This window comes from Gastrolobium bilobum, unplaced genomic scaffold (genome assembly GCF_033153095.1).
Source record: "Gastrolobium bilobum isolate Gb01-03AN ecotype WA unplaced genomic scaffold, APGP_CSIRO_Gbil_v1 utg8591, whole genome shotgun sequence".
In the NCBI taxonomy this organism is placed as follows: domain Eukaryota; kingdom Viridiplantae; phylum Streptophyta; class Magnoliopsida; order Fabales; family Fabaceae; genus Gastrolobium; species Gastrolobium bilobum.
The window spans coordinates 235,393-379,571 of record NW_026897887.1 but is presented as its reverse complement, the minus strand read 5'-3'; the positions used below and the strand labels follow the sequence as shown (position 1 = coordinate 379,571).

Below are 144,179 nucleotides of genomic sequence, written 5' to 3'. Positions count from 1 at the left end.
GAGCACGGCCCAAAATGAGTCTTCCCGCATCCCGAACACCTGGGAGCAGGAGGTCTCGCTGCACTCCCTTGAGCAGAAGTCCTCTTGAACTGACTCGGCGCCTGCCGAGCTACCAACTGTTTACCCTTGCCCTTGTTCCCAAACTTCTTGTCTCGCCAAGAAGTGGAACTACCAGCTGCAACCTTCGTCGCCTCAGCAACCTTGGCCTTCTTGGCCTTACTCGAGCTGTAGTAATCTTCAATATCCTGACACTGCTAAACCAGTGTCCCAAAATCTCTAGAAGCAGAACCAGCTAGGTAACCAGCAATATCCTCACTAAGTCCCCTGTGGAACTTAGCAGCCAGAAATGTAGGAGTAGGCCTCGCCATCCTGAAGTGTGCAAACTTCACCAACTGGTTGAACTTGGCCAGTACTCGTCCACAGACAACGAGCCCTGAACCAATCTGTCAAACTCTCCCTGCTGCCTCTCCTGAGCGTCATATGGAAAGTACTGACCCAAGAAGAAATCCTCGAACATAGGCCAAGTCATCACATGACCCTGCATCTCGTAGACATGAGAAAGGTTTGTCCACCACTCATGGGCATCGCCCTCCAGCATGTAAGTAGCGAACATCAACTTCTGCGGATCTGTGCACTGCATGACCTGAAATATCTTGTCCAACGCCTGTAGCCAACGCGCTGCAGCAACAAAATCAAAGGATCCATCAAAGGCAGGTGGCTTATGCTTATGGAAAGCATTCAGCCAGCGGTCGATCTCATCACGATCCTCAACAAAAACAGGGACGGTCTGCATGGCCCCCGTAAGGTGACTGCCATCTCCCATCTGACTCTGAGAGTCATCCTGCAGACTGGGTGGAGGTAGTGGTGGTGGCGGTGGCGGAGGAACATGACCAACATCAGGGCCATTCCTCATCTCCTCCAACATGACTCTAAACATCGTCATGTTCGCCATACGGTTGGCCTCCAACACGTCCTCAGTGGCCTTCCTGTTCGCCTCTCTGACGGCGTCCAGCATGGCCTGGTTTGCCATTCTCATGGCCTCCTGGTCGGCTTGTCGGGCCGCCTTCATCTCAGCCAATGCAGCCAGGATAGGATCGGGCCGATCCTCCGAAGTCTCGCGGTTTCTCCCGGGTCTTACCATGACTCTGCACAAGTTACACAAATTATGAGTTGATCAGGCCCATGCAATGTGGTCACATATGCATTATCATAATAATACTCGACGGAGCAAACACACAAAACAGACACAACCAAACATCCTAATCATTGCAATACATACAGGCTTTTCCCTTGAACCGTTGCTCTAATACCATAAAATGTAACACCCCGTGTATACTCAGAATATTCACATTACATCGTATTAAGCGGTGCTTAATTCAAAATGCGGAATATTCTTTTTCTTTTCAATTATGACGTCATTATCAATTACCAACTTGATTACTTAATCAATTTCATAAAATATCGCCTGTATGTAAATTGCAACAAGACATCTACTGAAATACCTCAATATATAAATAAAGTGTGTATCTAAATCACGGCATTACATCTCGTAATCCGGACAATATCGTGATACATTATTACAACTCCAAAAGACTCAAGACATAATCAAGACATAATCAATACTATGTGTCATGGACAATCCCCATGCTCACCAAATAAACATAGTAAACAACCAGTCTCAACATAAAACTCCATAAACATAAACTGAAGCTATAAGCATATAAGCAGCATGCTAATCCAGCATCCAATCATGGCAGCATAATATAACAGCAATCTAACTCAGCTCCGGCCTCCTGCCGCCTGAGGTCTCAACATTACCTGACCCTGAAATAAGCATTCCCCAAACGTGGGGTGAGATCTCTAAACAAGAAATCTCAGTAAGACAAGGGGTCCTCAAGGATCTTCCACCCCAAGCTCACTTACATGTGCAATATAAGTTCTAAAAGCATTTATATCATTATCAGTTCCAAAACTATGTAGTGCAACAGATATCTATGGCATGTGTGTAATCACTATCTACTGCCCAGAGAAATATAGGAATATGTCTATTCTCAACATGTAGTACAAGGAACACCGTTTGCACCTCACCCACAGCCTCACCCTCTTGTATGTTCTACATACTCAGGCTTGCCGTATATGTGGAACACCTCCATGCATATCAACAAGGCACTAACATACAATAGCTCAACAGCATTTCCAAAACATCAAAAGCATGTAACACAGCATGCATATACCATATCCCCATAGGACATGGTGGAACCACAACATGGCTAAACCGAGGACACGAAAGCTTACCTCTAAGCTAGCTATCCAATGCCAAAAGCTCAAAGTCCAATCACAGCAGATCACAATCTGATATGGACCAAATGTAAATCAATAAACATGTACCACATGCATACAAATTAAAGACAACGCCTTTTCATTACGTTTTATGTCTTAAAGCTTCTAACAAAGCCACAAGCCCTTAATCCCATGATTCTGGCTTAGTCCATTATATACAGAAGTTCAACTTCATCAAACTAGGGTCCACAAACCCCCAATAGCCTACTGTACACACAGCACAGCTACTGTTCTACGAAATCCCAGAATATCCGGATATTCCTCGGGACCATATCCGGATATGCAATATCCGGATATCTCACTGTCCATATCCGGATATCTAATATCCGGATATACAGATTCACATATCCGGATATCCAATATCCAGATATCCCAAAACTCCATATCCGGATATCCAATATCCGGATATCTGTTCGACAAATATCCGGATATTTCACGACAGAATGCAGTTTCTGCATTTTCGTGAAGATATCCCTTAAAGGTTCCCTTTTTACCGATTTTAAACACCTAATCATGCATTTCTAGGCGTGTTCAACATTACCCAACAACAAGTTATAATCTTTTAGTCATTTGATGCATCAAGGTACCATTTTTAAGCATTTAAACTCAAGTTAAAGGTTGGTACACATACCCCAACTCAAAACAGAAGGAAAGGTTGCCCTTTGGAGCTCACAATCAGTCTCAAGCTACTGTCACAAGAGGATGCACGAAAATGTACAAGAAGTAGGTCTTTCACTCAACAAGAAGGCACCTTGGAGCATCAAAATGCCAACAAAAGGTCACACCCCTCAAGAACAGAAAACACAGCTGTTCAAACTCCCTCACACAGGTTCTCTAACTCAGAAAAAGCACAACAATGCAGTCCCAAGGCCAACCCTTACCCTCACCAAGTGTTTAAATGGAAGAACAAGCATCAAAGGTGAATGCTTGCTAGAGAAATGGAGAAGAAAGCCTAAGAACACTATTTCTGGTCAGCCTCCAAGAAAAGCCACGCAGCAAATCAGTTTTCTAGGGCTTTGTGCCCTTACAAAGGGTATATATAGCCAAAACTCACTTAAGCACACAATATTAACTTTAATTGCTACGCTTAACATTTAAATCCCAAACTTTGGATTCTGAAACTATAAATTTTTCCAAGAATTATCATATTTTTATTATATTTTTCTGAGCACCTTTCCGGTATGCGCTTTTCAGAGCCAGTACCGGTTTCTAGCAACAGTTCTCATTATTTGGACTTGAAACTTGTTTTACAAGTCCTATATATCATTCTAGTAATTATCATGCACTTACTTTAATTTTCCGGGATACTTTTTTGGTACGCATTTATACCGACTAGCAGAACCGGTATCTGCACTTTTCTTCCGAAAAGCGACTTTCAGCATTCTTAATCAATTACCATAATTATTAAAGCCTCTTAATAATTATTAGGGTCAATTATGGAATCATTTCCTATTTTCACATAATTAATTAATTAAATACCTTAATTAACGGTGCGGGTTCTTACATGTCCACTCCCAAATTTTTTCGAGAAAATTTTCAGCTTTCCTTTGCGCTCAACACTAGTTTTTCTATTCTTCCTTCTTTCTTCTCCATTTTTCTTGCCATTTTATTCTAACGGTAAATGTCGTTGAGGGGTTTGGTGGTATTCTTGGATGGTATTTTAGAATACAAATTATACACAATTAAATTTTTTGGGAAAATTGAATTTTTGGGATAATTTTTTCAAACCTTATACTAAACGTGGATAAATAGAATTCTCAATATTATTTTCCTGAGAATCTATAAAAAATATCTCTACCAAACACCCCTAATTAGGGGTGGTAAACGAATCAGGGGCCTTTGGCCCCGCTCGTGAAAGCCTGAGTTTACATGTTCAAAATTAATTGTTGGAACCAGACTTGGACTTGTACAAAAGCTCGTTTAATAAAAAAAACCTCATGCTCCAATTCAAAAACCTGGCCTTAGAGTCTCTTAAGTTAGCCCAGCTAGTATACTAACTTTTATTTTTATTTTATATTTTTATATTACTCATAATAGCCCTCCCTTTCATCAATCCATTTCACCTCATTTTATTGGTTAAACAGACTTTTTGAATGATTTGGTTCTATATTATGTTGTTTGGATATATATTGAATTTATGAATATTTGTGGAATTATTAGTGTTATTGATCACATATTCTTTTTGGATAAATATTTATTGTCTTATCATTTTTTTAACATACTAAATCAGGCTTTTATTTTTTGTAAATCAGGCAGGCCGCATGCCGATAATTATATTCATAACAAGTAACAGGTTAGGTCATACTGACATATTTGAACACAATCTTAACCTTTCAAGACCAAAGTCTGAGTCAGTTTGGCGCGTTAACTCTCCTGCCGCTAATGATGCTTGGCGTCAAAAGATTACTTCAATTATATTTGGTATTGAACAAAATGAATTTGGGTTTTACTCTGTTTCACTGAGATTTGGGGCTCCAGAGGCCCAAACCAATTTTCTTTTTCATTTTGGATTTTTTAATTTTAATTTTAATGAATTAATAATAGTTAAGCACTTAACTGATTGATTAAAGTTGATATATTATAGGTAATTTATAATTATAATTTTTCAAATAGCAATCCTATTATTTTATAATTAATGAATTCAAATATAACTTACTTAGCATTAACTCAGATGATATATCATGTAAAACACCTAGCATATATATACAACATAACTACGTTGGATGACGTTGAATGCATATTAACATAACATAATTAGATTATAATTAATGAATTCAAAAATAAGTTTCTTTTTTCTCTCTTCTATTTACATATAAACTTACTCATTTTTATGTGAGTGCGATAGAAAAAAATTCTCCAACAAAAATAAAAATATTTTTCTCATAAAAAAAAATACCAATAAGGTTTTAATGCTTCTACACTGAATGCAAATAAGTTATTTATATTCATTTCCAAAACGATGTCGTTTTAAGTTGAAAGATTAAAAAAATATAATAATAAATACTACTATAACTTTGAAATAAATTATAATTATAAAAATATCTTGATTTTCACGGCCAAACAATATCATTTTAGGCTAATGAAAATAATTTATATGCATTTAGTGCAGAAAAAACGAATCCTACCAATAAACATATAATTAAACACTTGTTTAATATTTTTATATTTTTTCGTAACACTCTATCCATAACAATATCGATTCTCCTACTCTTAATTTTTTAAAAAGACTTTTTCAACTACCTCGTGCCGGAAAAAAAATTAAAAGATTATTATTTTAATAAATAATTATGAATACATAGGTGTTTCGAAACTATTTATGGATCTATTGCACTCGTTCACGTCCAAATTAGACGTGACTATTCACGTCTAAGTTAGGCGTGACTCCCAAGGCATTCACGCCGAATGAGGTAATTTTTTTTTATTCCACATCACTTTTCGATATCTACGCAATGATATCTCATTTGATATATTTTATCTCTTACAAGCACAATTCAATTTTACAACAATGAGACTATAAAGATAGCACCAAAGTGGATTAATTCATCTATAAATAAGATGGTACCAAATTTTCTATTAAATACAAAACGCAATCAGCTCCTATTAAATACAAAACGCAATCAACTCATATAACATTAAATTCAAAATTCAAATAACCACCAGCAAATTTATTTGAATTAGCGACAATCTGTAACCAACTCATAAAATTACAACGCAATCAGCTCCTATTAAATACAAAACACAATCAACTCCTATTAAATACAAAATGCAATCAACTAATTGGAGGTTATTTGAATTTTGAATTTTGAATTTATTCTTATAGTTCCATTATTGGGCGTGAATGAGTGCAATATATTCGTAATTAGGTTCAAAATGGCAAATTATTCGTATTATTTATTAAAAAAGCAATATTTTAATTTTTTTTGCTTGTACCAAGTGTTTGAAAAAAAATAGTGTACAAGGTTATTTATTTAATTATTAAAATATATACAAATTTATATAATATTCTACCAAGTGTTTAGAATATTTATTTAATTATTTTCTTTATTAATACAGATTTTTCAAATTGATTTTTGAGTTTAAATCACAAATTAAATCTTTATTTTTTTCTTATTAATAATAATTTTTTAAATTTTTTTGGTAATACACTATATAATACAATTATTGCAAATTTGAATTGTATTTGTGAGAGATAAAATATATCAAATTAGAAGTCATTCGGTAGATCTCGAAAAGTTATGTGAAATCAAAAAAAGAATTACCTCATTCGCATACCTGAGTCAAAAGTTATGGCTTTCCAAAGTTTTACGATTCTTAAGTTGACTTTTTTTATCACGTGTCAATACCAGATGATTCACGCATAAATTAGGCGTGAATTCCTTGGGAGTCACGCCCAATTTGGGCGTGAATAGTCACACCTAATTTGGACGTGAATGAGTGCAATAGATCCGTAGATAGTTTCAAAACAGCTATGTATTCGTAATTATTTATTAAAATAATAATATTTTAATTTTTTTTGCCACCTCATTCCTTATAAATTTATGAAAACAATGTCTTCCAGAACCTCATAACTAACGAAAAATTCACCAACGAAATTAAACGGGTAAAGAAACTTTCTTCAAGATGCACACATACCCACCCCGAGGGAGAAGAAATAGAAAGCGAACTGTGTATAAGTAGCTAGGGAACAATTCAACACACGGATGTTATATTTATAATTTTTTTTTTTATAATTTCTTACCATTAAATTTTAACTGTTGCTTTCTGTCAATCTGATAGTTATAATATACTGAGAATCAATAATTAATTAATAAGTGTTATCGAATAAATTAAAATCAATAAATTGACGGAAATCATTAATTAAGATTTGATTGTAAGAGGTTATAACATTTGATTGTGAGTAATATTTCCCTATATTTAATGCACACTGAAATATAGGATCAATAGAACAGTATAGGACAAGTGGCTGAAGTACAAAATAACTAGTTATCCTATCGACTGTTTGGTAGTCGATGCGTGAAACATGAAGCTGTGTAAGCCTTAAGGATGCAACTCAAATATCAGTGTTAGTGGATAATAACATTTCTTTAGAATTGGTAATTACCTCCTATTTTTGAATTACTTCTTCGTATCCTTTTGGCTGGTGATTATCCTTACTTCGGGGGCTTTTGTTAATCATATATATGCTAACATTGTGATTATGAATTGTAAGAAATTTCTTAAATTCAAATCGACACACGGATCGAAATAAAAATGATAATTAAAACACCACATCTAAACAAATATAAGGGAAGACAAAAGACCCATGTATCAATCTCTTCAACTCAACGGGATGAATATATATTTTCATGTGAGAATAAACGACCCATAGGATTTAATCCTATAACATATAGACTAAAGCTAGAACCTAACATAATCTCAGTCAGGTGGTTTCTCATCAATGGTATTATATTATATCTTTCCAACACGTTTCTTCGGCCCTCACACTAGAGTCCATTAAATTTGAATGGTGAACAATGCACGATCTTCTCCTACATATACTAAGAAAATTCACAATTATTAGTTGTTTATTAATAGAATAAGACCGATGAGAATCAAACTCGTGATTATTTTGTCATATAGACTTTAATACCATATATAAAGAACCATTTCAATACAAAACTTAAGCTATTGAGTAAAGAATCCATCAATAATTTAATAATATCTCCAACTAGTTCAACAAACACAAATATGTGAGTATGAATAAATGGAATTATTTAGTAATGAAATGAAATTTTAATTTTTTTTGTGGAGATTATCCCCAAATAATTCCATTGGTTTCCTATGGGCTAATCCAGAGTTCGGAATAGGTCCATGATTAAGATTTTAAATCCCTCCCAAAGATCGAACACATACTCTCATCCTCCACCTGCTCAACTTTCATGTACCAACTAAACTACCGTGATATGGTAAAAGTTTAAAATTCTGAATCTGTGATACAGAACATGGTATGGTATGCTGAGTAAAAAATCAGCTAACTACAGCATAGAGTATTATTCTTAAAAACAAAATATTACAAAATCATGGTAGCATCCAAAGGCGGAGGGAAGGAAAAAAAAAAAAGTACTCCAGCTAAAAGTCAACTTATCCATCAAAATCCTGGGAGAAATCGTAATCAAAGAGACCCCTCCTTGCCCTAGCCCTTCCTTTTCCTACCCTTCTGTTTCCTAGAGTGATGCACCTTACCAATCTTCTTGGCTTCAATGACCTTATATTTATCAGCTGTAACATTTGTTAAGCATAAACCAGGGAAGAGGGTCTGCACAAAAATCAAATCACACTCTTAAAAAAAAAAGAAAAAGATTCACAGTTAGAAAATAAAGAAATAATCAAAATTCAAAAGGCAAAGGCAACTAACATCTAAATTCCCTTGCACGACTCTTGGCCTCTTGACGGGCTTCCGTGGCGGCAGACGACCCAATATCTCCATAAAATCTTCTGCAACCTCCTTCTTTGACAACTCTACGGTTAACTGCACCCTTTGCGTCATATCCGAATTACCTTTTAATTTCAGAAACTTCACCGCCGAGGAGCAATTGCGTTTATTCTCATCATGATCATGATCATCATCATTATGAATACTCAACTCGGCAGCTTTACACTCTGCTCGCCTCTTCCTCAGATTCCAAGGTAACACACGCCGTTGTTCTTGCTCCTTCTCCTCTAGGTTTTTTACCAACGCATCTTTTAACCTATCTGCATCGTGTAAGAAATTTTATAAAATAGGATTATATGACATTAAAACACCAAAAATTTTAAGCTTACTTGTTGAAGACATAATTATTGATTTCTTGAAGACTTCTTCTCTACTCTGATGCTCCTTCAGTGAAAAGACTAGATCTTCTTCTGCAATCGTCGATTAGGCGAGTTGTGGAGTGACAGTTTTCTGAATTCAGAGGGGACCTAGCCAACTTATTAACCCTAGTCCATTTCCCATAATGGGCCTATGGGTTAGGCCTACACTATTACCCACACTAATCAATTTACAGATATCCAAGTCCAAATCAAAAGAATCACTAGTTAATCGGGCTTTATACTGCACCCTCAGATGGATCATGACTTAGTCCGTTTTTATTAAAACAAGAAAAACTACAATTGATTGAAGCTCACAATTTTCTTTTTCATTTTGGATTTTTTAATTTTAATTTTAATGAATTAATAATAGTTAAGCACTTAACTGATTGATTAAAGTTGATATATTATAGGTAATTTATAATTATAATTTTTCAAATAGCAATCCTATTATTTTATAATTAAGAAATTCAAATATAACTTACTTAGCATTAACTCAGATGATATATCATGTAAAACACCTAGCATATAAATCATAACTACGTTGGATGACGTTGAATGCATATTAACATAACATAATTAGATTATAATTAATGAATTCAAAAATAAATTACTTTTTTCTCTCTTCTATTTACATATAAACTTACTCATTTTTATGTGAGTGCGATAGAAAAAAATTTCTCCAACAAAAATAAAAATATTTTTCTCATAAAAAAACAATACCAATAAGGTTTTAATGCTTCTACACCGAATGCAAATAAGTTATATATATTCATTCCCAAAACGACGTCGTTTTGAGTTGAAAGATTAAAAAATTATAATAATAAATACTATTATAACTTTGAAATAAATTACAATTTTAAAAATATCTTGATTTTCACGCCAAAACAATATCACTTTAGGCTAATGAAAATAATTTATATGCATTTATTTCAGAAAAAACGAATCCTACCAATAAACATATAATTAAATACTTGTTTAATATTTTTATATTTTTTCGTACCACTGTCGCATAACAATATCGATTCTCCTACTCTTAATTTTTTAAAAAGACTTTTTCAACTACCTCGTGCCGGCAAAAAAATTAAAATATTATTATTTTAATAAATAATTATGAATACATAGCTGTTTCGAAACTTTTTATGGATCTATTGCACTAGTTCACGTTCAAATTAGACATGACTATTCACGTCGAATGAGGTATTTTTTTTGATTTCACATAACTTTTCATGATCTACGTAATGACATCTCATTTGATATATTTTATCTCTCACAAACACAATTAAATTTTACAACAATGATACTATAAAGATAGCACCAAAGTGGATTAATTAATCTATAAATAAGATGGTACCAAATTTCCTATTAAATACAAAACGCAATCAGCTCCTATTAAATACAGAACGCCAGCAAATTTATTTGAATTGGCGAGAATCTGTAACCAACTCATAAATTACAATGCAATCAGCTCCTATTAAATACAAAACATAGTCAACTCCTATTAAATACAAAATGCAATCAACTTATTGGAGGTTATTTGAATTTTGAATTTTGAATTTATTGTTATAGTACCATTATTGGGCGTGAATGAGTGCAATATATTCGTAATTAGGTTCAAAACGGCAACTTATTCGTATTATTTATTAAAAAAGCAATATTTTAATTTTTTTTGCCTGTACCAAGTGTTTGAAAAAAAATAGTGTACAAGGTTATTTATTTAATTATTAAAATATATACAAATTTATATAATATTCTACCAAGTGTTTAGAATATTTATTTAATTTTTTTCTTTAGTAATACAGATTTTTCAAATTGATTTTTGAGTTTAAATCACAAATTAAATCTTTATTTTTTTTCTTATTAATAATAATTTTTTAAAATTTTTTGGTAATACACTATATAATATAATTATTGCAAATTTGAATTGTATTTGTGAGAGATAAAATATATCAAATTAGAAGTCATTGCGTAGATCTCGAAAATTTATGTGAAATCAAAAAAAGAATTACATCATTCGGATACCTGAGTCAATAGTAATGGCTTTCCAAAGTTTTACGGTTCTTAAGTTGACTTTTTTTGTCACGTTTCAACACAAGATGATTCACGCCTAAATTAGGCGTGAATTTTTTGGGAATCACGCCCAATTTGGGCGTGAATAGTCACAACTAATTTGAGCGTAAATGAGTGCAATAGATTCGTAGATAGTTTTGAAACAGTTATGTATTTATAAATATTTATTAAAATAATAATATTTTAATTTTTTTTGCCACCTCATGCCTTATAAATTTATGAAAACAATGTCTTTCAGAACCTCATAACTAACGACAAATTCACAAACGAAATTAAACGGGTAAAGAAACTTTATGCACACATACCCACCCCGAGGGAGAAGAAATAGAAAGCGAACTGTGTATAAGTATCTAGCTAGAGAACAATTGAACACACGGATGTTATATTTATAATTTTTTTTCTTATAATTTCTTACAATTAAATTTTCTGATATTTATAATTTACTGAGAATCAATAATTAATTAATTAATGTTATCCAATAAATTAAAATCAATTGATTGACGAAAATCAACTATTAAGATTTGATGCAAGAGGTTATAACTTATAAGCGAAAATATATTATAAATATAGCATCCCTTCAATTTAAAAATCTCCATTTTTATTTTAGAAATGCTATCTACAAATTGTTAATTCAAATTTTGGGAGAGGCAATTTGATCGGATATTTAATTCGTCTTAAAAGAATTAGATTTGTAACTGACTATTGTACGGAGAAAAATATGAGCGTTTTATTACTTTTATGAATGTTCATTTTTTTATACCCTGTTATATAACTATTTTCAATGTTTTTCGGTGTGGTTTATAAAATTAATTAACGGAAATGTACTTTTTATATATTTTCGAGAATATACAGTTATAATATAAAGTTTTTTTCTCTCTCTCCACATCAATAGAAAACTTTCGAAGAAAAAAAAATAGATTTAAGATTATATAACTATATATTTCAACCTCCAAAAAAAAAAAAAACTATATATTTCTGGAAATACATAGTTATAATCCATTACTGCAAAAAATTTTTTTTGCAGCAACATAAGAAAAAAAAAAGTTAATGAAATAAGTTAAAAAAAAATTATTTTCCATTAATTAAACACATATTTCTTTTTTTTTTTAAAAGTTAAAGTACAACCCTTATAATGAAATAAGAAGACAATCAAAATTATAATAAAAAATATACTTGTCATTTTAAATGATATATTTTTGTGTTATTTGGATACAATAACATCTTGTAGGTGAATAATTGGTTTTTTACTTTCGCTCTCTTCATTTTCCCTCTCTTTTTAATTTTACGGGAGAGAGGATATAAAAAATCATGAAATATATATTAAAACAACATCTTTCATCTAAACTTAGACAAATGTTATGTGATTTAAAATGATAAACAATTTTTTAAATTATAATAAGTTTAATGTCTCTCATGTTATAGGATTTATATCATTATAAGGTTGCTAATGGATGGGGCCGGATCAGGCTTAGGCTTAAATATGTTAGATTTGTATAAAATACTTTAGGCCTGATCTATTAGCATTGTGTAGGCTTGAATTATAAGTCCGATTTGACTTATATTTAAAAAATGAAAGCTTGAACTAGGCATGTTAGCCTATTTAAGCCTAAAAAAAATTAAAATAATATTATTTTATTATTTAAAATCATTAAAATAATGATTTTATTTAAAATAAATAATATAATATATGTCATTCTGTAGGCTTATAAGCTGAGTATTGTAAAAGAAAGCATGTGACCTGCTTTTTAAAAAGGCCTTATTAAAGGCTTGACCTTGTTCTATTTTACTAGATATAATAGGTCAGACTCAGCCTTATAGGGATGTTCATCAACCGATCCAAACCGATTCAAACCGCGAAAACCGAACCGAAAAATCGAAAACCGAAAAATCGAAAACCGAAAAATAACCGCAAATTTTAATTGGATTGGATCGGTTTTCGGATGGGTTGATGAAAACCGATCCAATCCAAACCGATCCAATATATTAATTCTCCTCTACCTACTTGGTCCTTTTTCCAATCATTGCCCAAAAATTTCTAAACCCAAGACCCATTAACTCATCAACTAAACTCAAGAAAAAACTTGGTCATGTCTCATCAACTATAGTATTGTTTACTGATATTTTTGTATTTCAATTTTTTTTTTTTACAAATCCAATATATACAAAAGATGTTATTTGCACAATAATCATGAAACTAATTTTAGGATATTCAAAAAACCGAAAACCGATCCAATCCAAACCGAAAAAAATTGGATTGGATCGGATCAGATTTGAAAAAAAATCTAAACCGAATGGATGATTACACGATCAAACCGAAGGGATTGGATCAGATGAATTTTGTTTCCAAAGCCGATCCAATCCAGACCGCGAACACCCCTACAGCCTTATATAGACCAGGCCATAACATTTGATAGGTTTTCTGACTCATTTATATCCCTATATATCAATACAATGTGATAAAACGCACATTTATCTCAACTTTTTATAAATTTCTTTTACTTGATTCATAAACTCTACAATTTTTTCTATTTCTTAAATATGTCAAACCTAATCAGCTCATAAATTTGTTTGAATTTTTCAAAACTGTTATTTTTTTTTGTCTAAAGTATCACAGTTTTTGTTGAATTGTAAATTTCTATGAAGTCTTTTTTATCACATAATCATGTTTATTTTTTAAGTTTAATATTTTTCATGTTGTAGATGATAAAATTATCTCTTATATACAAATAAAAGTATATGAGACCTATACGGGATCATGAAAAGAGAAGAAAAATAAAGAAAAAATATGGATCCCATAACTTTCTTAATTATATCAATCTTAATATAGGGATCATTTTAAATAGAACTATCTTAATGTAATTTTCATTATTTATTATAAGTTCTTAAAGTTAATCTTAAATATAGAAAATATCGCACTAGCTATACTTTCAGGTATTTGTGATTATCAGAGGTTACAGTTGTGCACTACAACAGTCAACAGATACAGGGTATATATTTAAGGGTTTTATTAGTCTCATTTAACGTAAAATAATTATCTTATATTGTAGAGAGAAAATAGGTGGGTCCCACTATTACAAAAAAAAAAAGTGGGGTACAGAAATCGAAGTATAATATAATTCCATTTAATTCCTAAAATAATTTCATTTCATTACTAAATAATTCCATTTCATTACTAAATAATTCCATTTATTCATCCATCAAAATCCTGGGTGAAATCGTAATCAAAGAGACCCCTCCTTGCCCTAGCCCTTCCTTTTCCTACCCTTATGTTTCCTAGAGTGATGCACCTTTCCATTCTTCTTGGCTTCAATGACCTTATATTTATCAGCTGTAACATTTGTTAAGCATAAACCAGGGAAGAGGGTCTGCACAAAAATCAAATCACACTCTTTAAAAAAAAAAAAAAGATTCACAGTTAAAAAATAAAGAAATAATCAAAATTCAAAAGGCAAAGGCAACTAACATCTAAATTCTTCTGCACACGACTCTTGGCCTCTTGATGGGCCTCTGTGGTGGCAGACGACCCAATATCTCCATAAAATCTTCCGCAACCTCCTTCTCCGACAACTCTACGGTTAACTTACCCTTTGCGCCATATCTGAATTACCTTTTAATTTCAGAAACTTCACCGCCGAGGAGCAATTGCGTTTATTCTCATCATGATCATCATCATCATCATTATGAATACTCAACTCGGCAGCTTTACACTCTGCTCGCCTCTTCCTCAGATTCCAAGGTAACACAGGCCGTTGTTCTTGCTCCTTCTCCTCTAGGTTTTTTTACCAACGCATCTTTTAACCTATCTGCATCGTGTAAGAAATTTTATAAAATAGGATTATATGACATTAAAACACCAAAAATTTTAAGCTTACTTGTTGAAGACTTCTTCTTTAATCTGATGCTCCTGCAGTGGAAAGACTAGGATCTTAATTCACACCACTCCCTGATTACAACCGTCGATGGGGCAAGTTGTGGAGTGACGGTTTTCTAACACACTGTGAATGCAGAGGGGACCTAGCCAACTAGCCAACTTATTAACTATAGTCCCCTTCCAATCATGGGCATATGACTTAGGCCTACACTATTACCCACACTAATCAATTTACAAATATCCAAGTCTAAATTAAAAGGATTACTAATTAATCGAGCTTTATACTGCACCCCATATGGATCATGACTTAACCCATTTTTCTAAATAAACTTCCAATTTATTTCGTAAATTGCGTTTCTCATCCTTTCCGCCACTGTCTTAAGATCAAGCGTGAGTTTCTTTCTCATCGCCTCGATCCCATAACCATCCTCGCCGTCGATTTGCGGTGTATGTATTCTCGTCCAGCCAATGCTACTGCCGGAAAATCTGGCGTTACGGTGGCGGCTATGTTGAAATTAGTGGGAACCGTGGCCATGGGCTTCGTCGATGGAATCATCCCACTCTCTTTGGCAGACTACAAATTGGCAGAATTAGTAAACAATTTTTTTTTGAGTAAATACATTTTTGGTCCTCAGCAAATTTCACGATGTCCTTTTAGTCCCTAACATATAAAAAAGTCCATTGTGATCCGTAAGAAATTTAAAATGGACGTATTTAGTTGAAATCGTGGTCCCTCACAAATTAAAAAAAGACTCATATTAGTCCCTAAAAGAACTAAAATGGATCCATTTTGAATTTATTAGGAACACGATGGACCTTTTTATTTGCTAGGGACTAAAGCGTACATCGTAAAATTTGCTGAGAACCAAAAATAGTATTTACACTTTTTTTTTAATTCTCTGACACAATATTTATTAAATGAAAATTATCATCATAAAATGTATATTATTTAAAATAGAGATAGGATATTGTGACACACAAATAATGTTACGCACAATGTTACGATCACATCTTAACCGTGGATTTCTGTCAATCAACGGTTATCATTTTTCAAATCAAATTCATTAAATAATTATTAATTCGCAATCACCCAATTTATATTTATATTAATAGGTCATTCAAAGACGTCAATCACCAAATTAATACATCAAATATTAGTGTGTCATCAAATTATTTTTTTAAAGATTACTTTTTCACAAATTAGTATTTCGAAGATATAAAACAGTTATCAAATTAGGGCATGTTTAGACGGGCTTCTCCAAAAACCGCTTTTTCTTACTCCAAAATCTGTTTATATGTTTATTTAAAAAAAATAAAAAATAGAAGTCACAAAAAAAAAAAAATTAAAAATCTTTTTTTTCGAAGCTAAAAATTTAATTTCTAAAAAAAGTAGAAGTTAAAATTTAAATATTTTTTTTTAAAATTTAAATAATTTTAACTTTTATAAAAAACACGACATAAAAAGTCTTTTTTGTCCCTTTTTTTTCATAAGTTCATCCAAATTGGCCTTAGTCATTTTGTCTTATTATTATTTTAGTTTTTGGAATGAATGACAAAAGAACTAGAACACACGTCATTTAACACAACTATCTATACCTGTCACCACTAGGCTAGCTAGTTGCTTTTTGTGTTATTACTTTACTCCTTCATAAGTAAAATACGGTGACACGTAAGATATTAATATTTTACAAATTTTTTATTTATAAATTTTTACAAATTACGATATATACTCTTAAAAATAATTTACTGTACTTCAAATAGTACATAGTGTAATTTGTAACGTTCGTAAAAAAAAATTATAAATGTAATCTATTCGTAGTATTTGAATGACCAATTGGGTGAAGAAATATAAATATTTTTTATTTTCATATATTTCAAAAATATAAATTACGTCTAACTTGATAATTGATATACTGAGAGCTTTCGTGCACGCAATAGCTAGCAAGAAGAATATTTCAAATACAGTAAAATCACAATAAATAGAGGATCATAGGAGAGAGGAGGCGGGGGGAGAGAGAGAGATTACTATAATACGAACATATGTAGGACTTGCGCGTGTAAATGAGCAGTCAAAGATATAAGATTATAACAACAGAACTGAGAAATAGTCATGTCTACAATAAGAGAACTTATCCTAAATGGTTAAAAGTGATACATAACATGTGCCCAACAATGAAATTTTCTTTGTTAGACATCATCGAGACAATGAGCGGCCTCTGATAAAATGCCAAGGTCCTGTTCCTGTTCCCATCCTGCAAATGCATTTAGAGCCCATTTGTATTTACTTTTTAAGAAAGTTTTTTTTTATCACTTCCAAAGTACTTTCTAAGTTACAACTATTTAGATTTTTAAAAAAAATATTTGATTTTTGAAAAAAATATTTGACTTTTGACTTTTGTTTTTTTTAAAAACTACAATTTTTACCTTTCGAAAAAAAGTAGGTTTTTTAACTTTTTTGTATGACTTCTGCTTTTTTTGACATCCAAACAGATTTTTTTCGAAAAATACTTTTTTTTTTCTTTAAAAAAACAGCTTTTGAAGAAAAGAAAAAAAAAAGCCCATTCAAACATGTTCTTGAAATGCTTATCAACCTTGGAATATAGGATTATGAAATCTTTGAAAGCAATAGAACCATAAATAATTTGAAGTACATTTGGCTAAGAAATTGTAACGTAATGGTTGTTGCTTGCTTTTAACGTGAGGAAAGTTTACCTCCATACACCAGCAATCATGCGAAGAATCATATAGATGCTTAGTCCAATCCATATCCCAATGAAACCTTTTCTCTCGTAGAGAAGGAATAATGAAGCAATAGTTGCTAATGATACCATCACCTGAAACAAAGAGCATAGGAAATTACTAAATAAATTTGCATAGAGATGCATGACTCATGATGAAGAAGAAAAAAGAAAAAAAAAAAGGCATGCGAACTTGCCAAGGAGTAAGCAGAGTAAGCAAAATCAGAGGCCCCATAGTTCACACCATCTAAGACGAAGGCTAATGAATTGATTGGTTGTGTAGCTGCAACAAACTAGTAAGATAAACAAAATAAGTAGAAAATCGCACAGAAAAAACATTACTGAATACATTGTTTTACAAGGAACATACCGGGACGCCTATTCTGATAATGTGCACAACAAGAACACTTTTGGAGAAGAGTCCAGCTCCAAAGTACAATCCAACTCCAACAAGAGATAGCCCCACTCCTAAAACAAAACCCATATGCAGTGTCCTTGTTGCAGCAGCAACCACCTTGTTATAGTCTTTCTCAGCAAAGGAACTAGCTAGAATAGTCTGTGTGAGCCATGTAATAATACTCATGATGTGAATTTTTAGAAAGAGTTTGAGAAGTTAAATGTATAAGGTACATCACAGTTCCAAGAAAAAATGTTTTTCGTACCTGAACTGCAACAGCCAAACCATCAACAATAAGAGATGTTGTCATCCAGACCTGTAGGCAGGTTTGAAATGCAGCCATAGGAATTGAGCCTAGCTTTGCTGCCAATGATGCTGCTAAGGTGACACAGAATGTCACTGCTACTACTCTCGCGAACAAAAGACCTCCTATTGAAATTGAAAACAAATTCCAACTTAAGTAAATGCTAGCTTATTATGTGATTAACATATATTTGATTAGTATGCTGCTATTTGAGTACAGTCTAGAAGACTAGTTTTATCACTCTTTTCTAGTTTTTATTTTATAAAAAGGAGAGTGAGATTTCAATAATAATCTAGACTCTAAAACCGATATGCTGTGTTAAATGCTCTCCACTACATATATACCGTTTTTAAGAAACTTGAAAATCTGTAAATCCTTAATGCTTGGAGGTAGGAGATACACTTTTTTCATTAATATCACCAAGAGAGCCAACGCCATCGTGTACCTAAAATTAGGATCACCATTTTTGTAAGTTGAATTTTTGCGAACAAAAATGTTTGAACATCATTAGGAGAGAACAAAGTAAGACTTACTGGGAAAGCACGTGCGAAATGGCAGCACCTCTAATGCCCAATTTGCAGTAAAAAATAAGTATTGGATCCAAAGCCACATTCAATGCATATCCGGAAACTAAATAAAACCATATTCACAAATGAACCAAGTTAGTGGAAATTTTAAATAATTTGAAAACAAATGAAAAGATCTCCATCTTAATTATCGTATGTAGTTTCTTCTTTTCTCGGTATGTTGTAAATCAATCACATCAACAAGTTAAAATATTTAATTATTTATTAATAATATAGAACGACAATGATCAAATCCATGACTTGTAATTTTATATTTTTATATCATTTGTTGAAGCAGTTGAAATTAACATTTTTCCACTAAATTTGACTTGCAAGATTAAATTTATGCCTTTTTTTTATGCTCTCAGATTGTATCTCTCTAATTAGGCTGATCTATTCCAAGACAATTGATCATTTGAACTTACCAATGACATATAAAGGAGTTGTTGTGTCCTTGAACCCTCGAAAGATTCCTTGAATGGCAACGGAGAGAAGCATTGCAGGAGCACCTAAGGATCTCAATCTCAAGTACTTTACAGCAGGGATTAGCATAGGAGAACCCTACACAAAGGACAAATAGCTCCACTAAGTAAAAGCTTAGACAAATGTATTCTATATATATATATATATATATATATATATATATATATATATATATTGAAGTAAGATATGTAACATATACTCTTGATGATGAAGATACCTACAGGTTTCAGACCCATCGCACCTAATAGAGGTTTGGCTGCGAATATAAGGGTTGCAGCTTGAAGGAGGCCAAGTATTGTACCAAAAAGTAGTGCTGTCGATGCTGAAGCAATGTGTCGCTTCTTCTTTCCTGCTATTGACACTCTCTTATTACTACTACTACCAGACTTGCATATATTTGTATCGGCATCTGATAAGGAAATCATTTGTTATTGAATTAAAATGTCAGGTTTCGGAATTATTTCCATGAGTTTTCAGGCATTTACTTTTTATTTTCAGTGACATTTTTTTAATTTATATTTTTGAGTTTAATTACACTATATAAAGAAAAAATGTTCGAGACCAATTAAGGATTGTTGAAAAAACAAATTATTTTGATAATTGTGAATGAGAACATGCAGTTTTTATTTTTAATTATAATTTTCTGTTTAACCTAATTTTTTTGGTGTTCGGTATTAGTAAGTACCATCTCCATTATTTATCTCATTTTGTAAGATACAATCTCTTTCCATATTCTGAGTTACAAAACTTGTTGCCATGAGCTCGTTTGTGTCAGCACTTGCAGCCAAAGATTCTGTTGGAGTCTGAGTACTCTCTTTGGAAACAACTTTTTCTAGATCATCGGGTATTACTTCGTTCGAGTTGGCCATAACGTTTTCAGCAATCTGCTTTTCCGCTGCTGAGGTATTGATTTTGTCAATAGTGTCTTCTTCAGCCACAAAGGAAGTTGTAATACTGACCAGAGGGAATATGGTAATCGTTGAAGCTTGGTTAAACAAAGCAATAGAAACTCCTGCTGCAGCAAGTACCACGGGCCCTAAACACAAAATGAAAAATAAAAGGTTATCATTAAAAGCAAGAGTGCTATAATGATTCTTGTTACAACTCGGTTTATGACAAGTAGAGCTTGCAACTAGTATATATCACTCAGTTTGCAGGACCGATTAATTGTGAGAATTTTTATGACAAGGAAAAGTACCCAAGTGGCCTATAAATGCTGTGTCTATCAGAGAAGCAATGGGATCAGCAGTAACAGCAAGTGCAGCGGGGAATGCAATCCCTAGTATCTCCTTAGCAAGGGAATCCATCTTGAAAACAAGTCTACATTCACATTAATTGAACTAAGTATTAGTATTTGGTATAATATATCATGTTATATATTTTTTGTCAGCATGCATTACACTACTTCCCCAAACAAACACTTATGAAATAATAACGTATATACCTATATGTACCTTGCATCTTTGAAGAAAACTAAGAGTGGCAGTTTCCACTTGTTCTTGGGTGCATTATTTGAGGTACCATTCTCGTCCATGGTATCCGAATTCTTAGATAATTAAGAAGTTGCTCTTACAGAAGATACATTTATATATAGTAGATATTATGCTACGTGCCTTTCTAGCATTGAAAGACCACGACGCAAGAAACACACAAACTTGGCCCTTACACAATAAATTAAGTAGATATAAAGTATGCTACCTTTGTAGCATTGAAAGATCACGAGCTAGTGATGTATTTATAGTAGTCATAGCAGATATCGAAGAGTCAAATGTCTTTTTCCTCAGGGTTTAGCCTTATCTGCCCAATATTCAACAGAATTACTATTCACAACTTCCCTCTAATTATGCCTACAACTACATTTACATTTACATAACCATCAGTTAATTATACCATTAACTTTAAGGGCTAATTTGATGGAATATTATTGACATTTGTTTATTTATTTATTTATTCATTAACCAATGATTGGTATATCTTTGCAGGATTAAAATCAAACATTTATTCATGCTGTAACGACCAGGATTCCAACACTTTGGACGATGTGCCTTGGTATCCAGTATCCAGGACTATAATCATTTTGTATATATATTTATCTCTATTTGTATATTTATTCTTATATATACTAGTGTATTACCCGTGCGTTGCGCGTTGCGCGGAGGAAAAAAAAATCGATTTGTTTGTCTCGTAAAAACTAACGCAACACATGCAAGATGCCGAACCTACATTTTTTATCCTTCATCCTCTGAGGAATGAATGAGTAATAATGTACAAGTGAAAGTATGAAAAAAAAAAAAGACACACGAACATGTGAGTACAAATAAAAAGTGTCATAACAATACATCCATATATGGATGACGATGGAATATTGTTTGTTCAAAAATAACAGTTAACAATATACCATGTGTGCATGAAAAATGATTCCTGCATGAGAAAAAAAACTTAGCAATTAAAAAAACCAAACGGTAACGAAAATAAGTAAAAAAGCACTCCATTGCAATTTTTTTTGTCTTTACCTGTACCAAGAAGAGATTTAGCACATTATGACACAAATCAACACATGATATTACGAAAAGAAAAAAATAGGAAAAAAGAAATAGCACATGATAAACAATTATTTTTATTCCCTGAATTCCAGTGTTTGAAAGCTTAATAAAAATTCAAGCTTTAAATTTTTAAAATAGGAAACAAAGTTTTGAATTAAAAGTGGTTATTTTGTTATTACAATTATTGTATCATAAGAAACATAAATTTGGATTGAAGTTACATATTTTGTTACATTAAAAATAGGAAAGGAAAAATTGGATAAAAAAGATATTTTTTGAATTCCAATGATCAAATATTAAAAAAAATTAAAACTGTAACAGATAAAGAACTTAGGTCTGACGATAACATAACATGACATATTGTGAGTACAAAAGATGACATAGATCAACAACTTAGGTGTCACTTGCAAAAACACAGCGTTTATCAAATATATCAACATACCTTCCATAAGCGTGCATCTATTGTTTTGAACTAAACACAACAAAACATCAGAAAACATTTTGAATTCAATTAAGTCGCGATAAACAAAATGATTTAAACAGTTCACCATGTAACTCTCACAAAAAGGAAAAAAAAATACAGTAATCAGCATTGAAAAAAATATATAAGCAAATGACGTAAATAGATCTAGCACATTATCACACAGATCAACACATGATATTACGAAAAGAAAAAAAATATACATGCCACAAGATTGAATTATAAATATAGATTTGAAGATACATAACTCTTTTTCAAGCTTTATTTTCTTGGCTGTCCGAACAGCTGAAAAATTGAATTCTCCAGCAATGGAATCATGAGAATGGATCACTGGTGTCAACATTGTGAGAGAGATATCACCAATGTCAGTACTATCACAGGTCTGACTCTCAACATCCTATTAATATTTCGGTAAAAAAAAAATGAAGGTATGTCAAGTATGGACTTATGCATAACATAAAAATGTTCAAAAAAAAATTGTGTTACCGCAGCCTTTTCCGGTTCTGATGATCCAATTTCATTTTCGCGTGCATCCTCGAAATTTGCTTCATCCTGTGATATACAATAACCAACAATAGTCAACAAAATGAATTTGTAAAAATGGATACCCAACAGAAATAGAGAAGCAGCATACATTTGGATCGACGTTAGAGATAAGAGACTTAAGGAACGATGAGATTATGTTTTCGCTTATAAAAATTTTAGAAACTTGATACTTGGGCTCGTTGTATGAGTTCAAATCCTTTTGCTTGATATTTAGCTTGAACAACATGGACTTCTCATTCAAAACACTTAACTCTTCTGGAAATTGATCCAAATCCGCACCTTAGACAAAAAAAATAAAAATAAAAACGATCATCCAATATACAGCAAGAACAACATTGATAGCGCTTACATTAAATCCTCTACGCCAAAATATACATTATAAATATTTCATAGCAACAATAATACAAACCCTCTTGAAATGCAGCTCGCGCAATTCAGCAGCACTCATCCCCAGCAAAGACACATAGTCGCGATCAAACAGAAGAAATGATACGGAATCCGTGTTATCCACAACTCTTACCTGAACACTAAATCTATGCGTTTGCAAAATTGTATATCAGAAAAAAAAAAAATATATTAAGCTTACAGATTAAACATAATTTAAAAATTGATTAAAAACAATACCTCGGATAGTAATCTTTCCAATGTTTTTGGCAGTTCTTACAGTACCACTTTTCAAAATCCTCAAAAACAGAAAATGGACATTTTTTGCAAGACTTGTACCACCGGTTGTATTTGCTCTCAATAGATTTTATAGTCCCATACATGATACAAGTTGTAACCTTAAATGTAGCAATCGCAGGCAAACAATTAAAATCATTCACACAGACTTGATATTATTCAATAAATTTGAAGAAACAAAAATTCTATATTTACCTCGCCACAAAGCTTCACATCACTTATAGACTTCTTTTCAGTCTCCTTCAAAAAATCATTTTCGTAAGAATAGGATGACTGAGTAGACAACTGAGTCATCCGCAGACTACTCTCAACACCATCAGCCGAAAGACTATAGAGAGAAAATGGACATACAGTAAATGATTAACTAAATAAATTGTCAAATGAGTTTAAGAATAACAAACACACCATTTTTTGAACTCAACGATCTCTGGGATCTTCTAATCCATGACAATCCTCGTTGTATATTTTGTATTGGTTAACCCAAACTTACCTATCGAGTTGAGCATATAAAAAAAACCGAAAAGCAAAAAGAAAATGTGAATTAAACAGAACACAAAAGAATAACATATTGGAAAAAAAGATTGTTAAAATCATACCCCTAAAACATTTTATCCTGCCTAGCTGGACTATCATTACGTGATGAGGAGTGTCGCTGGCTGCCATAAAAGATTGGATCTCATCCACATAGTGCTCCCACAAAGTGCACTCCAGCTTGTGACCCCTTCATATGAGTTGCAGCCCAAACGTACAGTAATACACGAAAAATATAAGGGAACACAGCTCCAAAAAAAAAATAATCTTTTTAAATATTAAATTTACAATACCTGAGGTTGTCAAGCTCCAACATAATCATTTTGGTCTTCCTACCAGAAACCACACGTTCACAAACTTCACCAATCCCTGATACTAAACCAATGACGTCTACAAAGAAAAAAAGGGCAGCAAAGAGTTTGTTAACAAAAATCAAAAATTAAAAAACGAAAAAGACAGTAAGCACAATTATATTACCCACTAAATAAGGGGAGTTAGATGTTTCTTTCTCAACGATGTCATAATCAACAAAATCAAATTCACTCGCAGAAATATTAGAATCAACAATTGATCTAAGATCAGTCCTCAAATTGAAAGACAAACGATACTGATGCCTAGTTGGCCTGAACACGTCGTTATTGAATCCAACTCCAATTTTTTTTATAAAATAGCAGTCTCCTTCATGGATTTTCTTCCACACCGACAAAGAACCTTCGATAGTGGCGTGGATCCTACCACCCTACAAAAAAACACAGCGAGCTCAAAAAAAATGGTAGATTTAAAAATGCAAGAACCAAGATTTTAAAAACGCTAAGAACATACATGTTCATCCAATAAAACCATTTCAACGTTGTCGTCAAAATCTTTACGTTGAAAGTTAGGAACTTTCCAAGCCCGAACCACCTTCACCTTAATCCTCCAGTCCTCCTTGGCAGGACTGACATCCTTCAGAAAATCATATTTTGAAAACATATTGGTTAGACGATCAAGGACAGAACGAAGAAGTTGATTCTTTGAAGTTGTGTGTTGTAGCTGATATTAAGCTATTTTAAAATAAATGACGACAGTAGCAAGAAAACCGCAACGGAGAAAAAAAGATTTTAAAACGAAGACGAACAGCAGCAAGAAAATCAAAAACGAAGAATGATATGAAATGTGGGGGAAAAAAGAACGACTAAGAACAGAAAGGATGTGTTTTTGGACTGATATGGAAGCTAGAAAAAAAAAATAACACGAAGAACAGGAGAAAGAAGAAGATGTGAAATGTGGGGAACGACTAAGAACAATGAGAAGGCTTGAATATTTTGTTAAATGTTTAACAATTCCAATGGAAAAAGTAGGTGAACATTAATTGAGTTGTCAGTTTTTCAAATTTAAATTTTGAACTCCAAATTTAAAATTTGAAAATGAGATGAGCTGTGAGCCAATAAAAATGAGAACAAATCTACACCATTGATTTGAGATAGCAAATCGTGTCCATCGATTTTGAGTCCAGATTATAATTTCTTTTATAATTTTTTATTCCCTGAATTACCAAAGAAGGAAACTTTTTAAAATTGTGTAGTGTGAATGCAAAGCTGAAATTGAATGTGGAAGTGACACGTCAGTGGGGTTGCCAAAGAATGGGTTTGTCTTAGAATATAAGATAAGGACATTTTCGTTCGAAGTAACACTATTATCATGTTTCGTTTTATACTAAAAAAAACATTGGAGAGATAATTGAAGAGAGACAAAGGAAAAGAGAAATTTAATTATAAAGAAGGATATATAATAAATATAATACACAAATTTTGTGTAAAATGTAAAGCGGCCAAGAGATTGAACTTTTGAACTTACAGCTGAAGTAGACTTGGACTTTAAAATTTGTCTAAACCCCGTCTAAGGGCTTTTTGACCTTTTTACTCTTCATTAATTAATTAATAACTATGTTGCCCCTTATTCAAAACTATCCACCAATCTGTCCCTCTTTAATCGATTAAATGGTCAAAACAAGCAAAAATGATTAACTCAAGATTTAACGATTAAATCTCCCTCTTTAATCAATTAAGAGAGATATTTAATCGATTAAAACTTATATTTAATCGATTAAAACCCAATGGGTGCAGCTCAGTTGGTAACTTGGCGCTGAGTTAGTGGGGTTGGACATGTGTTCGATTCCTGCTGAATGCATTCTTGGGGAGGGGGCTGAACCTTTAGCCATCACTGATCCCCCGCACTCCGGATTAGTCACATAGCTGGCTCAAAGAGTCGAAGCTCGTGGGGATACCGGAGGGAGCCAACTCGCCTCAAAGAGGTAATTAGGGTTGGGTAACTCCAAAAAAATATATATATTTAATCGATTAAATATCCCAAATGAGTGTGAAAACATTGATTGAATGAGACAAACAAAGAAAACTCGTTGGTTCACTGCGTAGCGAGAACCAATCTTGATTCATTAACGCATTTGAGTTGTTTCCTGAATCTAAATTTTCACATAATGCTCGCCAAGTGACCTTTGGCTCCCAACTCAGACATGTCTCTACTTTAAGAACATCCCGAACTATGATTGGTTCATCTTTAATCCAACGTTGTTGGAAGAGAAATAGCCCTTCTTCTGACAGGTCACTTGACACTGGACAATATATGTTATTATCATTCGTGTCATCTCTAAAAGCAGCTCTTATCATAGATTTGCGGTTTAATATTGCTTCTTTCTGAAGAGTTTTGTGCTTAATTTTGCAAAAATTCTTCAGCATTTCACAAGTTTTGGCTTCCAACTTAGAAATCCATCCATTCGGAAGTATGGACTTCAGCTCCAATACATAGTCACCACAACCCCTCATTTCTTTTGGAGCACATCTAATACTTTCGTCACTGTTAGCATTTCAATTAGTATATATCTCAATAGTACCCTCTGAAGTCCCTAAATCACAATATACTGGTTGAGGATGACCACCATATAATGACCCTCACATTTATTTATGGATTTAATATTGAAGAATATTTAGAAGAAAAAGAAATAAAGTCACCTTTGATGAAAAATGAGTTAAAAGGACAGTTAAAGGGTAAAAATGCGGGTAAGAAAAGTTACCCGAAAAGTGAAAGTAAAGTTAGAAATATTAATAGAAAAATATTCTAGTCCAATGGGTAAAGTTTGGTAATGGATGGAGATGTGTAGATAGATAAACTTTTACCCAGTTGAATTTCACTTAACCTATATAAGTGGAATTTCTAAAGAAAATTACTATTCCTCCTTCATTTCTCTGTTCGTCTCATGCGCGTCTCTGTCTCTCTTTTTCTTTTTGTTCATGAATAGTAACTAAATCTTCCAAGGCTCATAACTTGAGCTAGAGACCTCCAAATCACTATGTTCCAAAGCTAAACTTGTGAGAAATTTCGAGAGGAATCCATTAGTACCAGTATTTTTGGGTGGGGTTCACTTTAGAGATAGATATTCTTCCCCTAAGATTTCAAATTTCATGGAAATTTGGGGTTTTGATGGAGATTGAAGCCATGGGAGCTTGAAGTAAGCTTTCCCCTTCGTTCTAGGTAAGTTTATGTTAAGAAATCCTAGTTTTCTTTGAGTTTTGAGGAATATTGAATTTAGGTTTCCGTTTTGAAAGTTTGGTTTGAATGAGCATGTTAGAGCTTGATTGATGCTTAGCTCATGTTGAGAAAAGTGTTTAGATGATAATTTTAACGGTGAAAATATATTCAGAAAATTAAAGATATCGTATTTTTGAATAGTGTCGTATACGTGAATAGTGATGTATACATGAATAGTACTATAGAGATGAACAGTACCGTACATATGATTTGATGATGGAATAATATTCTAAGGTGTATGAATTTTCGCTTTGGTGAAATAAAAAAAGAAAATAAGGTAGCTCCTTTGTATAACCTTAAAATTAATTTTGGGCCATTTTCAAAGGAGGTATACATTTGGAGTTACTGTTTCGCCAAGTGAGAACACTTTTATGCGTAAAATAAATTATATAGGTGGCTAAGCTTGGGTTTAGGCACTAGACAAAGAGAAATCTTATAGCTCCTTTGTAATGGGCACTTTGCCTTAAATTGGGAAAAATAGGCTTTTATGTGCTAAGAGGAGTAATGAGTGTTCTAAAGGCCTTTTGGGACTATCCTAAGACTAAGTGAATATGTGGAATTTTGTGAGGATTTGTTGAATAAAGAACCACTCACTCATGGCCTAATATGATTAAGTAAAAAGAAAACTGGTTATGACTTGTGTATTGGCATAAATGTAAAGAAACAAAAGTAAATAATAAAGTGTATGTCTTGTAACTATATGGCATTGTAGTATTTTATTGAGTTTTGTTTTGGATTCTTTCTCTAGGTGTGCCTAGGGACTGAGCGCGTTTGGATTCCTTTGGAGCTAAATAGGTAACTTGTGTTACAAGTGAGCAAATTGTTAAAGCTTCAAAAGGTAAGCTCTATGTTTAAGGAGTCTTTTCCTACTTGAATGCTCCACCATGGTTAATGGACTATGGTTGGATTGTATGACTGTATTTGATGCTTTGTATAGATGCATTCATATAGAGCTATTTGATAATATGATTTGTGATGTTCCGATGTGATTTATGTAATGATCTTTGGCTATTGATTATATGTGTGCACTGATGTCTGCTTGTGGTCCTCCCTTGGGACTGATTATGTATACCTCTGATATATGTTTGGTTCCACTCAGGGTCCTCCCTTGGGAACACATGCACTGATTTTCGCTTGGGGTCCTCCCTTGGGATTGACTTGTTATATGTTGAGTTTCGCTTGGGGTCCTCCCTTGGGAACACGTGCGCTGATTTCCGCTTGGAGTCCTCCCTTGGGAATGACTGCGTACATCTCTGATAAGATATGTATATATATGTTTTGTTCGGTTATGTGATGCCTTGTACACCTCTGATATGTGTGGTTCCGCTCGGGGTCCTCCCTTCGGAACTAGGGGTGTTCGCGGTCTGGATTGGATCGGTTTTGAAAACAAAAATCATCTGATCCAATCCCTTCGGTTTGACCATGTAATCATCCATTCGGTTTGGACTTTTTTTTAAATCTGATCCGATCCAATCCAATTTTTTTCGGTTTGGATTAGATCGGTTTTTGGTTTTTTGAAAATCCTAAAATTTATTTTATGCAGATAACATCTTTTGTATATATATTGACTTTGTAAAAAAAAATTGAAATACAAAAGCATCAGTAAACGATAATATAGTTTCTTTTTTTGGGGAACAATGAGATATGAAGCTCTACACAGATGAAACTTTGTTGATGAGATGTGACTAGATTTTTTCTTAGGTTTAGTTGATGGGTTAATGGGTCTTGAGTTTATAAATTTTTGGATTGTGATTGGAGAAAGACCAAAGTAAGTAGAGAAAAATTAATATATTGAATCGGTTTGGATTGGATCGGTTTTCATTAAGCAATTCGAAAACCGATCCAATCCAATTAAAAGTTGCAGTTTTTTTCGGTTTGCAATTTTTCGATTTTCAGTTTGTTCGGTTATCAGATTTTCGGTTCGGACACCGCAGTTTGAATCGGTTTGGATAGGTTGATGAACACCCCTATTGGGAACATGCGCGCTGAGTTCCGTTTGGGGCCCTCCCTTGGGAATGACTACGTACATCTTTGATATGATATGTTTTGTTCTGATGTGATTACTGTGATGATTTTTGTAAATGGGTTTATATGCATTGATTTTCGCTTGGGGTCCTCCCTTGGGATTGTCTGTGTACACTTCTATTATGATATTTATTACGTGCGCTGAGTTCCGTTTAGGGCCCTCCCTTGGGAATGACTGCGTACATCTCTGATAAGATATGTGTATATGCTTTGTTCAATTTTGATATTTGCTTATATGATATCGTGTATATTATGTATCTGACCTCCATGCAGGAGTGGGCCCAGGGTTTGGAGAATTCTCTATAAACTTGGAGCTTACTGAGATTTGTTATCCCACCCCTTCTTGGGGACATTATTTCAGATGTTCAGATTCCCGGTGAGCCCTCAAGAGGCAGGGACACGACTCGTGGCTAGAGGGTTTGTGACGGACCAGATTTTTGAGTAGCCGTAGGCTACTGATACTGGGTGGATATTTTGTTGTTTCAGTATTTTGTTATTTTGGGAACATGATGTCTGATCCATTCCTTGTATATGGCCTGTATATGTTTCGTACATGTCTTTCAGTTTGATGCATGTACATTTTTGAGTAGACGGTGATGTTACACACCATGCATATACTCACTGCCCTTATTAACATATTCAAACTTCAGTTCAGACCGAGGTGAAATACTTCCATTTCGTATTTCTTCACAGCAAGTAAGACATATTTCAAATGAACATTTGGGACAGCCAAAACTTAATCATTATAGTAAACTAAACCTTAATTATCCCCTTTGAACGTAGCGAGTTTTCCTTGTTTGTCTCATTCAATCAATGCTTTCATGTTCATTTGGAATATTTAATTGATTAAATATAAGTTTTAATCGATTAACTATTCAAGTTAATCGATTAAAGAGGAAGATTTAATCGATTAAATCTTGAGTCAATCATTTTTGCCTATTTTTACCATTTAATTGATTAAATATTCAAGTCAATCGATTAAAGAGGGACATGTTGGTAGATAGTTCTGAGTAAAGGAAAAAATAATTATTAATTAATTAATGAGGGATAAAAAGATCAAAAAGCCTCATCTAAGTCCCAACACTTGTTTTTTAAAATTAAAAAAAAAACTGATATACCAAAACTAGAGTTTGTGGCTTTAGTCGTTTGATTAGGCAAAGTAAACCTAAGGTCAACTCAGGTGATGAAAAAGGACAAAAGTGTACTAGCATCTATACCTAAATGGTTGCTAGTACTTCCATTTCGTATTTCTTCTCAGCAAGTAAGACAGATTTCAAACGAACATTTGGGACAGTCAAAACTTAATCATTATAATAAACTAAACCTTAATCATCCCCTTTGAACGTAGCGAGTTTTCCTTGTTTGTCTCATTCAATCAATGCTTTCATGTTCATTTGGAATATTTACTTGATTAAATATAAGTTTTAATTGATTAAATATTCAAGTTAATCGATTAAAGAGGAAGATTTAATCGATTAAATCTTGAGTCAATCATTTTTGCCTATTTTTACCATTTAATCGATTAAATATTCAAGTTAATCGATTAAAGAGGGACATGTTGGTAGATAGTTCTGAGTAAAGGACAAAATAATTATTAATTAATTAATGAGGGATAAAAAGATCAAAAAGTCCCATCTAAGTCCCAACACTTGTTTTTTTAAATTAAAAAAAAAAAAATAACTGATATACCAAAACTGGAGTTTGTGTCTTTAGTCGTTTGATTAGGCAAAGTAAACCTAAGGTCAACTCAGGTGATGAAAAAGGACAAAAGTGTACTAGCATCTATTCGTAAATGTTTTTTTAATAATTCTGTGGGTTATAATTAATGGGGCAGGATATTCTTACACCGGTGTAAGAGTTACAAGTCTTACACTCAATCTTGACCATTGATCCACTTGTATCCAATGGCTCACGTTATTAAAAAATTTGAGCCTTTAGATATAAGTGGGATCAACGGACAAGATTGAGAGTGTAACTTACACTGGTGTAAAATAATCCTGACCAATAATTAATTATACTTTTTCTACGTGTGATATATTATGGAAGTCCACTTAATTTACGTGATTTTTTATTTCGAATTATATATATGTGTGTGCGCGCGTGTGTAATAATGGTTAGTGTGAGTAGCGTTGTATGTCTTAACCCTAAGCATTCACAAAATGAGGCCCAATTGTTTCATAGCTTATCACATCCAGGGCCATTAATGAATGCGAATTCATGGCTTATTACATACAGAGGAAACCCTAGCCTTTCAAGTATTTGGGGATTTTCAAGTAAGCACAACAATTCTTCGGGATCAATAATGATGTATTTAACAAGTAAGTTTGAAATTTGCTGTTTAAAATTTATATAATTCTAATTTATTTACTTCAGTTTGGTGTACAACCAAAATTTTTTTATTAGACATGATTGTATATTTTAGAATTGAATTTCTTTTTATCCTTGAATATGCAAATTTTTCTGATTGGATATTTTTCAAGAAATTAAAACCTAGTAAATACTATAGGGCTTTTATAGATTATAAAATTGTAAATATATTGACATGACTTGAATTATACTTTTGTGCACTTCAAAGAAAGAAATTTAAAATCAAAGTTTTGTTCATCATAAGAAAGACAAATATTCAATCAGTTGTATCAAAATGATGTTAATTTCCATAATAAACTAATATATGTATAAATTATGACAAGCCAAAAAAATAAATAACTAAACAAGTTTTCTTTTGTATTTTAATTTTTGAAACCAGAAATCTGTTTTCAATTATTGAAAACAAAGACTCTGCTATATGGAGCAGTTCAAGATATAAGATTGACTACAGTAGTGAGAAGTAATCACGTCTTAAAAAAGAGAATTGATCCTAAATGACGAAGAGTGCTACACAACATGCACTGCTCAACAATGAAATTTTCTTTGTTAGATGTCATCAAGGCAATGAGCGGTCTCTGAGAAAACGCCAAGGTCCTGTTCCTGTTCCCATCCTGCATATGCATTTAACTTGCTTGTAAACCATGGAAGATAGAATCATAAAATCTTTGAACCAAAAGGACCATAAATGATTATAAGAATATCTCGTTAAGAAATGTTTTCCAAGTTCAGTTTTCAAAGTAGTTGCTTGCTTTTAACATGAGGAAACATTACCTCCATACACCAGCAAGCATGCGAAGAGTCATATATATGCTTAGTCCAATCCATATCCCAATGTAACCTTTTCTCTGGTAAAGAAGAAATAATGAAGCAATAGTTGCTATTGACACCAACACCTGAAAGAAAGAGCGTAGGAAATTACTAAAAAAATTTGGATAGATATTATACATGATGAAGAAAAAAACAAGAGAGGAAAAAAAGGCATGCGAACTTGCCAAGGAGTAAGCAGAATAAGCAAAATCAGATGCCCCATAGTTCACACCATCGAAGACGAAAGCTAATGTATTGATTGGTTGTGTAGCAGCAACAAACTAGTGGGATATATAAAATTAGTTGATAATCACACATAAAACATTATTGAATCCACACGAAGTTCAAGGAATATAATATACCGGGACACCTATTCTGATAATGTGCACAACAAGAACACTTTTGGAGAATAGTCCAGCTCCAAAGTACAATCCAACTCCAACTAGAGAGAGCCCCACTCCTAAAACAAAACCCATCTGTAGTGTCCTTGTTGCAGTAGCAGTCACTTTGTCATAGTCTTTCTCAGCAAAGGAACATGCTAGAATAGCCTGTGTGCCAGGAAAACTTATCAGTAATACTCATTTGAAATTTTTAGAACAAATAGTTTAAAAACCACTACTCATTTAACCCGACTAGCGAGTCGGGGTGAAGGCAATCTTTGTACGCAGCCTTACCCTGACATAATTGCAAAGAGACTGTTTCCTGGATTCGAACCCATGACCTTTCAGTCATGAAAGAACAGTTTTACCACTGCTCCGGTTTGCCCCCTTTAGAACAAATAGTTTGAGAAGAAAAAATGTTTTTGTACCTGAACAGCAACAGCCAAACCATCAGCAAGAAGGGATGATGTCAACCAGACCTGTAGGCAGGTTTGGAATGCAGCCATAGGAATTGAACCTAACCTTGCTGCCAATGATGCTGCTAAGGTCACACAGAATGTCACTGCTAATACTTTGGCCAATAGCAGACTTCCTATTGAAATTGAAAATAAATTCCAGCATAAATAAAATCTACCATAATATAGGATCAACATATGTTTGATTACTAACTATGCTTCTATTTGAGTACAGTCTAGATGACCATTTTTATCTCTCTTTTCTATTTTTTATTTTTAATAAAGGAGAGTTAGATTTCGATAATAATATAGGTAACTAAGATGTCTTGTTAAATGCTCCTCCACTATACCGTATTTAAGAAACCTGACAATCTGCAAATCCTTAACGCTTGGAGATAGGAGATCCACTTTTTTCACTAATATCAATAAGAGGGAAAATGCCATCATGTACCTAAAAGGATCATCATCTTGTAAGTAAAAGTTTTAAAAACAAAAACGTTTGAACATTATTAGGACATAAAAGAGTAAGACTTACTGAGAAAGCACATGTGAAATGGCTGCACCTCTAATGCCCAATTTGCAGTAAAAAATGAGTATTGGGTCCAAAGCGATATTCAATGCATACCCCGAAACTAAATAAAACCATATACACAAACAAACCAAGTTAGGGAAAATGTTGGTGAATTTGAAAACAAAAGGCCTCCCATTACTTCTTATTTGGAGTTCCATCTGTTTTTTATTTTTTTTCGCAAGTTCAATTAAACAGTTGAAACCAATTCACATTTTTATGTATAACTCCACTAAATCTGACTTGCAAGCTTAAATTTATGGCTTTTTTATGCTCTCACAATGTATCTCTAATTAGGCATTATTCTAAGACAATGGATCATTTTAACCAACCAATAACATATAAAGGAGTTGTTGTGTCCTTGAACCCTCGAAAGATTCCTTGCATGGCCACGGAGAGAAGCATTGCAGGAGCACCTAAGGATCTCAATCTCAAGTACTTGACTGCTGGGATTAGCATAGGAGAACCCTACACAAAGGAAAAATAGCTCCACTTGGTAAAAACTTAGACAAATGTATTCTATATAAGCAAATTATGTGACATATACTCTGTATAATGAGATACCTACATGTTTAAGACCCATCGCACTTAATAAAGGTTTGGTTGCAAATATAAGGGTAGCAGCTTGAAGGAAGCCAAGTATTGTGCCAAAAAGTAGTGCTGTCGATGCTGAAGCAATGTGTCGCTTCTTCGTTCTAGCTTTCATCCCTCTCTTATTATCACTACCAGTAACAGAGTAAGACTTGCATATATTTCTATCGGCATCTGATAAGGAAATCAATTGTTATTGAATTAAAATATTAGGACAACCAAACTTTCAATGCATTCATTTCCCTCAACTCATATATCAATGACATGATATCTAAGGTTGATCACAATGGATATCCTACCCTTAAGTATGTGGTCATGAGTTAGAAAATTTTCGTAACAACACGGACATGTATAGACAGAAAGCCAGAAAGGGACAGAGAGAAAGTACCATCTTCATTATTTGTCTCATTTTTCAATGTGCCATTCGTTTCCATATTCTCAGGTACAAATCTTTTTGGCATGAGATCGTTTCTATCACCATTAGCAGCAAAAGATTCTGTTGGAGTCTTATTATTCTCTTTGGATGCACATTTTTCTATGTCTTGAAGCAAATGATCATCCGGCATTACTTCATTTGATTTGCCCTTGATGTTTTCATTGAACTGTTTTTCCGCTGCTGTGGTATTGATTTTTTCAATAGTATCTTCCTCAGCTACAAAGGAAGTTGTAATACTGACCAAAGGGAATATGGTAATCTTTGAAGCTTGGTTGAACAAGGCAATGGAAACTCCTGCAGCAGCAAGTTCCTCCGGCGCTATACAAATGAAAAATTAAAAGTGAGCTTAAAAAGCTAGAGTACTAAAATGATTCATGTTACAATTACAGCTTGCAACTAGCATCACTCAGTATGAAGGAACAATTGGTGAAGCCAAAGCAGAAAACCATGACAATTGTAAATTACATGTGTGTGTTTCTTTTGTGCAAGCATTATAATGACAAGGAAAAGTACCCAAGTGGCCCATGAATGCTGTGTCTATCAAGGAAGCAAGGGGATCAGCAGCAACAGCCAGTGCAGCGGGGAATGCAATCCCTAGTATCTCCTTAGCAAGGGAATCCATCTTGAAAACAAGTCTACATTCACATTAATTGAACCAAATATTTAGTTTATGGTATAATATGTCACGTTATATATTTTTAGTAAGCATATATGATATATGGCATTGCTTCTCCAAATAAACACTGATCAAATAATAACGTATAGGTACCTTGCATCTTTGAAGAAAACTGTGAGAGGCAAGTTCCACTTGTTCTTGGGTGCATTTTTTGAGCTACCATTCTCGTCCATGGTATCTGAAATCTTAGATAAGAACTCAATCAAAAGAGGATGATGCAAGGGAAAGTTCTTCAGGTCGGTCAATTTTTGTACCTTCAAAATAAAGAAGAAACATTTATGATATTGATCACGATGCAAGAAACACAAACTTGGCTCTTACAGAATAAATCAACTAGATAGTGTGTTACCTTGCTAGCATTGAAAGATCACAAGGCAGGTGATGTATTTATATAGTCCTTGCAGATATCGAAGAGCCAAATGTCAATCAAAATGTCACTGTCATCCCCAAGTTCAGTAGTATGAGAATCTACGCAAACTTCATCACATTTACTAATCACACCTTCCATCTCTATACCTCATGGACTTTCACATTTTCACCACCTTCATTTACATCATATTCATTTTCACCTTCCATTTAAGTGCAGGATGTTTTGAGCAATGATATTCCCAACAAAATTGGAATAGGATTGATCTTTGTATCGCCTTCCACTCTCAAGCACTTCGGAATAGTATTCCAAGTTGTTCATGTTTGGTACAAATTTTTTAAAAATTCACCATTTGCCCATGATTTCTAGTTTCTTTGAAAATTGTGATGAAAAACAGTCTTAAAATACCACTTCACATGTGCTATTTTGAAATTATCCTAAAAATGAAAAAAGAAGCTCAAAGTAAATGACGAAAATGACCATCTTCTAATCCTATTCATGTACTGTGCAATATTATTTAATTAAAGATTGCTTTCGTAATTTCACTTCATTTTTTCTAACAATATTTTTTCTTCAACCAAACATAAACTAATTTTTCCATTAATAATTTGACCTATCAAATAATTTTTTTTAACTTCCCAAAAAACTCATTTTTCCACCATATTTTCAATAATTATAATTCATTGGTAAAAAAAAAAAATTCTCCGGTGTCAAAGATTCCCTTAACATTTATGAAGTCAGGCTTTTTCACCCTTTTGCCCCTTATTAATTAATTAATAACCATTTTGCCCCTGATTCGAAACTATCTACCAATCTGCCCCTCTTTAATCGACTACCTTGCATTTTTAATCGACTAAACGGTTGTTGGGAGATTTAATCGACTAAATCTCTCTACTTAATCGATTAAAATCATACTGACTTATTTTTTTTTTTGTAAAATATGAAGATTTAGTCGACTAAATAGGGAGATTTAGTCGACTAAATCTCCCAGCAGCCATTTTTTGTCTGTTTTGGTCATTTAGTCGATTAAAAATGCAAGGTAGTCGACTAAAGAGGAGCAGATTGATAAATAATTTCGAATCAGGGACAAAATAGTTATTAATTAATTAATAAAAGGTAAAAAAGTGAAAAAGCGTATGAAGTCAGCTAGGAATAGCAATTCATTAACCCGCACAAGAACATATTCTACATTTCCTCTAGCATATGCGTTAGTAAGGTCACCGAGTTGTTATCCTTGTATATACTTTAAAAAAAAAACTTTACCTATTGACTTATTGGGTTAGCTGACACCATTGACTTTAAGGACTAATTTGATGGAATAATATTGACATTTAATTATAATATTGACATTTATTTATTTATAAGTGGAGAACTAACCTAATGATTGATATTTCTTTGGAGAATTAATATCAAACATTTACTCATGATGTAACGTACCAGGACTCCAACACTACAGATTCTCTTTTCCTATTCAAACGATGATAGCATCAAGCTTAAGTTTTGGATTATTAGTTTTGCTGAAAACCAAACTTGGGGCTTGGACAAATTTTGAAGTCCAGGTCTACTTAGCCATAAGTTCAAATCTTCAATATCACTATTCGTCTATTCGATACGGTTTACATAAAAACATGTATTTATTATTTATCCTTCATTTTAAATTTCTCTTTTCCTTTGTGTCTGTCCAATGTTTTTTTAAAAAAAATTATGAAACCAACCACCATAACAATTTGACTTCGAAAGAAATTGCCCTTGGGGATAAAAGAAGCATCAAACTCATCTTGATTTTCCCTATGCTCATTAGACATTCAATTCTAAAAATCAAATATAATATTTACTCAATTACCATCAAGCTTAAATTCTTCATCCTTTACCAACAATTTACACAACGGTTTTGCAACTACATGTCCTAACAAAATATGAATACTATAAATAACCAATTCAACTCAAAAGTTTAAACTATTAGATGATATTACATTAATGATTTATATTATATATTTCTAATATGCTTCCTCACATGAGAGCTCATTGAGCTCAAAGGGTGGACAATGCATGTAAAGAACTAGGGTTGGCAAAAAACGAGCCAACCCGCCCAAAATGAGTCGGGTTGGGTTGGCAAAAATGAACTGCCAACCCGACCTGAGCCAGCTCAGGAAAAAACGGCCAGCTCGGGGGTTGAATTTTTTATATATATAAAAAAATACAAAATATAATATACAAAAATGAACAAAATTCACCCATGTTGTCATCACCTTTCTTCCTTCTCTAAACGTAAGTCACTGATCTTCTCATATCCCTGACATTTTTATATTATTAGGTTGTGTTGGCTGATGGCTCTGTTCGGTTCAAATATCTTACCCACTTAGTAACAAGTGGTTCTGATTGTTTCTTGATATTGGTGCAAATCTGTTGTAAAGAAAATTCGAAACTAGAATATTTTACTTTTATTTCTCATTTTGTAACCCTTTGTTTAAGCTGATGGAAACCACATAGCTGGTGCATTAATACTACATGTTCATTTAAATAGGCTAAAAACGACCCAACCAGGGCGCAATTTTCGAGCCAAGAGCTATTTTTTCAAACCAACCCACGAGCCATATTTTTGAGCCAACCCTAACCCAACTCGGGTCGGGTTGGATTTTCTGACTCGTCTTTGTTTTTTAGCCAACCCTAACCCGGCTCGTTTTTTTCGAATTGCATGCGGGTTGGACCGGGTTTGCCCGTTTTACCAACCCTATAAAGAACCAATTCACTTAAAAGCTTAAGTTGTTACGTGAAAATCCATCAATAGTTTATATACTTCTCTAACAAATACCGATAAGGGCAAGTGAAATTTGTTTTATCTTAGTCTGCTAGAGATATAGGAATTTGGTTATATCCTAAAGGGTTAAGTCCTTTAAAATGACACAAGTTATGTCCTTTTAGTGATTTACACAAAGTCTGACTGGTCAGACTTTGTGTAAATCTGAAAAATTACTTTTTTTAACTTTACACTGTAGTGATGTAACCGGGGAGAAAGAAAAAAAAAGCATCTTTCCAGATTTACACAAAATCTGACCAATCAGACTTTGTATAAATCACCTAAAAAAATAGAAGCTTATATCCTTTTAAAAGATACTTCTTTTTCCCTATCCTAAATAGTCATCCAAAAAACAATAGAATGCATTACCGGTCAATCTTTCCGGTCTCTAATCCATAAATGAAAGTGGAAAAATTATCCATAAATGGGTTCAATCAAGTAGGCAATGATGGTTGCTTAACTGGTTGAATCGAACATCGTATAGATAATAAAATCCTAGGCTTGTAGCATGCAACCTCCCCTCCCCCCTAAATATGTTCATCCCAAAAATATTCTATTCGGATTCCTGTCAACCCAAAGTTGATTACGAGAACTTCAGAAGTTGCTTCAATATATTTTTACTTTTAGGGAGTGTTTGGTATGAGTATTGTTTTTGGAATGATGGAAAAGTGGATGGAGAATATTTTTTAGCTATGTTTGGTATAAGGAAACCTAAAAAAAGCCAAGGAAAAAAAGTTACCGGTCATTCAAGTTTTGTACTAAACACAACTAAAAAATTATACCCTACAACACATGGTATTTTTTTTATCCATGAAATCAGAATCTGGTTTTAATGATTTGAGACAAAAATATCCTCTTGTAATATATCTACAAATGTGTAAGTAGACATCGCATAGAAGAGAAAGCTTTGTCGTCTTCGTCTGCACATCTACGCGTTGAGCATTCAGATTTCAAAATATTCACATTCCATTTTATAACATCGAATGCCATTTACAACATGCATGAAATCAAGCCTCCATTTTCTAGTGTAATGTTTTCCACAAACACTTAAACCACTATTACTCACACATTAGTCACACACCCTACCATGTTAATTGGTGTTGCATGCATTACCCACAACATCAAAAATTAAACTGTGGGAAATTAAAGACACAGAGAGAGAAGATCAGAGAAGAAAGTGAGTACATGTACACAGAGCTAAAATGAATGTCTACAATATTAAAAAATTATGGGTAAATTGGTAATTTATGTTAATATTCCCTTCAATATTTTGCAATCAACCAAATGTACCATCAGTAAAATTAACAAAAATTTTCCGGTAAAATTTTTGCCTACCAAACAACTTTTCGTTACTTTCCGGACTAAATAATTTATCACCATATTCTCAGAAATCTTTTTTCTCCAGGTAAAAAAAATATCTTCTATACCAAACGTCCCCTTACTTTTTTTAGTCACAATTCTTTCCTTTTTAATTATGTTTTTATGCTCATGAGGATTCTGAATTAGATACTTTAACTATTTTTTTTTTCCTTTCAAACTTGTTGAAAAAATTTACCCCAATTTTGCTATAACTTTTTTTTCTCTAATTTTTTAATTTTCTCACTTTTTTAGTTTCATTTATAATTTTCAGTGGACTGACTTGTTCTTAGATCAACACTAAAGGCCCAATGAGGAACTCCAATTTTCTAGGCCCTTGTAAAAACATGTCAACCGAGCCCAGTCGTAATTTGCATTATAGGCCCAGGGAGAGCTAGTCCATTTTATTTTTATTTTTCATGCTGTGGGGATACTCGAGCCGACAATTATGATTGATATTCCAAAAAAATAAGTATTGCTATAAAAATGTTGTATTTATAAAGCATACCCATTCCAAGTTTTGAGCAGAACATAGCTGATTGAGTTTCAGAATAGAACTTTCATCTGATCTAATACTCTTTTTATTTTTTTTCGGGTAGTCAAGAATCTGATCTGATACTCCACTTCATCCACACTATGTATCGGCATGCAGAGGTCATGCAAAAGGAGGGAGTGTTAGGTACGGAATATGCACATCTAAAACTGGAAATTTTCATTCAGGAAAAGAAGAGAGCTTATTTGATTACAAGAGTACAACATAAAAAGGCCAATACACACATTAAGCCCTATTTCTTCCCTAAGTTGTTATCCATATAAAAGAGTCTGTAAACTAAGGTTTGACATAAATAAAGCGACTACTTTACTTTTCATCTTCTTTGAGACACACATCATGTATCCTTTAGTGATTTAGTAAATCTATCAGTATGTATGACAATTCAGTCTTTTAAATAGTAAAAAAAAATTGTCAACTATGAGAGTGGAAATAGAATTTAAAAGAGATTATTTAAGAGGTATATTCTTTACGTACGTCAGTTTATACTTTCTGTTTAAGAAGAAATTGTATTTTTAATTTAAAAAACTTTATAACTAATAGATAAGTCTTTTTATAAATAAAAAATTTAAAAAGGCAAGCCCCGAAAGAAACAATTTTAATACTTTTTTAGAAATTAAAAAAAAATGGGAGGGGTTATATTGTGCATCACGTTAATTTTTCTACCCTTATTACCTTTTTGTTACCATTAGATTGGATTCAAATTAATGGCTCCAAACAACATAAAAAATAAACAATTACACTGGATAGCTGTTTTAATTTATCATATTTGGAGCCATTGATTTAGGAGGTGTATTGGATTAAGATTTAAAAAAAAAATAAGATAAAAAATCTTACAGATTTTAAAAGATATTTTAGAATTGGAGTGACTTTAAAAACTTTTTTAAAAGACTTTTTTTACAATCAAGATTTCATAAAATTGGTTTTTAAAGAATTTTAATAGAATTTATAACATTTAAAAGGACAATATGGATTTATAAGATTTTAAAAATCATATGAATTTTTAACAAACATTCAAAATTACAAGAGTCAATACAAAAGGGAAAGGTTATACTTACAACCTATTTTTGTTTACAATATTTTACAATCATATCTTTTTTTTTTTTGATAACATTACAATCATATCTTAACCGTTGATTTCCATCAATCAACGGTTATCATTTATTGCAAATTAAATATTAATTAATAAGTTTGATTTGCAAAAATAATAACCATTGATTGACAGAAATCAACAGCTGAGATATGGTTGTAAAAAGTTGTAAACAAAAAAAAGTTATAAGTATAATCTTCCCCATAAAAATAACAGAAATGCAATGAAATTAATAAAAAAAAAAAAGTAAAACCTAATATAATTTTCTCAATCAGTAAAACATAATATAATTTTTAACAAACATTCAAAATTACTAAATAACAACTTTTCACATATCTAATGATGGGTTGAAAATTATCTTCTTCATTTGGTATAAAAGCTATGAATATATGATTATAAGACCCAATTTTTTTTAATTATAAAAATAATTCTAAATTTACATATAGAACCTAAAGTTCATGATAAAATTTTGTTTGGAATTTTTTGCAATTGATCTTGAAAACCTTGAGGTTTTTAGAATTTTCTAACCATATGAATCTAAAATTTTGGGTTTAATTACATGAAAGTTTAGAAAATTTCTCAAAAAATTTTCAATCGATACATTGAAACTTTAAATTACTTTGGGGCTTTTGAGAAACAAGCTTTTAGTTATCTATTGACACAAAAATTGTTTGAAATCATTTCCTATAGTGAAGGAATTTTGTTAATGAATGTATTGTTACGAAATATAGGGTTCATATTAAGAAAGTTTCAATCTTTCTTTAAATTGATATTGTTTCATTGATGTAAGACGAAAATTGGTTTGAGGGTTTTAGTTCCCCTGTTATTTTTTCACTGTTTTATGTTATTTTTAATATAAAAATCACACATTTTTGTGCCAAAAAAAACCGCGACCCATAACTTGAAAAAACATTTTTTAAACTTCCAAAATTTCTCAAAATGGCTCAAAAATATGTTACTTTTGAGATATATTATATTAAAATCTCGTTGATTTGTTATTTTTAGGTTATTTTGTGATGAAAATCGTCCAAAAATATGCTTTTTTTTTAGTTTTGACGAAACTCTCATGGCGGAACCCAATTTCGAGCAGTCAACCTGCTAAAGGAAGAAGAAAACACTGCAATAGAAGAATATCAAGAAATCCTAGGGGTTGGGGTGAGATTGTGAGAGAGACATCCTATTTATATTTCTCACTAAAAATTCTCACGAAATCCAATCCAATAGAAAATTCATTAAAATCGTCGGGTTTTTTAATACCACAAGATTGTGATTCCATTGTTTAAAATTCTGATTGAATGCCAACGGATTTGGACGGATTCTAAAACAATCCTTTAAAATCATAATCGAATATCACGTGACTTTTTTACAATCCATTAAAATCTTAATCGAATACCAACGAATTTTTTTGTCCAAAAACAATTCATTAAAAATTTTTGATCTCAATCCAATACATCCCCTTAAATCAAATCCAATAGTAGAAAAAAAGTACTAAAGATGGGGAGATTAAAATGATAGACAATATAACCCCCGAAAAAAGTAATTTATTAAACAAAAACGTCATATCATGAAAAATTTGTTTAGAGTTCATATATTCGCATCCTAAATAAATTGCGAAAATATGTATTATAACTATGGATTTTATTTCTCTTATGTCACATAAGAGAAATTTTATCTCCTACTCTCACTTCGATTTTCGTGTTATGTTTTTTTTTCTCTTTTTTTTAAAAAAAAATAAAGTGGGTCCTACCATTTATTGTGAGAGTAAGAGAGAAGATTTATCTTATGTAACATAAAAAAATAAAATCCTATAACTATTTATGTACTGTAAAAGGAAGATTGTTTCCACATTCTTAATCTTACATATATTTTATGGGTTAAACATTTATTTTTGTAAGGACACGTTTTATCTTTTTAGTTTTTAATATTATGCACTATGGCATAATTATAATATGAAAATATTTTTTTTCTCTCCATGTCAGCTGAAGTGCTTGAGGAGAGAGAAAAAAAATAACTTTTAATATTATAACTCAGTACTACCCGTAATACATAGTGTTACAAACTAAAATGACACAACTTGTGTTCTTTAAAAGAACAAATCTTTTTCGCATATTTTATATAGGGTTTTATTTTTTCCTTTTAAAACACACATATTGTGTCTTTTTAATAAATTATAACTATGTACTAAGAGTAGTACATAATTATAATATCAAAATTATACATTTTTCCACTTTTCACATAAGTAGAAGAAAAAAATATATAACTTTAAAATTATAATTATGTACTACTCTTAGTACATAGTGATAATTTACTAAAAGAATGTAACTTATGTCCTTTGAAAAAAGACAAACAATTTCTCTTTTTATGTAACACTATTTGCAAATATAATATGCCAGTATAGGGAGAAAGAAGGTAACTGCACTCATAATCTAACTTAAGAAAAAATTATATATTTATATATATGAATCAATGTTATTAGACTTTGGTTCGGGCAGGTACAAGTCACTAGATCACTAGTTTAATTATATAACTCGATGATTATATATTAATCTATCATTTATATTAAAAAAAATATAAACATACTCAACTATTTGAAAAAAAATATACAAATTTCAAATATTTTAATATTAAAAATAATAAATCTCACATTGTTGTTCAATAAAAGATCAAACAAACATATAATGCTTGTGATATTGATGCTTTGGGTTTAGTCAATGATATCTCTAACTATAAATTAAGTTAAAATTACTAACATAATGTATAATTGAGATAATATTAATATTGTAAATATATAATTTATGTAAGTTAATAAATAACAAATTACTTAAATATATAAATTTTGATTTTTTTTGTTTGAATTTTTTTTTTTTTATGAACTAACCCGATTATTGGTTTTCACCAAAATCAACATAATTTCACCGATTCCAATGCTTGGCCAGTAGTGCTTGTCAATCTTGAACCAGGTCCTATATGCAATACGAGAATAAAATTTTCATAGGCTGATGAGTAGCTCAACGAAGTGGCATCGAAGTGCCACAGATGTGACATAAGTTCCACTCTCACAGATGCTACTTGTATAAAGCTGTAGATATACAGAGTAGCTAGCTAGGCACCACAAGTTACATAGTGACAACCAATGAACCTCATGTACAATAGCTAGATATGACATAAGCAATACACTCATCCTCTTATTGTGTTAATTACTTTTTTTCTAGGGAATAATGACTATTTTGTCACCGTTGGTCAAAAAAATTACTAGAATGCTATGTCAACAGTAAATTTTGCTAAAATATCACGTGACATATTTTGCTACACTGTGTAGCGAAATATGTGTACAAATAATTCGCTACACAGTATAGCGAAATATGCCACGTCAGAACAAAAAATGTCTCGTGTCAAAATTGTAGAAATTCGCTACCCTATGTAGCGAATTTCTTCAATTTTGACACATGACATTTTTGGTTCTGATCAGTCTGACGTGGCATATTTCGCTACATTGTGTAGCGAATTATTTGTACACATATTTCGCTACGCAGTATAGCGAAATATGCCACGTGACATTTTGGTAAAATTTACTGTTAACGTGACAGTCTGATAATTTTTTTGGCCAACAGTAACACTTTGGTCACTGTTCCTTTTTTTAGTCTAAAGTGTTAATTACTTTTAGAAATACTTAGTATTAATTATAAATATTTTATGATTTATGATGAGAAGTGCATCTTTACATTACCAAAAAGAATGGATGAATTTTAAAATACTTTTTCCAGTCTTTTATAGAATTATTTTTAAATGGATACAATTTATCTTCATTAGAGATGTCAAAATAGAATGAAGCTGGCTAGTTTGTCAATATCTTATATTTGGTCTTAATTCATTAGGATTTTTTTTGTGATAGGACTTATTTAAGCCTTGACCCTCCAAAACCCTATAATTTAATAGATGGAATTAAGGCTTATCTGCGACCCAAATTTTTTTCTTCATTAATTTTTTTTATTTAAAAGATAAAAAATATATAAATTTAAGTATTTATTAATATAAAATAAATTATATTCATAATATAAATAAAAATAAAATTTTCAGCACTAAATATTTCAATTCGATGATTACAAATAATTAGTTTAATACTATATATTCAATTTTTACCGTAGATAACAATTTCAAATACCAAAAACAAAATTTAAAATCAATGTTTCATTTTAATTATTTATTATTTATTGTCACTTACATGCTCCAAAAACTATTGCAATTGACATATTACTTCGACTATTGTAATTGACATAAAACCTTGTCACCACTGAGGCACTGACCTTCGTTCTTAGTTGTCACCAACATCCTCCAATCACTGTTGTCGTTGTGCTCTGCAGCTGAGAAATATTTAATATGCAGGTCAATTTATGATTTAGTGTTCCAAGTCAATTGAAAATTGATATTTTTTTATTTGCTTACGTGAAAAAGAAAAAACTTTTTTTTTTCTATAAGTGACAGCTCTTCAATAAAAGAAGTAAGTATATGTCAGAACTTCTATAAATAATCTCTTGCAATTGGCATCCTCCTGTAAGCTATCACAATCATTGCAACAGTCCTCTAATAAAATTATAATTTAAATCTTAATCATATTGTTATTCTTATGTCTCAATTCCTTTTTATCTCGAATTAAAAAACAATTCTCAATCAAATGCAATTGTGACAAAATTGAAATATTAAAATTATTAATATAAATATTTATTTAATTAAAAAAATAAATTTTGGAACACTTATATTTTGTATTGAATATTTTATAAAAGTCTTCAATATTTATTTGCTAAAATAATTTTGAATATATTGAATATGATAAAATAAAATAAAAAAATTTAGTTTACCAAAAAAAAAAATTGTAATTATAATTTTAGATAGTCCACGAACTGGTCCTAACCCATAAGGCGGACCGTGCAAGCTTTTTAACCCTAACTCAAGCAGACTAGGGCATAATGGGATGAACCGACCCATTTTGATAATTATAAATTCTTCACAATCTAATTGAAAGTGTAAATTAAGACTTTATTTATAATTGTATTAAAATTAATTAATGAGTTTGTGTCAGTCTGGGATGATTTTGGGTTGACCATAATTGATGAACTTTATTTGTTGGCGATTTGGTGCAACTCTATCCATAAGTCTTCACTGAAACAACGTGAAAAATGTACTTAATGCTTCGATGTTCAAGTTAAATATTATACAAACAAGTTTAAGTATACAGGAGAATATATCATTTAGGACATGTTTGGAGCACCGGATAAAGAAGATATGATAAGATAACTTATCATATCTTACTTTTATCTCTTGTTTATTAAGTCAATAGGATATGATTAGTTTATCATATTATCTCATTTTATCCTATTCAATACATGATTTCTTATCCAATTGGGGGAGCTGAGTTAGGATTCAACACAATAGAATACCAATATTAGATACTCAATATATCCTCACGCTACCCAATATATCTTCATGCTACCCAATATATGTGTATTTATTACATTATATTTTGTTTTTTCTTTCTCATTTCTCCATCTACGTAATCTTATCAAATTGCAAATCAGGTGTTCATCAAACACATGACTTCATATAAGCTTATCAGCCTCATATCATATCCTATCTTTATCAGCCCCATATCATATCCTACCATTATCCTATCTTGTTCATCAAACGAGGAGTTAGTGTTTTGAACTCTAGTATTTATAACGGGGGATGACAGGATCCCCAAACTGTTCCTAACAAGTGAGTGAGACGGCAAAATCTTCCCATTAGCTGTTTATAGATTGCAAAGAAAAAGTATCGACAACTATTGTTGACTTAAAAGCCTCTTCAAGAAAAAAATGTCATGGTGAAGGATTATGTGGGCTTTTGACCTGGGTTTAATATTTCACTCCATAAAAGTATTTAAATGAGTCATCTTACTTAAAAGTTCAAGATGTTAAGTGAATTATATTATATCTTTTAATACATCCTCTCACGTGAAAGTCTTTTGAACTTGTAGCGTGGATAATACATTAAGTCTATTGTATCTCTCTATGTGATAAAGTATAATCAGTTTACATTAGCTTTTTAATCAACACAATTTATCAACTCAATTATTGAATGATGCGGTTTAACTTTTATGATAAACTACTTGCTTTTTATAATGCTAAACATATATCACTATATATAAAATATTTCATGTGGTATAACTAAGCTCCACAACTTTTCGAGTATACTGACATTATAACCAGCTAATCTCCTCTAAACAAACAATCACATTACGTTAACAATATGTCGCAGCCAATCAAGTTCCATATTTGTGGGGAGGAAATGCAAGAAAATCAAAGTCTTAGTCAGCATCCAACTCTTGCAATGTTCCTATACATCTTAGGTGTGAAATCCTTATTGATCAATAGTCGAAAAACTATAGCACTCAGAGACAGAGACTTTCAGAGGCTCACCTCAACATAATATTTAGTAGTAGTTTGTAAAAGTCATTATCTGCTATAAACAAACACACCGTGCTTTCATTTGTTATTGGCTATGATACGTTCTAATACATTGAACGTGATGGCTGAGCTATCTCTCTTAAACTTCTTCATTAAGTTCAAGCCGATTGCAATGAAGAAAATTGACAACCTCATTAAGAACAAAATTTCTTGGTCCCAACATGACAAGGGAAGGCTAATTTGATCGTTAGAGTACATGTCAAAACTTAATCGGGTCCATAATTGGATTGTGGTGACTATGAATTGAAAAGATGGATCAACTTAATTTGGCTTTTCATTTCCCAATCTTTTCTTGTTTTTTTTTTTTTAATGGATTAAAATTAACAAGAAAGTTTTCACTGGAGAGCGTCTTGCATGTGTGAGCCATTTTGTGATAGAGTTCAATGCATATGTAGTATAAGGTCCCATTCACAGCTCATATTGTGTTACTCGATGAGGTAAAGGTGTGGGAATAAGCTAGACTTTCGTAGTTGCTTTCCTCACCAACCACAAGGGGAACGTACTAAATTGTCAAAAAGTTCTAAAGAAGGAACAAACTTTTCCATATGCTTATTTGTTCAAATATATCATTATGCTTCTAAGCCATGAACCATCATTTTCGGCCTTCCACGTTTAATCCTGCCTGCTAAATAAGGGAAAGGAAGAACCAAAAGCAACCATTATGCAAATCAACTCCATTTGCATTTAACCAATGGTGGAGCGAGGGATGGGTTAATTAGGCAGAGTGATCGCCCCCATCAAATTTATATAACCCTTTAATAATTGTGAGTATTATTGTATTGTTTTTTGTCATATAAACAGTTATAGTCCCCCTTTAAATTCTTAGAAATCTTTTTTTTTCCTTTTTCTTGATAAACACATATATCTTTCATAGGAGTCGATTTTGTTCGGGACGAGTTCAGGATTAAGACTTTAAATCCTATCAAAGACGATATTGGAGAGGATCGAATACATGCCCTCACCTTTATCTGCTCAGCTCTCATGTACTAATTGAGCTACCATCATTTGGTAATTCTTAAAAATATTTAATTGGGAACACCAGTCTTGATTTTTTGGTTAGATAAATAATTATAACTTACAAGGAATATTATACTTATAAAGTTCGCCCACTTCTCAAAATTTGCTGCCTCCACCGTAACCAAGCCAGTTGCTAATAAACTAGGCGGATGATATCATCTACATTACTTTTTAAAAATAAAGGAGGCAAATCTTCCTTTTTGGGTTGGGTATGTTTCTATCAAAGATCTCAATAATGGGTGGCAAAAGCACCGATCCATTGTTATCATAATTCCATTAAATATATATTTAATTTCTGAACTTTGATTTGGAAAAGGACAAATAAGAAGAATTTTATAAAATATGCCACATGTCAACATGTATGTTTCAAGCATACCCCCGGTCTTCTCCATCCTCGCAATTTTTTTTTTTTTTTTGTGTGTATCGTGTTAAGAAAATAAGGGAACGTTTGGTACATGAGATATTTTTTTTTACCGGGGAAAAAATATATATGGGAATATGGTGGGTATAAAAATTCACCTGGAATGTTAAAAAAAAGTGTTTGGTAGACAAAAATATTACCGGAAATATTAATTAATTTTACCGAAGATGTGTTTGGTTGATGACAAAATATTGCTGGGAAAAAAGATAGTGTTTACGAAACTACCCTTGTAATTGCACAAGAGTAAAAAAATAAAAAATCATCAGTGCCCAATGAATGTAAAATGGAGGGTAATTTAGACCGAAAATATGTAAAATGGATTCCAACGCCGCAGGGAAAAATAAATACCACATCCAAAAATGGATTCTGAAATCTCGTTCGCTAGTGTTAAATGAATTCCAAGGAAAAAAAAATCCCCAGACATTTTCTATCAAACATGAGAATAAAAACTTCTCACGTCCACTTTCCAAGGCATCCTAAATATTACCATATACCAAACAGCTCCTAAAGGTCACAAGAAAATCCTAGGAATTATTGATGTTTGTTAACATATTTTCACCAATCAAATTTAAATGCAGCTACCCATCAATTTTTGTCTATATTGATTGTGAAAAAAGAAAATTCCATAAATGGAATCACTCCAAAAGCTTCGTTCAAATGCATTAGGTATTTCTCGATCTTCTCCCTTTTAGTGGATATAGGTAAGGTTTGTCTTATCCACATGTATTTTCAAAGGTGAGAAGCCACTCTTGTCTATTATTTTCTCAACAAATACTCTATCTATCAGCTTCCTTGTGTATAGACATCAAACTACCGATAAGATATATATCAAGGTTAATCAGTGAGTTGTGGGAGACAATGAAAGATTATGGCATTAGACTCAAGCTCTTGAATTTTAGTGGCTCATATCCAATCAAACTGAACATTTCGAAACGCAGAAAATAATGTATTGCTGGTCCCACATTCCATTATCTCTTAGTTAAGGTGGAAAGAAGAGACTAACAAATTATCCAAGGGTTAATTAGAGATTTCAGAGTTAGAGATCTAGTAATGATATGTCACCTTCTTTTAGAGGCAGAAAGATCTTAGAAATCTGTTGGGGGAACATGGGAAATTAAAATCAATCTTCATCTGAAGATTCACTTTCCCTATTTTGATTTTTCTTTCTTCGGTTCATGTCATTGAAGCTAATTATTAACAATTTTAGGAAATAGGGGACACAATTAGTTGCTTTTCCAATAACGTGGATGCAACCAGCTATTTGGGAATTAACAATATTAGATAAGGTGTTTCCTGAAATGGTATCATAACATATAGGGAAAAAAATAACACAAGAATAAATTCCCAAATATGTGATTGATAAATTTAGTAATGAATATAATAGTTTCTAAAATGCAAAATATACCTTAATTTCTGATAATTGCAAATTTTACCATGTTAAATGTTAATTCTTTGGCGGTGGACACATTAATTAATATAAAGAATTAAAATGGCTGATTTTTTTATTCTTACGGACAAAGTTGAAGTTTTTATATTTTCAAGAATTAGTATATTCGCTGTCAAATTTCTCACAGACAAATTTAGAAGTTTACCAAAAACATAAACATATTCACAAACCCTTTGACATTATTTAAACCTCTCAATTACTAGATTTAAATTTTTTAATCACTTGAGTCATATTTATTAGAGTGAAAATTATGTTACTTAACCTATATAAGAATCTTTACCATAAAACTTGTCTTTAAATACACCTTATATATATAAATAGATAAATTAGAATATCCAAAAAAAAATAGATAAATTAGTTTCATGATTATTATGGTTATAAAATACAACTACTAGATTTATGCCTCTAATCCAATGTTATCAAAATCGAGTTTCTACGTAAAAACGAAAGGAGATAGTAAAAAGTAAATCGTATAAACGACACAAAACATAAAAATTTTACTACTTAAGGTAGGTAAAGATACAAAATTATATATATATATATATATATATATATATATATATATATATATATATATATATATATATATATATACTATCTCATAAGTCATTATCCAAAATTCAATGAATAACTTCATATGTAAAAGATATAAGTCACATACCTATATAAGATACAAGTTAAAAAACACAAAAATAGTTTAACAACTTCTACAACCAAGTTCCAAAATATCAAAATAATAAAGTTTAATAACTCTTAAATTATGTCAATTGATTCAAATCAAACACATCATCTTGCACCAGTTGTGTGTCCTCAATGTCATATTCTCTTGCTCCTATAACAAGTTTATTTGTAATAAAACGTAATAGATTGATTCAAAACCCACCTTAGCTTGATACTCAAACTTTTTACCAGTGGCTTCACCTTTTTCTTTCTCAGCAACAACGACCTCGCACGATGGTTCTTTTTTTTTTCATTGTGCAATTTGATTTAGGGGAATGGAAATGGTTTTTTTTTTTAATGAATCATGGATTAAAAGTTGACCCGGTTCAGTTTTTTCTTTTTTGTTAAAACCCGATTTAGTTTTTTATTTAAGTAAAAACGTAAAAATTTATTCTTCTACCATTTTTATGATTTTACACGATGTTTTTATCAATTTTTACTGATAAGAGTCTTTACTTGTATTTTAACATATATCACTTCAGTAAAAACCTAAAAACATAAATTTTCAGGTTTTTACACTAATTTTTAACAATCCTCTAATCAATAATTGATCTAGAGATATAGATTATGTGAGCACGGGATTTTCCTCGGTACTTTGAAGCTAAAAGTATTGTAAGTCTTAAGTATTTATACTAGTCTCAAATGGCATGATATTTTCACATTAATTGTACTTTACATGCCCTACCTGGCTACACACATTTTTTTTTTTTTTTGGCTTCCATGTAGTGGGAAAAAATTAACTGCCTTGTACAAAAATTATAATAAAAATTAGGCTTCAACACTGGCTGGCAAACTTCAACAAGATCCAATACATGTCAGATTGAGTCACCCTCCCGAATCCAAAATGTTCATCATGCTCCAAATATATATATTTATATAATGGTAGTTATTTGTCCAATAAATGTACTGTCTAAATCTTCGAATATGAACTAGTTTTATTAACTAAAATTCTTATAGAGATTTTTATTTCCTGTCCCTCACATAAAAAGTTAGAACATATAAATGGAGATGGGACATGCACACGATTTGAACGACAGTGAAGAAAAGTAAAAAGAAGTTAGTGTTTGTGGTCAAAAGAGCCAATGCATGCAATGTGTGCCAAGTGAAATCAATTGTTTGAGATAAAAATAAAATAAAATAAAATAAACAAATAAATGTGAAAAATGTACAAGATTTGAATCTAAAGTAGCAGCCATATATTACTTGAATCTAGAGATGCTACATCATCATATACACTCACTTTTAAACGGAACCGATCAAAACCATCATGGCGGGGCCAGGCTAAGGTGCAAATCCAAGCCAAACCCATCATCAAAACTGGGCCCCACATCTACTTTGGAGAATCGACCCAATGAAGGCCCATCAACCCTCCCGTACTGGGCCCGGGCCTGTACTTGCGAGCCCATAGTTGACAATGCAGGTGAGGAATCCCCTACCCCGCCAACGTACGGTAACACCCCTGCACCCGCGGATCTCGCACCCGTTATAATGCTGTAGTTACCACCGCCGTTACAGTTACCGATGCCGTTATTGTTGTTCGCCGACGGGAACACACAACCGTGTGAAACCGACACGTGGAAGGGAGGAGGCGCAGCACGTGGCGGCATGTAGACCCACGACGGCGCGGACGCCGGCACAACCACTTGTCCCGGAGGACTGAGGAGATGCGGCGGCGGGGCGAAAGCGGAGATGATGGGGTTCCGAACGAACGAAACGGCGGCGTTTCTTGAGGCCTGTAACTGCGCGCGCTTTAGCTGTTGGCGCTCTTTCTTGTGCGCGTTCTGGTGCCCACCAAGTGCTTGTGAGTTTGCGAACTCTCGGTAACAGTACTGGCACTCGTATTTCCGGTCGCCGGATGAAGGGGGAAATCCGACGGCGCCACCATCTCCGGCGCCGGAGTCCGGCGAATCGGAGGAGGAAGTGGGCTTGGCGATTGAGTCAGAGGCGTCTTCAAGCGCTGCTTCTTCGTCCATGTCTTCGTGGACGCTGAAGCCGAAGAGCTTTAAGCACGTGGTGGAAGTTGGGTTTGTTCTTCGAGTGTGGCCGTGGATTTGATCCTCCATGGGAGTGTGGTTTTGTGTTGAAGATTGGGTAGTGGAACTGCGAGACAAGGAGATAGGAGCGTGGGAAATGGTGATGGTCTCTTGTTACTAATTAAGGTGATGTTGCATGTCTTGAGGTCTATTTATACATGGGATTTCTCAAAATAAAATAAATATATATATATATATATATATAGAGAGAGAGAGAAAATAATGCAAATATAAGTAGACAGTGTATAGAGAGAGAGAGAGACAGAGAGATAGAGTTGGAGAGAGAAGAAGGGGTTTTTTTGCGGACATCCCAATGAGAAAAAGTGTGTGAAAATATGGAACACGACCCAAGAACACCCAAAGGGGACCCAAAGGGATTGCAATTGTCTCTCTGGCAGTTTTATTTCCATTTGCCTTTTTATGTGTTTGTTAAAAAACTTCAAAATTCAAAGGTTGCTTACTTCATCTGCCTTTCAATTATTTGACTAATGAACAGTTCCGAATTAAAAGAACACAAAATGAGGAGAGGGCAGAAATCAATATAATATATCATTTATATGAATGTTATTATTATTATTATTATTATTGTTGTTGTGATTATTGTAATAAAATCAAGACGAGGATTGAGAATGTGATGCATGTGATGGGAGTATGGGATGAGTTTAAATTCCTATATATAAAATGATTGGCTTTGGATCAGAGCCCTATAACATTCTTTTTTATGCTTCACACAGTTCTTTCTCATATACGTACAAGCCACTAGTACATAAACTAAGCACTTGTGTATTATGCAAGTAGCTGGTTTTAGGGGAAACTCTCAAAGTCTCAACCAATTAATTAATTAACTTAGTTTGATGGGATATTATATATATAGCAGCATCAAAGCCATTAAATCAGCGGACTAATTAACTCATTCACAATTTAATAGTCAATTGGACCCATCCCTTTGTTTATCATCCCAACCTATTAAAGACCGTTTAATTTGAATGTCCAACCAACAATTACTAAGCAAGAGATATTGGAGACTCAATTAATGTAATTAGGTTAGAAAAGTATACATAAATGTTTCTGTGGCACTTGCGTGCTTTGCTCTTTTTGATGCATTTGAACTTAGTATAAGGTGGCCAATCAGAAGCTTGCCAGAATTGTTTGATCAACTAATGAGCATTTGCCAAAGCAAGAATCTAACCCTACTCCTCGGCGCATACGTGTTCGACCCACTTCATTTAAGACGCGTGCATATACTTTTTTGAAGATAACATTCATTTAAAGTGAATTAATTTTTATAAAATATACTTAATTTATTTTTTAAAGTATATTATGATCTTAATTTATTAAAATTTAGAAATTTATTTTTTAAAGTATATTATGATCTTAATTTATTAAAATTTAGAAATAATATATATATATTCTTATATATTTTAGAAACAAATTCATTTATTTTTATAAGAATTTTTTCATCCCCCTGAATTGTTCTGTAAAAATTGATGCTATTATTTTTTATTGATGATGGAACGAAACCCAATGAACCAACGGGAAGCCCATGCCTCTGTTCTTCCAACTACTCCAGCTTCTGATACAAAGAATTCTAGAGCAATTAATTGAATTTGCATGCCCCAAAATTAGATATTGAACTTGCACCCAATGTCACTTGTTTATTCAATTTCTTTTCTATTTTTAGGTTCTTTCTCTCTTATTGCAAACATCAATTTTGGCTTGGCTAAATTTTAGAAGCCGACACCCTTGGACCCCACTCTCTATCTCTCTCTAGAAAAAGTCAAAGCAGCCCACCAAGAGGGAAATGGAGAGAGAGAGAGAGAGAGGAGCTTTCATAGTATGATAGCATCCAAGATCCTAAACTATGAGATATATAACACTGTGATCTAACACCTTCAGTCCCACTAATCACTGCTACATGGCCCACGTGTCAACATCATATTCACCCTGCATATCTCATTCTAGATACTCATGTTTCACATTACTCCAACCTCTTCTCCCACACAAGTCACCGCTTGCCATGATGGCAATTTCGTGAATAAAGTCAACACAAGAAGTTCAGGAGGAGTTTATAGCTTATGTTAAATTTGCTAATATATATATATATATATATATATATATATATATATATATGTGAAAACGAAGTGGTCACCATTAGTTATTAGACACTTCACAGTTGGCTTGTTTGAAAGGGCATTTTAGTGTTATGACATGAGGGATAATATAGAATTGAATATAATAACGTTCAGGTGTGTGTTTATTACAAAACTTAGGGTTTGGGTCCCCACCATTACGTGTTGATGATGATGAATAATTGTTTAGGATGTTTGCGTGATTGACGTTGAAATTTATATTTGTATATTGGTTTTCTTTCTTTGGGAGAGATCTGTGCGAATCTTACTAACTACGAGAGAGAAAGAGAGTGAGAATGAGTGCTTTTTTTGGGCTTGTAATCTCCCACTTAAAAAGCATAATAATCATAATCATAATGGCTTATAGAAATATATTTTTAAAGAAAAAGGAAAAAAGTTCCCTTCAATTCTAAAGTCTTCATCACAACTCCTAATGTGACCCCACCTTGTCCTCTCTTTCGCATATGTGTTATCTATTCAAAGCCCTCTTAATTAGTCAAATTTTCCCATGTAAGAAAAAAAATATCTATGTGAATCCCCATGATGTGGATCATATTTGCAGTGAAAGTTTATATTCTTTTTCCACCGTTAGATTTGATAATTAGCCATCATTAGCATAATCTCCAAGTGACCCATCTAATCAATTTAAGTGGCTACATTTGTAGTTATGTACTATGTCGACATGATAAATGAAAGATCAAGCTATTTAATCATGAGTACACCCAACCGTTAACATGTATAAGTTTTTGGGGCTTCCTTTATCTTAATTTGTTAATTCATCTTTTCATATTTTTTGAGAAAAAATATTTAACCTTGGTTTCTGCTTTTTTATTTCCTGCTTGAGTGAACTTTTAAAATTCCTTGTCAATTTATGTAAACACGATGCATGAAAGAATGGCTATAAAGGTCATTTCATTAATCTTTTCAGGTGGGTCCCAAGTGATGAAGTCGAATAGAATATGGGGTCCAATGAGGCACTAAATCATAATAATGCATATAGATTTGTGACTCACATTAGGATCCCCATTAATGAGTTTAGAAGAAAAAAAAAAGGATTGAATGTACTGCTAAACCTAACAACCTTTTTGCTTTATTATGTGGATCCAATGATTTTTCTCTTTGGGTCCTTTCTCAGTAGTCTTAGCCTCCTGGGAAGGTGAAGGTTAGGAAAACCAGGGTTGGGCCACTTTAATTAGTACCACTATGGGGCTCAAGAAGTCAGTCACACACTCACACAGAAGAAAACATGTACACTGAATTGACAATCTCTTATAAATGTGTGTAGACATAAAGGTTAAAAGGAGTTCACGTAGAGAGACCAGTACTTATTGTTGGGACCAGTGGTGGCCAAACAAACGCTTGTACCATTTTTTGGCTTCATCCGTTGTGTTACTTTTTCTTCCATAAATGGCCTTTTCGAAATATGTTATAAATGCTCCACTTCTCTTTAATTTCCTTGGTTGGGTTGTTTGACAATGGGAATTAATTTCTATGTCTTATTCTGTCCATATGGTTCAACAACATTGGCAGTCCAAACTACTATTTGTAACTGATTCATGCATCCACTTAAATTGTGTGACATTGTCTTCCCCTGGATTCACTTCAATTAAATTGCCATATAGAGTAGGTAGGCTATATAGTTAAGATTTTATGATTTTTAGTCACTCCCAAACATGGTATGGTAGTTTAGGCTATGCCTATATAAGTTGAAATTGAACCCTTCTTCCTGTCTTTAGCAAAGTATAAACAAAAACAGGTTAAAGACAAATAGCATGCATTGATTAAAGACAGGTTATAAGTTGAAATTCTCATGTGAAAGGGTGTATAAAAAAGGGGGATGGAGAAGAAAGAAAAAAAAGTGTCTTTAAGAGAGAAAGAGGTAAAAAGGAAGTGGGAAAAATAGGACGACAGGAGAAGTGGGTTATGAGCTAGGAATAGTTTGAAAATGGTTAGACATGAACTCAAGGTTTTCTCCACTGATGTAGGGTGATAACACATGGGAAGGTACATCTGATTGGTTCCACACTGTTTGAACAAACATAGGTAGGTCCCACCCACATTGGGACCACATGTGCAAGTTTTGTAGCACTTGCCCCACATGAACACTTAACTCTTGGCGCTTGAATATAAGTTGGGATGGTGAGAGAATTGTCCAATCATACTTTACAAGTCTTGTTGATTCATAAACAACTGTCTTCTAGAATAGTAAATTTCTGTTTCTTTATTTCCCCTTTTCTTTATATATATATATATATATATATATATATATATATATATATATATATAGTAAAATCATTTCTGTAACCGCTGTATTTTTTCCTCTGCCTCCGGTTGTCGTGCAATCCCCTCTACAGCTTGCCCTGCAGCAATGCCTTTACGTACATCAACGACTGTATGGTTATGATTTCTTACATTTAATGCTTTCATCCTTTGTATGATTATGAATGCGAGAAATTTAATGCTTTCAAATATATATATGACAAGTATTTGGTTGCTGTACGTAAAGGTGGCAAAGCGGGCTGCCCGCCCCGCCCCGTCTTCAAAGATGGGCTAGATATCTCAGCCCACCCCGCTCCGTTTGGGCGGGCGGGACAGGCTGCCCGCCAAGCCCGTGACATTTTACATTAAAAATTTAAAAAAAAAAAAAAAAACAGCCCGGGCAGGCTGGCGAACTTGGCGGGACGGGCTTGGCGGGCGGGACGGGCCAGCCCGGCGGACTCAGCCCATTTTGCCAGCTCTAGTTGTACGTATAGTAGCTGTAGAAATATAAATTCATATATATATATACATATATTAAACTTGCTGTATTCGTTTCCACCATCAATTTGAGAAAATTCACTTTTGAAGAGCATTAATCATGCTTTCTTTTGTTGTTGATAGAAGTGATGCCGATATTATCATTTAAGATCGCCCAAATCGTGATTATGGCCCACCAAGTTGTGCTTATCAAGGAGAATTAGCCAATAAGACATTAAAACACAATATTTAATTAGTGATTATTAAGAGACATGATCCTATCATATTAGAACCCCATTAACTTTCTAATCATCTTTGTTTCTTTTCGCAACCATTACTTTGGAAGCGTCCAAAAAGGATAAAAAGATAACCCCCAATGTGACTTAGTTTTCAAGTTGGAAATCCTTTCTTTGGATATGTTCAAAGCACTTTTGAAGCATTCCCCCAAACAATGTGGGTGTGACTCAATTAGCCCCTCCATGTACTCCAAGTGACACTACCTACTTCATTTTAAAATTGCAACTCCCTCAAATTTAAAAACCAAATTGGTGGATGTATTGCGAGGTGGAGTTAACTTTAAGTCATGTGAAGTGTCTCTCTCTTCTTTTTCTCTCTTATATTATTATATATGTAATTAGTTGAACAAATAATAATATAATCAACGTGGAGCTATGCCTAGATTGTAGTCCAGAATGTCCACATTTATGACAAAGAAAAGAAGCAATTCTAAACGCCTTGTGCCTTTAGGAGTTTAAAATACACATTTGGAAGATCCCGTGAATGAGTTCTATAGAGGGAAAAAAGGGGCTTTGGTCAATTAATAAGACAAAAACAAGTGCGTGGTTTGCTAATAAAGTAAGGGACACATAGACGGCTATGCAAATGCGATATGGCACCCACATAACATAGAACCTAAACACATCCATACTTGGGGAACATTTGCACATGACATGACAAAATCTAATACCTGTCTTTTATATATAAACAAAATAAACGAAGCATTCTTATTGGATATTATCAGTATAGTTCTGTTTATATTGCACGGATCTAATGCCAGATGGCCACTAAACTATTTGCTGGTATGAAGATTTAATTAAATCTCCTGTTCTCACTTATCACTCACCCAACTTTGGCTGTTATTTCTTCACTTACTCTTAAACTATTCATTTAAATGTCAACTTCTATAATTAGAAACAGTTGTAAAAAATGTTAATTATTAAGCCTAGATTCCCAATGTTTCTACTAGGATCACGATGCTTCTTCTTTTTTTATCCATTGTAAAAAATAATTTAGTAAGAATTGTAAAGTTTTTTTTCCCTTTTCATATTATTATTCGATACATATATATATATATATATATATATATATATATATATATATATATATATATAGGACAACTCTTTGTTTTTAAAAAAATTTATTTTTTAGTGAGACGTAGTTTGGTTTAGATCCCTAGCCATAAATAAAATAAAAGACTATTACGTTAATTGACTGTATACATTTAAAATTAATTAGATGAAGATCGAAACTTACTAAGCTTGAATAATCCTCCAATAAATGACAGCAAGTTTTGCTCTGCATGCATATCATATTATTTTTATTTCCTCTTTTATTGGTTTTTAAAATTGCAGCGTGCTTAGGTGCAACCGGGTGGAGATTTTTTTTTTCTTCTTTCTTTTGGTAATAGGATGAAGGGTTTTAAAGAAAATAAAATGGGTGATAAATTTTTTATTTCGAGTAAATTTAATTTAAGAATATTTTAGAATGAAAGCAATAAAAATATTATTATAAAAAATTAACCCTTTCTTTCATTACCACGCATCCTCCATGCATCCAATCATACCTAAGTAAAATGTGATTAAATTAAAGACGAACTTATAATCACGACATATTAAATAAGAGGTAACTTTCAAGCTAACATGTGATATAAATGGTCGCATAAATTGAGTTCCTTGTCGTTAAATATAAATGTTAACAATTTATTTAGCTACCTACATGAAGGAGATAGTTTATAGCTAGAAACTGTCCGCAAACTAAGCTGGCCCGTATAAAAACAATTCAGCATTAGATTCTCGTACCATGACTGAACGAGGAATCTACCTTAATATATATACCGCGTTTCGGTTCATGTTAAGACCCCAAAAGAATATGTTATGGATTTCTTAACCTAGGTGATGTGCTATTTCTAACAAAACAAAAACAAATGAAACATGCATAAACAATTCCTTGGGTTTCTGGCAGATTGTCCCTTGGGAAAATCCAAGCAGGTGTAAGTAGTGGCCTAACTCAATAAACTATAGGACTAATTTTAGATTCAGAACAAGTCAATAAGACAAGATTAATTTTTTAGATTACTAGCTAGCAATATGGTAGTTAAAGTAAGTGAATGGCTTTATCCCCACCTTTTCTTTTCTTCTTTAGTTTCTAAATAAATAAGTAGATGGTAGTCTCTATTCTACAACTTACATGACCCGACAATCTACATAGGTTGTTCCTTTAAAAGACTGAAATAGTATTGCAATTTATTGTATATATAGTACAATTATTTGTCAACAGTTAAGTGTGTGTTCAAACCAAATAGGTTAGGAATTGAAGGAAAGAAAACCAGTCAGCTCCAAGTCACATGGGTAAGTCAGTGTGGAAAGAAACCTTGCTTAGTGGATTAGGTTTGAATTTTATTCTCCGAAGTTACTGAAATGTTAGCTGGATTGCTTTTGAGGCTTTCTTAACAATCTAATTGTGAGAACTATAAGAAAAGTAAATCAATTTACAATAGAAACTTCAGATCAATAATACCAAGATGGTACGAAATTGATTATTTAAAAATAATGGATATAAAAGTTTCTTTTGAGAACAATGATTTAGATTCATCTGAAATGGTATACACATATCGTTCTTTCCCTTTCTTTTTCTTTTTTTGGTAATATCGTTCTTTCCCTTTTTACTACTTACAAAACCTTTCCTTAATATTTTACCAAAACCTTCATCGATAATAATAATAATAAAATAGAGTAAAAATACTTACCCATATTTATATTTATGTACTCCTAACATATTTGTTTTTATTAATAACATGTTGGGTCTTATTAACCTTATTTTAGTTATTGTGCGCATGCTTCACATAATTTATGAAACTATCATTTTCCTGAATATACAATACAGTGAGACACTTCAGAATAGCCCAATCATAATGAATCCTATAAAAAAGAAAAAGGGAAAATAAAAAACAAGTAGGTTTCACATATATAGAAGCATTATTGAACGATGGACTTTTTTCACCACTCACTTGAGACATTTTATTTCTCTTTTCCTTTTGAGTTAATTCATTTATTAAAATTACTAATGTTTTACAATTTCCCAATATTCATGAAGCGTATGACAGGTGATAATTGAAATTAATTAAGCATTATTTTAGTAAACGAATCACTATTTTTTAGATTTTTTTTTTAATAGATAACAATTTAGAGAAAAGAAATGTTGTTCTGTTTCAATAATTTTAAACTACATCAATGGAAATAATTGATAATAAAGTAAGATCGTATTAGTATTTTCCAGTTAACAATGATATTTATATCATACAACTTCACTAAGTAAAAATAGATCTAAAATAGTCTTACATGATCCATATATATTAATAGGGAAAAATATTTGTCCTTTTAAAGGATGTATAGTTATGCCATTTTAAGATAGAGAAAGACATTTAGTATTTTTTATTTAAAATTTAAATTTAAAAAAATCACTTATTTTCTCTCCCGTGATTTTCATTACTTGTGTCTTTCTCTTACTTAAAATAACATAACTCCATGTCTTTTAAAAAGACAAACACTAAACCCTAATTAATATATCAAAACTGAAACTACCTACGAGTAGAAGTGTTTATCAATCGATTCAAATTGAAGTGACCGAACCGAAAAATCGATAACCGAATTAATCGAAAATCGAAAAAAAATTGCAAATTTTAATTTGATTGGATCGGTTTTTCGAAAACCGATCCAATATATTAATCTCGTCTACCTACTTGAGCCAATTCCCTAATCATAGTTTAAAAATTCTAAACCCAAAATCCACTAATCCATTAGCTAAACCCAACAAAATTTATTGGTACATTCTAGCAAGTTTTCGTTATTACCGTCATTGTGATTTAAACCTTTGGATAATATACTACAGAAGTATGAATTTTTTGCTACATAAATATTGCATTTGAATTGAGTTAAGAATTTGTTTTTATTTAGTTTTATAATTTTCACGTCAATGTGATACTACTCTAAAATTTATGTGCCAAAATCTGAAATAAAAAATTATTTTAAGATCTCTCTGTATTAGTAATTGAGATTAATTTTTCTTACTTTGTTATTGTCTAATTTTCCTTCTTATCCATTAGATGATAGATACTTGAAATCGAGTTTACCCAGTTTTAATTTTTTGTTGTACTATATTGAAAATTAGATTATCGTTTATTGATATTTCTAGATTGCACAGTAATCATTATACAAACTTTACAAAGCCAATACATACAAAATATGTGTTATTTGCACAATAATCATCATACAAATTTTAGGCTTTTCAAAAAATCGAAAATCGATCCAATCCAAATCGAATAATATTGGATTGGATGAGATAGGATCGGATTTGAAAAAAAAATTCAAACCGAATGGATAATTACATGATCAAACCGAATGGATTTGATCGGATGATTTTTGCTTTTAAAACCGATCCAATCCGGACCACGAATACTCTTACCTACGAGTCAAGAAAAGCAAAAGCAAGAACTAACTAAATTATTAACTGAATAAAATCCCTCGAATAGTACTTACGAAATTACAATAAAATGCTAACACTTAATTAATGGACAATTATAATTAATTTATGTATCCTAGACAACAGTTGCTTTCCACTTGGAAAGGAAATTTTTCGTACAGTTGTTAATGTTAAAAACTTCCCTAATTCCATATAAAAATTAGCTGGTTCAAATACTTGAAACACTTAAAATTCTTTTCAGATTTGGGTGACATTCCATTTTAGATGGAAATATTATTTTCTTAACTTACTTTTAAGTTAATATATTCGTGATAGTGTGTTAGGTGAGATTGTAACATCCCCCAATTCGAAGAATATCTCCTTGAATTCCTTCCTTTAGTTTTTTATTTTTTATTTTTCACAAAACCTGTTTCAATTCAATTTTTTGTTTTTTTGTTGCAAATAATAACCTGTACGATTAAGAGCTTATGATAGGTCTTATATCAAGCATAATTTTAAAATGATTTATAAAGTTCAAGCTGAATATTTCTTTCAAAAGAACCTAAACACCTTAAGTAAAGGCTTGTACGATTATGAGCTTATGATTGGTCTTATACCGAAAGTTAGTTATAAAAAGGCATATTGTGGTTTGGATGCAAAATCCCACAGGTGCTATTACTTACGAAATATTACTGAAAATGAAGTATTTGAAGTATTTGCTATGAAGCACCGACACTTCAAAAATCCTTACGTGTTGTGTCCGACACTCTCTGATACTTCAACACGTATTATAGAAATTCAAAAAAAGGTTCAAAGGTTTCGTTGTGTTGAGTTTTTAGTTCCAACTACTAGATTCGTTCGATTACGATTACCATTTTATTGAGTTTAATATAAATATTTAGGATATCTTATGTTTCTTTGCAAAATTGATAAATGTTATAAGTTTAGTTTCATTTTTTTGTTAAATTATTGAATATTAAATATAATATACACTACATAAATTAAAAATATTATTTAATATCAAAATGTGTCCTAACGTGTCGAAATTTAATATTTTTTAGAATTAACGTGTCGGAGTGTAGTGTCGTATCGTGTCAGGTGTCAGTATCGGTGCTACATAGAGTATTTGTACTAAAAAATCCTTGTCATAACTTTTTAAACCATAATTAAATAAACATTAAAATATTTGAATACGAAAAAATTAACTTCATTTTACTCCATTTTTTTTTACTGTTAATGATATGCTTATAAATAAATTTATCTCTAGATTAATTTTATTATCTTCACATATTTTTTGTGAATTTTGTTGGGTACTTGCAAAATGCCTGGACATAATTTGCCTCACCCCCTAACTAATCCAGGAGAGAATAAGTTAAACCAACTATAAATGAAAGGCTTCTCCATAAATAGCTCTTTAAACGAGTTTCAAATTTACCATGCATTTCCTTTCTTATGATCGGTGGAAATCTCGTGGCTAATTGAATTTTTTTTTTTTTTAAATATTTCAATCGGTTTATCGTTTCGCGACTAGTCTGATTCGGAAAAAATTCTGGTAATTAAAGTTTTAAACTTCTCCTAGAAATAATACTGAGAGCCGGAGGAGTTTAAAACCTTACAATGTGAGGATTCCAATTCAGTTACAATTGTTTAAGTGTTTGTGTAGCGCACGGGTGTTGGGCTTAATTTGATAGTCCTACGCTGAACCCAAGCTTTTGGGCCTACAAGTTTACTCCCAACCTTTATCATCGGGCTTAATTTATAATAAGCACTAACTAAGCTATAAACCGAACTAATGCATATGGGTAAATTGGATATTTATTATCCTGAAGTTTCAGAAACTAAGACTAGCTGGAAAGGAACACAATTTAATTTTTCTTATACGTTTGCACGTACAAATTACTAAATATTTACAAAACTTACAAGAAGATTACACCAGAATTCTTTATTTCCTAGCCAAATAAAATTAAATGTCCAGAGTGATCTTAATATATCAATCTCATGCAAGATGAGTTATATTGTGTAAAACATTATATACAGCTATTTTTTGTCAGATGGAGCCAGCCTCTTAGATGATAAATAGTAAGGCTGAAGAAAATTGATGTTGCAACAATAAAAAATGTATCAATACAATACCAAAAATCCAAAATTATACTGGGGCTTGAACCCCACAAGCCTACTAAGAAAAAAAAAAAAAACCCAAAATTATGTAAGTTCAGGATGCTACATGGGAATTGGATCATGTATCTAACTAGAAGACAAAAATATATGAAATAATGGGACATACCTTTGAAGGCACCACATAACACATGGAACAACTAACAAACCAATTTCAGACAAGCACTGAAAGCCAAATCATCCACAGGGGCTGCAAAGAGTGATGCCGTGACTGACACTCAAGCTCTGATGATGCAAAGAGAAGAGCAAAATAAGTGCATTTTAACCCAACTTCTTATCAGAACCCTTAAGATTGAGGTTAAACCATTTCTTTTTGCCTGATTTATCCTTTGCATCAGACCCACCATCTTCTCCAGAGCTCTCTACTTTGGAATCTTCGCCAGCAATTTTGCTAGTACTTCCATTGCTTAAGTTACTACCACTCACACTAATATTGGTTGACTTGACAATGGTGAAAGAAGAATGGATAGTGTCCCTTTGTTTCAGAAGTTCGTCTACCTGAGTACCAAATCAGACTTTAAAAGGTCAGAGAGATGATAAAGCATAAGTCGCAACTCTCAACATATAAAAATGGCAAGTGTAGTGTAACTAATAGCTAATGACCACAAATATTTTAATGGTTATACCAAAAAGAGAGTGAGGAAGGGCGAGGGGGGAAAATTAAACAATTAAGTTTTCTATGGGATAGTTGTTTGAGCTACAAGTATAACAAGAAAGGTGATAGAATTTTGCAATTTGCATTGGAAAGCAAGCATAACCTCCTCAAAATATTACAATTTTTCAGGTCTTCCATTTGTGGGTTTCTACAAGCCTTCCAGTTGTTTTTACACAGCATGTTTTAAGACTATACATGTGAGAACTACAGATTAGGGTGTCCTATTTTGGCCAGACCTAGCAAGCAGGTTGACAAAATTTGCAATTGATTTGGCTTGCCACAACTCAATGAAACAGATATACCTTGTTATCGACAATTAATAATATCATTAAGCAAATATGTGCATATCCAGACATGCACTTATGTCGAAACTGTAGCTCAGTATAAAAAAACGTACAGACTGCTTTTCTTGGGTGTATTTGTCAGTAACTTCTTGATAACGCGCTAATGCCTGAAAAGTGTAGTATTAAGAGACATAATACTGTTAGTGCCTCAAAACAAACTTTAAAGTTAAACCATCAAACACTAAAGCCAATAATAACCTGTCTATATTCTGCTTCAAATTGGCGTAGCTCAATCCTCTTTCTTAAAATTTGAGCCTCAATATCCTTAAGTTTTTGAGAGGTATCTTCATATGATTTTGCACAAACTGCCTCGATTGTATAGGAAGCGGTCTTAAAGAAGTTATCTCCTAAATAATATCAACTAGAACCAGTGAGTATCAGAGTATGTAACTCAGTTTACATGAAAAACTATCCTAAGCAAGCAAAAGGACAATAAAACAAAATTTTCAGACCATAAACAGCAAATATGTGAGTGCCAGGCTTTAGTTCCGAGACTTCACAAGGTTGAAGACCTTCCAACTTTTTAAAGAAAGAAGCTTCAGGATCCTTGGCCATTGCTAACTGCACCAAAGCACTAAAAGTAACCACCCTAAGATGCCAAATAAAGGAATATACGGAAAGAAGAAACCTAATAAACATAATTTGCACACCGCATTCACAGTCGAATCCATTCTGTAAACTTGAAAATGTAAGAAATACATCCCAGCACATGTCACCTTGCCAGCCTTCTCACTATCTTCCTGTACAGAGACATTTTATACAATGTTAAATAAATGCATACCCAATTGTGATTGCAGAAACACTATACTATTAAAACTGTGACATACAAAATATAAATATGTTGCACTTATCAAAATTTGAGCAATGAAAAAATCAATCACAAATAGCTTAAGAACAAGCTATATGGTTTATGTTAACAGAATCAATACGAATTACTGCATGCAAGTTTACAGAGCAAGCAACCTCTATCTCTTAATGTTTATGTTAGAATATATTGAGTTATTTGAGTATTTATGGTACGATATCTCGTATATATTGTAGAATCAGTTATGAACCAATTTTGGATTACGTATATTTGGGATTGAATCATTGTAATTAATACTAACACTAACATATACAGATATGTGTAATGTGTGGACTGTTACAAGCATGCAAATTCATCCTTTGGGATTTATTCTCTGAACTTCAAGTGTTTAAGTTTAGTATTTCTCTGATTTGAGCCTAGTATCCAATTATTTTACAACGTCCAGCCGCAAGAAATTTTTGCAGACATTTTGGTAGTTTTGGGGAATAAATAATAATGGATTTGTCCTTATAGTTTGGGCTTTGGAGAAATTTCTCAGAAACTAATTTAGAGGTTTTGGGAGGATTGAAGTCCATGTTCTTTGGAGATGTGCGATTGCAATGTATGCAATGATTTGGGGCCCATGGTTGGAGAGAAATGCCAACATTTTCAAGGATAATTATTTCTGTAACTTTTTCTATGGTATAAACAATAAAGTGATCTTGGTAGCTGTTTTGTGGTGCTCAGTCAGCAGGTATTTCAAAGCATAAGCAGAGTGAGACATCTAACTGGGTGCCTGTGTGTGCACAATGAATGACATCTTCCCATTTGCAGTATTAACATAAAATGCAGGAACTAGGAAGCAAAAGTAATAAGAGAAAACAGTTTCAATAATGTTACTTACAGTAAGGGGCTACTCATCATACACTGAAGGCCAAGTTATTTAAGTATAACTGACAAGTAGGATCTAAGGCCCAAAGGACTTTTATGTTGGGCCTCAGTAGTTATGGTTTAATTACTATTTAATCTATGGACCAACATAAACAGTGTAGTATTATACATTATTCTAGTCACTAAGTTAAATAAGGACTTATAAGTTAAAGATACCGAGAAAACCTATACTTCTGTCATCAACAAGATAACTTCTTAGGTTTGAATCTGACCGCAAGAAAGAGAGTGCAGGGAGAGGGGGAGAGAGAGAGATAAAGAAGCTAAGTTATACATTCATGGATAATGCTTTGACACTCCAACATTCTGGGGACACAATAACAATTGAAGGAAACATCAATAACATCAATCCATAGTCATTTCACTTTCCTAACAATTAGTTTGGAAAATCAGCAAGTCCTTGACAATTGCCATACTTGCAGACTTCAACTCTTCCTCCGGATTGAAGATTTTATGAAAAACTCATAAAGGCCCAAACAGAAGTTTCTTCACATCTTCGATCACAGTCAAATTCAGCAAATTAAATATTTCTCATACATGTGTTGCAAGTGTTACAGATTCATTGATTCAAGAAAATTATGAGAACCAACGCAGATGCCTATTAATGTCCACTGCATTATGTATAAAAGAGTTTTAAAGTGCTGCCTATTACAAGGAGAAAGGTATTAGACAGCTAGTGCCTGGCATATATATTTACCTAGTTGATTGCAAAAAAGAAAAAAATAAGGAATGAATGAGAGAGAGAAATGAAAGTCTTCTTGAATAATCCCCACCCTGGAACAAGTACTTTAGTATAATTTGTAGGAAGGAAATTTTGACACAAAGTGATATAGAGCGAGCCTTGCAGCAACAGTAAGGTTGCTCTTTGTGACCGAAAGGTTACAGATTCAAGTCTAGGAAACAGTCTATTTGCAAAAAGTACAAGGGTAAGACTGCATATAATCAACCCTCATCCCTATCCTTGTAAGTCGGAGAACCTTGTTTACCAGGGTTTGCCCTTTAACAATAGAAGTGATATTTTCTTATCTGGCCCAAAAGTTTTACAAAAACAACCACAGCTTGGTAGAAATACAATGTTAGAAAGACGGAACGGAGAATGAAAGTAGAAGCACTAGAAAAAATATATACACTACCTGCACTGCCAAACCATAACCACCATTTGCATCTTGTTCAAAGTACAGCAACTGAAATTAGCATTCAACATTACAATTCAATACCATATTTGTAACAGACCAACAGACAAAGACAGAGGAATTTATAATAAAAAGGCATGTCATACCTTGAATTTGCTTTGCACAGTTGAAGTAACTCTTATTACAATCCCTGACTCAGCTTGCTGCTCATTTATTGTGACACCAAAAAAATGAGCACATTGCTTTTCTACCTGCAAAAATTGTGACATTAGTTGAAAAATACAACATCAGGAAGACTACTGAATTGCTTCATCAAGATAAAGACCATAAGAACCTTTCCACTAACAGATGACCCAATTGGAAGGGGTCTGACTGTCACTGTTCCATTCAGAGCTTCTTCAAGAACGTTAGCTGAAATGGTGGTCTTGATAGGGACACCCAGCTTGCTATAAACAAATAGAATAAGAAACAATCGAAGCTAAATAAACTTGAAACTCAAGTAGTTCTGTAATAATTCACACCTGAATAAAGCTGCAAACATTGTATTGACAGTTCCAAGATTAGATAAATCAATTTCCATGTCCAGGCCATCAGCATCAAGTGCCTGATATTTATTGCCATAAAATTGCTTAACTAAAAGAATGTAATAGAACCGTGTAAGAACAAATGAGGAACTGGTTAATTGCAAAAATAAGAATCTACCAAAAGAAACCAAGACAGGAAACAGAACATACATGCAATCTGTAATGAAACAAATGGGGCAGATTTCACACTACAAAGATGTAATTTCCAAATTTGATTTCGTAAATGAAACAAGTGTAGATATATAAACCACTTTTATTCCACCTTGCACAGAGAAAATATGTGATGCAAGCAGCAGCAAAATCCAGGAGTTGTTTGATTAAAGAAACACAGGTCTCACTAATTTGGTTTAATTTTTATATTTGGGTTAATTGTAAATTGTAGTATTTCAGGGGTATTTTAGTAGTTTGCTAATAGGATCTTAAAGTTGACTATTTAGATGTGTCTATTATACAATGGCTTTTTCTTAATCTACTATAACAGTAAAGCAGAAAATTAAGTAACGATTATGGATTCTTCCCCTCAATGGACTGGCCAATTGAGAAGGAAATTACAACTCACACCTATCCCTTACAGCAACTAAGGCATTACTCTTCCCAGTGCTCTTACCCAACACCCATACAATATTCTTCACACCCCTCTCCACTACCCGTAACTAACTTATATTACTCACTCCTCTCTTCCCCTCTCTCCAATATTTTCCTCTCCATTCATTGCTTGCCATGTGTCACTATCGGCAACTAACTGTGGTTTGTCCTTACCCCTTTCTTTATGGGCCTTCCGAGTGTACACTTGGTCATATGGTTTGAGAGGCCCATCAGGCCTTAAGTTGTGGACAAATAGGGGACCAAGTTGAACTAGTTCTATATAAATCATAGAACCAATTCAACTCAAAAGTTTAAACTGTTAGGTGAGGCTACATTAATGATTTTATATATCTCAACACGCCCCCTCACACCAGAGCCCACTGGGCTTGAAGGGTGGACGATGCACAGGCCCACCTACCTGTGCGAAGAAAGAAATTCCACTAGAAAGAAAGTGGGGGGCGGTGAGAATCGAACCCGATACACCGAGGCTCTGGTACCATGTAAAGAATCAATTCAACTCAAAAGCTTGAGTTGTTGGGTGAGGCTACATCAATGGTTTTATATATCTCAACACGCCCCCTCACACGAGAGCCCACTAGGCTTGACGGGTGGACAATGCACAGGCCCACCTACTTGTGCAAAGAAAGAAATTCCACTAGAAAGAAAGTGGGGGGCGGTGAGGATCGAACTCGTGACCTTGTGGTCACTGAAGCTCTAATGCCATGTAAAGAACCAATTCAACCCAAAAGCTTAAGCTATTAGATGAGGCTACCTTAACGATTTTATATATCTCAACATAACCAATGCAAAGACATATCATGAACGAAGAGATTATGATACGATACGTCCACCTTATAGAAAGAAATTTAATTCAAGCTGAGTCAGCAACCAGGCAATTAGTAGGGAATATTCTCAATAATGACATGAGCAATTCAGTTAGAGGAGAGAGAGAAAGGATTGCTGACATGGAAGTTAGTTGGGAACGCTATGTATACGTGAGGGAAGGTAAAGGAAAGGGCATCAAGAAATTGGGACACACTTGGGCTGGGATTGGGAGAGACCTCTGGAGCCTCTCAAATTGCTCCAGAAACATACATATATTTACTTTCTTGCATTTTTACCTTTTCCGTATTCTTTTCTGTTTTACACCATAACTTGTATTGTTGTTGCTAAATTACCAACGATAGTCAATACACAGCTTCATTTTTCCATTCAATTCTTATTTCAGCTTTTTGGTTCTTTTCATATTATATTTAGGAAAATGCTAGCGCAATCTAACATTTTTTTTATATAAATTTCATAGACAAAGAATAGAGTATAAGGTATTTAGAAGATAAGGGATCCACTATAACAAAAGAGGGAAAAATAAAACAACAAAGAAAAAGATAAAATATTGTAAAATGTCAATTCAGCCGAAAAGCTTAAGCTATTAAGCGAAGGCCATATTAATAGCTTTATATACTATATCACTAACACACACTCTCACGCAAGATCCCTTGGACTTAAAGTGTGAATAATGCATAGGCCAATTTTTTTGTTATACCTTGTGCTGATTTTAACTTACTTTTTAAGTTTATTGGAAAACGGGAGCAGTATGGATCGAACTCATGACTACTTGGTCACAAAGGCTCTAATACTATGTAAAGCAACTAATCCAACCTAAAAACTTAAGCTGTTAGGTGAAGCACCATTATTATTTTATATATTATATTATTCCTTAACACATAACCTTAAGCTAAGAGGCTTATAAGAGTCCATTATTTAGTGTTTGAAACATGATTTTTTAAAAAAAAAATTCAGGCCCACCACACCAAGAGCCATTTTTTAGTTGAAACACGGAAATTAAACCTTTTTATTAGTAGAATGGGGCAGGAATCAGACTCTAGAGCACTTGAATCATACTGATATCATGTAAAGAACCAATTCAACCAAAAAACTTAAGTTGTCGAGTGAATGCCACATCAATGGCTTTATATGTTATATCTTAACAAATATAAATGGAGAAAAGCTGTCCAATTCCTTAGCATATCTGCTTAGGAAAACCCATTAAAAGTACCATGTGTTTCTACACCAAATTGAAGCCAATCACCTAATCTTATCCAAAAAATAATTTGTTGAGCCAAAGACCCGGCTTAAAAATGCGAGAAAATAAAAGATAAAAGAACAAAGTCAATGACCTAAAAGAGACTCCAATTTAGAAAATTCCCTATCATTTGAGTTACAAGAAAAGTGGAAATCCCAAGAAAAATGGAATCTTCAAACTGTAGAAATTGTACCTTCATCTAACATATTGTGATGCCTATATTTCTCTATAGTCAAAAACCATAAACTCTCATCCTAAAATTTTCCCAAATTCCTATCAAATCATGAAGTTAACTCTTTGCAGAAACTGTTCACTGCATCCTAGCAGCCACCAATTGATCATTCGAGCGTCATTTTTTTCCTGCAACAAACCCTGCCCCAGCATATCCTGATGAGCCCTCGACTTCACTAATTTTTAACCTTTAGTTCCCATGAAAACCCTATTGGATCTTTTAAATCCTATACTTTCTGTTTTGCCTCTGTCTCCTGAATGTATACAGGGGAAAACATAAGACATCCTTGAAAGTCAAATTATAGATCACTGAAAAGGTAAGAATTGAAGTTTGAGCAATGTGTGTCAAATGCAATCACATGACGGTGAGGCCTATTTATATAATGTGGGACTAATAACACAAAACCTATGTATATATTCTTCCAACAGTAAGATTCCAAAAGGACATGCTCTACACAGAAAATGCAATAAGTCATTACAATTACCATTCTTTTGGGCAGAGGGGTTGTCAGTGGGAGGTAGTGAGAGTCTGTGATTTAGGGAGTTGATACGAATGGGAAATTGTAATCTACCATTTCTATAAGTTCTTTTTTCTGTTTCCTATATATCTTATTCCTTTTCCAAGGGCCAAGACCAGGGACTCTAGTTTGATACCAAAGCAGTCACCAATGACGTTGACAAAATCATATATTTCGTTGGTGTCAAGTCCATATATATTAACTCCTAGTAGGAATGACTAAAACAGATACATTCTGGCACTACAGGAGTAACAACAAAGACCTTACATAAGTTATAGGATGGTTCGAAAATCTCCTGGATTTAGAAAAATTTAACAATTCAGGTTAATTAGTATATTTTAATTTTCATATTATAGGAAGGATAATAACAGAAAAACAAAAAGAGTTTAGCAAAAAGAGCTATGGATTATAAAGGATAGGACAGGAAGGAAAAAAAAAGGGGACCTCAAATCCTGCACTGTCATACTGCCGTCTCTTCTCTGGATCAGACAAAATACTATAAGAATATGCAACCTCTTTAAATAGTTCTGAAGCTTCAGGATTGTTGGCATTCTTGTCAGGGTGATACCTGCCAATTATATGAAGAAGTATCACAATATATACAGATACGTTAGAAGATCCCACATATGTTCAATATCATCATTGTCATTCTTATCCAATAAATAACTGTTAAGAACCAATTCAATCCAAAAGCTTAAGCTATTGGGTGAGGCTACATTAATGGTTTTATATATCTCAACACGCCCCCTCACACGCGAGTCCATTGGGCTTGAAGGGTGGACAATGCACAGGCCCACCTACTTGTGCGAAGAAAGAAATTCCACTAGAAAGAAAGTGGGGGGCGGTGAGGATCGAACCTGATACACCGAGGCTCTGATACCATGTTAAGAACCAATTCAACCCAAAAGCTTAAGCTGTTGGGTGAGACTACATTAATGGTTTTATATATCTCAACAATAACTAACCAGAACAAAATGGGAGCACAAATAAAAAGCTGATTAGAATATCTTTTTATTACTTTAACTGATTTGTTCTTGCTCTCTGCACCCTTCCCCTTCTTGAAAAAGGAAAAGAAAAAGAGACACAACAACGCAGCCAATGCAAGTTACAAGTCTTTCACGTTGCCAAGCACTAACAAATCTATCATGCTAAATGATACGTCGAAAGACAATTAGCTGTTACCACATATACCAGAACCAGCAGCATAGGCGCATGGCTGTAAAGAATGATCTCAAGAATTTTGCAAGACCTCGCTATCAATTTCAATTCAAGGAATGCTATAATGATAGGATATCATTTATCTCCTTTTTCTTCTTTTTCACTAAAAAATGGTGAATATTTAGAACTAAAAATACTTATACTGTATACATCAACAATCCCAGAACATCAAAGAGAAATTCAAGTTTTTCCACTCATTCGGTCTATCAGTCAGTGCAACATGTAACCCACTAGGTTATTAAATAAGAATGCTCATCACCTTGTACGGTTCTTCAGTTCTTCTGTCATACTTAAAAATATTATGTGTGTTAAGGTCTTACACATAATAAACTCAGAGAGAAGCCTACTTCTCTATTTATAAAAACTATTTACAAAACAAAAACAAAACACCATCTGGAATCCAAACAAGATGTAGAAATAACTAATCCAATACAGAGTTAAAGTAAATAACCATAAAAAACAAAGATACATTTAGGCTTGTAAGTAGCTGACAGCAAAGACCCAGCAATGACAGAAAACAAAAGAACTTCCTTTAGAACAAACAAACCTTATGTAACAAGTGCCCACATACAAAATTAACCAGTAAAGTGCCAAAACACAAATGGGAATTTGAAATTAAAAAATTAAAAAAAAAAAAAAAAATTAAGGGGAAAACGAGGGTACATACTTTAGAGCAAGTTTTCTGTAGGCCGTTTTGATTTCCTGATCAGTGGAGTCTCTTGACACAGAAAGAACCTCATATGGATCACGCCGAATTGCTGGGGTAGAAGCTCCTTCCATCTTGGAACCCATACCCTTTCCTCTCTCTTACACACACCACCTCAACACTAAAATTTTAAAAAAAAAAAAAACAAATAAATAAAAATTGCACCTTTTTGCTTTCAAAAGCTATGGTACTATGTCATTAACCTACCCAACTGCTCCAATAACTCAAAGCGCCATTGGATCGCTAATGGGTTCCTTGAAATGGGTAAAAAAAGGCAAATCTATGAACTGGAGTTTGAGATCTAAGCTCTAAACATAGAAGTTAGAAATGAAATGAATGGAAAAAAGGTTTATTTTTTCTGATTTCGTTTTCCTCAGTTTGCGCTGGCAATGCTTTTGATCGTTTTGTTTTGTCTGAAGTCTAAACAATGACGCAAAACTTTTGTTTTTTATATCATGTTTACAAATTTTTTTATTTTTTAGAGTAAATACTTTTTTTTATCCCTAACAAAAAAACATGGTCCTCACTTTAATTCTTTATAAAAATAAATTAGTCATTAGTCTCTAACAAATTCAAAATGAACCCATTTTAGTCTTTTTGAGGAACTAATATAGGTCTTTTTTGAATTTGACCACAAATTCAACTAAATAGGTCCACTTTGAATTTGTTAGGGACTAACTGACTAATTTATTTTTGTAAGGGACTAAAGTAGGGACCGTGTTTTTTGTAAAGAAAGTTTAAATCAATGCTTTATGTACAAGGTTATGAACTCGCTCATAATCTAGTTGCTTCTATAACAAGCTACAGGCAATAGTTTGACCAATCATTCCCCCTAAATGTTACCAATCCTCCAAAACAAATATGAGAATAAACTCCAGTACATCCATACATCATCATTCTATTTATAATGGTGAATAAAAAAGTCAACATTACATGTACAGAAGGGAAAGCTCTCATCTCTAGAGATTAACTTATTTGAGAATGTCACATCTGCAATCAATCCTCTCTTTTTAAGCCAGAATATAGCATCAAAGCTGAAAGCAAATCGCAATAAAAAAAGTAGTATATGAAACATGAATTAAAGCAAAAATGAATAGAACAACACAATAAAAAATACCAGATAACAACAAAAATAATAGAAGCTAATACCACGTTGGCAGTAGAAGACGACAAAAGCATTCTTCGATTTTTCATTCTTTGAAAATATTGCATTATATCTTCATCATCAATATTATCAAACATATCACGTTCAACATAAGTTAGCATGCATGCGTTAAACCAATCATCACTTATCCGATTGCGCAACTTATCCTTAACAAAAGTCATTGCAGAAAAAACTCGTTCAACACTAGCAGTTGCTACCGGTAGAACGAGTGCCAACTTTATCAACAAATAAACCAATGGATAAACAATATCCTTTCTCTTCTCAACCAAATTGACAAAAATCAGAATCAGCTCTTACATCAACAAATAAATTACCAAGACTTGAAGAAAGAAAAGGAATATATGCAAGCTCATTAAACTCCAAAGGATAAAATCTAGCAAACTCAATCAACTTTTCTTTGTTAAAACTAGCAAATGAATCACGAGGGTCAAGACAACTCAAACACTCAAGCAACTTCGTATTGACATTATCAAATCGATCACCCAACTCTTGAACCTGAGTATCTATCATTGTATTAAATAACTCCACCTTAAAGTAGTGCAAGAATGTGAATGATTCCAATCTCCGTCTTGATCTTCCTTTAGGATAATAAACATCCTCCATATTTGGAATGTCAATATCATATTTATTTGCAAAAATGTTCGTTTCTTGAAGCAATTCATCAAAACCATTATCTCTCACCTCTTGTAAACGAGACTTGACAACCTTCACTAAACCAATTGCATTTAAAAGGTCTTGATCTTTTCTTTGTAATGCTTGTGACAACTCATAAGAAATCCCCAAGATAAGTTGCATAAGATGCAACAAGAATGCAAACTCATAATCCTCCATGGCATACAAAATGCAACCTGCATCAGTTCTTGCAGCATCATTCCTAGGCTCGTCTTCAATAATTTTCATCAAGGAAATTATTGGAGAAAATAATGAGATAACACTTGTAACTGTACCAAAATGGGAACCCCAACGAGTGTCTCCAGGTCGCTTTATGGTTGTCTCTTGATTTAAACCTTTTCCAGTTGGTATTTCACCGCGAGCAATTCTTTCAACTATATGCTCATATTGATTCATTTGAAGAATTTCCTTCCGCTTGCATGAACCCCCCACAACGGTAGCCATCTTTTGAAGCATGTCAAAAAATTCTTGAATCTTTTTGTGATGTTTTGCAACCTTCACAAGTGCCAATTGTAACTGATGAGCAAAACAATGAATGTATAATGCAGATTTGTTCTCTGCCAAAATCAAACTCTTAAGCCCTTTGAATTCACCCCTCATATTACTAGCACCATCATAGCCTTGACCACGACATTTAGACAAACTTAAACCAAGTTTAGAAAACAGCCCATCAATCGCTGCTTTTAGTGATTTTGCAGTAGTATCTGAAACATGAATTATGCCAATAAAACATTCAACAATGGACCCCTTTCTGTTTACATACCGAAGTACAACTGCCATTTGTTCTTTAATTGCAACATCACGAGCTTCATCAACTAGCAAGGAAAAGTAATCATTGCCGAGATCAGTAATTATTGCTTTAACAGTCAAATCAGCACAAGCTTGAGCAAGATCTTTCTGAATTTTTGGTGAAGTCATTTTGTTATTATCGGGGGCATTTTGCAAGACCACATGACTCATCTCCTTATTTGGCTTAGTATAAAACTTTAGAGTTTCAAGAAATAAACCTTGTTTATTTGAACTTTCAGATTCATCATGTCCCCGAAAAGGCTGACCATTTCGTAGTAAGTATCTAGCACAATCTAAAGAAGCTTTCAGGCGAATACGGTAATCAATTCTTTGTTGTTCAGAAATATTTGAAAAGGCAATATCAATATGTTGGTTTTGCTTCATCAAATCTTGACCAGCTTGATAAGATCTATTGTGAACACTCCTATGATCTCCAACATGAACTTTGATTCTATCCTTCTTCTGCCAATTTTTGAACCCCACACCGACAAATGCCTCCTTCGCTGAACCACTACCTCTAACCTCCATATCAAATAGATAACAATATAAGCAAAAACATGCATCTCGTGATACACTATACTCCAACCAAGAACCAAATTCTTCATACCACTTAGAATTGAATCTACGCATTTTTCCAAACATTTCCGTTTGAGGGAATGGTTTAAGAATTGGTTGAGTTGGACCCTTGAGCAAATAAGCTCTCCGAATATCCTCTCTCTCTATAGGATTTGATGTCATTGAATAAATTGAAGGTCTTTTTCCTGGATCCGTTTCAAGATTTTCTATATTAATTTTTGCTTCAGGTGGTGATTGAAAACTTTGAAATTGAGATGCTTGTGGTGGTACACTTTGTCTTTGAGATTGAGGAGAATTTTCAACAATTGAAACATTTTGTCTATGAGGTTCATAGGATTCAGGTTCTGTATTTGTGCTCTTTTGACGTTTGAAATAAGATTGTATCCCTGACATAATTTTTCCAAGACCTGTGAAGGGTACAGAAAAATAATAGAGAGAATAAGTTAGTACTTTTTTATCCCAAATAAATATTATATGGATTCAAAATTGCAATATGGATTCAAAATTCACTATATCTGCCTGATATGATCAACGGACTTCCAAATGACAGGTCTGGAATATGAAATGGGAACAACTGCAATAATCAAAATATAGTTTAAACTTCAAATATCAAAGAGATATAACATATAAACATTTGATAATGACAGATGACAGAAAAATATATATTTGATAAAAGTCCTTTTCCTTACCCAATACTTTATTATCTAATTATTTGAATATTAGGTTGCTTTTACAAACTTTGATACGTATAATAGAGAGAATCCCAAGATTTCAAACTTGGTGTTAAAAAGCCGTTTCTTATTAATTAAATAACCAAAAGGCTGGGGACTATGAGGCTTTCATTTATATTTTTGTTGAGGCAAATGTTTGTGGAAAACTTTTATGCTTAAAGGAAATGCTTTTCTCAAATTCACAACTAGTGGGGAACTTTATTCACATTCTGTTCTAAGAATAAATTGAGTAATTAGCTCATTATAATATGATTGAACCAAACTATTTAGATGTGAACAATGATGTATATTTAGATTGAACCAAGCTATATTTATAGATTTTATCTAACCGACTTTTCCTAATATATATTATAATATTTAAACTTCTACCACTTTCTTCAATTTTCCACAGCCTTCTTTTTCTTCTTGCTTTTCAAAATTGTCTTCTCTTCTTTTTTTGTTTCTTTGACTAATTTATATTATTTAACCAACTTCTACAACTTTCTACCAATCTGTTGCCAATTTCCGTGTTTTTCTGGTAGATGGTAGATAGCTCTTATAGCTTCTTCATTTTTCTAGACTAACAATAGGAAAAAATTGATTTCCAACAATTAGGACTCAAATGAAATGAAAGCTCACAGAGCCATAAAGTTATAAAATGGCAATGACAAAAGAACCAAGAACTACACAACAAAAGAACTAAGAACTACACAGCAACAAAAAAAACAACAAAAAAATTAATGAGGTGGAGCTTGCCTCAAAAGCCAAATCTGCTTGCCTCAAAAAAATTAGAGTTTTGATGTGCTTGCCCTCAAATCTGCGCTCAAGCTGCGCTGAATGGAAGGAAAGATGCTGAATGGAAGCCAAATCTGCGCTCAAATCCGCTTGCCCTCTTTTGCAGAAAGAAAAATGAGTGAGAGCGTAGGGTGAGAGAGGCTTGCCCTCTTTTGCAGAAAGAAAAATGAGTGACAGAGGTACGGTGAGAGGCTTAGCTGTGAGAGAAAGTATAAAAAAAAATAAAAAAATTTACAAATTTACAAATTTCCTGTGTCCGCACGTGCGGTCATTTGACCCAACGTGGGTCCGCGCCTGGTTGGATGTCCATAATCATATGATTGTTGGATATGACTATTATGATCGTTGGATATTCAACCCCAATTATAAACATTGATGAAGTAATTATGGTCATTGATTATATTGTAACTTATCATGTGATGTGAGCATATAAATAAAGACATGTACAAAGAATCAAGGTGTATTACAATATAACAAGAATATATTTCTCCTATCTCTCTCTTATTTCCATATACTTTCTTTCAGTTATCTTTCTTATCTTTATTTTCTTACAATACGTTATCAGTAGCACGATACTCTCCCCAAAAAGAGAATCGCAATCCAAAAGTGATCTTGTGGGTAGTTCATTCTATTAGACTCTATGTTCATTATATTCGGCCTGTTCATTCTATTTCTTTTTTATATTTTTCAACTTGATGTTGCATCTTTCATGATTCTGCTATACTTTATTTGATTTGTCAAAAAACAATCATTGTACATATGATTCTACTTAACTTTATTCGATTTTGTGGTTATTAGTGTTTTTGTGTAACCATATTTTTTTTAAACATTGTGATATTACTTGTACATATTATATCATTGCATCCCTGTTAGTTTTTTTTTACTGTTGGTTATTTTATTTTATTTTTAATGTTCGTGCGTATTGTTGCTGTAGGTTATTTTATTTTATTTTTTGTGTTCGCGAGTATTGTTATGGTTGCAATCTTTGATTTTTGAGCTTTTGGGAGTTAGGTAATGGAAGCCGAGTATGATTTTGTATCTCTCGCTGGTTTTTGCTCGTAAATTTGAAATTCTTAGTTCAATTTTATGTATGTGTTTACTTGTATGATTAGTCTTATGTATACTTATTATTTTATGTTGTTTAGAATATGTTTCAAACTATATGTCCTTTTTTTTTGGAAATACTATATGTCCTTTTATCTTTTCTTTTTTTGGCTAAAAAAATCTGATGATTATGATTGTGGTTAGAATTATGATTGGTATTGTTTAATGGCAATTACAACTATTCAAAACTATTGTTTAAATTACAAAATGTTATGAAGTTATTTGAAACATTTCAGCATTTATGAGCATAATATTATTACCTTCATGATTTAAAGTTGTTGTTTAGTTTCAGCATTAATGATATTGTTATATTCAAATTTATGTTTTAAGATTATCGTTATTAGAATCATTTCAAATATTATTGTACTGAATATTGTATTATTTATACACTTTATAAGCCTTACGTATAAAGTAAAATTTATTTTAACCCTTATTTTCTTTTATATTAGTCAACATTATGTCAAATCTTACAAAACTTGAATTTGATGCTATTGATATAACCAGCAAAAAAAATTTGGTATGGGTCCTTAATGTTGAAATCCACCTCGATGCTAAAGGTCTTAGGGATACAATTATGAAAGAAAAGGAAGCATCTAATCAAGATAAGGCGAAGGCCATAATTTTCCTTCGCCATCATCTCCACGAAGGGTTAAAGACTGAATAGTTTACTCTGAAAGATCCACTTGAATTGTGGAATAATTTAAAAGAAAGGTATGACAATCAAAAGATGGTCATCCTGCCTAAAGCTCGCTATGATTGGATGCATTTGAGGTTGCAAGATTCCAAAACTGTAAGCGAGTACAACTTTGTAGTTTTTAAAATTAGTTCTTAGTCGCACCCGAACTCTGGATTATTCCCATAGGCGGCTCAAAGAGTCGAACCCGTGGGGATACCGGGGGGTTCTGATTCGCCTCAAAGAAATAATTAGGATTAGTTTTCAAAAAAAAAAAAAGTTCTTAGTTAAAGTTACGTGGAGAAAATATTACTTATGAGGACTTATTGGAAAAAAATATTTTCCACTTTTCATGCTTCAAATACGTTGTTACAACAACAGTACCGTGAAAATAACTTTAAGAAATATTCTGAATTGATATCATGTCTCCTTGTGGTTAAGCAAAATAATGAGCTACTAATAAAAAATTATGAAGCTCATCCCACTGGATTTTCTTCATTCCCTGAAGTGAATGCAACAACTCATAATAAGCTTGAAAGGAGACAAAATTTTAGACCCGTCACGGACGTGGACGTGAGCGAGGCAAGGGGCCAAATATTTAGCGGACTATTATGGAAATAAACAAGAGAACAATAAGGGCCCTCAAAATAACGCTTCAAGGAGTAAATATAATATCTGCCATCGATGTGGTATGAAATGCCATTAGGCACGAATCTTTTGTGCTCCATAACATTTTGTCAAACTTTATCAAGCCTCAATCAAGAAGAAAGAAAATACTGTGGAGACAAATTTGACCTTCAAAAATGATACTGAAGCAAATTTTGCTTATAAAGAGGATGATTTTGCTAGCCTTACAGATATTACACTTTTGGATGTTGCAAACTTCTTTTAAGATAATAATGATGTTATTTAATTAGCTTATTTCTTTTTAATGTAATTCTTCCTTTAGTTTTATTTCTTTTCCTTTACATGTCTTTTGATGCATTTTATTCTAATGAAGAACATGGATATTTATTTAATTAGTGTGTTTCTTTTAAATGTATTTTTTTCTATTCTTTTAATTTTATTTCTTTTCATCTACATGACTTTCAATGCATTTTATTTTATTTTAATGAAGAATATGGATATTTCTAAACATTCAAATGGACCCAAGGTCAATGAAGATGATATATGCCTCGCAGATTGTGCTACCACTCACACGATATTAAGAGATAAAAAATATTTCTCTGATTTGATAATGGAAGAAGGCCATGTTAACACAATAACTGGTAATACAAAATTTGTTGAAGGCTCCGGAAGAACAAGTCTTTTATTACCTGGAGGGACCAAAATCAATATAAATGATGCATTACTTTATAATAAGTCCCCAAGAAACTTATTAAGTTTCAAAGATATTCGCCAAAATGGCTATCATATAGAAATTACAAATGATGACAATTGTGAATATCTTTATATTACTACAAAAGTAGCAGGTAAGAAATGCACATTAAAAAAATTACCTATCTTTTCTTCCTGTTTGTACTACACAAATATTCACATGGTTGAAACACATGTCATGTTAAATCAAAAGACAAATTATGATAGTTTCATTATTTGGCATGATTGATTGGGCCATCCCGAATCAAATATGACGCGAAAAATAATTGATAATTCATATTGTCATCCATTGAAGAACCATAAGATTCTTTAATTCAATGAATTTTCTTGCGTTGCTTGTTCTTAAGGAAACTTATTACTAGACCATCACCAGCTAAAGTTGGGATTTAATGCCCTTCATTTTTGGAACACATTCAGGGTGATATACGGGGACCCATTCACCATCATATGTACCATTTAGATATTACATGGTTTTAGTAGATGCATCTACAAGATGGTCACATGTATGTTTATTATCAACTGGCAATTTAACATTTGCGAGATTGCTTGCTCAGATAATAAGATTAAGAGCACAATTTCCAGACTACACAATAAAGATAATTCGTCTCGATAATGCTGGTAAATTTACATCTCAGTCTTTTAATGATTATAGTATGTCAACTGGAATCACAATTGAACAACCTATTGCTCATGTTCATACCCAAAATGGTTTAGTTGAATCATTTATTAAACATCTCCAATTAATAGTTAGACCATTGCTTATGAGAGCAAAACTCCTTATTTCAACATGGGGATATGTTATTTTACATGCAACATCATTTGTACACATTAGACCAATAAGTTATCAAAAGTTCTCCTCATTATAATTGGCTTATGGTCAAAAGCCAAATATCTCCCATCTTTGAATTTTTGGATGTATTGTTTATGTTTCAATTGCTCCAAATCATTATATGAATTACATGTGGCAAAACTTTCCACAGAATGACTTTGAATTATGATATAGTATAGATATATAGGAATTAATTTATCTCAAATAATTTTTTTATAAATAACAAGTCATAGAATTTACCATTGAATTAAACGTATTTATAAAATATTACATTATTTCAACATTATTTAATATTTCATGATAAATTAAAACAATATATAGTTTTTAAAATATATAAAATAAGAAATAATTGATTTTATTCTATTAATATTAAAATTTTATGATATTTGATAATTATAATTTAACAATTTAATCAATAAAAATAAGATTTTATCTAAAATTTTTGATTTACAAATGTACACGAGTGTTAAATCTCATATAAAAATTGATTTACACACATATATAAAAGCTGTTATAAATTATAAATTCTGGTAATAATTTCCTCAATTCCAATAATTGAAAGGGTCAAAAATCAAAATACTAAAGCCTAAATTAAGTCCATTAACCCATCTTTAGATAACCAGACTATAATTTCTCTTTCAAAGAGTTTCTTCTTCTTCTTCCTTGTGTCCTTCATCTCTGCAACTACATCACAGGTCAATCATTACGGGCTTCCATGGCAAGTGGTTCTTTTTTTTCTTTCTCCGTCTATTTTCTCTCGTCTTTCATTTGTCCAATTTTTCTAGATTTGGATCGCGCTCCAAATCATTAAAGTATCAAGATTTGATGGGGGTTAATTATTGGGAGCGAATTTGATGACTAAAATATAGACAAGTTGTATTTGAATGAATAACAGTTTGGTTGTTAAAAGTAATTAAGATTCAAGCTGCTATGGTAATAATTTATAATTTATGTTTAAGTTGATTTGTGATTTAAACAAGATAAATAACCATACTAATCACTTCACATCAGATCCAAATAATACAATATATTTCAAATATGTCGTATCCCAGCATGCTGATTGACAAAAGTAAAGTTGAATTTCTAAATTGAAGAGCTTCGATGAGGAACTAGATTTGATTACAATCATATAAACATGGCCTATTTATATGCTTCCGATTGGGAATTATTTATTTATTTGTGAAAGCTTTGATTGGAGTTTTAATGTGCAGAGGATGCATATAAATTGCGTTGTGCATTAGAAATTAGTAGAAGAATCTGTACTTTTTATTTGTGCCCATGTCCTGTTATGCCCCTAGACCAAACAACCCTTTTGTTTTTCTGTTTGGGTAGAAACCTAAACAAGTTACCATCCTTTTGTCCTGAATTAGGAAGTTGTATGTGTTTGTTTTTAATACTAAGTTTATTTGTTATTTGCAAAAAGTTTTATACTCACAGTTTCATCCTTTTCTCAATTTTGGACGATGCCTTGATGGTTTCTATTTTGTGTTCTTGTTCTTATTATAGCATCAACAAGAGAACTAGGTAGTTTAAATGAATTGCAACCCACTCAGTTAAATCAATGTGAATGTTTTATGCATTTTTTTTAATCTGTCTTTGGAAGTTAATCGTTTTCAAATTTCAATACTAAATAGTAATGTCATTAATTGTAAATGTTCATATGCAGATTCATGTAAATGGATGTCTGTTCGATGCTGTCCTAACTAGCTTTTGGAAGTGAAACCATATGGTGATCGTGAAGGCCATTGAGAGTTGCTGTGCTTATAAATTGGACTCATTAATGGTCTCCACAAAGTGAAAAGTTCCTCCAGCCATAAGCTACCAGGTTTGCTTTATGAGTTTCTTCTATTTCCATGGCTTGGGACATTTATTGAGAATTACAACTTTAGAAATATATATGAAAGCAGAGAAAGTTTTCTTTTAGAAATTTGGTCAACAAATTACAAGTGGTTCTACCTTATTTTATGCAAACCTCTCTCTATATATATAATATATATATATATAGATTCTAACAATTGATTTCTGTCAATCAACGGTGACAATTTGTCACAAATTATTAATTTATTATATAATTAGATTTGATAAACTTTAACAGTTGATTTATAAAAATCAACGGTTATGATCTAAAATTATACAAAATTATATCTTTTAAATAGATAAATATTTTTTCATATATATATATATATATGAATTTTATAAATATCATATTACACAAAAAAAGAGACACTGTCATATCATAAAAAAAATCATTTTTTATGTCTCAATTTTTTTTAAATGCAAGCCCCACCAAATCATCTTTTTGCACGAATTTACTTCTCTTGTCAGCGAAGGATATTCTGACAATCAAGTTGTGTTACTATCAAGTGACTACCAATCAATTTCATCGTTAGATCGATTATGTTGATCTAACGGTTATATTTATTTCCATCTTTGTATAGTCATGATTCCCCAAATTTAATAATTTATATTTATTTTCATCTTTGTATGATTATGATTTCCCATATTTAATGCTTTCACTTTAAATATGGGGAATCATGACCATATAAAGATGGAAATAAATATAACCGTTGGATCAACAGAATCGATCTAACAGTGAGATTGATTAGTAGTCACTTGTTAATAACACAACTTGGTTGTCATAATATCCTTCCCCATTTATAAAACCCTTATTACTTACTTATAGGCTCTGTTATGACAGTGTTTATGCGATGATGTTATGTTCACTGTTTTAGTAACAACAATTTCTTTTTTACTTAAATTCATAAAACAAAGGGGCAGATCAAATCAATTTACAAATGATATGTGTTACACACATTCTTAATTGTTAATTGGGTTCGCTTTTTCTGCGATTACTGCAGATAATTTATCTGCAGTAAGCCCAATACAACATCGTTTTGAAACGAAAATTATGGTGTTTTTATAATTTTAATTTATTTCAGGGTTATAATAGTCTTTCTATTTCTAATTTTTTAAGATTTCAATACCAAAACAACGTCGTTTTTATGAAGCACCGACACTTCCAAAACCTTGACGTGTCGTGTCCGACACTTCCCGACACTCCAACACGCGTTATAGAAATTCAAAAAAGGTTTAAAGGTTGCGCTGCATTGAGTTTTTGGTTTCAACTATTAGATTCGTTGGATTACGATTACTATTTTATTGACTTTAATATAAATATTTGAGATATATTATATTTCTTTGCAAAATTGATAAATATTATAAGTTTAGTTTCATTTTTAAAAAAAATTATTGAATATTAAATATAATATACACTACATAAAATAAAAATATTATTTAATATCAAAACGTGTTGAAATTTAACATTTTTTAGAATTAACGTGTCGGAGTGTCGCGTCGTATCGTGTCACGTGTAGGTATCGGTGCTACATAAGTTTTGGGAATAAATGTAGATAACTTATCTGCAGTAACTGCGGAAACATTTTTTCCTAGTTAATTTTACTTATATTCAATAATTTAATTTATTAATTATGTGATGTGTTAAATAAATGAATTTAATATTTAAGTTGAGTATAAATTTTTTTATTCTTATATCAATATAATATTATTATGTGCCTAACAATATAAAACACTCAAAATTTAATAAAATAAAATCTTCTACAATGATGTTATTAAAAACACTCATGACCGCTTTACCAAAAAAAAAAAAAAAACACTCATAGACCGTGAGGACCAACATCATTGTTCAATAATTGTATGCAAGAAAGAGATGGATTAATGGCTTTGAATTGACGCCCCTTTTGTTTTAAGGAAAAAAAAGTATTTTTAATTCTAAAATATGATTAAATTTTTTTTATGATATTTAAACAAATTAAAATTTTAAAAATTGTTTTAGTGGTTTTATTAAAAATAAAAGAATTTATAAACTATATTATATCATGAAAATATTTTTTTTCTTTCAAAATTTATCTATACATGAACACCCTAACACCCTAATTAACCTTATGAGAACCTCAAACCTTTCATTTTCAGGGTGGAAAAAAGCTAAAAAATTATCTATACATGCACACCCTTTGGTCCCTTTTTTCTTTAATTTCCTCTTTCCTTATCCTTTTCGTCTCATTCTTGTCGGTGGAATTCTAAAATTTTAATTCTCTTATCAAAAGAAACACCTTTAAAATTATTTTGAAAAATAATAAAAAATAAATAATTTTACTATTTATTAAAGACGGCTCATTAATTGTTTAAGTATTTTTTGTGGAATAAAAGTTTAAATTGGAAAAAGCTTGTCATCATGTAAGGTCAAATAAGATCATTAATTCCAATAAGAATTCCTAATGAGATTTCATTGAAATTTTAATTTTACAAGAATGAAAGGTTAACCGAACGGGCCAACATCCAATGATATTTATTTAAATAGTTAATCCTACAAAATTAACCCACTCAAGTGCTTAATGAATCATTTTTCACAAACTTTTTTATAGTATTTAATACCAAAAATGTTTGTGTGAGCATACTCATAATTCGGTCTTAGAGTCATTTAAAATTTATAAAAGTCTTCTACCAGTTCTACGTATATGGTAAATTCATTCATTAAACATTATACACATGTATATATTCCCTCTTTTTATTTGCTAATTTTTTTCTCCATATTTTTTATTCACTTTCTTTTCTCATTTTCTTATCAGAATTAAATACCTATCTCCTTTTCTTATCCATAATTATGTTCTTTTAAACAAATTATGTTTTTTATTTTATGATTAAATCTACTTTAAGAGTTACATACAAAGGGTATGATAAATAATAAGCAAAATACCTTTTGGGTCCTCGACAATATGCCTAATTTAATCCCTTAGAAACAAAAATCGACTTATGTCACTTCAAAATTTAAAATAAACCCAGTTAGTCGAAATCATAGTCTCTCCGAAATTCAAAGAAGACCCACGTTAAAAAGATTAACATGAATCTATTTTAAATTTCAGAGAGAACACAAGTCGATTTTTTTAAGGAATTAAATTGAACCCCGTAATAATATTTATTGAGGATCCAAAAATTACTTTACTTGTAAATAAATTTCAACACAACAATTGATGGTGATGTTGCTATAACTAAAATAATGATTTATCTCCTTAAATAAATTTGTGGAAAAAATCTCATGGGAATAAATAGAATATATATTTTTTCAAATAAGTAAAATGAAATGCCAACCGAAAAAGGAGTTGAGATGTTTTTTTTATTTAATTGTGTACGTTAATATAACAATAAATTGGTGAAGTAATAGTATGAACTAATGCTCAATAGTGAAGTTACCGTATAAGATCTCGGATGGACGCCAAGGATAAGGGGAGGCAAAGGGCACAATTGTTCTTTATGGACCCAGAATGTATGGGATAGTAACCGATGCGTAACATTTTAATTATTGAGAATTTGTTATTAAATAGAGAATCAATGATAAGGGAGTTTGAATCCGTGTTTAACTTGCATGTTGGCTTATTTGCTATTTTCTAAATTAAAAACAAATTCAGTATTTAGTTCGTTTTTTTGTTTTTGTCCAAGTGGGCTCCCAGATTGAGGATTTAGTTTGTTTCTGTAAGTTTCACTGTTGCCATAAGATAATTATTGGCATTTGGTGAGATGTACTACATACGCTTTGAAGAAAGCTATGTTTAACCTTTAATGAAAACAGCAATAAAATTAGTTTAAGTGGCTTTGAATATTCCAGTGTTCATTGATTTGAGTTTCTTGAAGATTCTGAGTTAAGTATTGTGAATTAAGGATATAAAGTAATGAAAAAGATTGTGTGTTTAGGAAATTTATTAGATAGGGTAGGATATTCTTATACCAGTGTAAGAGTTAGAAGTCTTACACTCAATCTTAACCATTTATCTACTTGTATCCAATGACTCACATTACTAAAAAATTTGAGCCCTTAGATATAAGTAAAATCAACGGACAGAATTGAGAGTGTAACTTACACTGATGTAAAGTAAAATGCTCCGGACGATATTGGACATTTGGACTTTGGATTAATCTAGACTTAAAGTCACTTAAAAATATCAAAGATTTTTTTAATCCAATAAAATGATTGCTCTTAACATTCTTCAATATGAAATAGAAACTTTTTATTTAGTTAACTTTAACAACAAATTACCTTTTCGAGTAAAAATATAAAAGAAAACAATTTGGCGAGATGTCCTTTCCAATTCCATCTATTAATAGTTACATCGTTACATCATTTTCAATTCGTTGGCTTTGATCGTTAGAATGTAAAAACCGCTGAAAAGTATTCAATATGCTTCCATCTACGTGGCTTCCTCTGGGCTCCCACAAACTGGTCGTTGATAATACAAGTAACAAAACATGTTACGGTCAAGAAAAATCACAGTGCTGGCGGCTACGCAAATTGGTCTTCATTGTACTCCTATCATAGCTTCAATAATGTCCGTGTTATCTTGACTACAAAATATGCATTTTCTTTTTAAGTTTGAACATAATATTTTGGTGCTTCCGATTAGGTACGTGTAATATAATATAAGGAATAATTCGTTGACAAACTATTCTTATAAATTACATTAAGTATGATCATCGATTATATATTCTCTTGATTATGATCGGTCAGACATAATATAATTTATAAACAAAAAAATTTTGTAAATATAACAATATCTTGTAATATAATATATAATGCTTTCTTTTCTAATAATAGTTAAATCACCTTCAGCAGGTTTCCAAAAACAAGCAAATAACTGTTTTGCGTTGGAAAAACGTGCTTTTGAAGTAAGCTGTCATCAAATTTTGAAGGTGGGAACTGAAGAGAGAGAAAGAGAAAGAGAAAGCTTTCTATCATGTGTAGTCTTCAAAGCCACCACTTCCATGCGATGGCTCTCGCAGCCCCTTCAGCTTAAATTTGAAGCAGCCACAAGGCCTTATTCTCCTTATATATCTCTATAACTTTCAGAGTTTTCTATATTTCCTTCTCTCTCACCCTTTCGGTGTTCACCATATTCTGGATCGGTTTTAATTTACTCTTGGTGATCCTTCATTTCATTGACTTTTCTTTCATTTGATTTTTATATCATGATTTATGAGTCTTTAGATATTTTATTACAACTTAGAAAATAAGTATATATGTTGCTGATAGTCTTTATAACTTAAATTTGAAGCATTACTCCCTTTCTAAAAGCCTTAGCCTATAAGTATTCTTCTTTACGAGTATCCACTTGTTAATTTTTTTTTTATTTTTTAATTCTTATTCTGCTAACCCAGATCACAGAACTAGGGAATTATCTTTTTTCTTTGGCCTTAAAAAATGAAGAGTTCAAATAACCAACATCTATTAAATTCTGTTTCCAAGCATGATCATCTCCATCTTGTTCGTTTACTTTCCTATCTTCTCCTATTGGGGTGTGGTGTAACCATTGGAATCATCATCAGTTTCTATCTTAAAAGCGGCACCTTTAGTCTACAATTCACTCAATTCTCACACTATACATCACAGAAACCACCGCCACCACTGCCGCCACCAATTGCAGGACCAGAAATGTCCAACCTCAGTCATGTAGGATTGAAAGAGTTAATTGAGCCTTCTTATGTTGTGCATGATATGAATGATGAAGAACTGCTTTGGAGAGCTTCAATGACTCCTAAGATCAATGAATACCCTTTTGAACGAGTTCCCAAGGTGGCATTCATGTTCTTGGTAAGGGGTCCTGTGCCTTTGGCTCCTTTCTGGCAGAAGTTCTTTGAAGGGCATGAAGGGTACTACTCTATTTACGTGCATTCCAATCCATCTTACAATGGATCAGACCCAGAGACTCCAGTTTTTCATGGCAGGAGAATTCCCAGTAAGGTCAGTTGCTTTATTCTTCAATTACTTTTTTTAAATCTGAATGAATATTATTCTCTTGGATAATTGAAATGAAGATATATGCAAATGTCCTTGTTTCAATGTAGTCATGTAGATATAGAAGTTAATACAAAGAACAAATAAAGTGAAACCAATCAAGAGGGAAAGGGGGAGAGTTAAACTTATCAAAGCAGAGAGAGACATATCAACATCAACATATGTAGAGAGAAACATATAATTGCTTCATATTTTTTGCTAAAGAGTACAAAAAATTTGCTGTCAAATAATCGACAGGTGTATTACCTAAGGATTAGGTTTGTTAAAGTAGAAAGAAAGTTCAACTAGAGTAATATTTTATTTTGAAGTAAATCATCAAATTATTTTGTAAAATTCATGTACTCTAGGTTCAAATAGGTAAATTAAGAAATCCTCTGCTTTTATAAACTTCCATCAGTTCAACTGGAAGTTATCACAACATTCACTTGTTATAAGCATGTCCTGACCCATATGATACCTTAATTATCTTCAACTGAACAAAGGTTTCTATGTCGTTGCCCAAAAAATAAAATAAAATAGTTGATTATTACTAAGTATAAACTACCCAGTTGAATTGCCGTTTACCAGCCCCATATAGCATTTAAATAGGTAGGTCACGAGGCTCCAAATTTAGGCACCTTATTAGATGGTGGTAGCTAGCTGTCACAGTTTTGTTGAAAACATTTCCAAATTTACTATCACCCGATTTGATATTTGCACACGAGTTATTAATGCAAATTGTACTCCATTTCATTTCCTGTACACATATTGATCAAATTTCTTCTGTATAGGATCCATCGTCATGTGAGTACCCCTAGTGTAGGGACCAATCTCTAGAGTTAAAAGGGTGTAATGTAACAGATACATATATTCAATAAACTAAAATCATTTGATTCATTGCCATTTTGCATCATGCTTCCGGTGAACACATAGATAAGCAAATGCAGTGGAAAAATCTGAGGAACTTAAATCTAATTCTGTTGAATGGTAAATTAATTTTCTTGTTTTATTGACTAGTTGAGTGCGAGCCTTGAAGTAATGATAATGTTGCTTCTTTGTAACCAGAATGTCATGGATTCGAGTTTAGAAAATAATTCTTTTGCAAAAATACTAAGATAAAATTATATACAATCAACCATCGTACCTATCGTTGCAAAGTTGGAGCATTGTGCATACGCGGTTTGCACCGCCCTTTATGTTTTATTGAGTAGTTGTTCCAAGTTTTAAATTTACAAAAATGAGGTTATAGATTTCTGATTCCATCAATTAAAGTACCCTATTAACTGATAATAGCTAGCTGTCACAGTTTTGGTGAAAACATTTCTAAATTCGGTATCACTCTGAGATATTTGTTCACTAGTTATTAATGCAAATTGTCCACCATTTCAATTCCTGTACACGTATTGATCAAATTCCTGTATAGTATATAGATCCATCGTCGTGTGTGTACCTTTAGTGTAGGGACCGATCTCTGGAGTTAAAAAGGGTGTCATGTAACAGAAAAAATATGTACGAAACTAGAATTAATTTCCTTAATAAAATTATCCGCATAAATAGGGGACTAGCTTTGATTCATTGCCATTTTGCATCATGCTTCCAGTGAAACATGAACAAAGATAAGAAAATGCAGGGGGAAAATATGAGGAACTTAAAACTTAAATCTATTTCTGTTCATTAGTACATTAATGTTCTTATGTTTTATTGAGTAGTTGTTTCAAAATCTAAATTTACAAAATGGGGTTATAAGTTTCTAATTCCATCAATTTCTTTAACTTCAGAAAGAAAGAGTGATTAAAATTTAATACCGTTCATCTTATATTACATAATGCAGAAAGTGCAATGGGGCAACGTCAACATGATTGAAGCTGAGCGTCGCCTGCTGGCCAATGCACTTCTTGATTTCTCAAACCAAAGATTTGTTCTAATATCAGAATCCTGCATTCCTCTCTTCAACTTCTCAACCATCTACTCTTATTTAATAAACTCTACCCAAAATTATGTCATGGCTTACGATGACCCTAGTGCAGTTGGACGTGGACGGTATAGGATCCATATGTTACCTGAGATCACCCTCAAACAATGGAGAAAAGGGTATCAATGGTTTGAAATGGACAGAGAGCTTGCACTTGAAGTAGTATCAGACAGAACATACTTCCCAGTTTTTCAAAAGTACTGCACTGGTTCATGTTATTCAGATGAACACTACTTGCCAACATTTGTTAGCATCAAGTTTTGGGAGAAGAATTCAAATAGGAGTTTGACTTGGGTTGACTGGTCAAAGGGTGGGCCACACCCAGCTAAATTTGTGAGACCAGAGGTGACTGTTGAGTTCTTGGAGAATTTGAGGAATCAGACATGCCAGTATAATGGAAACAGCACAAATGTTTGTTTTCTGTTTGCAAGGAAATTCTTGGCTAGTTCGTTGGTAAGGCTCATGAGGTTTGCTCCGAAGGTCATGCACTTATAATAGAGTAATATTACTCTGAGTGCAAAAGCAAAGTTACCACTAAAACAATGATTTAATTCATTCTTTTCATCCTTTAAGTGTATTCATTTTCTGGTATAGACTCATTCTCCAATCATACAGTCCATTAGCTTCATGGATCTCAGTTAATGAGCTTTTGTATAGGGCTTCATGTCTCTGTAATAGTAAGTTAAGATTCAGAGACCATTAAATGTATTAAAGGACAGCTTCGTTTGTATCTAGTTAATAAGCAAATTGCATTTTAATGCCTCCTCCATACTCTAAACATTGTCAAAATTAGCATCTCAAATCTAAATGAAAATATGCTTTTCTTTAGAAACCCATTTCAAATTAAGAAGCTAATCGTAATAAAGACATGCATTTCTAATTCACATTAAGTAATAAATTTGAGAAAGAAAAACACATTAACTCTAAATGAACATGTCATATTACATTGCTTTAATTAGCAGGATTAAATCAGAGATGAGATAAAATAAAAGTGACTAAAAAAAAAAACAAATGAAAAACGAAGACAAAACCGGTAATAATTTGATTTACAAACACTACCCTAGTTGGTAGGGTAGGGTCAATAGTTAAAATCCATGTTTACCTATTAGTTCCACCTCCACGTGCATCTTCAGACACGGAAGGTGACTCAGACACCGAGTCCAACGTGTCATGACTCGGTGACACCTCAAACCCACGCAACTCCTCGATCATCTTGACCACGTGGCACATCTTGGGACGTTGATCAGGTGCAGCAGCAGCACACGTCATAGCTATCTGCAGCAGCGCGACCATCTCCTCCTCAATATCCTTGTACCTCAGCAGCTCAAGATCAAACACCTCAGCGGTCCACTCCTCCCTCACCACGGACTGGACCCACCTAGGGAGGTCCACCACCGCGCCGCCGTCCACGGCGGAGGGACACTTCCCCGTCAGCATCTCCATCAGTAGAACGCCAAAGGAGTACACGTCAGACTTCTGGGACTGTTTTCGACCGTCGGATGCCTCGGGAGCACGGTAGCCGTTGGATCTCCCGTTTGATGATGGGCCCGCGAAGATGAAGAGCCCAAAATCTGCCACGCGTGCATTTCCCGCCACGTCAATGAGGACATTGGTGGATTTGATATTACCGTGGGTGAGGTTATTGTTATGAATGAAGGCCACACCACGTGCCGCTCCAGCTGCTATCTTGAGCCTCGTGGTCCAGTCCATTGGGGTTCGCCCGGGTCCTCGGTTGCCTGTAATGTAGACACCAATCAACCCATCAAGATCATTTTATTTACGCATTTGACACTATTATAAGTTGGATCTTTTTTCTTATGTTGTTGTAATCAATTATAATTATATATTTATAGGAATATATTATTATAATCTTAAAGCTATTTTTTTTCTCTAGGTTGTTTTTAATATGGAGAAAAAGAAAAAAAATATAATTTTTTAATTATAATTATGTATTTTTGAGAATACATAATTATAATCAATTGTTATATATATATTTTTTCATCAATATAATAAGTACATTTCCTTCGTAAGTTATTGACTACTTTTTTGCATTACAAATCAACAAGGGTTGGCTAAAGATAAAAAGCAAAAAGCCAAAGGTGGTTGTGGAAAAGAACAAAAAGCAAAAGAGGAAATATATAAAAAGACACTACTTGTATTCTCTGACACCATTGTTTTTTTTAAAAGAAGAAAAGGATCTAACACAGTTGCACAGACAGACTGTAAATAGTACACTAGTCACTATTCCCATATGGTCATGATATTGTGCAGCTTTTGCCCATTTAAGATTGGAGAAGGATCTCTTCATTCGTTGCTATTAATATAGCATATATAATCACAGAACACTAATTATTTTGTCACCTTGATCAAAAAAAATTAACAGAGTAGTAAATTTTCGTTACACTAAATAGTAAAATATGCTTACAAATAATTTGCTACACAGTGTACCAAATTATATCACGTCAGAATATATAGTCAGCAAGAATGACATGTGTCAAGCAGGTAGTAATTCGCTACCCTGTGTAACATATTATGTTTACGAATAATTTTTTGACACGTGGCATACTTTCTTATGAAAAAGCTGACGTGTCATAATTCACTACCACTGATAACAAATTTGGTCTGCAATATGACCACGTGTCACGAAATTATTGGTCACGAAATTCGCTACTAGTGGTAGTGAATTATGACACGTAACAATCTGATAAAAAATATTGTTCGCTTAACGTTTGAATAAAAAATTTAACAAAATGTGATATTTTAATGAGTGTTCCTATGATCACATGGTCTAACTTTAAAATATGAACAAGTCCCAACATGGACCCCTAGTGAAAGGTACCATGTTCACCACACCATCATACCAGAATAATGAGGTTACTGACTCTGTTGGGTATTTACTATTTGGAAAGAAAATAAAATTTGAAGTAGATAAACAACTCAATTGAGTCATGCACTTTTTTACACTGTCTCAGTATTAAGCTGTGGAGCAACTAAAAACAAAAATCTAGGGCAATAGAAACTAGAAAAAAAAATTAAAAAGAAGAAGAAGAAGAAGAAAAGTTGAGTTACCGTGAATGAGCCAGAACAAGCTACCATTGGGCATGTAATCAGAGACAAGCAACTTCTCATCTCTTGCAAAATAGTAAGCCCTCAAGCTAACAATGTTGGGGTGTGTTAACCTTCCCAGAACTTCCATTTGTTGTTCGAACTCTTTCTTCCCTCCAATCTGAGCATCCCTCAGTCTCTTCACTGCAACAACACTGCCATCGTCAAGAACAGCTTTGTAAGCAGTGCCAAACCCACCCTTCCCAAGCATTTCCGCAGAGGCACGAAGCAAGTCCTCTAGCTCAAACCTCTTCATCCCTTCGAAGAACACCATTTGACCCTTCTCGAATCCGGTTTGACCCGGGTAAGGACTCGCCGAATAAACCATCTTTTCACCCTCCACAGGCTTCGAATTCGACTCCACTTTTCGCCAGAAGTAGCAGTAGAGAAGCAGGGACACTACTGCCAGCACCAAAACATCGCCGAGGACAATGGCGATTAAAACCATCGGGCCCATTCTCGGAGCTCCGTTTTCTCGGGTCGGGTTTCCGGGTACCGGCATTGAACTCGGGGATGATTGAACATTTGTTGTTGGGGTGTTGTTGCGAGGCAACAACGGCGAAGCAAGGGCTGGAACGTCTTTACATTTCTGCAATGGGGCTCCGCAAAGAGACGGGTTTTGCCCGAAAGCGGATCCGGGAAAACCCGAAAGTGATTCGGGTATGTGACCCGAGAGGCGGTTATCGGAGACGTTGAAGTCTTGAAGATTGGAGAGGTTTATATTGGGAATGTGACCGTGGATTTGGTTCCCATCGATGCGGAGGGTGAGAAGGTGGGTCAAACGGTTGACCGTCACCGGAATATCGCCGGAGAGGTTGTTGTAGGACAGATCGAGACGGTACAAGCGGGAGAGCGACGTAACGGTGGCGGGGAACTCACCGGAAAACTGGTTGTGAGAGAGGAAGAGAAGCTTGAGTGCAGTGAGGTTGGTTAGGCTGGGAATGGAACCGTTAAAACGGTTGCGTTTGAGGCTCAGTAATCGGAGCTGAGTGAGAGAGGTTAAGGGTTCGATGGAGCCTTGGAGGTCGAGGTCTTCGAGGACGAGACGTGAGACGCGGTTCCTGAGGCAGGAGACACCGTCCCAGGTGGTGCATGGGTCGGTGGTGGAGTTCCATGTGGTGAGTTTGTTGTGTGTGTCGGAAGCGGTTTTGAATGCCATTAGTGGTTGGGAATCTGGGTGGTTAGTGGAGGCTTGAAGGAGGAGGAAGAAGTGGTGGAAGGATAATGAGAAGATGGTGGCGTATATAATGAAAAGAGAAGGTGGTGGTGGTGCCATTGTTGCAGAGGAAAAAGGAAGAAGAAGAAGATCGAAGAGTGGGTGCAGAGGAGTGATGAGAGGGGTGCGGTTGGTTTTGTATTATTGTGTGTGGAGCTGAAAAATTTAAAATAAATGAAAAAAGAAAAGAGAGAAAAGAAGAAGAAGAAGGAGAAGAAGCTGTAAAGTCGTAATTTTAATGTTCGAAAGAATTTAAAAGTAATTAGTTAAGCTGCTGCTGCTGACATTCGAAAAATAAAAATAATATAAAAACGGTAAATAATTTTTTAAGGGTATAAATAGTTGGGATTTGAAAAAAAAAAAAAGAGACTCTTTAACATAAGAATAAATTTTGATGTGATTAAGAACTTTTACCATTTTTTGTGTGTGGAAAAAGTGTGCAAACAATGATGAAACCATATGCCTTAAGGAAGAAAATTAAGAGTATAATAAAAGATTATTTCATTCTCAAAAGTAATGACTATTTTTTTTTAATAAATCATACGTATTCTTTAAACCTTTTTCAAAAATGATATTTGAGAAAATCGAACGCATATTTTCACTCTATCTGCTCAACTCACATATGCTAATTGAACTATTATCATTTAGTGCAATGACTATATTTTAGTACAGAAAAAGAGATATAAAATACTTATAAATGAGATAGAATTTTCGTGCAATTTTTTTTTAAGTTAGTGGCGGGCCACACATTTTTCGGGTCCGTAGGAAATAAATTTCATAATTATATGACATAATAATTTATGTTATTATTATCTAATATTAAATAATAACGTTCTCTCTTAATTGGTTAATCTATATAATTTGTAAATTAATAATTAACACATTATTTATTGAAGTCTCTTACTTCGTTTTGTTTCTTTTTCAATCATTGATTTTAAATTAATACAACGATAATCAAACAATTAGTAAGAATGGTAAGGCTAAAATGATGATAAGTTCCCCCCGTTATTATTTTAGTATTACTTTTATTTTATTTTATTTTTACTTTGAGCAACATTAAGTTGAAAAAGTGAGAGGTAGATATACGAGCTAGTCTTGTTCAATAATATAGTTCATTTATAAGTTCTCAGCATAAATGGACGGACTGCGTCCGCATGGCAATAGCCCGAAGGCTGGCCCGTCAACCGGTAAGTTTTTTTCTTTTTTCTTTTTTGTAACTTAAAAATGCAGATTGCCTAAAAAAGAAAAAAAGAAAAAAAATTCTAACTCTAAATCACATTTTTTCTGTCAAATTTTAACCCAAGCAGTGTTATAAAAGCAATCTTTGTGAATTTAATTAACTTGTACAACAATAGTGATTTAGATGCAGCAATTTGACTACCTTCCTTTGTATAACAAGCATCTGAAAATTGATCCTATACCAGTGGAGAAACAAATAAAATGATTTTAATGCAATGAAAAGTGATGAGTGCACTACAATAAACACACCCCAAAACTAACAGAAGCTGCAAGCTGCAGCTTTATTATGTTGAAGTTGATTGAATCTTTATGCCATCAAGAACTATGACGTCTCACTTGTTTGAGAATCAAGGGATGAAGACGCGGAAATTGAAGAAACAAAAGGTTTGGGTGGTATTTGCAATGAGCTAATGCTTCCTTCCATCATTTCCACCACTTTACTCATTGCGGGTCTATTGGAAGGGTCAGTCTGTATGCACCACAAACTCACTATTGTCATTTTTCTCACCATTTCTTTATCACTTTGGCTTTTTATACTTCGCAATTGAAGCTCTTCATTCAATTCAAGATGGCTGTAAACCCAATGTGGAAAGTACTTTTCACTTGAAAAATCAGCTTTGTCATTGATATTCTCTCTTGCACCAAGCATTTCCAAGACCATCATTCCATAACTATACACATCTGATTTATGTGACACCCCACCAAAATTTCTGCAGAACACCTCAGGAGCAATATACCCTGCAGTTCCCCTTGCAACCATCATTGATACAGTACTTTTTTCTCTTGGACATATTTTAGCTAGCCCAAAATCTGATATCTTTGGGCAAAAGAACTCATCTAAGAGTATGTTGTGAGGTTTTATGTCAAAATGCAAGATTTTAGTGTTGCACCCCTTGTGCAAATACTCCAATCCTCGAGCAACACCAATTGCAATATTGTACATAGTTTTGCAATTCAATGTTAGATTGAGCTTTAAAGGATCTTTCTCTTCATATATGAACTTTTCAAGAGATCCATGAGGCATATACTCATATATGAGAACTCTTTTGGTGCCTTCCAAACAAAATCCCAGTAAACTGACAATGTTAATATGAGAAGTCATGCTAATACTAGCAACTTCATTAATGAATTCTTCTCCGTCACCTTGTAATTTACTTAAAACCTTCACTGCCACAAGACTTCCATTGTGTAACCTCCCTTTGTATACAGTACCGAATCCTCCTTGGCCAAGTTTGTTTTTGAATGAATTGGTCATTTTCTTTACATCCAAATAACTGTACCTTTTGGCTGAAAGGTGTCCATGTTGCTTCAGAAAAGTCTCAATCATTTGCAAGGTGGGATTTTCCTTATAACAATAATATCTTCGAAAGATGCAAGCCATGACCATCAAAATTCCTAGTGCTCCAGCAACTGAAGCAGCTGTAATATTTCATTGAAAACAATGAGAAATTACAATGAGAAAAAAAGTATACACCCCATGATAATTTATTCTTATATTGGCTTTTTTGGACGGGATTATTTATTGCATTTGGTAAAGGAGCCACCAAACTTACTTCTAGGAATATCAAATGAATAAAAAAAATTACTCCCCGTTAAACCCGACTAGCGAGTGTGGGTGGAGATAATTCTTGTACGCAGCCTTACTTTTGCATAATCGCAAAGAGACTGTTTCCTAGATTCGAACCCAGGAATATCAAATGAATACTTTAATATAATTAACCTATCAACTAGAGAAGAAATTTAACCTACTATGATAAAGTGTAACTAATTGTTGTGAACAGAAAATTTATATGTGGGCTCAAAATTAAATCATTAGCAAAGCTAATCAGGTCTAGAAGAGGTTTTACCTGCTACCAATATCTTCACTTTTTTACTAGTTTTATCTGCAAAACATAAGGAGGGAAAAAACAGGATATAACATCAATTAAATGATAAACCATAACTAGAAATAGCCATGGTTATTTGGATCTTCTTCAGACCCAATTTCTTAATTCCTGAGCAGAATTACAAAAAAGCAAATATTAGTTTAGAAAATAGTAACAAACCAAATTACTCTGATGCAGATAAACAGTTTGGAATTTTTATGACGGCTATTCAAACTTTTGCATCTATAGAGGGGTACCTTGTGCACAAAAGAAGTTGCCTTGGTTATCAAGTTGACACTGGCCTCTTCTGAGATAGTAACAAGAAGAACAAGCAGGAGATATCTGTATTTGGATAGGAAACTCAGCTGATACAAAATCAAAGGGGTTTCCTTTGGGATCAGGGATGAGACCTGCATCTCTGATTGGAAGCCGAACCATTGAACATGCTGTAAAATACCGATAATAGTTTTCGGAACTGACAAACTCATCCTCCATAGTATCTGTATCATAGAAGATATCATCACCACGGCATAGTGTAGATTTTGAAAAGGATGGAGGAAGGGTAACATTGAGGGTACTGTTGCATGTGAACAAAGTAACATTCAAGAATTGAAAAGAAAAGAAAGGAGAAGAAGAGTCAAAAGTAGAGTTTTCACTGAAGACCCCACATCTTCTGGACAACAAGAGAGTTTGGAGATCGTTATCTCTGATGACAATGGTAAACTGGTCAATTTTTTCAACATAAAACCATGTTGCTTTGTTCTTAATGGTTTTAACAGCGTCCGGGGAAGGGTCATCACAACCATGTATCACCAATAAGCCACATTCAGGGTGCTTCAAATCAGTGAAAGGGAAATGGATTTTGCCAAGGTTCCCACAATCAAGCGAAGATGGACACTTTCCATTTGCTGGGAAGACAAGAAGCAAAAGGGTAGAGAAAAAGAGGATGCAAAACACATTTGCTGGAACCATCATGACTCATCACCTTCCTCCTATGTGATTTTCCTTTTTTACTTTGCAGTTTGTTCTTTTAGGCAAAATGTAACAGCAGAAACAGTTAAGAGTGGCCATTTTGTGCATTATGTCTCATCATAAGCAGGAAAAAAAAATGGAAATAGAGCATTCTTGGAATAGAAAGGATAAAAAAAAAGATGCTGATGAGAAATGCACTGGGAAACAGGAGAGAGGGAAGTTGTATACTCAATCATCTTTGACGGATTCAATCCTTGTTCACTTAGAACAAGTCTTGCGATGACTAACTACCACGTGGTTTGGAACAAGACTTAACATGAAGGAAGATCTTTCTCAGTCCTCATAAATGGTTTGGAAGTTTGATTTTAAAATGACTATTGCCATTGAAAATTTATCTCCTCTCAAATGCTAGAGTTATAAGCATTTTGGCTTCGACTTCTACAATTTTTTGTTAAAAGCCTCATACTAGTCAATATCTGGAGTTGACTCTTAAATTCTTAATAATTTATAATTTTGGAGACTTACAATAATTGAGTGACGTTATTGAATTATATTTTTACCTTTCTAATGTAAGTGAACAGTATTGCATATGAATATGTCATTTAATTATGTTGGGTTACTTAAAATCTCAAGTTTGACTACCTAAATCATCCCAAACACAATTCTACTCAATTCTTAAGCATCTCCGTCAACTTATGCCTTAAACACATATTTTATCGATCAAGCCTTCTTTAGTTTCATTAATATTATCAAAAGAAATGAGATCAGCGTTTTGTTTTATCTTGACAAGTTTTTAGAGTTTGATCATACTTCCCAGACATCAAATTAATTAGTATTTGTTTATTAATATACTTTCTTATAAGCTTGGAACATTATGAAATAATATGATTATTTTTATTTTTATTTTGGTAGATAACAATGCTTGATTAATTCTCCCTTGAACCTCTTCACCCTTTCCAGAAGTTGTAATTTCCAGAATCAAACTCACTATTCTATTAAGTCTGGAAAATATTGGTATATAACTGGTAATATTAGTTTGTCACTTAGTCCAGCTATCTTATTTTTATTCGCAGAAAAGGTCAAATTGTTAGAGCAAAGAAGAATGTCAAATTAACTTAATAGACACACTTCAATTACTACACGTTGATGTCTGAATCTTGACTGCTAGCTGCCTAACCAGCCTTAGGTGAGAGGCGACAGCCTTAACTACTTTCTTTTTAATGATTTTTTAGTCCGTTTTTTAAGGTTCCATTTTCTAGTCAGAAATTACTTCAAGGCTGGGAAAATAAAATATTATTGAAGTAGTTATGAATTGTATTTTGCAAATAGTGAAGGAACTTTCCAAAATTGATTCTTCCTTTTGCTTTTTCTCTCTTTTTTTTGTTGTTGCTGCTAATATCTCTTTCTTTTTTTCTTAGGAACCCTACCCCTCCTCATCTTACAATGTCTTACTTTCAGATGTTGCGGATCAAAGTTGTTGTCTTGTCAATACTAAAGTGCCCTGCTAATCCTTGTGAATGTCCCTCGAGGATGATCGCCTCCCGCAACGAACAATGAGGAATACAAAGTTTTTTGCCCTTAAAAAGGAACCCATCAACTATAAAAAATTGCAGATAGGGCCCTGCCTTGCATTTCTCCCAAATATACCTAAAATCAGTATTGTCGACATACAACTTCTTAAAGGTATCGAAACCAACAACCTTCACCTGCATAGTGGATAATAATGAGTGCTTCCTGTTAAGTGCATCTACGACCTTGTTCAACGCTCCCGCCTTATGTTGAATAACAAAGTTGAAAGCTTGAAGGAATTCTACCCACTTAGCGTGCCTGATATTCAATTTATGTTGGCCATTGATATACTTCAAGGCTTCATGATCAAAAAAAAGATAAACTCCTTAGAAATAAAATAGTGTCTCCAATGCTCCAAGCTCCGAATTATAGCATAAAACTCCTTGTCATAAGTAGAATATTTCCTCCTGATTTTGTTCAACTTCTCACTGAAGAATGCTACTGGTTTATTGTTTTGACTGAGTACACCTTGTATCCTAACTTCAGAAGCATCACAATGCCCTTCAAAAACATCAGAAAAATCAGGCAGCGCTAGAACGGGGACTTCAATTACCTTCTGCTTTAGTAATTGGAATATCACTTCTGCCTACTTAGTCCACTCAAACTTGATTCCTTTTAGACAATCTGTAATAGGTGCTATAATAGTGCTGAAATCCTGAATGAACCTCCTGTAGAAAAAGGCTAGACCATGAAAGCTTCGGATGTCATGTATGCTCTTAGGTGTCTCTCATCCAGTAATAGCATCAACCTTTGCTGTATCCATCCTAATACCATTAACAGAAATAATATACCCCAAAAAGGTAACATAGTTGGTGAGGAAATGACATTTCTTCATATTGGCATACAACTTCTGTTCCTTTAAGGCCTCAAACACTTTCCTCAGATGTAGTAAGTGTTGCTCAATAAAGGAGCTATATATCAAGATATCATCAAAATAAAATACAACAAAAGAACCAATGAAAGGCTAAAAAACTTGGTTCATCAACGGCATGAATGTGATTGACGCGTTAGATAAGCCAAATGGCATAACCATCCACTCATATAACCCATCCCTTGTCTTGAAGGCGATCTTCCACTCATCGCCAGGTCGCATTTTGATTTGATGATAACCGCTTCGCAAATCTATCTCTGAGAAGACTATTGCCTCATGAAGTTAATCAATTAAATTATCAAAGCAAGATATGAGAAAATGATACTTAATGGTGATCCTATTGACAACCCTACTATCTATGCACATCCTCCAAGATCTGTCTTTCTTAGGGACCAACAAGGCAGGTACTGCACAAGGACTCATGCTCCCCCTCACTACACCCTTCTTCAGCAGCTCCTGCACTTGTTTGTGTAACTCATTAGGGCTCATTCTATATGCTGCTTTGTTGGAAATAGTAGCTCCCAACACAAAATCAATGCAGTGCTGGATGTCTCTCATAGGTGGCAGCTGTAACACCCCGTGTATACCCAGTAATGTTATCATACTATCGTATTAAGCTGCGCTTAATTAAAATGCGGAATATCTTTTTCTTTTCCAATTATGACGTCATTATACTTAGCCAAGTTGATTACTTAATCAATTTCATAAAATATCGCCCTGAATGTAAATTGCAATAAGACATATACTGAAATACCTCAATATATAAATAAAGTGAGTATCTAAATCACAGATCTACATCACATAGTCCGGACAATATCCTGATACTTTATTACAACTCCAAATCAAACTAAGACATAACTAGTCTATGTGTCATGGACAATCCCCATGCTCACCAAATCAACAGCGTCTCAACAAGATAATCATAAACATAAATGAAGCTCGAAGCATAAAAGCAGCATGCATATCCAGCATCCAACAAGTCAGGATATAATATCATCAATATCTAACTCAGCTCCGGCCTCCTGCCGCCTGAGGTCTCAACATTACCCGAACCTGAAATAAGCATTCCCCAAACGTGGGGTGAGATCTCTAAACAAGAAATCTCAGTAAGACAAGGGGTCCTCAAGGATCTTCCACCCCAAGCTCACTTACATGTGCAATATAAGTTCTAAAAGCATTTATATCAATATCAGTTTCAAAACTATGCAGTGCAACAGATATTCATGCCATGTGTGTTTAAACTATTCTACTGGCCAGAAAAATGTAGGAATACGTCTATTACCCACACGTAGTACAAGGAACACCGCTTGCACCTCACCCACAGCCTCACCATCTTGTATGTACCACATACTCAGGCTTACCGTATAGGTGGAACACCACATGCATATCATAAAGGCACTAGCATATAACAGCTCAATAGCATTTCCAAAATATCAAAAGCATGTAACACAGCATGTATATAACCATACCCCCATGGGACATGGTGGAACCACAACATGGCTAAACCGAGGACACGAAAGCTTACCTTGCAAGCTCACTGTCCAATGCCAAGAGTCCTCACCGCTCAAGTCCAACACACAGCAGATCACAATCTGATTTAGGACCAGCAAGTGTATCAACATACATAACTCAAAAGCATTAACATAAAGACTATGTTCTCCTTTAACGATTTACGTCTTAAGGCTTCCAACAAAGCCACAAGCCCTTAATCCCATGATTCTTACTTAGTTCATTAATTACAGAAGTTCAACTTCATCACTCTAGGGTCCACAAACCCCCCCAATAGCCTACTGTCCTCACAGCACAGCTACTGTTCTTCGAAATCCCAGAATATCCGGATATTCCTCGGGGCATATCCGGATATACAATATCCGGATATCCAATATTCCGGATATCCAAAAACTTGAACCAAACACCCCCTAAAGAGGATTACCGGTAATCCTTCTTTGGTAAATGTAATTACCACGTTTGGTAGAAGGAATAAATTACGATTCCCGGATATCCAAGGATTACCAGTAATTTGATTTATAAAGAAAAGTCACTATTCAGATTACCAAAAATAATATGGTAATTCGGAATACCAATCAGAATACCAAGTAAAGGGAAAACACAACAATAAATTTTGAGACAAAAATACCCCAATACACATAAAAATCTAGACACAATCTATCAATTACAAAAGTAAAAATAGTTTGGGGTTATTTTTGTGAAATAACCTCATATTCCAAGTCATATTTCGTTCTAAACCAAATATGGAATCAGTAATTTTTACCCAATATTTCCGGTAATATTTTGGCGAACCAAACACATCTTTCGTAAGATTCCAAGTAAACTAAATTTCTACTGAATTCCCATTAATCATGATTCCCGGTCACCAAGAAATTTCTTTTGTAACAAACACACCCTAAGGTAAATTGATTGGTATAGGATGTTTCAAAGTCGGAAACGGGTACTGATGAAGCAGGAATCTGGGAAATTGTGCATGCATTGAAAGCACTGGGGAGAGAATCACCTATTAAGAGAACATAGTAGAGCCGGTACTCTTCGGGTGAAAAAGGAACAAAACAGATTTTATTTTATTTTATAATTTTTTTTGGTACAATTAGCTGATAGATTTTTCTTTTCTAGTCGGTGGAAAGTGCATCGGGCCAATTTCCAAACCATTTTAGTGGAAGGTCACACGAAATAAGATTATTGATGGCTGTTGAGCGTATTCTTAAGAGGATAGAGGGAAAAAAAAAAAAAAACTAGACCAAATTATTGAGAAGAATTATGGCAATTATCTGAATCAATCAAAATCAGCTAATAATCGAGAAAAGAGTAGAATTATTTTTTTATCCAATTATCAATCCCTTAATGGAACTAGCATATAAGCCCGAGGCTCTAAAAAAATTTTCCCAATGTTATTATGTATAAGTACACACAGTATACATTGCAAGTAATATATGATTTGATTGGGTCCCGAATTATCGTCCTGTTCTCAAAGATCAAAAACAACTTCTTTATTTGATGATAAACAACTTTCATTTAAGGAAATAAGATGTCTAAACATAATTATTAAATTCTGTAAAAGAATAGTTACCAACACTTCTATCTAACAAAAGTTATAATTAAAGTGTAACATATTTTTTTGGTTATAGAATAAGAGAAGAAATGAAGGTTGTGATAGCTGTTACATAATACTTAATATATATATATATATATATATATATATATATATATATATATATATAGGATTGAACATTTCTATAGCCACTTTAAATAAAGTTGTCTACAGCTACCTTTTTTTAACTAAGTCTAATAAGTAAGATATAAAATATTGTATTTTCTTTCTCCGCCACGTCAGCCGACAATGTCTAAGGAGAAAAAAAAAATAACTTTATTGTTATAACTATATCTTATTGGTCAGACTTAGTTAAAAAATGATATATGTAAATAATATTATCTAAAGTGATTGTAGAAATATATGGGATAGGATTCTTGGACACCAATCTCAAACTTTGAAATTTGACAACAAATTCTAACCGTTAATTTCTGTCAATCAACGATTATCATTTATTGTGAATTAATGATTAATTAATAAGTTTGATTCCCAATAAATGATAACCATTGATTGATATAAATGAATAGTTAGAATTTGATGTCAAATTTTAAAATTTGACACTAATGTCAAAAGATTGTCTATATATATATTCAATAATTTGCTACTCTGATTGATCAAAGCGATATATTATCAAAGTAATATACTTTGAAATCTATTTACTAAAAAATATAATTTGATCATACAGACCCCACAAACGTGACACATGTCATCTTCATATAACTAACGTGTCGTGTTTGTGAAACCTAGATGATAAAAAATATCAAATTATATCAATAATAAATCATTTTCAAACTTATTTTAATAAATTCTTTTAAAAAGGTATCACTTTAGTCAATCAACCGATCTTGTAAACATAAACACTTTTATCATGTTGCAAGAAATAATTTTATCTCTTATACACACATAAAAAAAATACGAGTTCCATATGAAAAAATGAAAGAAAAAAAAAATATTGAATTTTATCTCCTACAATGTGAAAAACATAAATCTCATGAACATATCAACACTAGGCATAGAGAGCTTGGAAAACAAAAAGGTTCAAAAGAACCAGTGCAACAAACTCTGCAACCTTCCACTTTTTGCAAAGGGAAGCACAGAACAAGCCCCCTATTCAAGGAAAGAAAGGAGTTGAGAAGAGAAAAGAAGAGGGAGGGAACAAACAACATGTGGAAAAGGAAACATTCTAAAGATTAATTGATTTTTCAAAAAATAAAGATTTGATGATTTTAAACCCCCAGGGATTGAAAAGGTGATGGAAGTTTATTTTCATGAATATTTGATGAAGGTATATGCTCTCCGTAATGCTGCTACTTAATCAAGGTAATACTGACTTTTGTGGCACATTAAGCAACACAAACAATTGATAGTAAACAACTATACAAAAGAATCTCCCCGGCACGGCACGGATCTTAACCTTCCAGGCTCTTTGCCAGCCTTTGTTTTGTTACTCAAAACACAATGCCCAGTTTAAGCGTGTTATTGGATATCACATATACATCTAGTGCTACTTGATAGTGAATTGAAACAATTACTTGGCAACTAAAAACACATTTAAAGAAAAGAAAAAGAATGTGGGCATAAAGAATAGGAGTAAAACAATTGACAACCTATGACACTTTAACTCCACTAGGACGTTTTCCTTCCATAGCATCCTTCTTATTGCGACAATCAGCACATAGAAAAGGACCTTGCCAGGGCTTCGAGCTGGTGGAGAAAATGGAACCTGCATGGACCGAGATGCCCTCACTTAAAGCAAGGTCAACCTGGCATACAGCACACATGAATATGCCAGATGTTGATTGCCCCGAGTTGACATCATTTCCTAATCTGCAAGACATGCCAAGTTTTGAACATTTATCAACAAGGATCGTTTTTAAAAATGTATTACCAAAATATACGAAGGAATATGAATATAAAATTAGCTTTGAGTAAAATACTAATGGAACCTAATTTTATTAATTTGTAATTGAAGAAAACATAAATGGAAACAAGCTCCTTACAAATACTAATGGCAGAAAATAAACCCCAAAGACCTCAATCCCCCCCGTTTCAAAGCCAACATACCTAGGCTCCAAGAGTACAAGCACGTAATATTTCAATATAAAGTTGGCTTGCTAAGGCATATAATATAAATCTTAGCATCCTAAATGAATCAGATAGAACCAATCATGGATTTTAAAGGCAAAAGGATATAATATAAGTGTTTCTACAATTACATCCCTATTTCTTTTGAGAAGTGCTATGGTAAACATTCAGGTTGCCAAAAAAAAAATTCTCACTTATAAATTCACATATTATCTGCTAAATTGTAGTACATCGTACCATGATAAGACTATGATGATAGACTATAAGACTGAAAATACAGCTAAAACCTATGAGGTCATTTCCTCAGAATGGCTATGTATCACTTTCTATTTTCTCTTAGATTATTTATTCATTTAAATTGCATCTTGCAGTTAAACCTGTGGGGAAAATACAATTCTAGTAAAATTCTTGGATGTCAACATAGAACCAGTTCAGTCGACGATCAAGTAAATCATAATGCTTTTCAAATTGCAGCATTTGGATAGACCTCAAAATATGCACACGCCATGAATGATTCAACCAACTTTTCAAATAGTTAAAAGAATAATTATCATAGTTCTTGAGGACGATACATCACACTATCACAGGCGACCAGGAAATTAAAAAACCATGAGTTACACTAATGTCAATGGCTGATTAGAAACGCAAATCATGTGGAGCAAGTAACACAAAATCAATAAAATGAGGTGGGAAAGTCAGACCTAATCAAAACAAAACAAAACAAAACGTAGAACAGTAGAAGCTATAAAAGCTGGTATCATAAGAAAAAAGTCCTTTTAAAGTGAATAGGTTGACCGTATCTTTTTAACAGAAGAATTTGATTAAGAGAAATTATGAACCTGTCTCTCCCACTCCATTATTCCGAAATAAGGCTCCACAGTCCACAAAAATCCTAAAATGTCTAAATCTTCACTTTGAATTATTTAACCAGTTACCACTATACCCAAATTAAAACACTATCTTATAGGATAAATTACAAATGAGTTAACTCCTAGAATAGATTAAATAATTGAATGACCACCCTTAGCCACTCCCTCCGGCGGAGCAAAACCAAAAAAAAAAAAAACACATATTAGCTATTTTAACCACTGCTTTAATGACAGAAATCCTGTGGGGACAAAAAGGAGGCTGAAAAAGGAAAACAATATGCAGGGCACGATTATGAGATTTTCAAAATATTTACAAAATGAAGATTTTCCTATAAAAGATATTACCTTTCAGCAAGCATTGCTGATCCTTCTTCAAACAGTTCCTCCACTATATTTATAGCCGAAAGCTTTTTTGACAGCTTACCAGCAGAATCATGGGACCTCTTCCTGAACAAAAGAGCCCTCAACTTGTTCTGCTTCTTGGGGGGAGGTGGCGGCGGCAATCCATTATCAGGTGGAATTATGTCAACTACTATACAAGTTGTATCATCCTTTAACCCCCTTGTCCTTAGTGCTTCCTAAAATCAGCAGTGACAAATATAACTTAAAAATATGAGGAGAAATGACAAATATGTTGCTAATGTCAAATGATTAGCTGATAGATGTAATGCATATTATTTACCTTCACAACCTGCTTCGCAGCAAGTTCAGCAGGCAAACCATGACAAGATTTTGCAGCCATTTCTGACGACAGAGCATCCCAGATGCCATCAGAAGAAATTATAAGCCTCCCACCAGCCTTTGATAGCTATAATCAACAAAAATGTCAGATTTCATCCTGAAGACTGAATAACAGTATCCATAGGGATTATAACAAAAAAATCTAAAGCAGAAGAGATTATCTGGAAGGTGGGAAGAAAATATACCTTCACTTGTTTAACATATGGTATTGGAACTATAAACTCCCCAACATCCATGTCTCCTATTGACCTAGAAAGGCATAGACCACCAGGCCAGCAACGAAGGGGACCAATCTGCATTGGTTCAGCAATACACATTTAAAACAATAATACAAGGATAAGCTAAACCAAGCTGAAAATGGAAGAGAAGAAAAATAAATAAAACGGTTCCTTTCTCCCATTTCAAGATGACAAAGGTGTTATTACAGCATAATATGCTTACCTCAGCACCACCAACAATGCTAAGCCTCCCAACTTCACCTCCACTTGCTGTAACACGTTCCCTCCTGTGTAAACAGTGCAAGCTTATTACCATGTGCAAACAGGAAAAGTTAACCAACACAGCCTCAGAGATAAAAGCTTACTCTTCTATATTTTCCTCAAGTCTGTGATCAACAGTTAAGTTGGTAACAGCACCACCTTGTGCATCTAGTATACAACGGGAATCTCCAACAGACGCAACTGTCACAGTCCACCTATCCACTATCACAAACGTGGCAGTGGTTCCAGAAGTTTCTCCTGGAGATAACCAGATAAATCACATAATACCAATTAGAATAAAGATAAAACTCCTGATCCTCCTGTTCCGTCTTTCTTTTCCATACGAAAAAGTTTGCAGTCACACAAAGTAAAAAACAATAATAGCCAATTTCCACACCTCTTCTCTGAAATTCCTTGTCAGTCTTCACAAACCCAGCAACCAATGCCCGAGGTAAAGCTTGCAGCCACTCCTCTCGTCCAATACCTCGAGGGAGAGCACCCAACACATGATTTAACAAATGCTCCCTACTATAAATGGCTGCAGCATTTCCATTGTGCCCGTCAAAGATCTGTGAATCGAAATAAATGAGCGATCATCTCAGAGGATCATGTTCTTCTATCCAAAGGCCATTCAGTTTACCACACAATTCAGAATTACAATAAGCAAAGCAGTTGCTCCACCCAAGAGTTCAAAAATAAAGTAAAATTTCAACCTAAATATGCAGAACTAGAAATCAGCAACCTCCTAACAAGCAAGTTACTGTGTCATACAGTTCAAGAGTAACAAACATAATCTGAGATGGGAATGGTGGAAATTACCGCGAATACAGAAAATGATGATGAAGAATTCCCAGGAACTCGCTGACAATCAGTCTTAATTAGAAAGTAATCCTCCCCTTTTTTAGACTGAGCAGCAGACCCGTATCTCACAGTGGGCTTCTCCATCTTCTCATTCTTCATCTCTCTGGTAAGCAATACAGCAAGAGGTACAAGATCGTGATGACGCCGCCTCCCTTCATGAGAGGCCATATCTAGCCCCAACCAGCAACTTCCTCTCAGAACCAATTGCTCAAACTCACTAAGCTCTCTTGCTCACAAAGATATCAAAACACCAAAGTCCAAAGGTGAAATACTGCAACAGGCACCCAGATCAATATTGAAGCACCCCTTCCACACAGTAAATTCTAATTGTCACAAAATCTGCATTCATCATCAACCAAGTTATCAAGCCAGGATCTAACAACTACCCACAAAACTCCAAAGTGCAAGATGCAATTTTTCACAATGCATTATGTCATTTATACTATACAATTTGTACGAAACAGTTTGGTCCCTACTGAACCTCAAAAACCATGAACTTCAATGGTTTCTTTTTAAGGTTAAAAAAAAAGCACAAAAAGAAACTTGAAGCAAGGTACAAATTAGAACATAAATTCCAAGAAGGAAAGAAACAAAGTAGCTGAATTACCGAAGAGAATGTTTGGATGTGCGCCCCACGAGAAACCGGATGCAGATCTGACTGTGACACCAAGCAAATAAGCATAAAAGAAGAAGAAGAAGAAGAAGAAGGCAAGATATCAACTTGTATACGAAACGCGTGTTGATGACAAGGTATGAACTGTAAAAGCGATTAATCTAAAACCATAATCTTCTATTAAAATATAAAACAATTTCTATACCACACTTCCAAAAATAAAACTCAAAAAGGCTTTAAAATTTTATTTAGGAGTTAGGACCAACCCGTGTCGCTACAAAACAATTTGTTCCACCAAATAATAAAAAAAATATATATTCACTATAAAAAAACCCATTCGTTAACCTTAACCACAAAAAGGGATGACAGTAAAACAAATGCTTTCATGCATCGAAGGAAGAAAGTGTCTTTTGCTAAATGTTGACTAAGCAGCTGTCTGTCAAAATATTAAATAGAAACCCACATTCTGTTTCTGTGAAAAGTTGCTAACTTTAACGCTATTTTTTTTATTTTTCCCAATATGATATTCCTTACCCATTAGGAAATCAGCGAAACCCGTATTCCTTACTTTCGGCAAAATTTACAGCGAGAAAGTACTAGGAAAATTAACATTGCAATTGTAAAGAACTTTTTCATATACACCACTCTAACATGCTTTCTCACACTAAAGCGCCCATCACATGAAAGTTCAATGCAACAGGCCCGCTAAGAAATTTCACAATAAGAGAAAGTGAGAGGCGGCGAAGCTCTGATACCATGTGAAGAACCTTAGGATACACCTCCTCAAAAGTTAGCTCAAAATATGGAAGTGTCCAAGGCCTTATAAACTCCACATTAGTTGCACATACAACTAATGTGGATACACCTCCTCAAAAGATGAAAGTGTCCAAGGCCTTATAAACTCTACATTGGAAACTGATCCTAATTATCTCTTTGAGGCAAATCAGAACCCCCGGTATTCTCACGGGTTCGACAAATCCAGAATTCGGGTGCGAGTCCAAGGATTACGGTACTTATGCCCCTCCCCCAGATGGTGTTGGTGGGATTCGAACCGAGGTGTGAGGTATCAGACCTCGGTTAGATATATAGTCTCACATTTGTTAGATGTGCAACTAATGTGGCCTTTATAAGGCCTTGAGCACTCTCACCCTTTGAGCTAGCTTTTGGGTGGTGTATCCCAAGGTTTTTACATGGTATCAGAGCCTCAGTGTCTCCCGCTTTAAAAAGTGGAATTAAAATAAAATAAAAAAAGCACAAAAAGGTAAACCAAAAATGAGCCTGTGCAATTTCCACGCTTCTAGCCTAAAGGGCTCTTGCGTGAGGATCAGATTTGGTGCTGTTGAAACCGAACTTTTGTAATGTAAGGTTGAGGGTATTGAACCAAGCACGAGGAGCCTGTTTGAGGCCATAAAGGGCTTTATTCAGCTTGCATACAAGATGAGGATTGTTACTAGGAACTCCATCAGGTTGCTGCATGAAGACATCTACTTGTAAGGTACCACAAAGGAAGGCATTATTAAAATCAAATTGTCTTATGATCCAGCCATTTGTGAGGGCAATGGAGAGAATGAGTCGAATTGTAGATGGCTTGATGACAAGGCTGAAAACTTCACTGAAGTCAAAGCCTTCTCTTTGTTGAAAACCTTTGGCAACAAGACGAGCCTTGTATTTTTGAATTGTGCCATTTGGTTGTCTCTTGATGCGAAAGATCCACTTGGAGCCAATAGGTTTGATGTTAGGTGGAGGAGGAATAAGAGTCCAAGTACCATTTTTGATGAGGGCCTAAATTTCCTCAGCCATAGCTTGCTTCCAGTGAGGACAATTTAAAGCTTGAGAGACATTCGCAGGTTCTGAATTCTGAAGGTCTGATGATGAGTCTTGGAGGGCCGTGGCATATGTCTTAGGTTTATGGATGTCAGACTTGCTTCTGGTTTGCATAGGATGTGAATTAAGAGGAGAAGAATTATGACTAGAGATGGAAGCAAAGCTGTCAACTGCTGTGGTGGTGGGAATGTGATGAGGTGACCGGTGTGCTGAACCTGAAAGAGAAAGACTAACCAAAACATTAGTAGCATCTGGTGAGATGGTGGGTGATGAAGATGGACAGGATGTAATGGGAACAACAGGTAAACTCTGAGACGTAGTATGCTTAGAGATGCAAGGGATTTTAGGAATAGAAGGATGACGAGATGTACAGGATGTAAGAGTAGTAGTGTTAGGAAACAAAACAGAATAGGGAAAATCAATTTCATCAAAAATAACATCTCGAGAGATATAAATCTTCCCTGTGGGAGAGAGACATTTGTATCCTTTTTGATTGAGTGCATATCCTAAAAATAGACACTTGTGAGATCTAAAATCAAGTTTATGTTTGTTATAAGATCGAAGTAAAGGAAAGCATGCACAGCCAAAAACTTTCATAAACTTGTAATCAGGTTTGTTGTGATGAATCAGTTCGAAAGGTGATTTTAGATTTGTAACAGGAGATGGCAATCGATTTATAAGATATGTAGCAGTGGAAAAAGCATCCTCCCAAAATGATAAAGGGAGTTTGGCATGAGCCAAGAGTGCTAGACCAACTTCTGTGATATGTCTATGTTTTCTCTCAACTCTACCATTCTATTGATGAGAGTAAGGGCAGGTAAGTCTATGAGTGATGCCATGAGTGAGCAGAAAGTGAAGAAAATCATTAGATAAGTATTCTGTGCCATTATCAGTTTGAATTGATTTGATTTTTAAGCCAATGAGAGTTTCAATCATGGATTTATATTGCAAAAAGGTTTGAAAAACTTGAGATTTATTTTGCAAGAGATAAATGCAACTATATCGAGTGAAAGCATCCACAAACAAAACATAATATCTGCTTCCAGAGGTGCCAGGCATTGGAGCTGGTCCCCATACATCCGAAAAAATGAGATCAAGAAGAGCAGCATAAGTGGTGGTAGAAGTAAAGTGAGGTAACTGATGAATTTTGCCCATACAGCATGCTTCACAAATAGAATGAGTCATTGCAGTTTTATTGTCAAAAACAGGAAAATTACATTGTTGTAGTACTGATGTAACAATTTTTGAGCTAGCATGACCTAATCTTTTGTGCCATAGATCAAAGGAAACATGTTTAGAATACAAAGCTATAGGGGGTGTAGGAACAGATGAGCTGTTATTAACTAATACATTTGAAAATTGATAGAGACCATCTTTAAGCTTGCCTTTGAGGACAATGTCCTTAGTTACCTGAGATTTTACAAGGCAATAATCAGGAAAAAATTCAAAATAGACTTTGTTATCTCTAGCAAATTGAGATACACTAATTAAATTTTCGGTTATGGAAGGTACTTGTAGCAGATTATCAAGTTTAAAAAGAAAGGAAGATGCAGTTGAGGTTAAAACAGAATTGCCAACATGATGGATATGCATACCTGCACCATTTCCAATTTGAACTTGCTCAGAGCCATTATACTCAGAGCTGGAAGAAAAATTACCAAGATCATGGGTGAGGTGATGAGTGGTACCAGAATCTGGATACCAAGAGCTGTCAGTGAGTGATGCTGGTCCTGCCATATATGCTTTGGGGTTGTGGAATTAAGGAGGTGGAGGTGGAGGATGTTAGGGATTCTGAACATTCTGTGATGGTTGTTGGTAGTTGGAGTCAAACCTGTAGAAACATTTTAAAGCAGGACGTCCTAACCTTCCACAGATTTGGCATTGCAAATGATTTTGATTCCAAGAATTCCAAGGTGGACCTTGTGATCTTCCACCTCTGAACCCGCGGCCTCCTCTACCTCTTCTTCCTCCAAAAGATCTGCTTTCATTGTTGTTGAACCTGGTTTCAGTGTTATTGAACCTGTTTTCATTGTTAGTGAATCTGTTTCCCTGTTGTGCAGTAGCTTGTGTGACATTGGCCTGAATGGGAACAGGATCAGTTTTCTTGAACTTTTCGAGTATTTCTTCTTGAGCAAGAAGAAAGGCTTCTAACTCAATTATGGAAAAGGGTGGGGATCTTGACATTGCAGAAGTGATTAATAGAGTGTACTCTTCACTCAAACCATCAAGAATAGCTTCTGAATATTCTGCATCAGTTAATGGGGAGCCTACAGCACCCAAAGAATCAATGATCTTCTTGATTTGAAGGAGGTAGTCTGATGCTGGTCCCTTTTTCTTGATGTTTTTCAACTGGTTTTTCAATTGTTTAACCTTTGCCTGTGTATGTGAAGCAAAGTATACTTGCAGCTTTGTCCAGATTTCATGAGCAAATTTGCATCCTACCATTCTGTTTTTGAAGGATATGTTCTTGGAAGAGAGCAGCCAAGACACAAGAAGATGATCTTGCTGATGCCAGGTTGCATAACCTTCTGATTCTTTTTCACGATCTTTATCTTCTTGGGTAGAGAAACGAGTAGGGATCTTTTCTTCACTGAGATGATCCTGCAGGTTGTGGCCATGGATGGAAGCAAGAGCCAATTGCTCCCAAGGAAGAAAGCTGTCTTCATCAAGTTTGTTTGCAATTGGGTTTGAGAAAGATTTTATAATGAGCTTTACTGATTTTGCATTTTCGGAGCTTGTAGATGATCTTGGTGATGATTGAGGAGATGCCATGGATCGTTGAAAAGCTCTGATACCATGTGAGGTATCAGACCTTGATGCTTAAAGAAGAAAATCACACACAGTGTGAAGAGGAAAAACAGATAACGAAGAAGAAGATTGAATGAATTGATATTGTATATGGATATATTGCAAAGGGATACATGTGCTGCTATATATAGCAGTTGGGAAAAGAGGGAAAAGTAAATAACAGAAATAACAGAATAACAGAAATATTAATCATTATCTATCATTATCTATCACGAGGTCCTCTCTCACCACTCAGTCCCCATGCTACCAACTGAGCCACCACACTTGGGTAAAGACAAATTTATATGGTTTAATAATGTATTGTGAATACTAGATTTAAAGTACGCATTGTGTATACGAAGTTTTATAAATTTCATATAATTTAAGGTAGAACTAATGTTTTAAACTCGTTTAACATGGAAAGTAATATAAAAAAGTAATTTTAAATATCTTTATTATTAAACTAAAACTGAACATGTAACCATTTCTTAAAAAAAAATTCATAAAAAATAAAACTAATAACATAATTACAATTATACCAATAAATATTGATTACAAAACAAATAAAGCATTATAGATAAGGATAATATATTGGTCAATCATCATGTAACACGAAAACCAAAAGTTTTCTTACGCATACAAAAAATAAGAGAGAAAAACAAATATAAAGAGGAAAAAAGTTTAGCATACTATCGATGTATGTATAGCAAATTAATAAGAGCAAGTCATGTCACCTGCTTTTATATTGGAGAGAAAAAAAAATCACTTTTATATTTATAGAATATATTATCGAAAGTATATAATATAAATATCAATGTCACACCCATTGATTGGTATTATAGTACCCAAAATTAGGGGTGTTAATGAGCCGAGCCGAGCTGAGCTTTGGTCTTAACGGGCCGAGCCTGTGTTCAAATGTGTCAGACTGACCTTAGCTTGTTACTTATTACGAATATAATATCAGCCTTTGGCCTGACTTATTTACAAAAAATAAAAGCCTGGTTTAGCCTGTTAGCCTGTTTTAAAAAAATAAGACAACAAAAATTTATCCAAACAAAATCTACAATCAACAGTACTAGTAATTCCTTAAATATTCATAAATTTAATGTATATCCAAATAGCATATTATAAAAAAAATCATTCAAAAAGTCTGTTTAATTAATAAAATGGGATGAAATGAATTGAGAAGAGCGAGAGGGCTATCACAAGTAGAATAAAAAATATAAAAAAAAATTAAAAAATAATATATTAGGCAAGCCTGAGAGGCTCTAAGGCCGAGCTTTTATATTGGAGTCTGAGGCCTTTTTATTAAACGAGCTTTTATACAAGTCCAAGCCTTGGTCCAACAATCAATTTTATACATATAAGCTCAGGCTTTCACGAGCTTAGCCAAAGGCCCCTGGAAGACTCTTTGCTCGTTTAGCACCCCTACCCAAAATGCATGCTCTCATATAAAGAGAGATAAGCAAATATTAACGCCCCACATAATTCTTGTGTGCAAAACTTTTATTTTCCTGTTACGTGACCAATATATTCCCTATAGATAATTATACAGTAAAGGTTGTAATCAGTTTTTAATGCTGCATTATATATTGGCGAACAACTTTATTCAACCTAATATCAAAAGAAATAACGTTGAGGTGTCAAACGACATTAATCAACAAAAATTTCATACGTAATCTTCTCGACTAATCATTTCACCAATTAAACAACACTGCAAAAAATTTAAAAAAAAAATTCACCAACTTCAATGTAAGTTTGGTTTTGTATTTAAATACAAAATGAAAAGTCCATGACTTGAGTATACCTTAAAAAATAACAATAATAATTTTATTTTAAGAAATTCGTGTTTCTCATATTATAAGAGATAAAATTATCTTCTACATATATATAAAAATGTATGGGACCCATATAGAGTTATATTAAAAAAAGATAGAAAAAAATATATAGGTCTAACAAACTTTTATATGTACGCAAGAGATAAAATTATCTCATATAATATGAAAAATATCAATCCCTTACTTTAAATATACAAAGACTGCAAATGAAACAAATTCAATAAAAGATTAAGAATAAAGAATGTTCCAACAATGATCGGATTAATTGTTGAGGGTCTCATGACTTACATGTGATGTAGACACAAAAGGTTCGATTAGACATTCTATGAGATTGTTCTCCTTGTTGCCAACAAACATTTGAATGGCAGTGATCGTCATGATTTTAGCTTATGAAGCATTGATATGCTCTGATATGCGTCTAACATGCAGTCAATGTTTTGGCACATATTGACTATCTCGACACGTGATTTTAACCGTGTTTGATATGGTCAAGTGACAAAAATGTAATTCTAAAATAAAACAAATGTTTCGTCGTCGCCGTTCCAAGCATCAATCTTTTTCCTCGCATCGCTCTCAGCCTCTCTTCCTCTGGTACCGCAAGCAAATGTTTTGACCACAAACTCGCACGGCAGTCCGACGACATCTCATTCGACCAGAAGCGACCAAGGACAACACACAATGCTTCTAGCAAGGACTACCGACGGAACTGGGATAAACAACGTGCAGGAAAAGCTTTATTCTGGTGCTGAGAATATTTTTCAAACGAAGGAAGAAGTTAGTGGAGAAAAGATTAGTCTAAATGAATGAGCAATATTCTCTAATGACAAGGGAAATGGGAAAGAAGCAAGTTAATGATAAAATGTGCAGTTAAAACCTCGCCCCACCCCGGGGTCGATCTCGTCGGATCACTAACCCCCTCTCTCTAAGAGTTCGGGTTAGTAGTTAGACCCTACTTGCACGTTGACCCCTCTAACCCCCGAAACCCCCGGTTGAACCTGTGACTCTCGGGTCAGAGGGGTCACTGCATTCCTTTTTTAAAAAAATTATACACAAAATGACGTCGTTTGATGTGTAAAACAAAAAACAAAACAAAATAAAAACTTGAAGCTGCCTAGATTTAGAACAAGATCTGAAATCTGAATCGTTCTTCTTCTTTTTTGGATTACATCCAGGTATCCCCACAGCCGATAGCCATGAGACTAATCCCTCGCCCCGGGTCAGCGCACAAAGCAGTAAAGAGCTGGCCACGGAATGTTTTCCATTCACAAGAGTTGGGGTACGAACCCCCAACCACTTGCTTAAGGGACGGGAGGCTGAATTATTCTTCTTCTTCTCTTATGATCTTCTCTCCCAAATTCAGACTCAATCTCCTTGATTCAGTGATCTTCTCCACCATGCTGGATCTTCTCTTTTCGTCGTTAATTTATCATGTTGCTACCTCTCTTCCGCTATTCTCTATTAGGTAAGAGATCTCCTTTCATATGTTGTTGTAGGTGCATGAAAAGGACAAGAAGGTCTTGAGTTTGATGATATAACTTTTTATTAACTCTATTGGAATATATGTTTTATACTTTAATAGTCTGATACTTTGATTAGCTTGAGAATATTGACTTGTGGATGTAATTGGTTGAATTATGTTAAGTATATTTTGAATATTTAATGCTTGGTGATTTGATTTTCTTGAATTTTTCATGTAGGATATATATTTATATTTTTTTAATGTATGAAATCGGGTCAGCAAAGTGACCTCATGACCATCTGGTTGAACCTGTGACCCCTGACCTCGGTTGAGTCGATGGATGGGTCGGGTTTTTAAACACTGAAAATGAGTGCTAGCTTGATGATAGGACGTAAGGAAATGGGAAGGAAATGGGTCTCGAGATTGACATTCCACTTCCCAAAGTACCACCTATTGAACCAAACAATGGAAATGCATGAGTCATATTTTCAGCCAATCAATGCATCAAGTGTGGGATTACCTTATCCCATTCCAGAACCTTCATACCTCAAACATATGGAATTTGAATATTTGATTGGTTATATGATTTATTATGGATTGTTATATATATTAAATGCAAACTATATTATATATATTAAAAATAATATGTAATATCAAAATGTGTCCTAATGTGTCGAAATCTAACATTTTTTAGAATTAATGTGTCGGTGTGTCATATCATGTCGTGTCTCGTGTCCCGTGTTGGTGTCGGTGCAACATAGATTTTGGCAAATAAAGGATGGTGTATAGGACTTGCATGCTCAAATAAAATACGCGTGAAGTGGAATTTGTGTAATGGAATAGACATACATGAAGATGGGAAAAAATATATATATATGGAAATAAGTTGTGGAGATTATTGCAAAGCATGTAAACCATTACTGTCGAGAAGTTTGACAATCTCATATTTTGGTATATTCAATATTTTTACTTGTGAGATTATAGTTTTATTTAAGGGCAATACTTTTCTCGTATAAAAGTTTGTCTCTTGCGACAGGAAAAAAGTTTATCTCATGTGGAGATATAAAAATGTGGTCTCACAACTTAAAAATAAAGATGTTAGCTCAAATTTCGATGAGTGTATGTAGGAGATAAACTTTTCTTGTGTTCCAAATAAAAGTATTTCCCTTTATTTAATTATCAAGATTTTTAAGTATTATTTGATCATTTTCTTAAATGGTTTTAGACATATCCCTCTCAATTTTGAAAGAAAGTATATAAATAAGTTATTGTGAAACATATTTAATGAGAGTACCGTAACAAAAGAGTACTTCATATATTATTTATCTACCCAAGATCCACCAAATATATATATATATGAGGAACACGAGCTTGAAAATCAATCCTTTACTATTAGGGTTCATGTGGATGTTGATCAGGATAGTCCAAATGATATAATACATTGAGTGCACCATACTTAGGAAAAACACACAATTCAAGAAAGAGAGTCTAGAACATTTCAAATGGGAGATGCATGTCTAACATGGAATGAAGCATCAAAATCAAAATAAACAGTTTTTTAGCTAAGGTTTAGAGGTATACAAGTAACATTATGGAGGTCGTTTCTTCAATTGTATAGCCCAATTATTATATTGCTAAGTGTGTGATTGCTCTTGATGAGATTAAAGATGTTCCATATGGCATCTATATAAAAACATTTCAAAAATTGAGGGAGTCTATTGGGAGGAAATTTTTTCTTATAATATCTACTGATAACTGAAGCCAGAGAGGGGTTAGGAATTGTTATTTCCCTCTTCCCCCCTTCAATTTCATTATACATTTATGTTAGACTATATCTATATTTAAAATAAAAGTAGTGTACCATAAGTTCGCTCATTTGTCCTTGTTTTTCCTCATTTATGAAAGAAAATAGAAAATTTATTCAAATCTGACTACGCATCAACCCACTATTATGGTGTGTTGCTCAAGTTAATGTGAATTTTGTTTTTCTCGTCACTTCTAAAAATAATTTCTTGCTCCACTGTCGACAAATAAGAGAAAGACATGACAAGAGAAACTTTACATGTAGATGTTGATTTCGGGATGTACTTTACTTTAATAGTATGCTTATTGTCTTTATGGTTATTGATCAGTCCAATAGATATTGGGTTGGATCACACACGATTGAACTGATGCATATGTAACAGAGGGATGTCAATTACGGTGATACAAAAGTCTAGCTAGACGAGAGTGTGGGGGAAATTGTAAGAACAATGTTTTGGACAAAGGAGGAGATTATCAAGGGAATATTGATTTTTATCTTATCACTGTATTTTTTATTAGATAAGCCATGATCCTTCATGGCTATTAGCAGTGCTATCTATAATGAGATGATACTTAGTTTATGCCGTCTTTGGGTGGCGGTGTTCATTCCCTAGAGGTTTGAGGCTAGCTAGTCCCTGTATGTCAAGCTATGTCGCAGGTAATGATGCTTCTCAAGCTGCGTCCTCAGGTGACCTTGCAGCAAACATGAGCAGTCTTGTGTTTATTGGATCTCACAGGTGTCTGTTGGTCCTGAGCAGCTTATCTCGCCGCCTCATAGGTCGTTACTTTAGGACGGTTAGCAAGATGTCTTGTCTTGATGTGTTTTCCTTTCTTGCTAAGCAACGTTGTTGGGCATCTTTCTTGGGTTAGGCTTTAATCTTTTTCGTGGAAGAGTCCAGATTAATTTATTTTTTTTTAAATTTATGGTGTCTGTTTGTACGTTTGTTATTTATCAACACAATAAACTTTAGTTATGTTTATAGGTTAAGTGAGTCTTATGCTACAAGGAAAAAAAATTCTCCTATTGACCCATCGATTTGTGTGCTGCCTTTTTTTTTTTAAATGTGGGGCTCACATGTTGTGACATCCCGATTCTACGTTAATATGAATTTTCGTTATAGCGGAAGTTATTGTTTGATTGAATAGTAAACTATTTATTCAGTTAAGTATTTAATTAAGAATTAGTAATTAATTAGTTGTTTAATTAATTAATTAGGCCCTATAAACTCACCTTATTTATTTTAAATTCTGAGTTACTAAGAGAGAAAAAAGTTAAATACATATTAGGGAATAATTAAAATTCATAAACGCTTATAATGTAAAATGGATCAAATTGCCGTGTTGATCCTATATGAACTTATGGAAGGTTATTTTTGTCTTTTGGCAAAAGAACATGTCTGACTTAAGAAAATTTCTCAAGCGTGTATTAGTAGTACCCCATTTATTTCTAACGCCACAAACCAACATGTGACTTTTCAGCGTGCTTTGTCCTCACTCACACACATTCTGAGAAACTTCCCAGGAGCCATCTTAAAATTGCTCCAAGTCAAGCACCCTTAGCTATGAAGTTCTTATGTTACATCCTCTATATCTAACTAGTATAAAGAATATCACATTATTTCTTTAACCATACCTCAACAATAAGAACAATTACATATAGCATATAAACATCGATACCAACTTTCTAAGTTACTTTATACATGGTACCAAGTTAAGTACATATATTTTACATTCAAACCATTTTACATCAGTTTCTACTTCCTAGCTATATTACATCAGATAAGTACATATATTACATCAGATAAGTACATATATTACATTTCAACTACTGAAGTCACAAGTCGTACACTAATTCAGCTTCATCTAATCTACTCGATATATATAGGTTTCTACTCTGTCTTAATAAAATACAGCAACAACTTCTTGATTCCCCACCACAATATAAAATTCAGAACGGTCTTCAAAGAAATAGATGGATATCCCCTATCATTGACCAGTGAAACACAGGTTAGGCATGATGATTCTCTAGAAATGTTAACATAAGACAAAACACACGTGAGAAAATCTTAGTAATATTGAGGTTTTTTAACTATAACCATTCCAGTCGTATTAACGAAAAATGTTATTCCAGTCGTATTAACGAAAAATGTTATTCTCTTGGGGTGTTTGGTTAGAGGATTTTGAAGAGATAGATAGGAAAATGGAGAAGTGGGATTGCATGATCACCTTGTTTGGTTGAATGGTTTCACATATTTATCTACCTAAATGATATATCCAGCTAACCCATTTGCATGTGTTTTTGATGGAAATAGCTGGCCATTTTATCCCAATTGAGAGATGGTATTGTAAGTTATCTATCTAAGTGGTTTGAGTGTGCAAAGACCAATTGACGAGCCTACCCTCTAAGAACAACGCGCGAAAGTGAAAACATGTAATTATGTACACAGCAAAGGAGCGGCTGATATTATCTTACATCAGCCATGAAGTGGAAACATATGTGGTCCACAACTCCAAGTCGAGGATGAGCTCCAAAGTGCAGTTCAAAGTCAATGTTGAGAAAAGAAGCCTTCACCATGGCAAGTACAACACATGTCAATAATCTCAACTTGTTTATTAGTAAATATTCGTTGATGGAATCATTTCAACTTTTAAAATAGGGTTATTTTTGTAAAAGTAAATTTTTTTCCCATCTATATTTTGTCTACAACCAAACATAGACTTTATAAATGTTACCTAATTTTCCCGGTAAATTTTTTTACAACCAAACAACTTTTTTTTACATTTTCCTACCTAACTCACTTCCTCCCATTTCCCTATCAATAACATTTCCCTATTATTCTTAAAATTTCTCCTCAACCAAACGCCCCCTTAAGTAGTTTCATAAAATGAAGTAATATCAGAAATAACAATAAATAGTAAACTGTATAATATTTAACTGAAATTAATTAAATGCCCAATTTTGTAAGTCTCTACATGTGAAAAGTTTTATATGGCGAAGCTCAAGCCTAGTAAGACAACCCTTACAGTATTGTCATCTGAACCCAAATCTTTGTGGCTCAGTTCACATGAGAATCTTACAGTTAAATTTACACATTCTATTAACATTCATTTGGTACCAAAAGAAAATGGTTTTGTAACCAACTTCATAGAAATAAAATTAAAAGATAAAACTAAAGATTAAAATAAAATAGAATAAAATCAAGTAGAAAAGAACTCAAGAAGAATTTTGACACGGTAGCATCACCATTACATAAAAATTCAACCTTAAATTATAAAGAAGAAGAATAAGAGAATAAGTTAATCCATCAACATTACCTCTCTTTTTTTCCCTCTACATTCTTGTCGTTCTTCTCAACTCCTCAAGTCTCTGTTTCTTTCTTCTTCTTTGTTTTTACTTTTACATGATGAAGGGAGGTGGTTAAACATATATCTATATATATAGTCGCTAGTTTCTAACTTTCCTCTTTATTTTATTTTTTATTTTTTTAAACAAAATCTTATTAGAATCTTAATGATTACTTAAGCAAACAAAATATCTTTGATGCTTATCAAATGTGTCTTGGAGGGGGTTGTTCCATGCGGCCCCCTCATTCCTAAGTTATTATATAATATATTTATATATATATTTATATATATTATATTATATTATGTTAATTATTTGTTAATGCTTTAATATCTATATTTATTCTTATTATTTTGTTTTATATATATATATATATTATTTCATTCTATTATTATATTTATGTAACATAAAATGTTTATAAAATGTGATATTTCTTATAAAGAGATTATACATGATTATAACTCATTGTCAATCAAATATATTTAGCATGTTGTTTATTACATTACGTTAAAAGTACCATATAATATACTCATATCTCTTTAATATATATTATATCGTTAAATGCTAAAAATGTTTATTGATAAATTTATAATATATTATTTATATAAAAGTAAAATTTTGCATACATACAATACATATGACTCTAAACTTATATAAAACGTTCATACTTTCTTATGAATTTACGTAAGTATCCATGTAAATTGAACTGAATATATATATTTTATAATACTATCAGTTATATCTTATTTACACAATAATTAAACTTATTATTACAATATTATTATTTGTATTACATTTTCCCTCTCCTAATTAAAATTTTGACCTCAAAATTTAGACATACCTCGTAATTGTTTTTTCAAAAACACTGTCGTAATTCTTCTTCTTATTTCCATGTAGCCTCTTGTGGTGAAAATCCTTCCAAACGCACTTTAATTAACGGAATCATCCTATTTCTCAGTTACTTTAGACTTTTATCAAGTATTTGAGCTGGTCTGGTCTTTATAGTCAGATTCTCTTTAACTTGTACTTAGTCAATATCAAGAATGTGAGAAGAATTTGGGATATACTTTCTAAATTGAAAAACATGAAAAATACTGTGGAGATTGGAAAGATGAGGTGGAAGAGCAAGTTGGTAAGCAACTGGGCCTATTTTTCGAAGTATTTGAAATGAACCAATATACCTAGGACTCAATTTCTTAACTTTGAGGGCTCTGCCTACACCTGTGGTAGGAGAAAGTTTAAGAAAGACATGTTCTCTTTGCTTTTTGAAGGTTTACCTTTATCATTTGAATTTGTCTTGAGGTTTCTTGGACTAATTCTGGTCCCAATAACTATTTTACCCCTTTTTTATACCAACACACTGGAGATTTACACTTTCTTCCATAAAGTGCCTCATATGGAGCCATTCCAATACTAGAGTGGTAACTATTATTATAAGCAAACTCTATTAATGGCAGGTATCTTCCCCAGTGTTATAAAAACTGGACCGGCTCGGCCGGTTCGAAGTTGAAATTGGTAAACCGATGGTGTGACCGATCCAATTAACAACAAGGACCGGTTATGCAAGTGAACCGGTGTGAATCAGGTTGAACCGGCCGGTTAGTGGTTAAATCGGTGACTCGGGGGTTCAAACAAATCAACCGGTGATAAACTTTCCCAAATTTCTTCTGGACATCATCAAGATCTGTGATAGACAAAGAAGAAGAATACTCCATCGATATGATAGGTGACGAAGCAGAAAAGTAACAGACTTAGATCCATGGCAGCAAAAAAGAACAGGCGAAGAATGAGATTGAGAAAAAGCCCGACGGAGGAGCCAAGAAAGACGACAGACCCATCCCTGTCGTTTTAAACTGGACATGCATTCAAGAGATGTGTCAAGAAGGAGCTGTTCACCATTTCAATGGTACTACCATCACCAATCAGATCTGGATTCAGAGTTTTCTTTGCTCTGGGGAGAGGGGAAAGCACTGTGCTTTCTGCGCTAATGTGAAAAAAGAGATTGAGTCTTTTGATTTTCCCCCAAAGTTGATTACAGCTATATGAGTTTGTTAATTTTCTATAAATAAATTATTTATTTATTAGTACATGGTGGAAGATTGCAAGAGTCCCCTCGGTAATGTCAATCTTTTGAATGGAAACTGAAAGGGTTGATTTAAAAAAAGAAGAAAATTTAGTAATTTTGAAATGAGTTTTATATTTTCATATTTTCTTCCTTTATTATTTTTTCTTCTATTAATATATATATATATACATATATATATCCGGGTCATGCGGTTGAATCGGTGATCCACTAGTTGAACCAATGACCCAGTACTCTGACCGGTTCGATAACTGAGTCGGTTTTTATATACATTGTCTTCCCCAGCTACCTCCTTGTTCAAGGATGTAAGCTCTCAGCATATCCTCTAAAGTTTGAATGGTTCTGTAAGTTTGACCATTAGTTTGAGGATGATATATTATACTAAGTATCAACTTAGTTGCAAAGGCTTGTTGTAAACATCCCCAAAATCTAGAAGTAAATCTAGGGTCTCTATCTGACAAAATACTTAGAGGTACCCCATGAAGTTTAACAATTTCTTTTATATATAGTTGGGTTAACCTTTCAATAGAATATTGAGCCCTAATTGGTAGAAAATTAGCAGATTTGGTTAATCGATCAATGATTACCCAAATTACATCATATCCCTATTGGGTTCTTGGTAAACCCATCACAAAATCAGTAGTTACACTTTCTCACCTCCACTCTGGTGTGTCTAATGATTAAAGTAATCCTGAAGGCTTTTGATGTTCAATTTTCACTTTTTGATACACTAGACATTTTGAAATATACTCAGCAATATTCTTTTTCATTCCTGGCCACCAAAATATCTTTTTCAAATCTTGATACATTTTGGTGGAACCAGGGTGAACTGTGAAATTACTACTATGTGCCTCATTCAAAACTTCTTTCATCAATTCTTCCTTTTTAGGTACAACAATCCTTCCTTGAAATTTCACCAAACCATCTTCTCATTTGGTAAATCCTTCCCGTTTCAAAGATTTTTCTAAACCAGAATCTTCCTGTTGAGCTTTTCTAATTTTATCTATCAGCTCATTGTCTATTTTTATTTCACTAATACCTAAACTTCGAGGCAATACAGTCACATATAATTTCATATCTCTAAATTTTTCCAATAACTCCATTTCTTTGACCATTAAATGTGACATATGAAGAGATTTTCTGCTTAAACCATCAGCTATCACATTAGCTTTTCCTGGATGGTATCTAAGTTCAAAATCATAGTCTTTCAAAAATTCCATCCAGCTCCTTTGCCTCATATTCAATTCTTTTTGGTCAAATAAATATTTAAGACTCTTATGATCACTAAAAACATCAAACTTGACTCCATACAAATAATGCCTCCAAATCTTAAGGGGAAACTACTGTAGCTAATTCTAAATCATGAGTTGGATAATTTTCCTCATAAGGACTCAATTGTCTTGATGCATAAGCTACAACTTTTCCTTCTTGCATTAAGACACATCCTAATCCCTTCTTAGATGCATCACTATAAACTTCAAATTTTCCTAATGGACAAGGGATTGTTAAAATTGGTGCAGATGTTAACTCATTCTTCAAATCCTGAAAATAATCCTCACATTCTTGAGTCCATACAAAAAGGAATTTCTTTTCTAGTCAACCTAGTTAAAGGTAACACTAATTGTGAAAATCCCTTAATAAATTTCCTACAGTGTCCTGTCAATCCTAAGAAACTCTTGATCTCAGTGATAGTCTTAGGTCTCTCCCAGTGCATTACAGTCTCAATTTTACTAGGATCAACTGACACTCCTTCCTTTGATATCACATGTCTTAAAAATTTCACTTCTTCCACCCATAATTCACATTTTGAAAGTTTAGCATACAATTGGTTATCCTTTAAGATTTGTAAAACTATCCTCAGATGCTCTTTATGTTCTTTTTCATTCTTAAAATATATTAAAATATCATCAATAAGTACCACTACAAATTGATCTAAATAAGGCCTACAAATCATATTCATGTAATCCATAAATACAGCTGGAGCATTTGTCAACCCAAAAGGCATCACTAGATATTCATAGTGTCCATACCTAGTCCTAAAGAGTGTCTTTGGAATATCTTCAGTCTTGATCCTAATTTGATGATATCCTGACCTTAAATCTATTTTAGAAAACATTGTGGCTCCTCTCAATTGATCTAAAAGGTCATCTATCATAGGCAAAGGATATTTATTTTTAATGGTGCCCTTGTTCAATTGCCTATAATCTACACACAACCTCATACTTCCATCCTTTTTCTTGTCAAAGAGCATTGGTGCTCCCCAAGGTGACACACTTGGTCTGATAAACTGCTTTGATAGAAGTTTCTCTAATTGTTTCTTTAGTTCAACAAGCTCTACAAATGACATCCTATAGGATTCAATAAAAATTGGCCTTGCTCCAGGTATTAGATCAATGGAGAATTCAATTTCTCTATTTGGGGGTAAATTTGAAATTTCATCCGGAAAAACCTCTGAGTATTCAGAGACAATAGGGATATTGGTTGCATCAGGTTTAGCCTTTGCTTCTGAAAGATTAAAGAGAACATATCCTTGTGCTCCATCTAACAAATTTTTCCTAAGTTGGGAAGTTGACAAGAATAAAGACTCGTTGGGAAGTTCTAACTCTTTTATGAAAATTATCTTTTAGTTCTGACAATCAATCACCACGCAATTGGCAGATAACCAATTCATACCAAGAACAACATCTATGTTAGTCATAGGAAGACAAACTAAATCTATTTCAAATAATTTTCCTTCAATTCGAAGAGGACAGTTTCTACAGATTTAAGATGTGGTTATTCTCTCTCTAGTGGGAAGAGATATTTCAAGATAAGAAGGTAAAATAGAAATTTGTAATTTTAACTTTTGAACAGAAGATAGGGAGATGAAAGAATGAGTAGCCCCAGAATCAAATAGTACAATTATAAGAAAATCTTGTATTAGACTCGTACCTTGAACCAAATTTGAAGCTTGAGCCGCTTTCTGACTGTTTAGAGTGAAAACTCTTCCTCTTGCTGCAGGTTGGTTTGACGAATTTTGACATTGATTCTGAGGATATTGTCTCAACATATGTCCAGGCTTTCCACACTTAAAGCACACACATTTTCCTGCCAAGCATTCTCCAATATGATTCTTCTTGCATTTTGGGTATACCTGAATATAAGAATTAATCCGACCTGCATTCTTCTTTCCTCCATTGCCAGCAAAATTATTTCCCGAGTTTTGTGCTCGTGGTAACCTTCTTTTGTTATTGTCTTCATTCTTTCTCCGACTTGAATTTTGTCTTTCTCTTTTTCCTCTTCAACTTCCTTCATGCTTGCTTCAATGTCTCTGCACCTATTTATTAATGATGAAAAATTCCTAATTTGGTGTCCTATTACCATAGTTTTTAGTTCAGATTTTAATCCATATTCAAATTTAGTTGTCAACCACTCCTCATTAGGTTGATTCTGTACATAATTAGAATATCTGGATAATTCCTCAAATTTTTCCACATATTCTCCAACACTCATGTTTCCTTGTTTCAGTTCAAGGAATTCTATTTCTTTTCTGTTTCTTACACTTTGAGAAAAGTATTTTTCCAAAAAGGCATCTTTAAAGATTGTCCAAGTAATCTCTATTCCTTGGCTTTGGAAATATCTTTTGGTATTTGTCCACCAATACTCTGCTTCTCCAATCAATAAGTATGTGGCAAAATTTACAAGATGAGTATTAGGACAGCCCATTACTAAGAATATTTTCTCAAATTCTTTCACCCATTCCATAGCTGCCTCAGGATTATAATCTCCGGGAAAAGTGGAAGGTTATGTTTACGAAATTCAGTGAGTCCTTTGTAATCAGAATTAAGTCCTCCCTGAGCATTTGCAGTTGTAGGTCCACTTTCACTTTCATAGTTATGGTTATGGTTTCTGGTTGCACGATCCTCCCTTAGCTCTTGAATAATTTGTTGATTACTTACAATTTGTTCTCTAAGAGCTTCTGCCACAAGGGTAAACACATCTGTTACTGGGTTAACTTCTAGTTCAGAAGTTGAAGATATCTGCCGTGTATCTGCCATAAATCTACATACATTATTTTATGATAGTGAGTTGATCAGGTCTCAAGAAAATAACTCAAAATATACATGATCTATGACAAAATACCAAGCAACTATAATAGTTTAGATTTTTTATTTACCTGAACTGCTGCTCTGATACCATAAAATGTTACATCCTCTATATCTAACTAGTATAGAGAATATCACATTATTTCTTTAACCATACCTCAACAATAAGAACAATTACATATAGAATATAAACATCGATACCAACTTTCTAAGTTACTTTATACATGGTACCAAGTTAAGTACATATATTTTACATTCAAACCATTTTACATCAGTTTCTACTTCCTAGCTATATTACATCAGACAAGTACATATATTACATTTCAACTACTGAAGTCACAAGTCGTACACTAATTCAACTTCATCTAATCTACTCGATATATATAGGTTTCTACTCTGTCTTAATAAAATACATCAACAACTTCTTGATTCCCCACCACAATATAAAATTCAGAACGGTCTTCAAAGAAATAGATGGATATCCCCTATCATTGACCAGTGAAACACAGGTTAGGCATGATGATTCTCTGGAAATGTTAGCATAAGACAAAACACACGTGAGAAAATCTCAGTAATATTGAGGTTTTTTAACTATAACCATTCCGGCCGTAATAACGAAAAATCTTATTCTCTTAACTAGTTTCATAAAATGAAGTAATATCATAAATAAGATTAAATAGTAAATTATGTAATATTAACTAAAATTAATTAAATGCCCAATTTTGTAGGTCTCTACATGTGAAAAGTTCTATATGGCGGAGCTCAAGCCAAGTAAGGCGTCCCTTACAGTATTGTCATCTGAACCTAAATCTTTGTGGCTCAGTTCACATGAGAATCTTACAGTTAAATTTACACATTTTATTAACATTCATTCGGTACCAAAAGAATTAATGGTTTTATAACCAATTTCATAGAAATAAAATTAAAAGATAAAACTAAAGATAAAAATAAAATAGAATAAAGTCAAGTAGAAAAGAACTCAAGAAGAATTTTGACAGGGTAGCATGACCATTACATAAAAATTCAACCTTAAATTATAAAGAAGAAGAATAAGAGAATAAGTTAATCCATCAACATGACCTCTCTCTCTTTTTTTCCTCTACGTTCTTGTCGTTCTTCTCAACTCCTCAAGTCTCTGTTTCTTTCTTCTTCTTTGTTTTTACTTTTACATGATGAAGGGAGGTGGTTAAACATATATCTATATATATAGTCGCTAGTTTCTAACTTTCCTCTCTTTTTTATACTTTTTATTTTTTTTAAACAAAATCTTATTAGAATCTTAATGATTACTTAAGCAAACAAAATATCTTTGATGCTTATCAAATGTGGCTTCGAGGGGGTTGTTCCACGTGGCCCCCTCCTTGCCAAGTTATTATATATTTTTTCTTTATATATATTATGGTAATTATTTATTAATACTTTAATATATTTATTTATTCTTATTATTTTATTTTATTAAGATATATATTATATTGTTTTATATATATATATATATATATATATATATATATATATATATATATTTTTGTTTCATTCTATTATTATATTTGTGTAACATAAAATGTTTATAAAATGTAATATTTCTTATAAAGAGATTATACATGTATATAACTGATTGTCAATTAAATATATTTAGCATGTTGTTTATTGCATTACTTTGAAAGTACCATATAATATACTCATATCTCTTTAATATATATTACATCGTTAAATGCTAAAAATATTTATTGATAAATTTATAATATATTATTTATATAAAAGTAAAATTTTGAATACATACAATACATATGACTGTAAACTTATATAAAATGTTCATCCTTTTTTTATGAATTTATGTAAGTATCCATGTAAATTGAACTGTTTATATATATTTTATAATACTATTAGTTATATCTTATTTTATACAATAATTAAACTTATTATTACAATATTATTATTTGGATATTACATCTTAAGTTATGGGCTACCGAAAAGTAGATGCATATTAGTATATGTAGTACATATTAATTCCTTTAAGCTATCATCAATTGTAAAGTCTCATACTTGCACAGCCTCTGTATCCCTCTCGTTCGGGTGTTGACTCAATTCATTTATGTACCCCTCCCGCTGTAAACCTTTCAGGAGCCTACTGTCATAGCCTTCCTACCTTAGCGAGTTTGGACTCTAGGCACCCACGTGCCAAGGGACTATCTATTCCCCACCGTCGTTAGTGCCCGAAATGTTACACATGTTGTTTTGTGTCTTTGGTTGGAGAGAGTGAGTCTCGTGCGAGATTCATTAAACCCTATGTTTATTCATATTAAGACATATGTAGCCTATAACTTTTCTTTTTTCTTTTTTTGGAAACACCTATAACTTATCTTTATGTATACATGAGATGTTTATGTTATCAATAGTGAGGTAGCATATTCTTACTACCAAATTTTTCTATTACCACTCCACTATTACTTTAATCATCATTGGATTCAAAAGTTGTTATTCTTTTCTTTCTCTTTATTCAACTTTTTCTCTAATCCAATAATGACTTAAGTTGTAGTGGAGTGATAGTAGCAAAATTTAATAGTAAAAATTTCCTACCTCGTCTATAGTTAAATTTTAGTGTTTACTGCAACTGGTTTTATTTAATTTTTTTTGTAGACATTAATTAATTAAAGTTTTGTTTTGATTAGATCAACATTTTTTTTTGAAACACCTGAGAAGATTATATTTTAGATCAGATTTTTTTTTAATTTTAGATAATTTTCGATTTTACTTTTTTTTAAGGATAAAGCAAATTTATTGATAATTTATGTCATTAATTTAAGGTGACTATTTTTAAAGAATATATAAAAAGTGTTGTGAGGTTAAAGGCATGATTGATTATGTTTCGATTTTTTTTTCTGAATATTATTTTCTAGAATAATTTTTAAAATTATATTTTAAAATAAAAAGAATCTATTTGGTAAATTTATTTTGAATTTTTTTTAAAGTTAAAGTAAAAATTATGCTTGATAAATTTGTTTCAAAAACTTGTTTTTTAAACAAAAAATAAAATAAAAAATTCTTTAGTAAATTTTGTTATTTTTTATATCATTTTAATGATTCTATAATTATATATAAGCATTTAGGTACAATTTAACGGAAAAGGTTTTTAAGATGAACACAAATCACATTATAAATCTTTTTTACAAATTTATCCTTTTTAGTTTTAAGTTAATTTGATCAAAGCCCAATATAATAACAAGTAACACATATACAAACACAAATTGAAGTTTAATGTACTAATAACCAACACATACAAATATTGAGTCACTTGAAAATTAATTATGCATAATAAGGTTTTCGATTCTCATCTCTAATTGTAAAGCCCCATTTTTTTAAAATATATATTTTTTAATTTAAACAAAATTAATAATGACTTAATTAATTTATGTTATTTTGAAGTAAATTTAAGTTCACATCTTATACAATTCAAAAAATCTTAGTGTAAATATTTTTTTTTCACGATTATCTTTGTCTTTTTTTCTCTTCTTGTTTCTATTGCTTCCATTATTATATAGGATATATTTAAAATTCAAATGCATAAAGGAGTATCAGGTGAGAAAAATATTGTTTGTATTTAGTATTTTTATTTTTGATGAGCATGTTCATATTAATTTTTTTTTGTTATTTTAAAGAAATATAGTTATATATAATTTTAAGTAATATGAACTTATTTTACTACATATTTATTAAGGGTTTTATCTTTTATGTTTGTTATGTTACATGATATAACATAAACTTTTTACACACACAATTGAGAAGAGAGAGGAGAGAGAAGAAAGGAGAGAGAAAAATCAAGAGATGGGACCCACATAAAATTGTATATGTAGGAAAGTTATATTACATCATGTAACCTAACAAATATAAAACCCACTTATTAAACTTTTATATTTTCTTTACTCCACATTATTCTCTTGTCTTTGTTCTCTTTGTATGTAAAAGGAAAAACATAAAAAGAGAATAAATATATATAAGATTTATGTTTTCTTATATTACATAAGAGGATATATTCTCCTACAGACACGTGAATAGTTCCAAATCAACTTTTTTTTTATATAATTATAAGTTGATTCCACATTAAAAATTATATCTATGGATAGAGATATATTTTCTTATAGGAAAATATACTCTTATGTTGTAGGTCTTATGGGAAAATATACTCTTATGTTGTAGGAGAATTTTTCTCTCCTACACATACATCGATTTCTGTATTACTTTTTTATTCTTTTATTCTTTTTCTATAGTGAGTGGGTCCCACACATGATTATATCTATTGCATGAGAGATTTCTCTCCTATTGTATGAGATTAATAAAACCCTTTTCTTATATCAGATAAGAAAACATAAACCCATATTTATCTCTAAACACGACCAATTAACTTAAAATCAATGTTATTAAAATCGAGATCTTAAGTAAAATCGGAAGGAAATTAAAAAAGCGTAAAACGTAAAATCGTAATGTAAAAAAATCGTAAAAACGTTAGGAATATTAATAAAATCGTTTTGATAAAAAAAAAATCATAAAAACACAAAATCATAATGATAAATCAAAATTTTAAGAAAGTTACTCGAAATGTTTCCTTGAAAAAATTACGTAACGAATATATACACCTAGGTTTCACTTGTTGGAAGCCTTGTCGATCGAATAGCTTGTCCACCATTTTAGAGGGACAGCTGCTTAAACATAGAGCTTCAAGTCATAGATACCAACCCAAATCTAAATTCCCCACCTTTTGGCATCTGCTTCTCCCATTTCCCCGAAGACCCGTAAGAAACCACTCAACGAGAGAGAGAAACAATCGAAATAACCCAACAAATTCGCATGGTCTTTCAAGTTTCAACTCTGAGACTGGTCATTGATTTCGCGGCTTCCCCACTCCTAAAAAAAACACGTTGAAACGACTTTCTTGGACCAATTCGCCGCATAAACAAACCCTTCAATCAAGTTAACCCCCATATCAAAACCCCCTTTGATTTTTTTTTCCCTTCCCGTTGTCTCTTCAACACATGGAATGTTATATAAAGAAACAATTTCATAAAGATCTGCCATGAGAATTCCCTTCTATTCTTCCACTACTTACAGGAACTACTTGCCTTCGATTCATTAAGTAACTTTGTTGAATTGCATTATAAGGGTATTTCTTAGATCCTAATATGAGTAACAATGGCCAAACTACTGGTGCTGGTAACAACATCAGGGGTTTGATCTGCAACGCTGGTGCTGGTGCCGCTGCTGGTAACCTTTTCTTATTTTGGCTTCGACCCTTTTCCTGTTTTGGGTTCAGCTGTAATGGGTTTCTCTCAATTTCTTCTTTTTTTATTCCCAATTCCTGTGTCTGGTCACTTCTCTGTTAATTCTCTATTATTTTCAAGAATGGCTGGTTTGACAATGTGACATTCTCTACTGGTGGATTAACTTTATTGCATTATACAGGGGCTATAGCGGCTACTTTTGTATGCCCTTTGGATGTGATCAAGACAAGGCTACAAGTTCATGGCCTTCCTCCTGCGCAGAAAGGTACCCTTTTTGTTAATTACTTAATGGGTCATGGACAATACTGGGGTTGATGTTGAATTTCTATTAATATTGAGAATTAATTTTTAATAAAGAAGTGCTTCTCCTTTTAGAGTTTAGTTTGTGACCTCAACATGAAGCTGAAATTTGTATATTTTATAGTTGAAACTGGGTTATGTTAGTTCAATTCAATGTGTCAATGGTATATGTTTGTTTTCCGAGCCTAACTTTTGCGCTGTTCTCCTAGGTAGTATCATTGTCTCGAGCTTGAAGAATATAGTAAGGACTGAAGGCTTCAGGGGAATGTACCGTGGCCTTTCACCAACAATACTGGCATTACTTCCAAACTGGGCAGTGAGTTTCTCTATCTGTTGCCTCTGTAACTACATTTTTGTGTTGTGATTAGTGGCTGTTGCAGCAGAAGATGCAAGGTTCTGTGAAGCAGGGTTTTGGATGTACTTCTATTCTGATTCTGTCATGCTTCAGTATTCTTTTGTCTTCCATCTTTTTATACCATACAGACAAACTATTGACATACAAAGGCAAGACATAATAAACCCAAAATCTGGAGTTACATAGGTCTGATATAACTGAGGATAATCTTCATATCAAATTCTCACTCATTATATAATTCTCTCTAGGGTACAGTCTTCATCAAGCTACTTGCTAACATATCATTCATTACCACTAGTTTGCAAATTCTGTGTCCTTGACGCTTTTGTTTTCGCTTTCTTTATTTGCTTCATCATTTTATGGAATCTAGTGTTATGTTCTGTCTCCCACTACTGCTTTGATCTGGAGAAATAAACAAGTTTTTGTACCTCTTTCGAAAGTAAATTATTTAGAACAATTTGTTTGGTCGTATTCCTCATGTCTACTTGTTTAAAATAAATCCTTATCTTTACCTTTGTTTAATTGTTGTTGACCATTAGTAGCTTCATATTTTCACTTATGGGGTACTTTTATGATACCCTTAAGTTAAAATATTTTGAGGTTGGAAGAGGAAAATCTGTAACAAACAACAATCATGTAAGATGACTGCCCCTTTTGCCTTCATGCTGGAGGAATGTTTAATTCCATCCCCCGAGCAGTGTAAAGCAACATATACTTTTTTTATTCATATGAAATCCAATTAAAAACTAATCTTTCAGTTGCATCTACTTTGTCTATGAAGATCCTTTCTCAAAGCATTCATTAATCATATGTTTGTAATAGTTTCTCTTCATAATTCATATCTTTTCAAATGACAAAAAGTCTATTCCAATTGTAGGTTTACTTCACAGTCTATGAGCAATTAAAGGGCCTGCTTCGTTCACATGGTAAATATTATCTAAATGTTGAGTATTGTTTACATACAGTTGGTCTTCTCTTAAGTCATGAGAAGTATAATATTAGATTTCTCAAACTTTTTCTTCCCAATTTTAGTTTCTTCGGATCCTGAATTGAAACTTGCTCGATCTTTTATGACATTCTTTATCGGTGATAATGTAGCAGATGGTTGCAACGAACTCTCAACTATTGGAAATATTATAGCTGCTGCCGGTGCTGGGGCGGCAACTGCAATTTCTACAAATCCACTGTGGGTTGTTAAGACAAGACTCCAAGTAAGTTGGTGTTGCTCACGTCTTTAATTTTAGTAAAATATATATAAAATAGGAGCCTACAATCTTCTCTTATATTGTTCCTGTTCTCTGTCCTTTTCACTGTAGATGTTTCTCAATATTTCATACATGCTTATGAATCTGTCGCGTTATTTGTTTCAATGTAAATTTGAGTTTCTTAGCTATTCTTGATGTATTTTCTACCCCAGCTGATTGGTTAGATTGAAAAGTTGCTTATGTAATGTGTTTTAATTTATATCTCTGATGGGATTAGGTTTAGAATACATCTATATCTCTTCTTATTAAAATATTATTAATTCTATAGTTTATTTATTCACTGATAGTGATGATACAGATACTTGCTCTTGTTTTTGTTATATCGGACATTAATTCATTTTTCCCTGATACGCATTATAGACTCAAGGAATGAGGCCTGATGTTGTTCCTTACAAAAGTGTTCTTTCTGCTTTGACAAGGATTTCACGCGAGGAAGGCATGCGAGGACTATATAGGTCAGTTAAATTTTAAGGTTGATAAATTTGGGCTAATATTTTATGAAATTGGAAAGGTTTGATATATCTAACACCTTTTATGTGCATATGTAGTAGTCTTTATTTGCATTATCTCTTTCTCAATAAAAAGTGGCAGGACTGATAACCTGTTAATTTTACAGTAAATGAGAAAAAATATATTAATACGAGTTGATGAAATTTTCTTTATCTCATTATCTTGGCAGATAATATGAAATAATAATTAACTTTCTCTTTTTAGGTTGGGGAAACTGTATTCTCAATTAAAATATCCTAGACTGCCCTATCAATTTGTTACATATCTGCATCAAATAATATCTATTTTCAAGAAACATACCTATGAGTTCCATTTAACATCTTTGTGCATACTATTACTAACCCTTTTCTTTGGAAAAGAAATAACTTAGATCTGTCATCATAAAAAGAACTGCATTTGGGAAGACTGCAAGGTAAGCAATGTGAATAATATGCCAGTCAGTTAAAGTGAGATAAATTATGAAGAAATTGACTGTTTTGCATAAAATGTAGATGACCAAAATAATTCTAGTACCTATATACTTTTAAAGAAAAAAAAGAAGAAAACATCAGTCACTAGATCATATTCATATTCTTGTTTGAATTTTCTAAGATTTGGTATGCAAGATCTACATGAAAATAACAATTCAACGGTTGGGTGAATGAGAATCATTGTCTATTGGAAGTTACTCAATGGTAAGTGTATCAAATCATACATCGTTATCAATTGATCCCCATCCATGTCTATATCCCTGATGCCAAGTTAAGTACAGACAGACATAAACAAACAGCCTTCACATCATACATGCTGCACAGAATCAAACCAGTTACTGAAGGGAAAAATAATAGTGAACTTGAAAGCATGATAACCTGATTCTGTTACTTGTGTATTTAGTTGTGATGATATTTTGTTTATGTGAAGCAGTGGCATCGTGCCTTCCTTGGCTGGCGTAAGCCATGTTGCGATTCAATTCCCTGCATACGAAAAGATCAAGTCATACATGGCAGAAAAAGGTACAAATGCTAACATTAAATTATATATTTATGAAGTGGTCCTTGAAATAAGTGGATTTCTCTGTGTTTTCTCATGTGTTGTTTCATCAAATGAAAATTTCAAATATTTCAGATAAAACAACTGTTGACAAGCTAAGTCCTGGGAGTGTGGCAATTTCATCATCAATTTCAAAAGTAATTGCCTCAGTAATGACTTATCCGCATGAGGTATGTATGGTCTTCTAGCTTAATTGCTATTAGTAGAAGATAATTGCAGCATCATCAATTTATGTCATTAATCATTAGAATTTCACATTTTAAATAGGTGATACGTTCGAGGCTGCAAGAACAAGGCCATGCCAAAAGTAATGGGACACGATATGCAGGGGTAGTTGATTGTACTAGGAAGGTGTTTCAAAAGGAAGGCATTGCAGGGTTTTATCGTGGTTGTGCAACCAATCTTTTAAGAACAACTCCGTCTGCTGTTATTACGTTCACCAGTTATGAGATGATACACAGGTTTTTGCGGCGGGTTATACCTCAGCCTAAGGACAAGGGGTATCCGCAAGGCCCTTCTAAATCCAATGAACTTAACAAGCCCAAACCAGAAGCTAGTGACATTAATATTAGAAATGGCACTGATTCGGGGCAATCACCATCTCAGTCTAACAAGAAAGCTTCATCAATTCCTCTTGGAAACAAAGAGCAGCTAACAAGACATTGATTAGCAGTTACCTTTTTCTTTTTTTAATTGTCCTCCACCTCCTTATATTTAATTCATAACTTGATGGCTCTGAAATTTTGTCTGTCCAGCATGCAAATGCTCGGTTTTACCTCAATTGTGAATTATATTAGCAAAAATAAAATAAAAATAAAAATAAAGGTGCAGAAGTGAATAAGAATAAGGCCATGTTCTCAAGTAGAATAGAATGGAGTAAGAAATGAAAGGATTGTGAGATTTCCATTTGGCTTCGAACCTGGTCTTGCTTTTTATTTTTTATTTTTTTGGTTATGTTATTCAATCTCTTCTGGAAATGAATAAATATTTTAATTTTGGTCATCACACGTCTTCCTGACATTCCTACATCACCTAAATTTATTATTATGTCGGTTAAGTAACTTCTGTGGCTGCTGAATTAAAGCTGTGGTCCATATTGTTATCATAGCAAGTGCGTTCCCTTTCATAATTGTTTTGCCCACAGATCTTGTTCTTTGAACTAAAAGCATCAGTATATAACTGAAATTAGGCTTTTTGACCATTTTGCCCCTCATTAATTAATTAATAATCATTTTGTCCCTGATTCGAAATTATCTATCAATCTGCCCCTCTTTAATCGATTACTTTGAATATTTAATCGACTAAATGGTTGTTGGGAGATTTAATCGACTAAATCTCCCTACTTAATCGATTAAAATCATACTGATTTATTTTATTTTATTTTGTCAAATATGGAGATTTAGTCGACTAAATAGGGAGATTTAGTCGACCAAATCTTCCAACAGCCATTTTTTGTCTGTTTTGGCCATTTAGTCGATTAAAAATTCAAGGTAGTCGATTAAAGAGTGACACATTGATAAATAGTTTCGAATCAAAGATAAAATGATTATTAATTAATTAATAAGAGGCAAAAGGATGAAAAAGCCACTGAAACTAAGTACTATATTGTAATCCCCACTTCAATTCATACCTCGATACCCAGTGTTACTTGTATGCTGGCAGAATATTATTCCTTGTTTTAAACTAAACAGTGGAACTTTTAGGTAATGCTTTTCAATGCTATCACTAGACCAGGGCTCTTGTTTGCGCGCATATCTCCATGAGCATCATGTTTGTCTTTATCTTTTCGCCCTTTCGCGACGTTGATGGGTTCATGCTTTTACCAAAATATATTCTCATCTCCTGGCTTTTCATGTGCTTCACGCCTCTCTTTATCCCAATCCACTTTCACTTTTCATTCCTATTTTCTTCCTTTTAAATAAAAAAGAATATACACAATAAATAATAATGTACTCCTTCATAATAAAAATAAACATTTCATCTTCCCAAGAACTCCGAAAGG

At 33.0% G+C, this 144,179-nt stretch overlaps 11 protein-coding genes across 14 annotated transcripts; 2 read left to right on the top strand and 9 right to left on the bottom strand.

Annotated features, from left to right (window-relative positions):
• Positions 1 to 17,303: 17,303 nt before the first annotated feature.
• On the bottom strand, positions 17,304 to 21,131 carry LOC133311218 (protein DETOXIFICATION 43-like). Its single transcript, XM_061512233.1, has 12 exons — positions 21,052 to 21,131; positions 20,796 to 20,917; positions 20,283 to 20,633; positions 19,819 to 20,006; positions 19,540 to 19,675; positions 19,082 to 19,178; positions 18,893 to 18,993; positions 18,510 to 18,673; positions 18,218 to 18,403; positions 18,045 to 18,140; positions 17,822 to 17,943; positions 17,304 to 17,361 (listed from the first exon to the last, which is right to left on the bottom strand). The coding sequence occupies exons 1-12, from the start codon at positions 21,129 to 21,131 to the stop codon at positions 17,304 to 17,306; spliced, it is 1,701 nt and encodes a 566-aa protein (XP_061368217.1).
• A 1,402-nt stretch (positions 21,132 to 22,533) lies between these two features.
• On the bottom strand, positions 22,534 to 27,201 carry LOC133311217 (uncharacterized). Its single transcript, XM_061512232.1, has 9 exons — positions 26,872 to 27,201; positions 25,202 to 25,324; positions 24,857 to 25,118; positions 24,673 to 24,769; positions 24,044 to 24,176; positions 23,792 to 23,949; positions 23,577 to 23,700; positions 23,108 to 23,173; positions 22,534 to 22,599 (listed from the first exon to the last, which is right to left on the bottom strand). The coding sequence occupies exons 1-9, from the start codon at positions 27,199 to 27,201 to the stop codon at positions 22,534 to 22,536; spliced, it is 1,359 nt and encodes a 452-aa protein (XP_061368216.1).
• Positions 27,202 to 32,912: 5,711 nt separating this feature from the next.
• Positions 32,913 to 36,442, bottom strand: LOC133311198 (protein DETOXIFICATION 43-like). The gene is made up of 12 exons (XM_061512210.1): positions 36,363 to 36,442; positions 36,107 to 36,228; positions 35,546 to 35,911; positions 35,135 to 35,331; positions 34,899 to 35,034; positions 34,534 to 34,630; positions 34,349 to 34,449; positions 33,972 to 34,135; positions 33,526 to 33,711; positions 33,349 to 33,444; positions 33,128 to 33,249; positions 32,913 to 32,967 (listed from the first exon to the last, which is right to left on the bottom strand). Exons 1-12 carry the CDS (start codon positions 36,440 to 36,442, stop codon positions 32,913 to 32,915), a joined length of 1,722 nt encoding a protein of 573 aa, XP_061368194.1.
• A 17,345-nt stretch (positions 36,443 to 53,787) lies between these two features.
• On the bottom strand, positions 53,788 to 54,724 carry LOC133311209 (zinc finger protein GIS3-like). Its single transcript, XM_061512224.1, has one exon. It carries the CDS (start codon positions 54,595 to 54,597, stop codon positions 53,800 to 53,802), a length of 798 nt encoding a protein of 265 aa, XP_061368208.1. The 5' UTR covers positions 54,598 to 54,724; the 3' UTR covers positions 53,788 to 53,799.
• An 11,397-nt stretch (positions 54,725 to 66,121) lies between these two features.
• Positions 66,122 to 76,524, bottom strand: LOC133311194 (chaperone protein dnaJ 15-like). Its single transcript, XM_061512201.1, has 12 exons — positions 76,341 to 76,524; positions 76,095 to 76,254; positions 74,654 to 74,777; positions 70,730 to 70,812; positions 70,543 to 70,654; positions 70,355 to 70,459; positions 70,209 to 70,259; positions 67,994 to 68,083; positions 67,796 to 67,904; positions 67,542 to 67,690; positions 67,397 to 67,450; positions 66,122 to 66,842 (listed from the first exon to the last, which is right to left on the bottom strand). Exons 2-12 carry the CDS (start codon positions 76,217 to 76,219, stop codon positions 66,606 to 66,608), a joined length of 1,239 nt encoding a protein of 412 aa, XP_061368185.1. The 5' UTR covers positions 76,220 to 76,254; positions 76,341 to 76,524; the 3' UTR covers positions 66,122 to 66,605.
• A 637-nt stretch (positions 76,525 to 77,161) lies between these two features.
• On the bottom strand, positions 77,162 to 79,728 carry LOC133311216 (uncharacterized). The gene is made up of 4 exons (XM_061512231.1): positions 78,306 to 79,728; positions 77,596 to 78,239; positions 77,283 to 77,513; positions 77,162 to 77,167 (listed from the first exon to the last, which is right to left on the bottom strand). The coding sequence occupies exons 1-4, from the start codon at positions 79,726 to 79,728 to the stop codon at positions 77,162 to 77,164; spliced, it is 2,304 nt and encodes a 767-aa protein (XP_061368215.1).
• A 6,770-nt stretch (positions 79,729 to 86,498) lies between these two features.
• On the top strand, positions 86,499 to 95,362 carry LOC133311203 (glycosyltransferase BC10-like). Of its 2 annotated transcripts, none has more exons than XM_061512217.1 (3): positions 86,499 to 86,648; positions 91,506 to 92,630; positions 94,495 to 95,362. In XM_061512217.1, the coding sequence occupies exons 2-3, from the start codon at positions 92,091 to 92,093 to the stop codon at positions 95,128 to 95,130; spliced, it is 1,176 nt and encodes a 391-aa protein (XP_061368201.1). In that variant the 5' UTR covers positions 86,499 to 86,648; positions 91,506 to 92,090; the 3' UTR covers positions 95,131 to 95,362. The 2 variants fall into 2 exon arrangements, with proteins under 2 accessions (XP_061368201.1, XP_061368202.1); XM_061512218.1 differs by having other exon boundaries at positions 91,503 to 92,630.
• A 253-nt stretch (positions 95,363 to 95,615) lies between these two features.
• Positions 95,616 to 99,018, bottom strand: LOC133311199 (probable leucine-rich repeat receptor-like protein kinase At1g68400). The gene is made up of 2 exons (XM_061512211.1): positions 97,705 to 99,018; positions 95,616 to 96,371 (listed from the first exon to the last, which is right to left on the bottom strand). Exons 1-2 carry the CDS (start codon positions 99,014 to 99,016, stop codon positions 95,734 to 95,736), a joined length of 1,950 nt encoding a protein of 649 aa, XP_061368195.1. The 5' UTR covers positions 99,017 to 99,018; the 3' UTR covers positions 95,616 to 95,733.
• A 1,321-nt stretch (positions 99,019 to 100,339) lies between these two features.
• On the bottom strand, positions 100,340 to 103,060 carry LOC133311188 (rust resistance kinase Lr10-like). Its single transcript, XM_061512195.1, has 3 exons — positions 102,318 to 103,060; positions 102,043 to 102,078; positions 100,340 to 101,614 (listed from the first exon to the last, which is right to left on the bottom strand). Exons 1-3 carry the CDS (start codon positions 103,033 to 103,035, stop codon positions 100,518 to 100,520), a joined length of 1,851 nt encoding a protein of 616 aa, XP_061368179.1. The 5' UTR covers positions 103,036 to 103,060; the 3' UTR covers positions 100,340 to 100,517.
• A 6,922-nt stretch (positions 103,061 to 109,982) lies between these two features.
• On the bottom strand, positions 109,983 to 114,385 carry LOC133311197 (probable protein phosphatase 2C 15). Its single transcript, XM_061512209.1, has 9 exons — positions 114,218 to 114,385; positions 113,569 to 113,949; positions 113,147 to 113,318; positions 112,854 to 113,007; positions 112,712 to 112,775; positions 112,456 to 112,563; positions 112,212 to 112,337; positions 111,875 to 112,107; positions 109,983 to 110,402 (listed from the first exon to the last, which is right to left on the bottom strand). Exons 2-9 carry the CDS (start codon positions 113,776 to 113,778, stop codon positions 110,183 to 110,185), a joined length of 1,287 nt encoding a protein of 428 aa, XP_061368193.1. The 5' UTR covers positions 113,779 to 113,949; positions 114,218 to 114,385; the 3' UTR covers positions 109,983 to 110,182.
• Positions 114,386 to 138,181: 23,796 nt separating this feature from the next.
• On the top strand, positions 138,182 to 143,039 carry LOC133311200 (nicotinamide adenine dinucleotide transporter 1, chloroplastic). 3 transcript variants are annotated; one of them, XM_061512214.1, is made up of 9 exons: positions 138,182 to 138,701; positions 138,900 to 138,983; positions 139,232 to 139,334; positions 140,251 to 140,299; positions 140,472 to 140,584; positions 140,999 to 141,093; positions 142,052 to 142,140; positions 142,253 to 142,347; positions 142,445 to 143,039. In XM_061512214.1, the coding sequence occupies exons 2-9, from the start codon at positions 138,922 to 138,924 to the stop codon at positions 142,841 to 142,843; spliced, it is 1,005 nt and encodes a 334-aa protein (XP_061368198.1). In that variant the 5' UTR covers positions 138,182 to 138,701; positions 138,900 to 138,921; the 3' UTR covers positions 142,844 to 143,039. The 3 variants fall into 3 exon arrangements, with proteins under 3 accessions (XP_061368198.1, XP_061368197.1, XP_061368196.1); XM_061512213.1 differs by having other exon boundaries at positions 139,228 to 139,334; positions 140,475 to 140,584; XM_061512212.1 differs by having other exon boundaries at positions 139,228 to 139,334.
• Positions 143,040 to 144,179: the final 1,140 nt, after the last annotated feature.

Bases quoted from the DNA above. Each gene is read 5' to 3' on its own strand.
- LOC133311218 (XM_061512233.1), bottom strand. From the start codon at position 21,131: ATGGACGAGAATGGTACCTCAAATAATGCACCCAAGAACAAGTGGAAA. The intron at 18,404-18,509 runs GTACGAAAAACA...TGGCTCACACAG, and splicing joins GTTTGGCTGTTGCAGTTCAG to ACTATTCTAGCTAGTTCCTT. The intron at 17,944-18,044 runs GCAAGTTCGCAT...TCTTTGTTTCAG, and splicing joins CTTACTCTGCTTACTCCTTG to GTGATGGTATCATTAGCAAC.
- LOC133311217 (XM_061512232.1), bottom strand. From the start codon at position 27,201: ATGAGGGGTTGTGGTGACTATGTATTGGAGCTGAAGTCCATACTTCCG. The intron at 25,325-26,871 runs GTCACTTGGCGA...GATTTTCTGAAG, and splicing joins GTCTGAGTTGGGAGCCAAAG to GATGTCAGTCCTGCCAAGGA. The intron at 23,174-23,576 runs GTTTGTATTATT...TGTATATCACAG, and splicing joins GCGAGCTGCATTTCAAGAGG to GATGAAGCAAATTTCGAGGA.
- LOC133311198 (XM_061512210.1), bottom strand. From the start codon at position 36,442: ATGGACGAGAATGGTAGCTCAAAAAATGCACCCAAGAACAAGTGGAAC. The intron at 35,332-35,545 runs GTACTTTCTCTC...TTTCCTTATCAG, and splicing joins TGAGACAAATAATGAAGATG to ATGCCGATAGAAATATATGC. The intron at 35,035-35,134 runs GTAGGTATCTCA...TCCTTTGTGTAG, and splicing joins GTGCGATGGGTCTTAAACAT to GGTTCTCCTATGCTAATCCC.
- LOC133311209 (XM_061512224.1), bottom strand. From the start codon at position 54,597: ATGGAGGATCAAATCCACGGCCACACTCGAAGAACAAACCCAACTTCC.
- LOC133311194 (XM_061512201.1), bottom strand. From the start codon at position 76,219: ATGGGTTCCAAGATGGAAGGAGCTTCTACCCCAGCAATTCGGCGTGAT. The intron at 74,778-76,094 runs GTATGTACCCTC...TATAATTGGCAG, and splicing joins TACAGAAAACTTGCTCTAAA to GTATCACCCTGACAAGAATG. The intron at 70,260-70,354 runs GTATGACATGCC...TGCTAATTTCAG, and splicing joins CTGTGCAAAGCAAATTCAAG to TTGCTGTACTTTGAACAAGA.
- LOC133311216 (XM_061512231.1), bottom strand. From the start codon at position 79,728: ATGTCAGGGATACAATCTTATTTCAAACGTCAAAAGAGCACAAATACA. The intron at 78,240-78,305 runs GTTTAAATCAAG...ATTTTGGTACAG, and splicing joins TGAAATACCAACTGGAAAAG to TTACAAGTGTTATCTCATTA. The intron at 77,514-77,595 runs GTAAGAGCTGAT...TTGTTGATAAAG, and splicing joins TTGGTAATTTATTTGTTGAT to TTGGCACTCGTTCTACCGGT.
- LOC133311203 (XM_061512217.1), top strand. From the start codon at position 92,091: ATGAAGAGTTCAAATAACCAACATCTATTAAATTCTGTTTCCAAGCAT. The intron at 92,631-94,494 runs GTCAGTTGCTTT...TACATAATGCAG, and splicing joins GCAGGAGAATTCCCAGTAAG to AAAGTGCAATGGGGCAACGT.
- LOC133311199 (XM_061512211.1), bottom strand. From the start codon at position 99,016: ATGGCACCACCACCACCTTCTCTTTTCATTATATACGCCACCATCTTC. The intron at 96,372-97,704 runs GTAACTCAACTT...TCTACATTACAG, and splicing joins CTTGTTCTGGCTCATTCACG to GCAACCGAGGACCCGGGCGA.
- LOC133311188 (XM_061512195.1), bottom strand. From the start codon at position 103,035: ATGATGGTTCCAGCAAATGTGTTTTGCATCCTCTTTTTCTCTACCCTT. The intron at 102,079-102,317 runs GTACCCCTCTAT...TATGTTTTGCAG, and splicing joins CAACTTCTTTTGTGCACAAG to ATAAAACTAGTAAAAAAGTG. The intron at 101,615-102,042 runs GTAAAACCTCTT...GAAATATTACAG, and splicing joins AGTGAAGATATTGGTAGCAG to CTGCTTCAGTTGCTGGAGCA.
- LOC133311197 (XM_061512209.1), bottom strand. From the start codon at position 113,778: ATGGCCTCTCATGAAGGGAGGCGGCGTCATCACGATCTTGTACCTCTT. The intron at 112,776-112,853 runs GTAAGCTTTTAT...CTGTTTACACAG, and splicing joins CTTGAGGAAAATATAGAAGA to GAGGGAACGTGTTACAGCAA. The intron at 112,108-112,211 runs GTAAATAATATG...TGCTGATTTTAG, and splicing joins CTGCGAAGCAGGTTGTGAAG to GAAGCACTAAGGACAAGGGG.
- LOC133311200 (XM_061512212.1), top strand. From the start codon at position 138,620: ATGAGTAACAATGGCCAAACTACTGGTGCTGGTAACAACATCAGGGGT. The intron at 139,335-140,250 runs GTGAGTTTCTCT...TTCCAATTGTAG, and splicing joins CATTACTTCCAAACTGGGCA to GTTTACTTCACAGTCTATGA. The intron at 142,141-142,252 runs GTACAAATGCTA...CAAATATTTCAG, and splicing joins GTCATACATGGCAGAAAAAG to ATAAAACAACTGTTGACAAG.